This window comes from Onychomys torridus, chromosome 3 (genome assembly GCF_903995425.1).
Source record: "Onychomys torridus chromosome 3, mOncTor1.1, whole genome shotgun sequence".
NCBI classification, from domain to species: Eukaryota; Metazoa; Chordata; class Mammalia; order Rodentia; family Cricetidae; genus Onychomys; species Onychomys torridus.
The window spans coordinates 22,739,580-22,868,891 of NC_050445.1; the positions used below are offsets into that span (position 1 = coordinate 22,739,580).

General features: G+C 41.2%; 2 protein-coding genes and 1 non-coding gene across 8 annotated transcripts; 1 reads left to right on the top strand and 2 right to left on the bottom strand.

Annotated features, from left to right (window-relative positions):
* Positions 1–7,868: 7,868 nt before the first annotated feature.
* Positions 7,869–7,975, bottom strand: LOC118581022. The gene has a single exon (XR_004944662.1). It is a non-coding gene; the product is annotated as a U6 spliceosomal RNA (small nuclear RNA).
* A 13,138-nt stretch (positions 7,976–21,113) lies between these two features.
* Serbp1 (SERPINE1 mRNA binding protein 1) lies at positions 21,114–40,107 on the top strand. 4 transcript variants are annotated; one of them, XM_036180686.1, is made up of 8 exons: positions 21,114–21,546; positions 25,353–25,506; positions 26,068–26,208; positions 26,318–26,407; positions 27,048–27,122; positions 31,549–31,726; positions 35,433–35,606; positions 36,769–40,107. In XM_036180686.1, the coding sequence occupies exons 1-8, from the start codon at positions 21,234–21,236 to the stop codon at positions 36,823–36,825; spliced, it is 1,182 nt and encodes a 393-aa protein (XP_036036579.1). In that variant the 5' UTR covers positions 21,114–21,233; the 3' UTR covers positions 36,826–40,107. The 4 variants fall into 4 exon arrangements, with proteins under 4 accessions (XP_036036579.1, XP_036036580.1, XP_036036577.1 ...); XM_036180687.1 differs by having other exon boundaries at positions 26,336–26,407; XM_036180684.1 differs by having other exon boundaries at positions 21,115–21,546; positions 27,003–27,122.
* Positions 40,108–45,310: 5,203 nt separating this feature from the next.
* Positions 45,311–112,889, bottom strand: Il12rb2 (interleukin 12 receptor subunit beta 2). 3 transcript variants are annotated; one of them, XM_036180682.1, is made up of 16 exons: positions 112,814–112,889; positions 110,844–111,128; positions 108,145–108,259; positions 107,113–107,297; positions 106,023–106,165; positions 101,818–101,968; positions 93,761–93,840; positions 69,686–69,902; positions 62,374–62,574; positions 57,435–57,533; positions 57,191–57,349; positions 53,788–53,925; positions 53,231–53,321; positions 50,429–50,533; positions 47,215–47,224; positions 45,311–46,075 (listed from the first exon to the last, which is right to left on the bottom strand). In XM_036180682.1, the coding sequence occupies exons 1-16, from the start codon at positions 112,887–112,889 to the stop codon at positions 45,557–45,559; spliced, it is 2,574 nt and encodes an 857-aa protein (XP_036036575.1). In that variant the 3' UTR covers positions 45,311–45,556. The 3 variants fall into 3 exon arrangements, with proteins under 3 accessions (XP_036036575.1, XP_036036574.1, XP_036036576.1); XM_036180681.1 differs by lacking the exon at positions 47,215–47,224 and having other exon boundaries at positions 50,407–50,533; XM_036180683.1 differs by lacking the exons at positions 47,215–47,224; positions 57,191–57,349; positions 57,435–57,533 and having other exon boundaries at positions 50,407–50,533.
* Between the last annotated feature and the right edge of the window lie 16,423 nt (positions 112,890–129,312).

Sequence of the window (129,312 nt, forward strand, 5' to 3'; positions counted from 1 at the left end):
AAGCTTTGTGACCAATATTTGTTCCTTTAGTAGTTCACAACCTATTCTATCAAACTTTTTCCAAACAATTTATCATTGAGTCTTATGATTCTATAACTTGGTTGGCCTGGCAAGTTCTCACTCCAGGTCTCTTGAGTCCTTTTTAGTCAGTCTACCCGGGCCGGGGCTGGTTTCACAGCCCATCACCTGGGCCATGTAAAGGACCCTCTGTTTAGAAGGGTCTCAGGCTCAGTTCAGAGGTCTGCTCTTGCTATCTTACATTTCTTCAACAAAAACATTATTTTCAAGACAGTTTCTCAGCGTAGTGTTGACTTTCCTGGAACTCGCTCTGTAGACCAGGCTGGTGCCTCTGCCTCCCAAGTGCTGGGATTAAAGGTGTGTACCACCATCATCTGACCATTTCTTCACATTTTTGAAGGCAGATCTGTGACTTTTCTTTTTTCTTTTTTCTGGGGCATGTCTGCTGTAGCTGTTCTTCTCTGAAAGTGTGACTACTCTGTGCCTCCAAGATGTCTCCTTCACACAGGTGGCAGATAAGGCTTGCTATTGACTGGAAGCTCACTGTGGTTGTCATCTGGAGTCATTGCTCATGACTTCTCTGTGTTGCTTAGGTTTATCAGAAAGAGTATCTCAAGAATAAGTGACTGGAGAAATCTCTGGAGAAGCTGAACAGCTTTCCATGGGCCTTCTCAGGAGACCCAGAAAGTCATTCACAGCATATTCTTTAGATCTGGAAATCGCTGAGGACCAACCCAGGTTCTAAGTTAAGAAAATTAGGCTTTATTATCGTTTTCAAACTTTAAAAATTTACATCATGTGTGAGTGAGTGTGTGTGTGTGTGTGTGTGTGTGTGTGTGTGTGTGTAAGTCAGAGGACAGCTTGTGGGAATTGGTTCTCTCTTCCTACCATGTGGTACCTGGGGTTCAAATTCTGGTTGTCAAGCTTGGCAGCAATCATCTTTATCTAACAAGTCATTTGCTTGCCCAATACTTCATTTTTTTAAAAAGACAAATAAAATGGATGTACAATTATGATGTTCAGTATTTTGAAATATATACATTGTGGTATGACTAAATTTAATGTGCTATCCCATTTCTTACTTCATTTACTTATTTTTTATTCTTTTAAATTTTTTATTTTATTTTTATTTATGTGTATGTGTCCATGCACATGTAAGAACAGATACCCTCAAAAACACCTCGCTGTGTGGTGGTGGCACATGCCTATAATCCCAGCACTCGGGAGGCAGAGCCAGGTGGATCTCTGTGAGTTCAAGGCCAGCCTGGTCTACAGAGTGAGATCCAGGACAGGCACCAAAACTACACAGGGAAACCCTGTCTCAAAAAACAAAACAAAACAAAAAAAAAAGTACCTCAAAAGCAAAACCTCAAAAGAGGGTGTCAGATCCATAGAAAATGGACTTTTAAATGGCTGTGAGCCTCCTAAAAATGTGGATGCTGGAAACCAAACTCCAGTCCTCTACCAGAATGGCAAGCTCCTTAACCATTGAGCCATTGCTGCAGCTCCCTCACCTCCTTACTGGTTCCCACCTAGTTGGGGGATTTATACGCTCACGGTGCAGAAGCCCATGCGAAATGACCATCATCACCTTTGTGAAGTGCTTTCTGCTGCAGGGGTGTCTGGAACACAGCATTGTTCTGATTCGATGCAATGCCTTTCTCAGGCTAGTCTACAAGCTCTGCCTAGTCTGTAGGCATCCCTTGCCATATGTGGAGGGATATCTTCAGCCTATTAGCCCCAACTTTTGATTTCTTTCTACTATGGTTAAAAACAAGTCTTAACTCAGGATCTCTTCAAACGAAGCATGTGCCTACTAGAAGTAATCATAAGCAGTACTCTGATCTCCAGCTGGGGCCATTAGGTATTGAGAGACATTACCTTTTGAATCCTTCCTACCAGTTCATATTGAGGAAAATACTAAGTTCTTCTAGATTCAATTGCTGGATCTTGGGAATTTCTTCTCTACAATGTCATGAAAGCATACTTGGAGTTTGATCCTAGGACTAAATCTCAGTTTCACTACTTATTTTAAGCCTCTGAAGCCTTCACTTGATTTATACAATGGGAGAGAAGACCAGATGGAATGGAACAAGCCTGGGGAGGCAGAGGTAGAAGCACTGCTGTGAGTTCGAGAGCAACCTGGGCTACACAATGAGCCTTTCAGGGCTACCTGTCTGGAAAACAACAAGGAAACCAAACAAAATAAGCATGCAAACAAAGCAAGTGGTGGGAGACAAAACTCCCACGTGGCTTTTGCAATGACTCTTGAGGATAACTGTGGTGCTCAGAAGGTGATAAGTGCTATCCATAACATATCACATGCCTTTAATTCAAGTTATTTGCTTTCAGGGATTAACTCTTCCTCTCCTCCTAAAACCTCGCTGTTTAGTTACTGGACGTGGCCAAATTCTCTGGAATGACTTACTGTTGCAGACGTAATGGAAACTATCCAAGAATGGCATACTCCAGAAATCTGTGTACTAGAAATGGAGGAGGTGTTGGTTCCTCCGATAGACACAAAGGTCAAGCAGTATTATTCACAGTGATAACGAATATGTGAGCAGATTACTTCATCCTATTAGGGATTTAAATATTTTATTTATTTATTTATTTATTTATTTATTTATTTATTTATTTATATTCTGGACATCCAATCCTGGGCCATGGGCATGACAAGCAAATGCCTTGCCACTAAGCTACACCCTAGTCAGGAACTTTTAATTGTCTTCACTTTGTGTAATGAGGGCAGTTTCATTTTAATGTGTGTGTGTGTGTGTGTGTGTGTGTGTGTGTGTGTGTGTGCACATGCATGTGCAGGTATGCTCCCCCATGTATGATTCTGGAGGCCAGAAGTTGATATTGGATGTCTTCCTCTATTGCTCTCTATTTTATTTTTTAAACCGGAAGCTTGCTGTTTCAACCAGATGGGTTGGCTAGTGTGCCCTGAGTTGTGTTAGATGCTTGCCACTCCACCCACTTGGCTTTTACTATGAGTACCAAAGATCCAAATTCAGGTCTTCACACTTGCCCAGAAAACATTTTACTCAGTGAGTCATCTTCCTATCACCCATTTCTAAATTTAGTGACAAAATATACAGGCTACAGATATAGCTCAGTGGTAGAGTACTTTGCTTAACATGGATAAGGCTCTCATCACAAAGTAATAAATAAATAAATTATAGTAGCTTCAATTACCCTGATTCCTAAACCAAACAAATATACAACAAAGAAAGAGAACTACAGACCGATCTCCCTCATGAACATTGATGCAAAAATACTCAATAAAATTCTAGCAAACAGACTCCAAGAACACATCAAAACAATTATCCACCATGATCAAGTAGGCTTCATCCCAGGGATGCAAGGGTGGTTCAACATACGAAAGTCCATCAATGTAATACACCATATAAACAAACTCAAAGAAGAAAACCACATGATCATCTCACTAGATGCAGAAAAGTCATTTGACAAAATCCAACACCCCTTCATGATAAAGGTCTTGGAGCGATCAGGAATACAGGGAACATACCTAAACATAATAAAGGCAATCTACAGCAAGCCAACAGCCAACATCAAATTAAATGGAGAGAAACTCAAAGAAATACCACTAAAATCAGGAACAAGGCAAGGCTGTCCCCTCTCCCCCTACTTATTCAATATAGTATTTGAAGTTCTAGCCAAAGCTATAAGACAACGTAAAGAGATTAAGGGGATACAAATTGGAAAGGAAGAAGTCAAACTCTCCTTATTTGCAGATGACATGTTAGTATACATGAGTGACCCCAAAAATTCAATCAAGGAACTGATACAGCTAATAAAAACCTTCGGCAACATTGCAGGATACAAGATCAACTCAAAAAAACCAGTAGCCCTCCTATATACAGTAGACAAACAGGCTGAGAATGAAATCAGAGATACATCACCCTTTACAATAGCCACAAATGATATAAAATACCTTGGGGTTACTCTAACTAAGCATGTGAAGGACCTATATGACAAGAACTTTAAGTCCCTGAAAAAAGAAATTGAAGAAGATGTCAGAAAATGGAAAGATCTCCCATGCTCATGGATAGGCAGGATTAACATAGTAAAAATGGCAATCTTACCAAAAGCAATCTACAGATTCAATGCAATTCCCATCAAATTACCAACACAATTCTTCACAGATCCGGAAAGAATAATACTCAACTTCATATGGAAAAACAAAAAACCCAGGATAGCCAAAAGAATCCTGTACAATAAAACAACCTCTGGAGGCATCACAATCCCTGACCTCAAGCTCTACTATAGAGCTACTGTAATAAAAACAGCTTGGTACTGGCATAAAAACCGACATGTGGACCAATGGAATTGAATTGAAGACCCTGACATTAACCCGCACACCTATGAACATATAATTTTTGACAAAGAAGCCAAAAATGTACAATGGAAAAAAGAAAGCATCTTCAACAAATGGTGCTGTCAGAACTGGATGTCAATGTGTAGAAGGCTGCAAATAGATCCATATCTGTCACCGTGCACAAAACTTAAATCCAAGTGGATCAAAGACCTCAACATAAATCCAGCTACTCTGAACCTGATAGAAGAGAAAGTAGGAAGTACTCTTGAACGCACTGGCACTGGAGAGCACTTTCTAAATATAACACCAGTAACACAGACACTGAGAGAAACAATCAATCAATGGGACCTGCTGAAACTGAGAAGCTTTTGTAGAGCAAAGGACACGGTCAACAAGACAAAGCGACAGCCTACAGAATGGGAAAAGGTCTTCACCAACCCCACATCTGACAGAGGGCTGATATCTAGAATATATAAAGAACTCAAGAAATTAGACATCAAAATGCCCAACAGTCCAATTAAGAAATGGGCTATAGAACTAAACAGAGAATTCTCCACAGAGGAAGTTCAAATGGCTGAAAGACATCTAAGGAATTGCTCAGCATTCCTAATTATCTAGGAAATGCAAATCAAAACAACTCTGAGATCCCACCTTACACCTGTCAGAATGGCTAAGATCAAAAGCACTGAAGACAGCTTATGATGGAGAGGATGTGGAGCAAGGGGAACTCTCCTCCACTGCTGGTAGGAGTGCAAGCTTGTACAGCCACTTTGGAAATCAATATGGCGCTTCCTTAGAAAATTGGGAATCCATCTCCCCCAAGACCCAGCTATAGCACTCTTGGTCATATACCCAAGGAATGCTCAATCATACCACAAGGGCATTTGCTCAGCTATGTTCATATCAGCTTTGTTTGTAATAGCCAGAACCTGGAAACAACCTAGATGCCCTTCAACTGAAGAATGGATAAAGAAAATATGGTACATATACACAATGGAGTACTACTCAGCAGAGAAAAACAATGACATCATGAGGTTTGCAGGCAAATGGATGGATCTAGAAAAAATCATCCTGAGTGAGGTAACCCAGACTCAGAAGGACAAACATGGTATGTACTCACTCATAGGAGGATACTAGATGTAAAACAAAGATGACTAGACTGCTACACAACTCCAGGGAGGCTACCTAGAAAACGGGACCCTAGGAAAGACCCAAGGATCACCCAATGACAGAGAAATGGGTGAGATCTACATGAACAACCTGGACGACAGTGGGAGTAATGAAGGGCAAGATTTGAGGGAAAGAAAGCTTAGGGGAGCAGGAGATCCCAGCTGGATCAAGAACAGAAAGGGAGAACGAGGAATAACAGACCATGATAAATGAAGACCACATGAGAACAGGAATAGGCAGAGTGCTAGAGAGTTCCCCAGAAATCCACAATGATACATCCTCTGTAGACATCCTGGCAATGGTCGAGAGAAAGCCTGATCTGACCTAGTCCGGTGATCAGATGGCCAAACACCCTAACTGTCGTGCTGGAACCCTCGTCCAGTAACTGTTGGAAGTGGATGCAGAGATCCTCAGCCAGGCCCCAGGTGGAGCTCCAGGTGTCCAACTGTTGAGAAAGAGGAAGATCTGCAAGAGCGTGAATTGTTGAATTCAAGATTGCAAAAAGCACAGGGACAAATAGCCAAAAGAATGGAAGCACATGAATTATGAACCAAAGGCTGTGGAGCCCCCAGCTGGATCAGGCCCTCTGGATAAGTGAGACAATTTAAAAGCTTGATCTGCTTGGGAGGCACCCAGTCTGTGGGACCAGGATCTGTCCTTAGTGCATGAGCTGGCTGTTTGGAACCTTGGGCTTACACAGGGACACTTTGCTCAGTCTGGAAGGAGGTGACAGGACCTGCCTGTACTGAATCCACCAGGTTTAAATGAATCTCCAGGCGTGCCTTGATCCTGGAGTACATGGGAATGGAGGGGAGGTGCTGGGGGGAGGGTGGGGGTGGGGGTGCGAGGGGGAAGGACAGGGGAACCCATGGCTGATGTATAAAATTTAAAACACATAATAATAAAGAAAAAATATTATAGTAGCTTGATGACTTTGAGCAATTTGTACAAAATCCTCAAGGTGGTAAGTTATGCCCAGAATCGAAATTGGAATCTCTCTGGCTCAGGAGAAAGAAAGGAAAATGATTGAGAAAACAGGGTCCTTAAAATGATTCACATGATTCAGGATGCCAGATAGGGATAGTGGCCCATGCTTGTACTCATAGCACTTGTGAAACAGGCAGAAGAATTGCTAGTTTGAGCCAACCAGGGCTATATCGCAAGACTATGTCTCAAACAAACAAATAAGCAAAGCAAAACAAACCAAAACAACCTAAAGTGTCCTTATAATAGATTGAATTTATTGAGGGTTTTTTGTTTTTGTTTTTGTTTGTTTTGTTTTATTTTCTGCGGCAGGATTTCTCTGTGCAGCCTTAGCTGTTCTCGGCTGTCCTGGAACTCACTCTGTAGATCAGGCTGGCCACGAACTCACAGAGATCTGCCTTCCTCTGCCTCCCAAGTGCTGGGACTAAAGGTGTGCACCACCATTGCCCAGCTGGATTCTAAATTTTTTAAGCAGCTTTAATTCCTCAAAAGAGGATGTTCTGTTCTCTGTGTAGTCATGCATCTCTTGGTGACTTGGGGAGGCCTCCACTTGGTTGTTTGTGTGGTGTCCTCAACATTTCCTTTGAGTATTCCTAACTGAATCCCCCCACTTGCTGAAAAAAAGCTGAATTGCCTTACTCTCAGACTCTCTTCCCTTGCATTCATTGGGAAAAGGCTGGAAGCTATTGACAAACCATTAATAGGATCTCTTGGCTCTTGCTGCCCTCCCAAAAGGGAAAACAGTTTACACCCCCACCCTTACCCCCATCTCTTTTTCTCTCTCTCCCTTTCCTTTCTCTTTCTTTTTTGCAATTAACTATATAATCCAATTCTGTTTCTGTTTTTTAAATTATTTTATTTTTATGTGTATGGGTTATTTTGTTTGTTTGTTTGTTTTTAAGACAGGGCTTCCATATGTAGCCCTGGCTGTCCTTGAACTCATTCTGCAGACCAGGCTGTCTTCAAACTCAGAGATCTCCCTACCTCTGCCTCTTGAGTGCTGGGATTGAAGACATGGACATGATGACCACCTGGTATGTACAGTGTTTTGCCTGCATGTGTTGGTATGGGGATCCCACCACAGATGGTCACTCAGACACAGTTTATTGAAAATCTTTATTCCAGTTGGCTGGAACTATACTCAAGTATTCAGGAGCCAAGTGCAGCCCTGAGCATTTAGACCAAGGAGCTTTTAAACGTTAAAAACCACACCCTGAAATCTAGCTCAGCAGCTGCAGGGGGAGGTTTGCACAAGCAAGCAGTTTAATAGAAGCTGATATAAGCTGTCAGCTGGAGAGGGTGGTTCTGCACAAGCAGGCAGTTTAACGAAGTTAAGAGAACTTTTTTTTTTTTTTTTAATATGGAATGCTTCACAAATTTGCATGTCATTCTTGCGCAGGGGCCATGCTAATCTTCTCTATATCGTTCCAATATTAGTATATGTGCTGCCGAAGCGAGCATGAAGTTAAGAGAACTTAGCAGGGACATCTTGACCTCAGGTTCCTAGAATAGAGTTGGTAATTTTCCATGGGATTCTCCATTGAGATCAAATTCTAGTTAAACTTGAAATGGTCTCAGTTAGAATACAAGATGGAGGAATCTCTGCATTCCCCACTGGTTCTATGAGCACCAATCAAACTGTTGATTTGCCCTGTTCTACTGGGGCATAGTTTGTCCTAAGGACCAGTAGCTTAGTTGGTCATGCAGTTGAGGATGCAGGTCCAGTGTTAACCCAATCAGGATAAGAATCAGAAGTCTAGCTAATGCTCACAGTAAGGTGTCAGCCATGGGGACCAGGTAAACAGAAACGGCATCAGTTATCTGATCTAGGTATCTCTGGAGATTTCTCTGACCAAGGCAAGGCTTTCCCTGATTACCACTGACTGGTTGGTATAGAAAGAGCAAGTCTCTTCCAAGGCTGTACACAGTCCTCCCTGTTTCCTAAAAGAGAGGCTTAGCCTCCTTCAGTTCTGTGGTACCACCTTTGTGAGGCAGTCAACTTGCCTCTCTAGCCTGGAAATGAACTGTCCAAACGGCCTTGGTTTAAGTATATCCAGGACCTGAGTCCCCAAAGTTTTGGTTCCCCAACAATCAGGGCTGAGGTGCCTATGGCAGTTATACTGTCTATTCCTGTACCTATTAGGATCGAGTCCAGAATTGGGGCCCATTTGACCTTCATTAACATTGAGTCAAGGCCAATATGAACTCTCCCCTCTTCTCCATTATAGGCATATACTTTGGGGATAACATAGACCTGTATACATAGTGTAGGGGTGTGACATTCCAGTGAGTTGGAGGAGACACATTTAGTCAAATCGTTAGTACAAGCAAGCTGGTAATTTGAGGAAATGATGCAGGTACCTTGTCCTTGGCAGGATGATCCACCATTGGCAGGGCTTACATAAAATCTTAACCCCTGAAGGCCTTTTTCTAGGTTGTCTTCCCCATAGCCTGATTTACTGAGCTCTGTCCCTTCCCTAGACTCATATCGTTTCATCCCTGGACGGGACATAAGAGAGAGAGTTTTTCATCCTCAGTTTTTCTGAATTCCTATGCCCAGGTTTGGGGTGGATGGGAATTGTATATCCTGGGTTGGTAAACTCTGCCAGTCTTATCTTTAAGGGGTCCGGAGCCTAAGTGATGGTTCACCTGTCATCATCCTCACTGGCCTTTTTTCAAGGGGTGTCAACAGCTACTTTGGCAGTAGTTGGGGAGGTGCTGGCATAGAGGAGCCTGACTGTCTCAGCAAACCCCATCATCCACAGCTGGCAGTATCCTACCACCTCTAGGAATCCCCACACTCAGTTTTTCTCGATGTGGGAATGGGAATTTGCAGGATGCCTGAAACATGGTCTAGGTTGTAAGTAGCCTAGGTATGTGACCTGAGAGATGCACAGCTGAGCCTTTTTGGCTGAGACTCTGTACCCCAGGGCTTGGAGGGCTTCTAAAAGGCTTTCTGTTACTTGTCCACATTCCTCCTCAGTGGTCAGAGGAGAAATAGGAGGAGGCCACCTACATACACACCAGAGCAGGGTGCTTTGTGGTTATTTTTGTCTGAATTCGAACAATTCTGGTAGTGTCTAACCCTTTCTCCTGGTCTGTCTCCCTTGTTTTCTCTCAAGCCAGTCTCCCCAAGGGCAGAAATCACCACACGGCAGAGTTTCTTTCTATGTCTGTCTTCAGCTGAATCTCAGCTGCTGTAAACTTTCTGAATTATTTCCAAAAGTTGGGACCTATTCAACTCTTCAAATCCCTCTAAATTTCTTCTTATGTCTGAGGCCAACTACAGGACAAAGGCAATAAGCTGATTTGGGGGACGGGGGATCTGGATCTACTGGAGTAAATATCCAATATGTCTCACAGAGCTTTTCCAGAAACCCAGTGGGTGATTCAGTAGGTCATTGAGTAACCAACCTTATGTACCTTGGATAAGTTTTCTGACTGTGCTTTCAACACTACCAATGTTTGATGAAAAAAGTGTCTGATGCCCTCTTTCCTTAAAACAGTTTCCAACAGGCTGATAAGGGCCTGTGGCTTCTCTGAAAATGGAGGATTTGGGAGGTCTTCCAATTATACAAGTCACTGGTAGAAAAAGGAAACATAAACCATGAATAAGTAAGGAGCTGAACTTCCACCCTCCACCCCTCCCCAGTCTGGACAAAACATAAACCATGAATAAGGAAGGAGCTGAACTTCCACCCTCCACCCCTCCCCAGTCTGGACAAAACATAAACCATGAATAAGGAAGGCGCTGAATTTCCACCCCCCCTGCCCCCCCCCCCCCCCAGTCTGGACATCCTGATTGTGAACGCCTTACAGCTCACAGGCCATGCATGCTCTCTGCACCTATCTTTTAGAAATGGTATATGGACCGAGAACAATAACAGCCAAGGTTGTCCTCTGGCCTCCATATGCGTATGAGCATACAAGGCTCCTGTAGAAGGTAGAAAGGATCTTACTCATTAATTTCATCTTTTGACATGCAATTAAAGACATATGGGTGATGTGGAGTAATTTTTTTTTTTTTTTTTTTTGGCGGTGGGGGGGTGGTGTATGGGGTTTGAGACAGAGTTTCTCTGTGTAACTTTGCGCCTTTCTTGGAACTCACTCTGTAGCCTAGGCTGGCCTTGAACTCAGAGATCCCCCTGGCTCTGCCTCCCAAGTGAAGGGATTAAAGGTGTGCACTGCCGCCCCTGGCTCCATAAAAATCCTTTTATGCTGCAAAGGATGCTACAGAGAAAGTCAAAAGTAAACATTAGTTTCAACAGCATATAAAATATGACTGGGAAAAAAAAAAAAAGGATGCTGGGCAGTGGTGATGTCACCGCCGCCGCTGATGCCACCACTAATGTGGAATAATTTTAAGGGTGTTAGGAACCAAAGGACATTGTTTGAATTGCAGCCTTGCAGATCACTTGCCCAAGGTTACAAAACTTATTATTTCTACTTTCTATGTCTCAGATCAACTCTGTAGAGACTCGGTTTGAGTTTCTTAAGGATAATTTCACTGGAGTTTTCTTATATCCTAATTCATGCATATTTCCAGGGAGAAATCACTTTCATTAAACCATCAGAAGAATCTAAGAGCAAATTTACAGACAAAAAGTAGCTTAAGCAGGGCGTGTTGATGCACCCTTGTAATCTCTTCACTTAGAAGGCAGAGGCAGGCTGGTGTGTGTGTGTGTGTGTGTGTGTGTGTGTGTGTGTGTGTGTGTGTGTTATATGCCTTTAATCCCAACGCTCAGGAGATCTCTGAGTTTGAGGCCAGCCTGGTCTACAGAGCAAGTTCCAAGACAGCCAGAGCTACACAGAGAAACCTTGTCATGAAAAAATAACAACAAAACAAAACAAAAACCCCAAACAAATAATAAAGAAGGCAGAGGCATGATCAAGAGTTCAAGGCCAGCCTCAATTACCTAACTAGACCCTGTTTTTAAACTGTTAACCTTAGGAGACGAAGTAAAGTAAGGAAGGGAAGGCAGAAGGGAGGAAGATGGAGGGAGGAGGAAAGGATGGAGGGAGAGGGAGGAAAGAAGACGGGAAGGAAAGGGGAGAAAATGGGGGAGACAGAGAAAGAAGGAACTGGGGGAATGACAGTGACTGCTAACAGGAACGGGATTTCTCCTAAGGGCCAAGAAAATGCTCTAAAATTAGATCTCAGTGACGGTTGCCCAAGCCCAGGAGTACATGGGAAAACACCGAACTCTAGACTCCACTTTAGTGAATTCCATGCTATGATTTCTATCTTGATTGAAAATCTATCACCACATTTAATATAGTCAGAAGACAAAAAGCCATCTGCTATCTCGAATTAATTCTAACCAGCCATATTTTCTTTTTCTTGTTGTATTTTTCATGTTTCTGCATAGACAACAAACTTCATAGTTTGTTATGACTGTTGATTAACTATATGGAAAGTGCCTAGTATAGTGCCTGACACATGGTGAACACTCAGAGTGTGGTATTTGTGAATGTTCTGAGATTCGAAAATAAGTCCTGGCACCAAGGCTCAGGGGACAGCTCAAAAAGAAAGTGGGAAGAATGTAAGAGCTGAAGCAGGGGGAGGGGTGTTTCAAAATGCAAATTTCTGTAGCTGACATAGCTGTAGCGCTCAGAAACTCACACCAGCTGTGGTGGCTCCTACGTAACATCAATCTGGCCAAAATTCCAGCAGAGATGGGGTAGATGATTCCGGGCCCCATTCATTACTAAGAGCTACCGACCGTTGATAGCTGCTGGGGAGAGAGAATTTAACACCTGTAAACTTCTCAGATGGCCAAGAACCGGAGACTAGATAGCCCAAGGAACTAGAGAAAAACCAAATATTACTATTCTGCTAATGGAATGTAGCAACAAACTGGCTAGCAAATTTCTGCCATACCCATTGATCAGTATCTTGCTCAGCCATCATCAGAGAAGCATCCTCCCCTAGTAGATGGGAATAAAGACAGAGACCTACAGCTAGACAATTTGCATAGAATAGGAGACTTTGGAACACTTGGTGCCGAACGGGATGTCTCCATCCAATCCCTCCCGTCAGGGCTCAGGGAACTCTGTGGAAGAGACAGCAGAAAGACTGTAAGAGCCAGAGGGGATGGAAGACACCAAGGAAACAAGGCCTTCCTAAACACAGCAGGACTGGTGACATAGGAATTCAGAGACTGTGGAAGCATGCTCAGGGCTTGCACAGGTCTGGGCCTGATGGGGCCCCAGTGCTGAGTGTGGACATGGACATGCCCACATCAATAACCCAGAAGCTATCTTTAATTGAAAACCACTAGCAAATGAAAAATTATTTTTCTCCAATGGAATCTCACTTGGGATACCATAAGGTCAGGCCCCATGCCCAACAGTAGATGGCCAAATCAAAATAAACTCAATGGTTTTTTTCATTTTGTTTGTTTGTTATTTATTTTTATTTTTTATCATCCTACTGGTCTTTTGCTTACATATTATGATTTCCTATTTTGTATTTTGTAGAATTTCTGTTTGCCAGTGTGTCTCTGTGTCTACATGTGTTTCTTGAGCTTTTCTTTTCTCTTTACTCTTTGCTTCTTTTGTTCTACTCAGGTTTGGTGTTTATCTGTTATCATTATTATTGTATGCTGACTTGTTTTCTAATGAGAGAGAACAGGAAAGGGTGTGGATTTGGCTGGGTAAGGAGGTGGGGAGGAGCTAGGAGGAGCTGGGAGAGGGAGAACCATAATCAGAAGATATTATATGAAAACAAATAGAAAACAGAGGCCTTGTTTATAATGTTCCCCACAGAATCTTTCAAATCAGATCAAGTCCCTGGACTATATTCAGCAGCTGTTAATGTTGTTAATAATAGCTGTTAAATAACTATGAGAATACCTAAGAGCAGGAAGTATGAAATCTATTACCTACTTTCAAAATGCTTTCTATAGGCACAATGGAAACATTATTGGATGCATTTAAACTGAAAAACTTGAGCTGGGAGATAAGTCAATGGATAAAGTGTTTGCCATGTAAAAAGCCTGATAACCTGAGTTTGATCCCTAGAATCCCAAGATGCAAAACTAATAATTTTTTTAAAAGGCAAGCATATACCCACTGTGTTATATCCACAACCCCTGGTGTTTTGAGACAGTACAGAATAAAGATAATAGGACTTCATCATAAAGATCCCTTTTTTTGGTTTTTCGAGACAGTGTTTCTCTGTGTAGCTTTGCGTCTTTCCCGGAACTTGCTTTGGAGACCATGATGGCCTCGAACTCGCAGAGATCCGCTTTGCTCTGCCTCCCTAGTGCTGGGATTAAAGGCGTGCACCACCACTGCCCGGCTCCATAAACATCCTTTTATGCTGCAAAGGATACATACTACAGAGAAAGTCAAAAGTAAACATTAGCTTCAACAGCATATAAAATAAGACTGGAAAAAAAAAGGATGCTGGGCAGTGGTGACGCACACCTTTAATCCCAGCACTCAGGAGGCAGAAGCAGGTGAACCCCTGTGAGTTCAAGGCCAGCCGGGGTTACAGAGTGAGTTCCAGGACAGCTAAGGCTACAGAGAGAAACCCTGTCTTGAAAAACAAAACCAAGAAGAACAACAAAAACACAAACAAACAAACAAACAAACAACAACAACAACAAAAACATGGAAAGATCAGAATTACCCAGGCACAAGGACAGCATGCAGATTTGGGAAATGTTCCTTATTTTTAAATGTAGTAGAATTCTAAGCACATATATCCAGCTTTAATTCAGAAAGTAAATCTAAGTTGGGCAGTGGTGGCACATGCCTGTAATCCCAGCACATGGGAGGCAGAGGCAGGAGATCTCTGTGAGTTCATGGCCTGGTCTACTAGAGTTGGTTCCAGGACAACCAGGGCTACACAGAGAAACTGCGCCTCGAAAATTCAAAACCAAAACCAAAACAAAACAAGACAAAGAAAAGAAAAGATTAAAAAAAAAATACAAAAAAAACAAAACACCACAAAGTAAATCTAAGGATATGGAATTTGTGGCTACTCTTGGAATTTTAAAATCTAATTTTACTACATTTATTTATTTGTAAATGTGTGTAGGTCAGAGGACAACTTGTCAGAGTCAATCGTCTCTTATCTCGTGGGTCCTGGAAATCAAAGTCAACTTGTAAATTTTGACAGCAAGTACCTTTGCGCACTTTAACCAAGTACCTTTACTCATCTTGTTGGCCCTTGAATGCTCTTTTAAACAAAAGACTTTATTTGAAAAAATTAAGAGAAAAGAAAGTGAAAAATCAGCACATATACTAGAAGAAAATATTCACAGATATTCTCTGATAGAACAATCATCTAAAGCATATGAAGAAGTCCTACAACCAACAATAAACACAGAAATTAATAAAAGGCAAATCATCTGAGTAGACATTTCCCAAAGAACTTGTAAAAAGGCCAATAAGCAGGAGCAAAGGTACTCAGTTCCAGCAGCTTTAAGGAAAGTGCAAATCTAAGACTCACAGACCCATGTCATATCCAGCAGGATGGCCATGAACACAGACAGAACAAGGCACGATAAGGGCCTGAAGGTCTGGGGCTTCTCTCATTGTTGGTGGATCCTTAAATGGAGTGACCTTTTGGGAAAATAGGTAAACAGTTTCTCAAAAATGTTAAGCACAATGTTACTGTATGACCTAGAAATTCTTACCTGGTATATCCAATGAAATATTCCAGAGAACTGAATAAATATACTCACACAAAATCTGTAAACCATCATTCTTACAGCATTACTCATAAATGACAAGAAGTGAAAACACCTACATTTCTGCCAACTTGAAAAAGAGATAAATAAAATAGGTCTATTCTTGCAGTGAAACATTATTCAGTCATAAGAAGCAATGAAGTATTTATTCCTGCTACGGTAAGTGTGAACCTTGAAAACATTACATGAGTGAGAAAAGGCGGTCACAAAAGGACACACTGTATGATTCTATTTATATAGAGAGAATGGATACACACTAAGAAAAGCACCCTAGTGATTGCCTAAAGCTGGGTATGGATGGTCTTAGTTGTGTGAATATACTAAAAATACACAAAATAACTACACAAGAATGCCCTTTAGATGAATGGACTGTATGGTTAATGATATCTCAGTAGAATTGCTTTTCTGCTTTTTGTTTGTTGTTTCATTCTTTTGAGACAAAGTATCACTCTCTAGCCCAGGCTGGCCTTGAACTCCCCCAGCACCCCTCCTTAACTTCTTGAGTGCTAGGACTGCAGGTGTGACTAGAACACTAGCTTTGTGGGGCTTGTCAACAACGTTCTTAATTTTGTTTTAAGAGCAAAATGGAAGAAAAATAAAAACCTGAAGTTTAAATCAAAAGGCTCACCCTTCAAAGTAAGTTTAACGTAGCAAAACAGGGAGGACAAAGTTTCTGCTTTTAGTTCTGATAGTCCCTAATCTTAGCGAGAACTCAGGTTTGCAGTATTATGCTGAAAGCGTTCCATCCTCATACACATTAGATTGGCCCTTTTCATAAAAACCATCTTCAATGTATTTGCTTTTAAAAAATGAATTCTACATTAGGTAAACACTAAAATGTATCAGTTTCCTACTTAAGTTTTATGTGATGCCTGTTTCCCCAATGTGTTCTATTAAATTAGAATTATAGTTTTATTTTGGTACTTGTGGTAACAACATAAAGATAAACTTTTTCCTGGACCACAGCCCTCACAATGATAGAGATTGGCTTCTACCAAGTTATAAGCCCAGACTGCTTGGGATTGGAAAGATGGCTCAGCAGTTAAGAGCACTTGCCTTCCAAGTGGACAGGGTTCAGTGCCTAGCACATACATGTTGGCTCACAACATCTGTAATTCCAGTTCCAAGTGCTCCAGTGCCCTCTTCCAGCCTGTAGGTACACAGGTGGTGCACATGCATACATGCAGGCAAACATCAATACATAGAAAATAAAAAGAAATGAACCAAGAAAGAAGACCAGACTGCATGGACTCTTAGTCAATGTGAATTTATGGGGATAACTTAAACTCAGTTTCACTAAACATAAAAGAAGGATGAGGGGCTGGAGAGACGGCTCAGCAGTTGAGAGCACTTGCTGCTTTTCCAGAGGAGGGGTGTGTATGTGTTCAATTGCTAGCAACCACATGAAGGCTCACAAACTTAGTCACTCCAGTACTAGGGGATCTGATGCTGTCTTCTCCCCTCCAAAGGCACCAGACACACAGGTGGTACAGAGGCATACATGCAGGTAAAACATCTATACATGTACAATAAATAATAATTAAAGTTAAAAAAATGATAGAGGTAGTAGCATTGTTTCATGTTATTCTGAGAACTAAAGGAAATGAGGCATACAATATACTTAGCACAGTGTCTGGAACATGGTGAATGCTAAAGTAATAATTGTCAATAGTTATTAATTACAGTAACAGTGACAAAGGATTGAGGTTATTAAGATATGCGTGAGCAGAGCCAGGGAGATGTCAGCAAAGTGCTTGCCACAGAAGTATGAGGACCTGGATTCGATCACCAGCACCCATGTAAAAGCTGAGTGCACCTGTTACCCCAGCACTGAAAAGGAGGGAAACGGGGAACCTCTGAGGCTTGCTAGCAAGCTAGTCTAGCCAATAGGTGAACGTCAGGTTCAGCAAGAGCTCTTATCTCAAAAAATAGGTGGAGAATTGAATGAGGAAAATCCCTAGCATCAACCTCTGCCTCCATTTGTGAATGCATGAAGGCATGTGCACACATGTACACACAAAGAAATGGGTGAAAACAAAATTACAGTGTGGCTGAGAACTGAGTAATAGCATCAAAAAAGCAAGTATTTCTGAGTTTTACTATTAGGCCAGTGTTAGAAAAATATACTATATATTTAGTCAGGGTATTTGGAGAGTTTTCACATTTACGGATAGAATATTCTTGAGAGAAGCTTGCTGTGCAGAAACTGTGATGCCGCGTGAGTGTTTTTAAGAGACTATAAAGCGGCTCTAGAAATGCTGCAGATCCTACAATTTGAATGGAGTCTCCCCTGCTCTTCCTATGGATTGTCCCACCGATATTCTTAGTGATACTAGCAACCATTTTTTTTTTCTAGAAGTTTTTTTTTTAAAAAACATTTTCAGTGTGTGTGTGTGTGGGGGGGGGGTGTATGTGCATGTGCCACAGTGTGAGCGTGGAGAACAGAGAACAATTTATGGGAGTCCCTTTTCTCCTCCCATCCCAGTACACCCCTGTACAGGAGACAGAAGTCAGGAAGTCAGGCTTGGTGGCAAACATCTTTACCTGCTGAGTAATCCTGCTAGCCAGTATTTTAATATTTTAAAGTCTATATGTGTGTATACTTTGTGGATGTGTGGTGTTGGGAACCAAACCTAGCCTCTTATTTTTTTTTTGGTTTTTCGAGACAGGGTTTCTCTGTAGCTTTGGAGCCTGTCCTGGAACTCGCTTTGTAGACCAGGCTGGCTTCGAACTCAGAGATCTACCTGCCTCTGCCTCCTGAGTGCTGGGATTACAGGCGTGCGCCACCACGGCCCGGCGAAACCTAGCATCTTCTACCTGCTAACTAAATGGTCTATCACTAAGCTTATTTACTTAGCTCTAAAGACCACCTTACTTTCTTAGGATAAAGGCGAAATTAGTGCTAATAGTTCTTAAGATGTAAAAGATTTAACACCCTGGGCTTTATTTGTATACTTTAGAAATGGGCTGTAAACTTTTTCTGGATTAACTAAATTCTAGGTTTACAGGTTCTTTGAAGGCTCTCACCATTCTCTCAAATGTTTATTCCTAACATTTTGAAGTTATCACAATAGGTAAGTTCTTTGGAGTAGGTCAATCTTATACACTTCTAGGTAGCCATTTCTATGTACAATCTATATTCTTAGGATAGACAATGCTTGGCACCTGCAAAGATCTGTTTAAGGAAAGTAATGAACTGTCAATGAAAACTGACCAAGCAGAGGCCCTCTGGTTTCCTATCCCAGGGTAAGAAGTAACTTACCATCATTGTGCCTCATTTCCTTCACTTTTCTCCTCCCCTCCCCCGCTCCTTTGGGGACTGAAGTATCCCACACATGCTAGGCTCTACTACTGAGCCATAGCCCCAGTCCCCATTTTCTTCATCTTAAGATGAGAGTATTACTTAGGGACAGGGCCAATGGGATTAAATGGGATCCTATATTGAAAGTGCATTGGCACACAGTAAAATATTGTTTTAGCTATTATTATTGTTATTGTGGCAGTGGTCAGAAAGAAGGTCAGAGTTTCTGGAGATGCCTCAGAACTATAGACAGTTACCATACTTGTTGAAGAGGAAGCATTTGTTAGAGTATGATCTTGCAATTGTACTTGAACTATTTTCAAAGGGTGGAAAGAGTATTGAAGTCACTAGAGAAGACTGATGGGACGCGGGTTAAGCCAATAGAAAGTCTTTACTAGATGTCTATCCACAACACTGGGTGGTCCAGATCCCAGTGCAGCCCTGAGCCTTTCTCAGGGTGAGCTCTTAAGCACAAAAACCATGTTCTGGGTTGACACAGTTCAGTTAACAAGAACAGTTAGCCAGAAGCAGAACTACAGAAGCTAAAAAGCAAGGCTAGAACATTTAGAGACTTTCCCAGAACTATATGGGCTTTGATGGATTAGGTCTTTGTTTCAGATTTGGCAGGTAGTGCTGTCTGCACACTGAGTTTTACAGCCTGAATGGTACTTCCATCATGGAGTTAGTGGTGCTAAGGTCTGGGGCCCAGAACTGCTTGTTTAGTATTGGCTAAGAGCCACAGGCTGTGGGAGAGAGAGAACGTGTGGATGTGGGGGCAGCGAGGTGGGGGATGAAGCAATGGGGAAATAAATGATTTTGTGGCATTTGGGAGGATGGAACATCAGAAAAGCAGGAGGCATGCTGCTGATGCCTGTAATAGAACTCTGTATCCTAATTTCCTCAAGGCATTGACTTAAACTATGCTCAGAAATGATTACCTTCAACCATGTTGTTTAAACTTGATTTCGTTATCAGAATTTCCACACTTGTCTTAACTTCTGTCAGGACAGAAATTGGTGTACAGAACTGATGTCAACAATCTCATAGTGTAGTTAGAAGATTGTCACTAGCACTTAAGTGCGAACTTGGTAAGTCACAGCACCTCTGACATGATTTCATCGCTTGCGGAAAGGGGACAATTATTTACCTAGAAAGATGTGGGGACCGAACATTCCTAGCACCCGCTACTTGAGAGATACGTTTCCTGTTCAATTCTGTGTCAATGGAAAAGGTTTAAAAACTATAATATATCCGGGCGGTGGTGGCGCACACCTTTAATCCCAGCACTCGGGAGGCAGATGCAGGCAGATCTCTGTGAGTTCAAGGCCAGCCTGGGCTACCAAGTGAGTTCCAGGAAAGGTACAAAGCTACAGAGAAACCCGTCTCGAAAAACCAAAAAACAAAACCAAAACCAAAACAACAACAACAAAAAAACAACAACAAAAACCAAACCCAAACCAAACCAAAAACACAAAAACTATAATATGTAATTGGCACTGGATTGCCTAAATGGGATTTAAGGTTCCCAACTAATGTGTTTTCAAGTGGTTACTAGATTAATTTTCCTCCCTTCACACATAATACCCAATGCATTATACTTATTTCTTCTTGAGCACATTTTTTTGAAGTGGGGGGGGGGGTTCGCTGTGTAGCCCCTGCTTTTCCCGAACTTGTTCTGTAGGCCAGGGTGGCCTCAAACTCAGAGATTTGCCTACCTCTGCCTCTGGGATTAAAGGCGTGCGCCACCACCACCTCCCGGCTCTCGAGTACATTTTACTAATACCACTGGCTCTTAAGCCTGGGGTGGCCAGATACTGATGGATCAGTTAATCGGATTGTTTCTAGAAAGCGTTTCCAAACACTGCCTTTTGGAGGCTGGCCGTCCGTCCAGTGCGGCAGTCAGGAGTTAACAGCTCTTAAACCATGGTCGCAATGACCGGAAAACGCGCGCAACCCAGATAGTTCAACTCGTCTTTCTGATTCGTTCTGGCACCTGAATTCCCGTCTCGGTGAGAGCACACCCCGAGTTCCGTTCCACATGAGACCCAAGTGCCCCGATTCGCTGCGAAGGTGGAGGATAGCTCCAGAAACCCAAACGCTAGGGATGTGCAGCCGAGCGGCCGCAACTGCAACCTACCGGAGGGCAGTGTGACACCTCACACCCCCCCCTCCCCGGAAGTTTTTGAGGCTCCAGTTACTAGGTCTGGGAGTCACCTTGACCCTCTCAGAAAGGTGGAGAAAGTCCTCGGCCGGAGAAGGGCGGGGTGGGCGAAACCAAAGACAGAGAACACTTTCGTGAGCAGAAGACACCCTCACGTTTTCCTGTTTTCAGGGGTAGCTAAAGACCGAGAGAGTTTAAGGGTGACAAGAGCAGGTGGCAGAACTCCGCCCAGCGCACGCTTCTCCACCTTCAGCGAGCACGCTTCACTCTTTCCGTGAGATCCCGCCTCCCAGGCGCGCGCGAAGAGTGGCTGCGCGGTGCAGGCTGGGGGTTGTGGTTCAGGAGTGCGCAGCCGTCTCTGGATGAGCGGCTGTGGCCTACATGCCCCATGGTGCTGTGCGGCGCAGGCCGCTCCCGGATGTGTGCCTAGCGCCGGAAGAGAAGGCGGCCCCCCTCTCTCGGCCCGGCCATCTTGTGGGAAGAGCTGAAGCAGGCGCTTTTGGCTCGGCGCGGTCCGCTGCAATCCGTGGAGGAACGCGCCGCCGAGCCACCATCATGCCTGGGCACCTACAGGAAGGCTTCGGCTGCGTGGTCACCAACCGATTCGACCAGCTATTTGACGACGAATCGGACCCTTTCGAGGTACTGAAGGCAGCAGAGAACAAGAAAAAAGAAGCCGGCGGGGGCGGCGTTGGGGGCCCTGGGGCCAAGAGCGCGGCTCAGGCCGCGGCCCAGACCAACTCCAACGCGGCGGGCAAACAGTTGCGGAAAGAGTCCCAGAAAGACCGCAAGAACCCGCTGCCCCCCAGCGTCGGCGTGCCTGACAAAAAGGAGGAGACGCAGCCGCCGGTGGCGCTTAAGAAAGAAGGTAAAGCCGGGCGAGGTGCGCCGCCGCTTTGCGTGTGCAGCGGGCGGGCCCGCGGAGCCCCCGAGCCCTCCTCGCTTCCCTGCCGGTGCCGGCAGCGTGGCTGGCCCCAAGTCCACGCCGCCGCTCGCAGGCTCGGTGGGAGCCTTCCCGCCTCGGGCTGGCCGAGCGTGCTCGGGGAGGGCGGCCCGGGCGTTCCCGCCGATTCGGGCCGGGCGTTCGCCGCCCGACTCCCCGTGCCCGGGAGCGGCGCGGGCACGTTTCCTGCTCGGCGTGCTCCTGGGGGCTGCTGCCCGCTCTGGGCTCCTGCCCTGCCATCTTGTCCCACAATGGCGCGGACTTTGAAGGAAAGGCCGGGGCTTGGAGTTTCCACTTGGGCTGCGACTCAGTTTGGGGGGACACCGTTCGAGGGGAGGGAGGTGCTGTTTGGGCCCCACGTGTGCGTTTTGTTGTCCCCTTTCGCTCGCGTGTTAAACTTACTGTAACTTCCTGGCCTGAATTAGACTGTTGGGAAGGAGAGGGATTTATTTGGTCCTACTCTTTCTAGAGGGAGTTCCGAATGGAGACTGGTCGTGAGCAGGTCCCTTCTCATGTCGCCATCCCTCCTTCCAACTCCCTGAAGCCCCCAAGTCATGGGGCTTTTCCAGCTTTTGGCTTCGTGGGTAAAATGAGTGCCCAGCCTGTCACGTCCCGGCAGCCGAGCTCCTGGGCGTCTGCAGCTTTGCCTCCGCACGTGCGTGAAGCGTGGTCAGGGCTTCACTGGCGGTTAATAGTCCCTTCCAGGGCGCTGAAAGTTTCCTAGTTGATTTGATTTGATGTTAGCATTCTTCCCCAATACTGGCTTATTGTGGGTGAAAAGGCAAAGCAATTAAGGGTTAAGAAAGTGCAAAATCCATAGCAGGTAGGTATAGAAGCTAAGCTGTGAGCCTTTACAATTGCCATTATATGTTAAAGTTGCCTCTTACTGCCTGCCACGTGCTCATGAAAGGAATTGTTTAGGTTTTAGTTTAAGGCATCTTTTTAGGGGGTGTCGTCTTTTTTTTTTTTTTTTTTTTTTGGTAAGGCTTGGAGTAAACCTAGTTGATTGAATAAAAGGAAGAACTCTTGTGCTAAAAATGACAGATTCGGAAGGGCAGCATAGTCTGGAGTGTTAGGAAACATCACCTAGGCAGAAGTACTCAGCCGATTAAGCTTCTTGACATCACACAGTTGAATAAGGCATTTAATACTTGTGTTAAAAAAATGGCTGGTGATTTATTTTAAACTGTTTGCCTTTTTGATGACACTAATTAAAAGAAAGTACACGAATAAGTTGTGTCTAAAACACACCAGGTAGATGCGCTCACTCATTAAAATGTTCAAAGCATGAAGCTTAATTGAAATTACTCTTGTTTTCACCACGAATCCAATCTATGATCTTACCTGGAAACTAACATTGTAAGTCATAAATGTAGGGAATTTTATTATAGCCAGGATTGTTTGTCATTTACTTCAGTCCTTTGGAAAACTTATGCACATTGCTGATCCACATTTTTCCTTAGTTTTCTTTTCTTTTCTTTTCTTTTTTTTTTGGTATTGGGGATTGAACTCAGGACCTGTCCATGCTGGGGAAAAGCTGTGTTAATTGCATCCCTCAACCCTTAGATCAATCTAAAACCAGAGTTTCTTAAAACAAGGGAAACATAAGGGGAAATTCTGAATAAACATGTCAGTTCTGTGTATTGGGTGGTAGTTGGTACCTCTAAGAAAGGAAAGAGTTGTTAACCTATGGTGTGTCCCGCCTGTGTCTTGATAACACAATGCTGGAATGTAATGGTGTCTATTGAAGAATTTGAGAGTTGGCAAAATGTTAAGTGTAGACCAGGTTTTTGGATTTAAAAAAAAAAAAACACCAGGATTCTACTGCAATTAGAATTGAAGTATAGGTAAGTAAATCAAAAAAACCTTGCATGTTTAAAAAATATCAATCATTTTTCAATAGATGAATTTACTTTTTGTGGTGATATTGGTAGAACCCAACATTTTGCACACTAGGCTATCACACTCCCAACCCCATGATGAGTTTAATAAGTTTTTCTGATTATGTAGGCCTCATTGAATATTGGGTGGGGAAGCAAGCCATTGTCCCTTGGGTGTGTTTAGCTTGGTTATCATTACCAGGACTGAGCTGGTTCCATAGCTCCACCCTAACACACTGTACCTCTGATGAAATTTATGTAAATGTCTTGGTATAAGGTCTACATTTAGGTCTTGTCCTGAGAATTTACAGAGAATGAACTTTTTAATTTCATCTTTACTGTAAGACTAGGGATATCTGAACAAATTGGTATATCCTGATGGTGTTCTGTTTTCTTAAACTAAGTCACATAACTTAAGATTTTACAAAAAATTTCTGAGCAGTTTTTTGTTTTGTATTGTTTTGTTTTTTTGACTGTCAAAACCTGTGGTTTGGTAATTAGAGCATACCTGAAATGGTAGGCATGTATTTACCATCAATTTGTCCTTAGGACTACCAATAATTCCATTCATATTGGTTCTTTTTGTGAGTTTCCTATGTTATCAGAAAGAAAAATGAAGTTAGAAAAATTAGTTTAGGCTTTAAATGTCACTTAGAGAAAATTGTATTTTCGTTTTTGAGGGTGGGTACTATGACTGAACTCAGGGCTCCCCATGTTACTATCATTCTGGATGGTTGCGGCCTTCTTAGGACATAATTGCTAAATGAGGATCTTTCTGTGTGTGATTTATGAAGATGCTTTGAAAACAGATACTTGAAAGAGCAGACATAGAAAAAGCTTTCTATCCATACTAATAATGTAGTATTTCCTAATGTTACACAATAGTGTTAAAAGTTAGATTTGGGAATATGTATATAGATTTGTGTATATGTACTTGGACTTTGAATGTCAATGAGGAAAGTGGTGATTTTTCTGCTTAAATAGGTCTATTTGCTTGCTTGAGGTGGAGTTGGGACATGGTCTCTGTAATCCAGATTGGCCTTGAACTTCCAAACCTTCCTTGCCCTACTCTTCTAGTGGTAATATTGTATGCACCATGTCTAGCTCAAATAGCTGTTTTAAATTAGGGTTTTTTCCTAGAGCTCATGAATGTCTTTTATTTTTCTTTCAGAAAATTTTCTAGATTTAAGAGTTGTTTTCCTGCCTTCCCCCCTGTGGATTATATAGAAAAATGATTTTCAGTGTTTTCTAAGGGGCATATTTAGTGAATATCCAGTTCTTGGTTATTTATTAATGGCTACTGGTATTAGCTTTAATGTCTTTTTTTTTTTTTTTTTTTTTAAATGGGAAACCCCATGTTAGGAGGAGGGGTTTAAATTTTTTTTTTTTTTAAGATTTACTTATTATATATATAGTGTTCTGTTTTGCATGCATTCCTGCAGGCCAGAAGAGGGAGCCAGATCTCATTACAGATGGTTGTAAGCCACCATGTGGTTGCTGGGAATTGAACTCAGGACCTCTGGAAGAACAGTCAGTGCTCTTAACCTCTGAGCCATTTCTCTAGCCCTAGCTTTAATGTCTTTAAAGCCAAAAATATATCACTGGGCTGAAATATCTGTAAGTTTAAAATTTTGTAGTAGGCTCTTGACTTCTTGGAAAGTAAAGGTGTGATGGTGCCCAGTGATTTCCAGGTCAGTTCTAGCTTGTAGATGAAGTTTGAGATGTTTACCATTGAAGAAAAATGTCCTAAAGCAGTTTGTTACACATGGGTGATGCCCATCAGCCTTAATAGTCTAGCCTAGACTTTCGTGTTGTAAAAATGATTTGCTTATGCTGGTTATTTGTCATAAGGAATAAGGCGAGTTGGAAGAAGACCTGATCAACAACTTCAGGGAGAAGGGAAAATAATTGATAGGAGACCGGAAAGGCGAACACCTCGGGAAAGAAGATTTGAAAAGCCACTTGAAGAAAAGGGTTCTGAAGGTGGTGAATTTTCAGTTGATAGGTAAGCTTTAAACAAGCGTTTCCCACTTTGTTCTCCTATAGTTGTTAGATCTTAATGTAAAGCTGTAAATTGGGCATAATTGCCAGGTAGTAGTTGGGGTGGTTACTTATGTGTATTTCAGAGAAAAGTGAGTATATATGTTGTTGCATTTATATTGATGGATAACCTGTTCTAAGTTAAATCTCTTAGTAGTAAATATTTTGAGTCAACAACCAGTTTCTTTTCCTCCCTCTGTCCAGATACTGAGTTTAAAAGGATAGTGGTATTGTCTGTCACTCATCATGCAGGCTAGATATGATTATTGTAGTTAAGAGTATTGATGAATACAAGTATGACGGATGCAGTGAGTCAGTAAGTGACCAGCAGCAATGCTTTAAAGAATAACAAAAGTTTCTAATTATTTCTCCATTTACATGAGTAGAAACAAACTTGGAATTACATATATTTAATTGTTGGGTTATAAGCCAGCAAGAATAGTCTATATTTTTGAGCCTTGGAGTGATTTTCCCTGTTCCTTTTTTGAGAAACATCAGAGGTATAATTTTTAAATTTGTTTTGTAGACCGATTATTGAACGGCCTATCCGAGGCCGAGGTGGTCTTGGAAGAGGTCGAGGCGGCCGTGGACGTGGAATGGGCCGAGGCGATGGATTTGATTCTCGTGGCAAACGTGAATTTGATAGGCATAGTGGAAGTGATAGATCGTAAGTCTCACTGATTGTTGTATGTTTTAGATTTAAATGTGCTTATTTAATAAAAACAAAATTTGAATTTCTAGAACTAAAGAGTATAATGTTAACTCAGTTTTGTTAGTTCTTTTTCGCATTACAGTGGCCTGAAGCATGAGGACAAACGTGGAGGTAGCGGATCTCACAACTGGGGAACTGTCAAAGATGAATTAACGTTGGTATTCTGATTTTTTTTTTTAAGTTAAATAATTTGAAACCAAAACGCTTAACTTACTAGAGGCTTGTCAATACTTAAATTTTGTTCTGGAGATAGGAATGGATGTTCTGTCTCAAAGCTATAGCCTTATAATGTCTTATGGGATGTTTATATTTAAATAAAAATAATTAAATGTATTAATTATTTTGCTGATATACGTAGTTTTTCTGAAGCCCTATGATAAAGATACTGGGAGTATTATGACTTTAATTGTTTGAACTCTAGTTATCGTAGTCTTCCTTACAAAATTTGGTAAGGCCTCCCCCTTGTATTTTTGAGATGGATCTTACATAGTCCAGGCTAGCCTTGAGTTTGCTTTGTAGTTAATTACAGGTATCCACTATTGCATCTGACTTATAAAATGTTATTTTAAAAGTGTGTAAACTAATTTAATAATTTGTTTTCTCTTAGTCTACTGGAGCGTAAAATGAATAGAAATAGAATAAAATTAGTAGAAATACATAAAGAATATAAAAGTTTTCACTTTGTTATGATGGACTTTTGGCTACATGTAAATGGACCTAGATGCCTTTCTTTTTCTTTCTTTCCTTAGAGAGTCTCCCAAATACATTCAGAAACAAATATCTTATAATTGCAGTGATTTGGATCAATCAAATGTGACTGAGGAAACACCTGAAGGTGAAGAGCACCCAGTGGCAGACACTGAAAATAAGTAAGTGGTTTTGTGTGGAGATGTAATGCTCCAACCTTGGAATTTGGATTTTTACCAATAAAGTAACTCATTTGATGGCACAGACATGAGACTTTCTTGCTTTGAGACATTATCTTGCTGTGTAGTTCAGGATGGCTTAGAACTCAGTATCTCTTGTGTTACCTTCTAGGTCCTGGGAGTACAGGTGTGTAATACCATGCCTGGCTTGGTGTTGATTTGATAATTTTACTGTCTTTATACACCTTAGAAAAATAGAGGAATATGTGTTTTAAGTAAAATCTTTAAGCCCTGATCATAAAAATCAGCTATTGTTACCCAGGTATGAAGGAAAGGAACAAAATACTTTGCATTTGAATTTAGGAAGGGTAATTTTTCAAGACAGGGTTTCTCTGTGTAGCTTTGTGCCATTTCCTGGAACTCACTTGGTAGTCTAGGCTGGCTCTGCCTCCTGAGTGCTGGGATTAAAGGCGTGCGCCACCACAGCCCCGGCTAGGAAGGGTAATTCTAATGATAGCTGTACTGCGCTGAGATTCTGAATAGGTGGAGTGTGCTAAAATTTGAATTAAGCTGGGCAGTGGTGGAGCACTCCTTTTAATCCTAGCACTTGAGAGGCAGAAGCAGGTGGATCTCTTGAGTGCAAGGCCAGCCTGGTCTACAAAGTGAATTTTAGGACAGCCACAGCTACACAGAGAAACCGTGTCTGGAAAAAGGCAAAAAGAAAGAACCAAACTGAACCAAATCGTTGGTATAAGAGGTATTTGTAGTGTTTAGTTCAATGCAATCTCAACATTATCAGTTATAAATACTATATCTTGAAACTTGAAAAACAGCTTTGTAAAAAATTAGGTTCAGACTGTGAAAAACAATGATGAGAATGCTCATTAGCATTCTTTTAAAAAATTTCATATGTATGAGTGTTTGCATGCATGTGTGTGTGATAAGTTTATTGCATTCATGCAGTATCTACAGAGGCCAGAAGAGGGTGTTGGATCTCCTGGAACTGGACTATTAACTAATGCTACAAGTAAACATTGGGGTGTGGGTGTATTTTTGGCATACTGATTTTATTACCTTTGGGTATGTTGTGGAGCTCAATCTATTGGGCATGACATGAGCATTGCTGTCCTGAAATCATGGTACCTGTTACTAAACTAACATTTATTTATGGGCTTGCCAGGTAGGTGGCCTGAGGACCCCTACTTTGAGTATGTATAAGTCTTTAATGATTGCTAAGGGATGGGGGGGTCTATTCTCTGTTGGTGTTACTGCTCACAGGTTTTCTGTGTTCGTGTAAATAACCACTCACCCATGCTCCTATAAATAAATGATGAAACTCATTGCTCCACCAATCAGGTGGAATAAGTTTCTTAACTTTTGTGTGTGCTTGTCAGGAAAAGTTAAGCTCAGCGCAGTAGATGCCCAATGGTAAAATTTTTTATCTGTTTCTAGGTTTTTATTCTTTGAGAATCTTTGATTTCCATTGTGGTTGTATTGATGACATTTCTGAGGGTATTTTTTCTGTATCAATCACTAGCATTTCTTTCTCTGTTAATAATCATTTGTGATGAGGGTGAGATGATGTCATTGTGATTTTGTTGGTGTTTTTTTTTTTGTGTGTGTGTGTGTGTGTGTGTGTGTGTGTGTGTGTTTTGTGTTTAGTCAGGGTCTTAAGTAGTCTGCCCTTGAACTATATAATAGAGGATTATTACTTATGTATGATTCTTTCCAAGTACTGGGATTGTGGGTATGCTCAGTCTCTTTTGCATGGCTAAGACTTACCTCAGGATCTCATACATGCTAGGTATGCACTATCATCTGAGTTACATCCCCAGGCCCATAGTTTTCATTTACGTTGTGTAACAAACAGCCTTGGCTGCCCTAGAACTCACTTTGTAGAGCAGGCTGGCCTTGAACTCTGCTGGCCCACCCACATTTACCCATTTTTTTTAAAGTCAGATTATGTTTTTTTTTCCTTCCTTTTTGGCTGTTTTGGATTTGTTACATACTTTCTATCAGTCACTTGATGAATGAGTTACAGGTATTTTCTTCCATCTGTGCACATTGTCTTTTAGTTTGATGTAATTCCATTAGTCAGATATTGGTTTTGTTAACTTGTCTTTGGGGTTTCTTTGGCCAGCCAATTCCTTGAAGTACACCCTCCATTTAAATTTTGTTATTTTAAATTTTGTGTGTATGAACGTTTTGCCTACATGCATGTGGTACCCATGGAGGCCAGTGGAGGTTATTGGATCTGGGTCTGGAGTTGTAGATGATAGCCTGTATTAGGTGCTGACATTTGAATGTGGGTCTTTGGGGAAGCCTGGCTGGTGCTCTTAACTGCTGAACCATTTGTCCAGTCCTGTTTGGTTTTTGAGATAGGGTCTACTGTATTGTAGTGCTGGCGTAGAACTCACTCTGTAGACCAGGCTTTAGTTCACAAGAAGATCTGCTTAACTGTCTCTAGTGTTGGGATTAAAGGCATGTGCTGTCACTCCCTGTTCAAGTAGTTTAAAGATTTTAACTGTTGAATTGGAACCTCTTGAGACTACATCAAAAAAAATTAGAAATGTGAAATGCTGTTTTGGTGAACAACTCTTAATGGTGAGAGGAAGCATTGTATTTTGTGGGCTTGTTGAGATAAGGAAACAATCACTAGAGTATACCAAAGTAAATGGAATTAGGTGGTATTTTGCATTAAGAATGGTGTGTGTGTGTGTGTGTGTGTGTGTGTGTGTGTGTGTGTGTGTGTGTGTTTTACTTAATGGGGATTAATGGTACCTCACAATACCCAGCACATCCTTTTCTTTTATTAAACATATTTGAGTTGCTTTCGGGGTGATCCTCAAAGATTGTAAGTGTTTCTCGGATATATTCATGGGGTATTAGAAAGGATTCCTCTACTTGGGTCCTAGGATCAATTGGGGATAATTGTTCTAACGAAGATGATGGTCACCATTTCAGAGCAATCTGTTAGTAGGGGAAATGGATTATAATCTTTTATTTGCAGGATAAGTTTAAGAAGCAAAGTGGTCTTTACGGACTGTCAACTGGTGAGTCTCGAGGACAGTTTTCCAGAGCTTTAGTTCTGTCACCTGTAAAAGTGACTTGACAGATTTGATATCCAGTGTCTTATCAAGAGCAATTGTAAATTTGTTTCAGGAAGTTGTAAGAGAGAATCTGTCCAGATATAAAGAATTACATAAAGATAGTTTAGTAATGATGCTACACTAAATCACTTGCTATCTTTGGAAGGAAGCAGAGCTCTCAAAATAGCAAATGATTTGTTTGGTGACATTTGGAATTGGACTAAGATGATGGATTCCTAGGCCAGTGCTTTATGTAGAAAGGGGGACAGATAACTATTTTGGTATAAATATTGAAACCAATTTGTTTTGTGGACAGTTCAATTACTGATGAAACCTCAGTCTCCTGTCCATATGTTAGAGGTTGATTTGAGAGTTGGAGTTACATAGGATTTCAGATTTGTAGGAATCAGGCTTGTGTGCTTTGCTTGAATCCTGGTAACTGAAGTAGAAGCAGCAGATAATGATCTTTATATATAAAATGAAAATGATGGGGTTATAGAGATGGGTCAGTCAATAAATCGCCTGCTGCTCCAGCTTTAAGACCAAAGTTAGATCTAGCACTCACATAAAAGCCAGGCGTGGGTGCACACCTGACCAACCTAAACCCTCCCAGTGGGGGTGGGAAGATTTTCTAGAGCCATCCAACCTAGCCAGTTGGGGAGCTTCAGGTTCAGTGAAGAGCAGAGAGTGATCATGGGAAATACCAACATTGACCTTTGGCATACCTTGGCATGCACATGCATGCATGAACACCTGTATGCACCATATACAGTTTAGGAGAAAAATAGACCATGAAATCAATTACATGAGAGGGTACAGTTTAAAATATAGTTTCAAAGAAATGTGTATTACGGGTTGATAAGGGCAATTCATGGTATAGTCTTTTAAGAAAGCAAGTTGTAAGGTAATCTGTATTCGAAAATCAATGTGCAAATGAACTGGTCTGTACCATGCTTCAAGTTGGTTGCTGGGTTATAACAGAAGGCTGAGATTCTTCTCCAATAGTCTTTCTAACAGATACTAAGAGTCAGGGTCATTTTCCTTATTGTAATTTGAAATATATATATTTAAAATTTTCTAATGTATATAGGTGTTTTGCCTACTTGTATGTATGTGTATCATTTGCTTGTCTGCTGCCTGTGGAGTTCAGAAGCGGGTTCCATATCTCCTGGAATTGGAGTCACGGGGTTTATGAGCAGCCACGTGTGCTGTGAACTGAACCTCAGTTCTCTGGGAGAGTACCCAGTGCTCTTAACCTCTTAGCATCTCTTCAGTCCTCCCGAAATTTTTCTACAAATTAGTAACAACCATCAGGCATAAAATCTAAATATCTTTCACAGGGAGAATGAAGTTGAAGAGGTTAAGGAAGAGGGTCCAAAAGAGATGACTTTGGATGAGTGGAAAGCTATTCAAAATAAAGACCGAGCGAAAGTAGAATTTAATATCCGAAAACCAAATGAAGGTGCTGATGGACAATGGAAAAAGGGATTTGTTCTGCATAAATCAAAAAGTGAAGAGGTAAAATTAAAATTTTTTGAATTTGTTCATTTGTGTCTTGAATTATAATTTTTGTTTAAATTTCATATGGCTAACTTGTTTTGTTTTTTTGACACAGGATTTCTCTATTTAGCTCTAGCTGTCCTGGAGCTTGCTCTGTATACTAGACTGGCCTCACACTCACATAGATCCACCTGCCTCTGTCTCCCAAGTGCGTGCACCACCACAGCCCACTGATACAGATAACTTTTAAGCTTTATTTTAGACTTATTTGGTGTAGAAAACTTGCTCAGAAAGAAAGAAAAAATATTCAGGACTTAGAAAATGTTAGTATTTTTCCTTGTTATGGAATGGTGTCTTATAAAGACTGATTGGAGTTTCTTATGTAAGAAACATGGACACTAATGTAAATACTTCAGAAAGTCATGCTGATAGGGGCTTATGTGAATATGAATTTAACCAAATTATTTCTTAAAATTTTTTTCCTAGCAGCTTTTGCTGGCCTTTTTGATACATGTATTCATTCATGTGATAAATTGGGCTGTGTCACTTATTTTTGATATTGGGAATTGAACCCAGGAACATACTAACATACACATGCTCTGTCAATGAGTCATAACTTCTAGCACTCAATTTCTTAATACACTTTGGTTTATTAGACATACAAATGGCTGAGACCAATATAGGAAACACTGGATAATATTGAGGTTAAATAGCGTTGGTTTTCTAAGTTTAGAGAAGGCATGGTTTTTAATATTTACTCCATAAAAATATAAATGAGAAAATTGTCTTAAATGTCAGGTCTTAAAAAACATTTTTATCCCAGTTCTTACAGATAAAATTGTTAGTGTTATTGATTGAACAATGAAAATTAATGTAGGAGTAGGAGTTTCCATTTAGAATTTAAGTGGCCTATGTTAATATGAAAAAGGTTTACTTAGGCTCTGGCCTTTCCCATTAAAATCTAGTTGTAAGATTAGGTAATTCATTAATGCATTGAAGTCTTGGTGTGTTACATGCATGTTAAGATGTTTCCCAACTTGAAATGTTTTATTCTGATAGCAGTCCCATTTAGCTGTGTGTTTTTGTTTGTTTGTTTGTTTTGTTTTGTACCTTGTTTTCAGTTAACCTATAGTTAACTAAGGTCCAAAAATAGTAAATAGAAAACTGTAGGAATCCATAATTTTGCATTGCACGCCATTCTAAATAGTGTTGTAGAACCTTAGAATTATCCTGTACTCTCTGAGTGTATGAATTACGGATTTACAACTGTATCTGCATTGTGTATACTATTTGCCCATTAGTTAACTAATAGCTCATGTCTAGACAAAAAGCATAGTGTAGGGTTTGGTGCTGTGGTTTCAGGTGTCTCCTGAGTTTAATATCCTGCAAATACTAGGGACTGCTGTATCATGCAAGGTAAGGGGTAAGAAATTTTTGAACATTGCTCCTGCAAAAATTTGGAACTTTGAACATTCTTATTTATCAAATCACTTATATTTGGGTTCATATATTTATCGTGCCTTTGTGATGTAAATACTCACAAATATGAGCTTATTGATTATTAACACTGATATTACCTGTATGACAAATAATGAGGTGGTTCTGAGAAAGAAGAAATATGGTTTGGGGAATGGTAGACTGTAGTTAGTTAGAGTTTTTCTGCCTGGCCCAGGCAGGACAAATCTTTCTCACCTGCCAGGTCCATAGATGCTCAGAACCAACCAAGTAAACACACAGAAACTTACATTGTTTAGAAACTGTATGGCCATGGCAGGCTTCTTGTTATCTACTTCTTCTATCTTAAATTAACCCATTTCTATTAATCTATACTTTGCCACATGGCTCGTGGCTTACCAGTACTTTACATCTTGTCATGGCGGCGGCTGGCAGTATCTTTCTCCACCCAGCCTTCCACCTCCCAGAATTCTCTTCTCTTTTGTCCTGCCTGTACTTCCTGCCTGGCCACTGGCCAATCAGAACTTTATTTACACAGAGCGATATCCACAACAGTAGACTGAGTCATTGTACTGACAGATCTGAGGTCAGAGCAAGTTGGCATCCTAAATGCTCTAGAGAGATAAGTGGATTTGTTTAGTTTCATCACATTCTAGAAGTCAACCTAAAAAGTTAGAAAACCATCCAGAATTAAGTTTGTTTTGCTTTTGTGTTCTAGAAAGTTAATAATGACATTGTTGGTTTGAAATACCAAACATTTAAACCAAGTTGAAAGACAAGCTATAAAAGTGATATTTTAGTTTATCTAGTGCTTTTGTAGATTTATATTTAATGATTTTTAGATTTCCTTAAAATTTATATTTGAGAAACTATTGTCTTTAAATTGAGTTGTCATAACTAAAGGTATTAGCAGCTGTGATACTGGCTATAAAGGACAATGTACTTGTTATACTTCAAAATAGATTTTGTATGTATTAAGAATAAAAAGTAGACTATTAGTATAAAGCAAACTTTTCAGTCAAGGAGTATAACTATTTTATCCAGAATATATAACACTAGAGACATTAAGCAGTATTCTATTAATTCCTCCTTCCAGGTTGAGACATCTTAGTTTTGTAATGCCTCATTTATTAATAAAGTGCTTTTAGTGCATTTAAGATGAGGACTTACGTGTAGTCTAAGACTCTCTTACGTGAAGTTTATATTGTTTGACTTTTGAAGTTGGCAATTTATGTGGAGGAGCAGTGATGGTTGAGTGAGTGATCCTTGTCTGAAATGTTTGAAACTAAACAGGTTTCAAGTTTTGGGAGATTTGTGCAGAACATTCCTAATTTGAAAGTAGTGGTGCACAAAAAATTTAGTATTTGAGGTAGGCATGGTTGCTCAACTTACAATTGTATGCAAACAACAAAACTTAAATGTATACATTCATTCTTGGGTAAGAGGGCCTAGTTTGGAAGAGTATAGATTAACAAAAACCTCAGATGTATCACTAGTAAAAACTATATGTCTTTTTCAAAAGATCATCAGGGATTCACATTGGAATTCCAATTTTAAGGATGTAACTGCTAAAGATTTAGTAGAGTGGGAACTTGTCATTTTGATTATAAGTCATTAACCAAGGGCTGGTGGTAACACCTGCAATTCAGAGAAATTTATGATAAAGGAAAGTTAAAAGAATTCCACAACAAAGTCACTACCTGACCCCCAAGTGAACTCTGTACAACCTGTAGAGCTAGAAGTAGATGCTGTGGAATATCTTTCTGTATGCTGTGAAGGTGTTGCTCTGATTGATTGATAAATAAAACGCTGATTTGCCAGTAGCCAGGCAGGAAGTATAGTGTAGGCGAGATAAGGAGAGAGGAGAATTCTAGGGAAGTGTAAGGCTGAGTTGTGAGAAGGAAGATGTGAAGGCAGAACTGGGAAAAGGTACCAAGCCACGTGGCTAAACATTAATAAGAATTATCAGTTAATTTAAATGTAAGAGCTAGTCAGAAATAAGTAAGCTTGAGCTAATGGCCATACAATTTGTAAATGTAAGCCTCTGTGTGTTACTTGGGTCCGAGCTGCTGCGGGACTGGCGGGTAAGAGGAATTTGTCCTGACCACCAGCAGGCTGGGACATAGGAAAACTTCAGCTACAAGTGTATATATTCATTCACACAAAGTACAGGGTTAATAATTGGGTCTTTAGAGAGAAAGTACATTTAGAAATTTTGCAGCATTACTTTTATATTAATTAACCAAAGGGCCTTCACTTACCATTTTAGGCTCATGCTGAAGATTCTGTTATGGACCATCATTTCCGGAAGCCAGCAAATGATATAACGTCTCAATTGGAGATCAATTTTGGAGACCTAGGCCGCCCAGGACGTGGTGGCAGGGGAGGACGTGGTGGCCGTGGCCGTGGGGGCCGTCCAAACCGTGGCAGCAGGACTGATAAGGTGATTTTAAGATGCTTTTTTTCTGTTTTAAGCAATTTAGGACTTGTAAGAGATAACTGGATGGATATTCTGGAGCTGTGTGGGGATACAGAACTAAAGAAAGAAGTGATTTATTTTCAAGAAACAACATTTTGCAACAGTTTCACTATGTGGTTCCAGCCTGCCTAGTACTCATCTATGTAGACCAAGCTGTTTTTGAACTCTTGATCTGCTGTAAAGTGCTGGTAAACATATGCAGTCATACCAGGCATTAGTTTTATTTCTGTCTAAGGGACTTTAATGATTATAGTAGTGCTGCCAATGAGTTGAATTAAGCATACTGTTGAATTCTTACTTTGTGCTTGTCAGGGTGTTGTGTTAGGCTTTTTGCATGCTGGCATAATTTCTTTTTACTCTGGGGTATTTTCCTCACTGCTGAGTAAATTGAGGTTTAGAAAATTCTTAGGATTGCTAAAGTTTCCATGAAACGTATTCTATGCCATGATTTAAGAGTAGGATACAATATTAATTTGTTTATGGGTGCTCTATCAGGCTGTTCCCAAACTTGTAGTCAGGCTTCACCCTCCCAAAGGTCCTTTATACCATGTCCAGCTCTAAAACAAGTTCTTAATGAGAATTTTGATAGATGCCCAAATGGTTGATCTTAAATACAGAATTGTCTGTTGAGAAAGTATTAGGGATAACTTTAATGTCCAGTTTGAAAAACAAACCACATTTATTTTATTTTTGGAGCTTTTTTATTTTGAGGCTGGGTGTTACTACACAGCCTTGCCTATCCTGCAACTTTAGACCAAGTGGCCTTTGCCTTCCAAGTGCTGGTGGGATTGGCAAAATCTTGTTGGAAACGGGGTGGGGAGGGGGCAGGAAATCTATCAATCAGTGGTAGAACACTTAACTTAGCAATATACAAGCTCTGTACATGAGACTTAGCACATCAGATAATTAAAGTACTTAATTGGAAAAACAGACTCATTGCTGGTGTATGTATAGTTTTATTCTGATGTATAATTTTGTTTCTAAAGTAAATGCTTCAATCTATTTTATGTAGTATTTTAACCTGAAGACTATAGAATTCAGTGTCTAAATATAGACACTAAGAGCCTATTTTTAATATTTGAGAATTGTAGTTAATTTTTTGTTTTTTGTTTTTTTTCCTCCTCAGTCAAGTGCTTCTGCTCCTGATGTAGATGACCCAGAGGCATTCCCAGCTCTGGCCTAACTGGATGCCATAATACAACACTGGTTCCTTTGTGGACCCTCCTGTTCAAAGCTTTTGCATGCTTAAGGATCCCAAACAACTAAGAATTAAAAAAAAAAAAGACTGTCATTCATACCATTCACACCTAAAGACTGAATTTTATCTGTTTTGAAAATGAACTTCTCTAGCTACACAGAAGTAACAAATATGTTAGTCAGTTTTGTATTTAGAAATGTATTGGTAGCAGGGATGTTTTCATAATTTTCAGAGATTATGCATTCTTCATGAATACTTTTGTATTGCTGCTTGCAAATATGCATTTCCAAACTTGAAATATAGGTGTGAACAGTGTGTACCAGTTTAAAGCTTTCACTTCATTTGTGTTTTTTAATTAAGGATTTTAGATGTTCTCTCAATTACAAGCTGGTTTTAAATATTAGACACAATACTGGTTTTAATATCTGCTTTGCATTTTCACACATGGTCAGCTGGGACATGTAAACTTTCTGAATTACCAGATTTTATGCTGCGTGAAATACTAACCACTATGTATTTTAACTATATATTTTTATTTGGGAGTTGAATTTTTTTTCCCACAACTTATGATAGCTGATATATACTAAACCTTTATACAGAATTCTCAGTACTTGAATGAATTCAAAACACATTGGTTTATTAACTCTTGGCTCATGCATGGTTTATTAGGTTCAAATTATATCTGATTCACCTATATTTACTTTTAAAATGTGTGGCTTCCCCATTTTAAAAGTAAAACTAAACACTGCTTTTTGGAACTTGTGTAAGCTACTACTTGGTTACAGATACAGCCTGTGTTCAGTGAAATAGTTCTGTGGGTGTAGGCAGAGTAAGTTAGTTTGATAATGCCTAACAGTTAAACTTGTGTAAAATAAGAGCCTAGCTATTTGATATTTGTGTGCAAAGGGTTCCCCAGATCAAGGTGGTTATCTGTAATTAACAATCTTTATTTTTGATTTATACAAACCAAAGGGCACTCATTGGTTAGTATGCTGAGATGGAAAACTATCTTGTACTATTTCAAAACCAGCTTTACTTAGTTTAGAACAACAACACCATACATAAAATACAAAACAATATCTTGTTTATGAACTTCCTATATATTGTTAATGATTTTGTCCTGGGTTGATAGACAGATGTTTCACAGAAAGTATTATAAGTTTCCATTTCCTCCATTAGAAAATTAGGTAATTAATGGATTTTTGAACAGAAGCATCGCTGCTTATTAAAAAGTATGTACACAGAATTATCAAAAAACAAGTTTTCTAGGATATTTTTATTCACATTTATTAATTAACCAGGGAAGGAATTTTATTCAAAGCTTTTAAGACTTGTCAGTTGTCAGGAGTTTTTTTTTTGTTTGTTTTTGTTTTTTGTTTTTGTTTTTAAATCTGTTGTAATTTTAGAAGTAGTGGAGAAGACGGTTTTTATGTACACATCTAAATGATATATAATAATTTAGTTATTCATCTAATTGCATTTACTTATCTGGTGCCAGCAAGCCTGACAGCTTGAAAAGAAGGCATTTCATTTTTTAAATAGACTTGTGCTGCTAATTATGCTGCACAAGTTGTGTACTAATGCTGATGGATGATTCCTGACTTTTCACATGTTAAGACACCTCTCCAGAGGTAAGGGTTAGCCCATGTGGACTTGTTGGCCCTTTGAGAGTGCAGCATATGCACCTGTAAGTCAGTATGTTTAAGCTTTCAAGTATCTTAATTGACTTTTTAATAGTAACACCTTTATAAATTCAGATTTCCAGCAACATGTTGCAGAAAACGCCTCCTCTTAGAAACACAGGTTTTACTGAGTCACTGTCAGCAGAAAGTAGTGGCATTTGCAACATTGTTGCAAACTTTCAAAGTAGGTTGAATTTGAAGAGGTAGGTCTATTCTTCCTGATACCTGTGAGTTTGCTTTCAGGTTCACTTTTATGTGAAGAACTGAACGTAGACTTTCTGTTTATTGAAAATAACAATTTGCATGTTTATTTCCTGAAAGATAAAAAAGCAATCAAGTGGGAGCCCCTTTTTATATGTTTCTTGGCTTCCCATTTTCTGATCTTTGTGCACTGTCAAGATAATGCTACTTTTAAGATTTTGAATGTTTAGATATCATGTAAGGTTTTAAATGAACCGCTAACTCCTATGCGACGAATACTTAATGACAAAGTTGGGGAAGTTAGTACAATAATTTCAAGAGTAGATATAATAGTTTGCCTAAATGCTTTTAAATATAAATGGTGTCAGTTGAAATTTTTAGGATAGTTCCAGCTTGGATTGACGAAAGAATGAAATTTATTAGTTGAATAGTATTTGGAGTTTTTCAGAGATCTTAAATGTACCAGCAGGTACTACAGTTCATTTTATTCAGTTCAAGACACGTAATTTCCAGAGTTGTGAATGTATTTGGGTTATTTTGGGTATGGGTTTGGAGAGATTATTACATATTCCTTCCTTCTGATTGTTATTTTTATAATTAATAGAGATGATTGATGAAATAGAAAAATGTTATACTTAGTTTGCAAGTGCAGTGTAAGTATTTTGTGTTGAATTTTTAAAAACGTCTTCAGAGCATTAGCAGGTGAAAGAAACCAGGTATTAAAAGTTAAAAATGAGAAGCTGCCAGAACTTTACCCATGTTGACTCTAAAGGTAAGAAAATGCAGGCATATCTGGACAGGTGGCCCAACACTGAACTAACTGGTATAGTATACCTGTGATGCATACTGTTTTGCTTCCCCTTCCCTACTACTTTGGTGCTGGGTATCTGCTGGACAAGTATGCTGAGCTATAACCACAGTACCACAGTAAAGGAAAAGTTTAGTGAAAATATTCTAGCCCAAACCTTGTGATCATAGCGAGATTAATATGTAAATGTTAAATCTGAATGTCATATCTTCACATTAACTAAAAGCCCAGAAACCAGACTACTAGTATGCTTTGGAGAGTATCACTAATAACAAGACAGTAAAGTATTACCTTATTGAACACCCTTAGTAATTTATCTGCATCGGCAAAACCAGTTGTCGGGTGTTTTTTAAGGTTGATTTGACGTGCTAGGGATTTATGTATTCTAGGCTCATGTTTTGCCACCAAGCATTCCTTAACATGAGTTGCCAGGTTTTGTTGGGATAAATTTAGTTGGCTGCTTTCTGAAGTGTGAGTGGGGTTTGCTAGCTTTGTCCTTCCTGACTGTCTGCTGTTCCTGATCATCCCAGGCCAGAATGTAAATGCTCCTTTAAAATAAAAGTTTACCTCTATGTATCCATTAAGTCATGCTACTCTTAAAACAATCTGTCACTTTAATCCAAAGTGTGGGGTTGGGTACAGTGTCTATCTGGTAGCCACTTAGTCAAACTGGTAGCCCATAGTCAAACTGTAGAGGCAATATCTGGGTTGTTTTTAAAGATGTGTGTGTGAGAGAGAGACCTGTGTGTCTGAGCATGTGTGAGTGTGCAGGTGTCCATTCAGTCCAGAAAAGGACATTAGATCCCCTAGAGTTGCAGTTAGAACTCTAGCCTCAGATTTTGCTATTTTAAAACAAGATATTGTAGTTTGCATTAGTTGAATTGGTTTGCATTACAACACTTGGTTTACAGTTATTTCTAAAATTTAGTAGTAATGTCTAATTTGTAGAAATTTATTACATACACATAAAAATCTGAACTCTTGGTTAATTTATTTGACTAGGATTTTGTTAAGGACTAAGTGCTTCTAGTCAGTACTGAGACAATTTTTAAAATTTTTATTTAATTTTTTAAATTTTAAAGCACCATACAAAGATTCTTTTATACCTGTAATCCACAGAGACTTAATGTTTGCTTTGGATGCCGGTTTCTGTGGAAGTTCTTGACAGGGCTCTTGTAGTAATTCAGTATTTAGTAATGTATTTAAAAAGTGGGTTCAAGAAGATGTATGTGTTAGTGTTCTCCCATCACATACATGAACATGCTTATGTCTCCATGATGTGAAGTTACATGTATTTTTAGAGACAGGCAATTGGGTGGGATTGGAGTGTTGTTTGACTAGAGGCAGTGCTTTGCTCAGGATTGCAAGCTGGCCTGAAACTGGGGATTTCCAGCTTGGGTTTTCTGAGTGGGTTATAGATATTACCATGCCTGGCAGTTCTTTTGCATATTCTTCCCGAACTTCAGAAATTCTACTAGCTTCAACTTTATTTTATATACCTTTTAAAATGTATTCATGAAGAGTTTAATTGGATGTTAACATCTAACATCAAGTAAAACAACTTTGCTATGTGGGAGACCTGTGTAGTTCATTGCCCTCTTATCGGTGCGCAATGGTGAATTCATACTCTCAGTTATGTAGTATGTGCTTCAGATTAATTTTTTTCTTAACAGTATACAATGCCTTTAAAAGCAGGTAACACTGTCACTATATCAGAAAGATCTAGTTAATTTTTTATTAGTAGTGATAGTTCTAGCTTCCACGCATCTCATTTTAAGAGGCGAGAAGTAGATAATTTTCCCTGAAGTAGAGGATATTGCCAGTAAACAACTGCAAAGCTTTACTACCACTTCCTACTTAGAGGAGAGCACGGATGCTTTCTTTTTTCACCTACATCAATCAGTCTCTTGATATTTAGAGTTTTTATTGCAATTTTAAAATACCACTTTTCTAAAAGAATCTAAAAATTGAGTTGTCCAATGTTGAGGGAAATCAGTTTTAGGTAAAGAAAACAGATGGTCAGTAGTCTTTAAATTTGTTGTGATGGAATAAAAGTTTTAACTCCTGTTTCTAAGTGAAATCTTCGAGAGTCCCATGTATTAGTGAAAGGTTTGATTAAATCTGAAGATTAGCAAGTGGATAATGAACAGGGGTTTTGTTGCTTATATTTAGTTTTAAAGGTATTTTTACAGTTTTTAAAACCAGGAACTGCAGGCGAAGACCAGGCTGGCCTTGAGTGGTAGCATTGAAAGCATGAGCCACTGCATTGGATTTAGTGTTTTAGTGAAAATATTCTTGATGATTTTTGATAAGTTAATGAGAATCAGTCTCAGAATGTTACCTGGTTACCCATTTTTTTTTTTCCTGGAAATGTTACTGCAAAGTATAGCTCGTGACATTTTTTTACTGACTTTGAAAAAAATTATTCATGGCACAAGATTCAGATGTCTTTTTTGACTTAAATAACTTAAGCCTCACTTCAAAATGTATAAATTGGGTAGAATTAGGAGGTGGAAGATTATTCTCAGTGTGTAAAAGGCTCTTGAGGGTGAGTTTAAAGTTACAAGCTGAAGGTCAATCTTGCGTAGAAGGACCCAACTTAAAACCCAGGTCTCTACACCTCCCAAGAAAAGCATGATTTGTTTTGTTTATCAGTGTGATAGGTTTTTTGGTTTTGTCAACTTGTCACAATCAGACTTGTCTGGGAAGAGGGGAATTGCTCCTATTAGATTGGCTTTTATGTAGTTAAATCTATGGGGACATTGACCCAGTCAGTCTACAGGGAGAGGTGCCATCCCTGTATCCCTGGGTTATATTTTACAAAAAGCAAGCTGAGCATGCCAGTGAACAGTTTTCATGGTGTCTTGCTTCAGTTCCTGTCTCTAGGTTCCTGTTGTGACTTTCCTCAGTAATGGATGAAAAGATTGAAATGTGTATGACAAATCATATACTCTCCAGTCTGCTTTTAGGGTTTTACCATAGCAACAAAGTAAACTAGGATGCAAATTGGTACCAGGAGTGGAATAATGCTGTGACAGTCAGACCTGGCCTTGTTGCTTTGGGGAAGATTGTAGACATGGCTCAAAGCTAAATGGGCTATTATGTGGGAGCTTGGAAATGCTGAGAAAAAAAAACAGAAAGCAGCATCCCTTCGTGGTCTCCACTTCCATTCCTGCCCTGGCTTCTCAGTAGTAGTCCATGATGTTTTGTCACATCAATAAAAAGCAATCTTACTGAAGTTGGTACCAGTAGTAGAGTTTGAATCCACATAGACAGGTCCAACATACTTGTATGGGCATGTTCACTTAAGTGTGGAAAGCAGAGGCATTGCATTGTGCTCCCCCATCCTCTGGCTAGACTTAACAGGCAGTTTTAAGCCATCCTGTGTGGGTGCTGTGAATTAAGCTCTGGTCCCCTGCAACAGCACCCCATGCTTTAATAAGACTTCATTTTATGTGTATGAGTATTTTGCATGTTAAGTGTGCACTGTGCATGCTGTAGCCATGGAGAAACAGCTGCCAACTTTGTGTTGGGAGTGGAACCTGTATCCTTTGCAAGAACAAATTGCTCTAAACCACTGGGTTGTCCATATAGTATGCTTTATCGCCTATCTTAATTTTAGGTATATCCAAATGTGAAAGGCTAAGTCCTACATGCCTCTAGCATGCACAAGGCCAGGAGTTTTATTCTTACCACCACTAAAAAGGAAACACTTGAGACCAGCGACACAATGCAGTTTAATTAGGGTTTTGTTTAGAATTCAGAATCATGTAGAGTCAAATTCCTTGAACTCCACAGTATTTTTCTTAGAGATAGGCACGAATAGTTTTTGAAGGGCCACCATTTCAATTCACTGATGAGAAATCCTGTGTTCCTAAGATACTAAGCTGTTCTTGGCTATGTTGATGAGAATTGAGTTGGATATTAGAATTTTGTTGAACATTGTCCAGTTGCCCCTCAGAATTGGTCCAGTAACACCAATTTCTCTTGACTAGTACTGGCTAATTTGTTCTGTAATCAGTTGCTAAACTGGTGGAATTAGATAGTCCTTGGTTTGCATTTCTTCAATTACAGTTGACCACAGTTAATTACGTGCTTTGTTGGTGTCATTGAAGTGCAGTCTTTCATACGTATTTGTTCAAGTGCCTTATTAAGGAATTCGTTTTATGGTAGTTTTATTAATTTATGTTGGTATAAGCTATTAATTCCAACTTGACTTCTTTCCATCACTCAGATTTAAAAGTTCTACCACATATAAGAACTTGGGAATCTAAGTGGTAGGCTATTGCTGTATCATAGAGCTATGCCTTTTAGTCTGAATTGCTTTTCTATTTTAGGGAAGAAGAAAGGTCTTTATCTGAAGCTCTTCTCTGAAAGTGCTTTGTTCTGGAAGTTTTAAATAGACAGTGCAGGCTAGAAGGAAAATAAACCTTGAGAGGGCTTAATCTTTGATATTGGGACTGGAGGCAAGTGTCAGGTGACTCAAGAACAGACCCTACTTAGAAGAATGGAACACAGCTAGTGGCATCCCCCTCCCCTGCTCCAGGACATGGGTGAGCTGTGGTTGTAGCTATTAGTGGGAGATGAAAACTGGTGAAAGGGTTAGGACTGGTGGGGGGCATGAGAGATTGAGTTTGACATCCCACTTGCCTGAGAGAGGACTAGGAAACAAAAAAACAAAACCCCCAAAAAACAAAAACCCTGGCTTCTGGGAAAGGGACATTTTTCAGGGCAGTGTGAGAATCCCTACCTGAACTTGAGGTCTGGACACAGTAGAGTTTGTCTAACAGAATCATGGCTCCTACTCCCACACCTTCAAAACAAACCCAAGATTTCCCTGACCTTTAGTGTTGTACACTATGGTATTTAGGTTCCAGAGAATTGTGGAATTTTATGAGTTAGAAAGTAGATTTAGTTGGTGTTGGTTGAATATATTTTAGACTTAAAAATACTAAGGAATGAAAGACTTAACTATTTGGAGTTTTACTTGGGGGAAGAAGAACTACTTGTAGTAGTGGGCAAAGGTTACCTGTTGCTTTGACATTCAACAAGATCTGTCAAATCTGTCAGGCAAAGAGAGACATGCTTAATGTGATCTTGTTTTTTTGTAAAGCTTGTATTATAATAGCCAGTAGGTGGGAAGCAAGCAAATTGGATTAGCCAACAGAAGTGATGACAGGTTACATGACCAGAAACTATACTTGGAAGACCTTGCCAAGTAGGTTGTAGATTAAAGTAACATGCGAATCTTGAGGGAAAACATGGAAGAGACGGTCAGCCTTACATAGAACCTTGTCATGGCAATCGACTAAGGGCACTTGATGGGTGCAGAGATGCCAAAGCCATATAGTAGTTAGGGTAGAATAGAAATGTTATGGAAAACCTCATACTTTGAAAAGGACTGCAGATTAAGTCTAGAATAGCAGCAGGAAATGGTGTTTATGAGCAAAATGACCAGATACATACGTTCAGTTTCTAGAGCTGCATAGGAAACAGGTTGACAACAGTTTACAAGACTCATTGCTAATTTAGTAGGTTAGAAAAGGAAGTACAAATTTACAATAGATACTTTATTAAATGAAAGTACCAAATACAGAAAAATAGTCACTGGAGAAGACGGGTGAGGGTATAATCAGGGTTGGTTTTTTTAAGGGAAAAAGGTCTTGAACCTTACATTTTGGCCTTTTGGTAAAGAATAATTTAGAGTGGCACTTGACTTCCCCAGTGTTGGAATAGGACAGGGTATGGAGTCAGGCCATAGTTAGATAAAGAAGCAAAACAGCAAGGTCCAGGTTCTTGTGGCTTGAGCTTTTAGACCCAGAGGGAACTGGTGTTAAAGGCAGCAAGTCCCTATGGTGAAACTTAACAGTCCGGAGACAGCTGGCTGGTCTGCACTGTCCTGAAGCTACAGCCAGCCAGGTCTGATACTATCAAAGATGGTGATCACCGGAGTAGGAACTGGGTAATTAGATGTGTTGTGCTGCTCTTGTGATTATAACTAATGGGCACACTGACTTTCTAGGTATCAAGCCTCTTTACTCATGAAAGAGTCATACCCCATCTTTAACTGGTCCAGAGTCAGCCTCTCACCACAGAAGGTGAGTGGGTGAAGAGAACTTGATGCAAAAATGGAAAGAGAGATGTGTTGGTGCTCCAGTTCTAAAGAATCACTTGAAGGAGCCTCGTGTGGAGAGAAGTCTTCTATGTTGGAGGGTAAATAGCCTTCATGGCTGGGAAGGTAATCCACTGGGGTGACTGTCAAGGAATTGGTCAGGTTGCACAGTTTTGAGTCAGGTTCTCTGCTTCCTAGCACCTTGTATAGATGAACTAGTCTTGTGTCTGCTGTGAGAGTTCCTGTAGGTTGTGGACTGGAGGCAATGTATATTGTATCTTCCTTGGGGGTAGAGTGATCTTGGAACTCTTGTCCTCTTTTGGGGCAATAGGGTTGTCTGAAGATTGGAGTCATTTGGTAAAGGACCTCATTGATGATCAGGGGTTCAGGATCTTCGGGAATGGGCCAGGCCATCAGGAGACTGTCCATGTCCTGGGAGAAGAAAGAATGGGTATGTAGGTGACTTTGACAACCTGTATCTTTGGGTTTCCAAAATGTTGCACCCTGCCCTGTCTCAGCTTCAGATGAGAAGCTGGGCCTTTAAATTTTGGAGGCTTCAGAGCCAAATATCCATGCCCTACTCATCATTGCCAGTCTCTAATCAAGGACCGATTGACTGATGAGCTTAACCTTCAGACTCTGAGTCAAGCTATACTTTTTTCTAGTGGCTTAGGCCTGGAGACAGAACAGGAAGGCTTAGAGCAGAGTCTGGTCCAGGTTGGAGGTGGTAGAGGGAAATTAGTGTATTGAGCCTGCTGGTTTGTTGTCTACCATTCATTGCTGAGAATCAAATCCAGGGGATTATACATGATAAGGCAAGTGCTGTGCTTTACTACTGAGTCACATCCCTAGCCCTGTTATTTGTTAGTACTGGAAAAACAAAAAACAACAGGGTTTAGAAATGTGTGAGACTACTCATGAAGGACTTTTACTAAAGACAGCATCATCACTATGTTGCCCTGGCTAGCCTGGATCTCTGCCTCCTGAGTGCTGGGATTAAAGGTGTGCATCATGTCATTAAGGCCTTTAAGAGCATGCTAAGGGGTTTGGACTTTGGAATTAGATGATTTCAGATAAGGCAATGTTCTTGTCAGACTGGCATTTAAAAGAGTATTTGAATAGCTTTTCTGTAACAGATTTTTATCTTCCCCTTTAGCTAGTCTTGATAATGCATTACTAAATTTTTCTGTTAACTTTTTCAGCATTTCTTTGGTCACCAGCTCTACCATGAAGCTTACTGCCAGTTCTCAAGTCCTTGGCACTTGATTAACATTTCTCTTACCAGGCTTTAGTTGAGTTCTTACATCTTATTCTGTTCTACAGTTTGCCTGGGCTTCTATCTCTTCAAGATAGAGCTCCATGCTGTTAACAACTAGGCTTATATGAAAAATTTTCAGCCCCTAGTCTGCTCCTTTCTGCAACTATTTCCCATTTTACTTCCACATAGTTTCTTCTCAGTGGCAGCAACATATCTGTTTGGCACCTGACATTTCCATTAGTTCCCTATTTGCACTCCACTCTAGCAGTGTGTTCAGACCACCCAGGAGGATCTGAATACGTAACTTTAAGACTGGGCAAATTCTGAGGATGAGTCCCAGCTTTAATAGTCTTTGGGAAATTTTGACCAATCTCTGCCTTGTTTTTCTCATTTATTAAGTGACAAGTAGCACAAGAGGGTCTTGGGATAATTAACCTCTGATATGGCCACTTTTTGAGGGCATGACAAGTGTCAAGAAAGTAATGGTGACAATATCAAGAATTTCATGAAAGTCTTCCATTGTTCTCTTTTAAAAGTTGGTTCTCCCCTGATCATCCTCAAGCTGGTCCTGGCATGTATGTTTGTCTTGGAATGTGCATATGTGCATGGCAGCTGTGCCAAAGCAAGGCCGCCATGTGTGGGAGAGGTTGACAGGATGGGAGAAGCTGTGTGTTTTCACTAGGTGAGCTGTTCTGCCTCTCTTGGACAGTATTGACAGACTACTCTCCACTTGCTTGGGGCTGGCTTCTAGAAAGCCTCAGGGAAAGTTCCTTTATAACCTTATGGTTCAGGAAAACCATGGACACTGATTTATTGGTCCTCTGTGTAGTTTGGCCTTTTCCTTCAGAGTTTTAAGGTATATCTTTATTTCTAATTTATTTTCTGCCTCAGTCAGGCACAAAGTGCATTATATAGTTTTTTAGAAACAGACTACCTATGTACTTCAGAAGTCAAACCATCCAGGCTGTGGCTTTGCCTCAAAGTCTTCATCAACTAAATTTTTATAGGCTATTTATGGCCTGGAGAGATGGCTCAGAGGTTAAGAGCACTGGCAGCTTTTCCAGAGGTCCTGAGTTCAGTTCCCAGCAACCACATGGTGGTTCACAGCCATCTGTAATGAAATATACTGCCCTCTTCTGGTGTGCAGACATAAATGCAGACAGAACACTACACATAACAAATAAACAAAAAAAAAAACTTAAAGGCTATTTATTCTTAAATTTTATTTTGTGTATATGAGTGTTTTGCCTTCATGTATGTCCTGTACTACATATGTGAAGTACCTGCAGAAGTCAGAAGAGGACGTTGGACCCCAGAGGTGGTTGTGAGCCACCTCTTGGGTGCTAGTAACTGAACCCAGGTCCTCCTAAGCAAAAGTGTGTGCTTTTGACCATTGGGCCATCTTTACAGCAACTAAAAGCTACGTAATTTTTTTTTTCCCCAATGGACTATTTTTACAAAGTAATAATTCAGAGGTCAAAAAGAATGCAATACAAATCAAAAGGCTTCCTATTCTCAACTCTTCAGAAGCAGCCATTATAATGGGCTTATGTATTTGGCAGGCTTCTGTAAAAGCCATCCCCTTCATATCCATGAAAACTACATTAAGCACTTGTTACAAACTTTGACTTTTTTGTGAGACTCCTGATAGCTCACATTGCTGCTCCTGCTTTAGCCTCCCCAGTACAGATATTCATGTACCTGTTACCTCCCATGTGTAAGTGAGCTAAAAACCTTTAAGCACATACAGGTCTCACTTTTCTTTATGCATGTTGTTTTATTGTTATGACTAATGTACTTCTGCCGTGTGGCTTTGAGCATCTGTTTATATGCCAGTTTCTGCTACTATACTATCTCAACTTTTGTGCATCTTACTTGACATTTTGTCCAGCCTGTAGCCTCTCTGTGTGCCTCTATTTCCTGGTCATAGTCCATGGTTACAGTGTGAAGGCCAGTGTTTTCACCCAGCACGAAGCTGCCTTCCACTGTGTTTTAGCCTTAGATTGTCAAGCTCAATTGGTTCAAATCCTGGTACTTGAATACTCTTCCCAGCAAGGCAACTTCTAAGGCCTTGTGGCTCATTGTGTACTCCCATAGATTATGGTCATCCAGTGAGGATCAATGTGTGGATACTTCCCTAGTGAGTGTTCAGCTCTGCAGTATGGGGCACTAGAAACACTCCTCATGCTGTGCTTGAAGGTCTGTTGTAAGTTGTAATGTCTTCATATCCTGCTTGGACATGAATTTAGGATCTATTGTTTATCACTAGTATTGAGCAAGTTGTTTGGTCCTCTGCTTCAGTTTCCTCATCTGAAAAGTCAAGATAATACTATGACTTACAGCTGCCAATAAATTGCTGATACATGAAATTAAAAGTGCCTGCTACATAGGAAGTAATGTGTAGGTTATATATAAATATGTTGATGTACCCTAATTATGTACTTGACTGGTACATAGTGTATTATATGGTGAATATACATCTATCATTGTCACTACTTTTGCTATTGTAATTTAATAGAAACAAAAATCCCTCAGTAGAGAGAAGTCTCGAGTATGGTTGTTCTTGGAAAGAAATGAAAACTGAAAAGAAATGGACATGATAGATGATGCCTATAATCCCAGCATTTGGGAGTCTGAGGCATAGAGTGAAAAGCTATCTCAAAAAGAAACTGCAACAAAAAAGTAAAAAGCATTTGCTTCACTTGGCGTCTTTCTTACTCTTCAGTAATAAAATGTGAGACGATGGCACTTGGGACTCAGATAGTTGGGCAAGTTACCCAAGATGCACACATGGTAAACAACAGCAGCAGGCTCTTCCAGAACCAACTGTAAAGATGCTGAACTGCAGTGATGTAAATTCCTAAAGCAGATGTGACTAGGAGCAGTTCCTCTAGGCAGAGGCGGGGCTTCTGGTTTAAGGAAGTAAATCAAAAGAATCTTGAAAAAGGCTTTCAGGACTCACAGCAACAGGGGAGATTGGCATGTGGCTTCCTTTCTCTCTTCCTCTTCAGATGCCACAACTTTTGTCCTCCAGAGATATCCCATCTTGCTCCCTCCCGTAAACAGTGGCAAAGTCCCTTTGCTTCTTTATCCCCAGTGCTCTCTCACTTGTATGCTGAACCATCTCTTCCATAAAGCCTTTTCTTTATATACATAATGGCTTCCCATAAAAATCAAAACTAAGGGTTGCTTTTACTCTGTTCTGTCCTCCAACAAGATTGGGAAAGTTAAATTCAGTTGTCTGAATTTAGATCAGTTAATTACCAGGGTACTATTCCAAATGACAAAAAACAACCAAAACCACATACTTTCTTCTTTGGAAATAAGTTGAAGTGAGGGGCATGAAAGCTCATGGAGTCATAAAGCTTGGTAGGTATTATGTTTATGGGCTTCAGAAGTTCTCATGCATGGACTGCTCTTGAGTCCAGAAGAAAACTGATAACTTGTTATCAACTCAGCTCATCTTATTCCTGGGAGGATGTCTTTAGATTCACTAGCACTGTACTAGCTGCAATGTGACTTTGTACCTTACCTCTGCAATGGGATACCTCTTTACCCATGTGCTGTTTGCTGGATCTGGAATGGTTCTGCTATACCATTGAGGGCTGAGAGTAGAAAGGAAAGCAAATAACCTATAAATAAGGAAACAGTGGCAATTAGTTAAATGTGTGTACAAAGGCACAGGCTCACAGGCTCTCAGTGCAGAGAGGATTCTTTTGTGCAAAAAAGAGTAAATACAAACCCTGAAAGAAACATTGTCCAAGGCTGGAGCTCTTTGCATTTATGACAACAAGTCAGGATACAACCACTTAGAGTTTGCTAAATAGACTGAAAATTTGTGTTCCACTTAATTTTTAGTAGTCCCTCACTACTTAGCCATGCGTCAATCCAGTAGGTCACATTAAACAAAATATGTGATCAGTACAGTGGCACATGTTGGGAATAGAAGAACAAAGAAATCTTGCTCATATGCTTGGGGATCTTGCTAGTGAGCTAATGAAAATATTTACAGAATTTGTAATACATTATAATGAAGATTTAAAATAGGATATAGAATAGTGTAATATTTTGGTTATAATCATGTTTAAAATACCAAGAAAAGGGTATTCTAGAGAAATATTTGTTAATGGTGATTACACTGTGATCAGAGGAAATTGGAGGTCTTCTAATGTGATGAGAAAAAAATTCAAGAAGCTTATTGAGTGCACATGCTTTAAAACTATTGGCCTTTAAAGAATCAAAACCAGTTAGGCAGTCGTGGCACGTGCTTTAATTGCAGCACTTGAGAGGCAGGGGCAGGTGGATCTCTGAGTTTGAGGCTAGTCTGGTCTAGAGTGAGTTCTAGGACAGCCATGGTGGTTACACAGAGGAACCCTGTCTCAAAAAAAAGAAAAAAGAAAAAAAATCAAACCCAATATAAAGTATTATTCAAAGACTGATAAGCTTTGATGAAGAAAGGCCAGCTATGATTTAACTGTTAAATCAGGGGTTCTCAACCTTTCTAATGCTGTAGCCCTTTCATATAGTTCCTCATGTTGTGGTGACTTCAGCCATAAAATAATTTTCATCGCTACTTCATAACTAATTTTGCTACTGTTACGAATTGTAATGTAAATAACTGATATGCAGGATATCTGATAAGCAACTTCTGTGAAAGGGTTGCTAACTCACAGGTTGAGGACCACTATATTAGATGACTAGATATGCTGTGTGGCAGTGGTGGGTAGTGATAGCTTGGATATAATTCTCTTTTACTCCTGAGATAAACTTTATCGAAGTGTTTTTTTAAAGTTACTTGTTTTTGTCTCTTTATGTGTGTGAATGTTTGGCTGGTGCCCACAGAGGCCAGAAGAGGGCAGTGGATCCCCTGGAACTAGAGTAACAGACAGTTGTGAGCCACCATGTGGGTGCTAGGAAATGAACCTGAGCCCACTACAAGAGCAACTGGTGCTTCTAACTGCTGAACCATGTCTCCAGCCCCTTACAAAGTAAAGTCTAAAGAGCTCTGCTTTGGTGATCTTTGGGTAGATCTGCCAGACAAAATGCACCGTCTGGCAGAATGTCAAGTTTGTTGTATTTGAGTGCCAAATTGTATTACTTGGCATCTAAAGAAAGCTTTGTGTTGAAAAATGAACTGATTATTTTTCCTCTGCAAAATAGTATATTTTAAAATTAATTTTTTAAAAAAGATTTAAATATTATTTTGTATTGGTGTGGGTGCACATGTGCTATCATGCATGGGAAGTCAAAGGACAACTTGGTAGTGGGTTCTAGGGATCAATCTGTCATCAGACTTGGTGACAAGTGCCTAACCCACCGAGACATCTGTCTTGTCATAGAAATAAAGTCACCTATGGTTTGTTCCCGGATATAACCACCATTTAATACTGTGTTGTGTATCTTTGGAGCAGAGTGTTCATTGCCATTTAATATTTTTTTTCCTCCTTTTTCCTCAATTCAGGATCTTGATTTATTGAGATGACAGTGAATGCAGCTAAAAGACCATAATGTTAGCCACTCTTGCCTCACGGAGTTAGGTCTTTTGAGATAAAACAAAGTATCGTATGCAACTTTCAAGCTCCTTAAAAGGGAAGAATTGACGCCTTTTCCCTTTTCCCCCATTGTAGAATACAATATCTGTAGTTCCCACAGCTTTGAGATCATAGGGTGAAAGGTCATGCAGAAGCTGTAGGATAATAGAGTGCTATATATCACCCAAATCAGGATAGAAAATTTGTTGCTGTCAACTGTGGAGCTACCAAAGCAGCCCTTTACCCAAGTGAGAACGTGCTACACAGCTTATATAGATTCAAGCTGATGGAGTGCACACAACCAATTGCATATTGAGAGCTTGTGTGGAGGTTCTAACAGAAACAACTACTCACATACCCTTGATGTAAGAACCGTCCTCTACCTTGGAAAGTGGCTCTTGGTGTGTACCTTTGGGAGGCACTGCATAGAGTGACAAGGGAGGAAGGGGACCTTTTCCTAGTTAGTCAGATGATCTGAGTCACCCTGGTGATTAGTGGGGTGTTGGATGTAGCCAGATTGCCTGCTCACCTCAACTGTGCATGTGACATGTTTCTGTGTGTGTATTATTTCAAAATGTAAATACGGTTTGCAAAATTTAAAAACTAGTAACATTCACTACCTCTAACTTCAATATTATCTTTAGTGGATAAATAGTAAGACACCCAACATCTTCCCTGCCCTCCACATACCTATGCATGGTTTCCCCGTATATACACATGTATAACACACACACACACACACACACACACACACACACACACACACTAAACTGGGAGGTGTAACAAACTTTAACTCACTTTTGCCGGAAGGAACGAATTGAGAAAAGGCCCACTGTGATGATGGCAATGCAAATGCTTGATGCCACAAAAGCTTTCCAGTTGACTTTGCCTGGAAAGTTAGCAAATCTTGTTATGCTGTCGTCAGTAAATACTTCCAAAATCTGACTTTTGTGAATCCTCTGGACCTTAACCCACAGTGACTGGGTAGTTGGGTTTAGGAAGAAAGTCAACTCACTTTTGACTATTCAGTTAGAAGGACACTTTGGGGACCCAGCTGTATATATTCTAAGAGGCATCCAGCCCTGCAAGGGCTCCCCCAGCTCACAGATGTGGAAGGAGTAGTCAGTAGTGGATATAAGCCTCACAGGGCTTCCTGGATGAGGGGTAATATTTCTACTGCATTTTGAAAAATGAGTTGATAGTCTTCAAGCAGACAGTGTGGTGGGAGAGCAGCATACGGGTTAACAGCAAGTGTGAAGTGCCTGTAAGAAAGTCAGTAGTGAGGTAAGGAAAAGTCGAGTAGCAATGTGTCTATGTTGGAGTCCACAGTGGACTGGCCGTCTTTAGTTTCTTACCCTGTGGACAAAATTCCCTTTCGTTTCCTTGGGGACTTTCACCAGCAGCAGTCAGAGCTGTCATCCATAGGGTGTATGTCACCCCAGGCTGCAGGCTGCTTATTGGGTATGAATTTTGGGAGTGTCTGTATGGAATTTCTGAAAGGAAGATAAAGGAAAACAAGGATGTGTAAAGAACATTAGCAATGTAGGTACTCAGCTATTTTTATTTTTAATGCATCATCTAATTTGAGAGAATCACATTTGCCTTCCCTGTACAGTCTCCTGGGTTGCATCCTCCGCATCTGTAAACTCGAATGTGAGTAGCAGTAGCTGCTGGGTCACTCCGCAGCCTGTGCCTGTGCGGAGGACAACAGTGGAGACTGGAACTTAGGACCGGGCCCAACTTCACAAATGGCCCATGCATGGTCACAGATGTGTGTTGCCTGCTCTGAACACAGCACCACCTCAGAGAATTCACCATGTAACAGGAAGAACAGACTTGGTCCACTCTTCTGTTCCTACTTAACTATGGGTAGATAGTAAGGAGCCCTGGAATCTTCCCTCTGCCCCACTGAAAAGGGTTGAGGCATGAGCAGATCATTTCATAGGCTGTATTTTACAACTTTTTTTTTTGTATTTTCCAAACTGTTGAGAAAAATATCTTGTGGAAAATTCGAAGGTCTGCTATGAAATTGCTTACACAGATTTAAGCAATATGATTAAGTGGGGGTGTGTGGGGATCCCTATTCCTAAAGGAGGAAAACAACTTTCTTTTAGGAAGCGCTTCTGTTGCAGGCACCAGGGAGTCAGCTGTCCGACTGTGTGAGGTGTCCTGAGCTGAGGAAGCGAGATGAGACACTGGAACAGAAAGGAAGGGGTTTCTATGGTTCGCCGGGCTGGTTCGCACATGCCTATTTGGAGAACAAAAATAGCAGCTGATGTGGGGAGGTGATAGTGGCAGAGTCAGCAGATTTGTTGGCAAAATAGGTCGAGTTGTGTCATGAGAGAAGTTGAGCAAGAGAGGCTGGTCCTGCTGCCTCTGGGCTGTGATCCCCAGGAGAGATGAAGGGTCCCGTCAAGCCTCAGTGGATGGAAAATTTAAACTCAGGTAGTTCAGTGATAAAGGGATGAATTTAGAAGGATGTGATCACTGCCAACTCTCTGGAAGAACGTGGCTATGAAGGTCAAGATGATTTGAACAGTTACACTGATTCTGGGAATGATTCAACCATGTGTTATTCAATGAATACCATGCTTACTTAGTACACTTACCATCTCTCTTGTGTTGTAGAGGAGAGATGGTGATTGAATTGCTATAGCTTTGTCCTTGGATGCTCAGAATTTGTTGGCCAAAACAGGCAGGCAGAGGCATTTGTCCTGCAGAAGGGAGGTTTTTGCTGTTGGAGTACTAGTGCATGTGGCCATGCCAGCAGATACCCTGACAACAGGCTGTGCACTGATGGCGGGGCATCTTCACCTCACCAAAGAACTGATACTTCCACGTGCATTTGCATTGCTCTCTTTGACTGGGTAATGTAGTGGTATTTGCTCTGCCCATGACCTTGGGCTGTAGGGCCTGAAGGAGGTGGTGGTTCCTGCCATTGTACGTGGCCTCTTAAAAGGAGAGGGAGAAAGGTCACATGTTTCTTTTTTTGTTTGTTTTGTTTTTTAACTCTGGCAGGATCAGACACCAGCATGCCTGGGAAGTGAACCTGGGCCCTCTGGAACACCAGTCAGTGCTCTTAACCACTGAGACATCTATAGCCCAAGGTCATGGGTAGAGCAAATACCACTAGACTTTTCTAGCTCCTCGGCACACTGAAGGCTCTGAGGATAGGGAATGGGGCTTAGTCACTAATGTGTGCTTACTGGAATAAGTGGGAATTTAATCTAGACTAGTAAAAAATCAGACTGTGAATCTTGCCTTTTAGCTTATTTAAAAATACCCTTGTGTAGGCTCTACATGCATCAGACCTGTGAGAAAATACAGTAGGTTATTTTCAGCATCTACAGCAACAGCTGCAAGGACCACTAACCACACTGATCTTTGTGGTTGTAAATACGCACTGGTTTACATTTTGCCGAAAGGAAAATCATTTCTGGGGCACATGTTACAGGAAGGATCCCAAATACCCATGAAAAGGCCAGTTGATTGGCCAGCCTTTAGGAGGCCTCTCAGAACTGTCTTCCCCCGACAGGCCTGGTGACAGATTAGCTAGCAAATGACAGAAAGTCTACAAAGCTGTTAATTGACAATGAATCAACTCAGAGACAGATGTGAAAAGATCATCGAAAGTACAGGTCCATACAGAAAAAGATCCCAAGCACGTTTTTGTGTGTGTGTGTTATTTTCCCCCCAGAGGAATACACACAGAGCAGCCTGAGAACTTTAATTTTCTCTCAAAACTAATGTAAAAATTAATGGTGAGAGTCATAACTGAGAGGTCAACAGAGAAGACAACTCTTCTTAAGGTTCCTAGGCAAAAGCTCTCCTGTGGCAACACTCTGGAGCTTACCACTCAAGTAGTCTTATATTTCTGAGCCAATAATTACAATGAAGGGATGAAAATGCCCCTTCTTTCTAACAAATGCTCCTGAAAGAAAGCCAACTGCTTATGAAACAGAGAAGGCCAACCCAAGAAACAACAAAAAACAAACAAAGCAGCTCTGATTAGATCAAAGATCTGAAGATCAGAACTCAAGTGACTAGTTACTTGAAGGAATGATTCATGAAACCATTTGAGATAATGCTGCAGCCAGAATTTATTGTAATTGTGTTTGCTTTTCCAGCTATAGGACAATTATAGGTCATAAAGTTATCTAAATTGTGCTGTATTTTATCCATTCCAAGAAGAAAATAATATGGTAATTACAAATGTGAAGAGTTAAAAATTATCTAAATGTTTTGAGCCTCAAGGACATATATGATTAGCACTGAAGTGCCTTTACTGTTTGTTTCATTAAATTGACAGCTCTACTTTTACAATCAGCATCATCAATGACATTATGATTCTGAGCTTTCTTGAGTGTCATAGTCCTTTTGTTTAAAAATTCATGCTAAATCAGGAGTTTTGGGTTGTAAAACTGGTCTTTATTTGTCATCTCTTTGAGACAGAGTCTCATTGTGTAGTCCAGGCCTACTTTGTCTTGCCTTAGCTATCCTAGTTTGGTCTTTGTGAGCAGGCGCTGTGAGAGCCTAGTCCACTCATTTCATTTCTGTATTTTTAACAATTTGCTTAGCATGTAACACATATTCAATAACTTTTCATGTATGCTGTTAGGTGTCTTTTATTTTTCATAATTCAGCTCATTTCACAAGTGCTGACTTAGTGCTAGCACTGTGTAGAGTGGAGACATGCCTAATCTATGCTTTTCCAACATCTAAGCAGGAGGCCCCACAGCACGTGGTTTTCACACATACCGCAGAGCTCAGGCTGCACAGTAGAGTGGCGTTGTTTCCAGTATATTCTGTAATGGAGGATGCAGCCCACTGACTCCTGGATTGGGATATGGGACCAGGAAATAAAAAGGCTCTCCTTTTTCTCTGTGATGTCAGTGATCTGAGGGCCAGTCAGTGGTGCTGGGGAAAAGGACACAAGAGGTTTCTGTCACCCTCCAAATCCAAACCACTAACAGAAGCTTGAGTGAAAGATCCTAAAGTTCACCTTTGTGGCTGGAGTCACCCAGGGTGGAGCTGCAACCTCCTTGGCCCTCTGACAGTGCATGCACCCGGATTTCATAACAGGTGTAAGGACAGATGTTCTCTGCACGAGAAAAAGTCATGTTAATACTGCAACTAAGTCATTTTTAGTTTTCCTTAGTTTGAAGATTAAAGAGCAGTCTGGACTGAGAATAAAGGGATGGCCAAAGTTAGACTTTCCCAGCATCTTATGTCCATGATGCAAGCTTTATTTATTTTTGTAATAAATTCTTTCTATGTAGCCCAAACTGTCTTCAAATTCACAGCAGTCATCCTGCCTCAGCCTTCTTAGGCCAAGAGTTCAGGCATACAATACTATGCCTAGTTTCTTCATTTAAGAGAACAGAGTAACTGTTCTTAAAAAAAGAGATAAAGGCCTATAAGAAGCTCTAATGAGGGTTTAAACATATCCATACAAATACAAGCATACAGAATATTGGATTCTACAAATGAGTCACTTGTTTCTATGGAGTTTTGCAGGTATAGCACCTCAGTGTTTTCATATGGCACACTGGTTTGTGACTAAGGGGTGTATGCAGTGCAATCCAGGCCCTGGTTCCTGCTCTCGGCTCCCCTTCAGTTAGATCTCAGTTGTCTTACAGCCTCTAATATTAAGGTGATTTCCAGGAATGCTAATGCTCCTTTCTAGCTTTGAAATGCTATACTTTGCAAGTTGTTTTGTCAGTCATGAGAAAGTCAGTGCCTCTTTCCTACCCAAAGTCCTTATTGTACTGCCTGTGAAGGGTGGTAAAGTCGCAATAACACTGCCCATGATGTGCCCTTCAAATTCCAAATCTTGCTGGGCCTGCTAGCACACACCTTTAATCCCAGCACTGGGGAGGTAGAGGCAGATGGGTCTCTGTGAGTTCGAGCCCAGCCTGGTCTACAAAGCGAGTTCTAGTATAGCTAGGGCTACACAGAAAAACCCTGTCTTGAAAAACCAAACCAACCAACCAAACAACCCCCAAATTTTCCGGGTGGTGGTGGTGCACACTTTTAATCCCAACACTCTGGGAGGCAGAAGCAGGTGGAACTCTGTGAATTCAAGGCCAGCCTGGGCTACAGAATGAGTTCCAGGAAGGGCTCCAAAGCTATACAGAGAACCCTGTCTCACAAAACAAAACAAAAAAAACCAAAACCCAAATTCCAAATCTCCCCACCCACCCCAGCTTATTTTTAGGTGTGTGTGTGTGTGTGTGTGTGTGTGTGTGTGTGTGTGTGTGTGTGTGTGTGTGTGTGTGTGTGTTGGGGGCGGGGGTGGTGGCTTGGTGTGTCCAAGGAAGCCAGAATCAGAAAGGCATCAGATCCCTTAGAGCTAGAGTTACAGAGTTACAGGCTGTTGTGAGTTGTCTGATCTGGTTCCTTTGGGAGAGCGGGAAGTGCTCTTAATTTTTGAGCTATCTCTAGCCCCTAACCTCCACATCTTCAAGGCACAAGAGAACTGATTCTCACTAGGTAACTATAGTATCAGGTGCTTTGTGCTGCCTGATGGCTTACTTGGGTACCTCTACACTGATAATTGACTAGGACTTAATGTCTTTTTGGGATGCAGAGGAATTTTACCTCACACAATTATTGATTAAATTGTGTGTGTGTGTGTTTACATGTGAAAGCTCATTAAATCATCACACAACCATTGTTGGAAGAGAGCCTGACAAGATCAGATTCACATGAGAGTGGGTGCCAACTTGAGTTCATAAACCAGAGAGTGGAGAAGACATTTGCCACCTTAGTCTGTAGAGTGCCATGGAATCCATGCTGAAGGGCAACGGAGAATATGAAATCACACTTCCTTTGGAAGGGTCTGGCAAGTGGCTCTCATTTCCAGTGTTTGGTTCATTTTCCTGTCTCATGTCTTGAGAAGAGCCAACCGACCCACTGCCCTGTGGTCTGTGAGTTCCTGATGAGCCTTGCAAAGCAAAATGTGAGTGAGGGCACTACTATACTGATCAGAAGCTGGGTTTTTTTTTCCCCCTGTGAATTGCCTGCCCTTAGTCAAGGAGGAAAGATACATGGCTGTGTGTCTTCATTGACATTTTCTCTTTCAAGAAGAGCAGAGCCTTCCTAGCAAACTTTTTACTGATTTTGGCTTTAAGGAGACACATTCTTTTGGACCATTTTGTATGAACACTTCTTGCCCCCCTCCCCCCCCCCCCACCTATGGGTATCTACTCCCTCCCTCTAGCACCTTCAGTGGAGGAAGCCCACCTGTGGAAGACTCTCATTTCCTTTGCAATATGGCCCAGTTTACAAGCTCATTTCATGTTACTGCTGACCCATATGCACAACACCCTTGGGCAAAGGCCTTGTCTTTGTTTATAAGCTATTCTACAGACTTTTTTTTTTTTTTTCTCTGCAGAGATTTAGTGTCAAGTCAGGTATGGGAGAATGTAGGCGACTCCTCCATGAATAATGTACCCAAGAGTCATTCTGTACACACCAAGACTAGCTTGTGGCAGAAGGACACAGCTAACCTAGGTCTCAGGGGAAAACTTCCAGACATTGAGATACAGTGGGCAGACAGAATGGGTTGGTAGTCTCTAGCTCCACCGTCCCACAGTCCAGGAATCGGGTTTATTCTGACTCATTCCAGGACATCTGACACTGTCCATAGAGCCAGAGTCAGAAAAAGCTTGTGAGGATCCAGTGGCATTAGGAATAACATTTGAGTTCATGGTAAGTAGCAATTAGGGAAATTTTCAATTCAACAGAAAGTGATAGCAAACTAAATATTTCCCAAGTGGCAGAACAATCATAATCAGTTATTTTGCAACTTTATTGAGTTGGTTTTACTCAAATGCATAATTCAAAAGTGACTCAGAATATTTTATTTCACTAAGTATGGAGAACATGCTTGTCATCTACCTTATGGTATTTGTATAGAATTATCTGATTTCCAAAAGAAAGGCAAGGTTCAAATTGTCCATGAGGGATGAATCTTGATATTACCTCCCAGATGAATCACTGCTTTTCCTGTCTGTATGCCATTTAATTTGGTGGGTGTGATACCACTCCCCTCACCCACCAGGGAAACTGGTACTACTGCAAAGCCTCCAGCTATCCCAGAAGAAAGTCACAAAGCTGCTCTCAAATTTGATGCCTCCTTCTGGGGTGTAGTAGTGAATACATGCCTTCAGTTCCACCCCTCAGCAGTCAGAGGCAGGAGGATTGCTGCCTCATTCCTTCTAAAATATCTTCTCTGGGCTAAATGGTTTCCAAGTGAAAAGTTCTAGATTCTCTGTGTCTTGCTTTTCTTTCTCTGGATGCTCACTTTATTTGGCCTCCTTCTTAAGGGTTAGTAAGGAGATCGTAACCCGTTAAGGTCTGGGTAGGCAGGCCATAGAAGAGGCACACAGTTAAGGACCAGCCCATATGTTATTGTATAATATGTTTTTCTCCAAGTAAAGCTTATCTTAAGCAGATTGTATTTATCTCCCTGGAGAGGTGGAATGCTTTTCATGGTGGAACAATAATATAGTTTAATGTTTGGAGCTTGTAAACCTATTCAAATTCTTATTTCTGACACATTTAATAATAATCACTTGTTAGGTAAAGTATTTAGTACTTGAAATATGCTCAGCACTGTTCAGAACATTTTTCATATATTAATGCAGTCAGTCCTCACAACCACTCAGATGAGATCAGAGGGGCATAGCAGAAATCTGCCTAAGATCTCAAGTGTTAGTGAGGGAGCCATGACTCAGACCTGCGTAGGCTGGCTGTATAGCCAGACTGAACCACAATGCTGAGCTTACATTTAATATGACATTAGGTTCTCTAGTCCTTTTAATATGTTTTCAGATACTTTCTCTCACTTTATTGCAACCCCTGACAGAAACCTCACTTAGGAATAGAGATCCCAATTATGATAGTTCAAATGACAAATAGCAGGATTGGGAATGAGAATCTCCTGGTTTTGTTATCTGTATCATGGGTTTAAAATAATGACTTAATGCACAAAATTAGTTTGAGTTAAGTGACTTTACAAAGATAAAGGTATCTTTTACATTGACAAGTTAATTTAGGTTTCTGCCATACTTATTTGGTTCAATTATTTCATCTTACTGGGTATGGTGCTAGGGGACATAATTCTTCCATAAACATAAGACTTCTTTAGTTAGTTGGTCCTCAAATTAGTCCTAAGGACAGTCTTTGTTTTTTCAAGACAAAGTCTCACTATATAGCTCTCACTGTTCTGGAATTTACTATATAGACCAGTCTGGCCTTGAACTCACAGAGATTTGCCTGCCTCTGCCTCCCAAGTGCTGGGATTAAGGGCATACACCACCACATCTGGCTTATAGGGCAGTCTTGATGGACTCCAGGTTCCCACTGTTTAGGACTGTAGTATACCATGTAACCCTCTGTAACTGAAGGCAAAATTTCTTAAAATCTTCCCACATGTCTTAGGGTTTCTATTACTGTGATAAAACACCAAAGGCAACATGGAGAGGAAAGGGCTTATTCCATTTTATAGCTTGTACTCTACCATCCAAGGAAGTCAGGACAGGACTCAAGGAGTGATTCTTGAAGCAGTATCTGACGCAGAGGAGGCCATGAAGAAATGTTGCTCATTTGCTTGCTCCCTACAGCTTGCTCAGCCTGCTTTCTTATAGCAACCAGAACCACATGCCCAGGGGTGCGACCACCCCCTGTGGGATGGGCCCTCTCACATCAATTATTAAGACAAAGTCTTGCCTACAGGCCAGTCTTATGGAGGCATTTTCCCAGTTGCGATTTCCTCTTCTCAGATAACTCTAGCTTGTTATCTAGGTTGACATAAAACTAGCCAACACACACACACACACACACACACACACACACACACACACACACACCAAAAAAAAAAAAAAAAAAAAAAGGAACTTGGTGCATCTCTAGAAGGAATGTGAGCAGTGAGGTACCTGAAATCAGAGCAGACATGTTGTAGGGAGGGATCCGCAACCAGTGTGGGGGAGACCTGATGGTGTTTCCTGGCTGTAGAGCCCTCCACTCCACTATGAGCTCCTGAACAGCAGAGGCAGCTTTCTGCGGAGGCTGCCAGGTCACCACAATGTTCTTCATGTCCTCTGACTTTGCAGATACCCAGGAAGGAGCCAGCAACCCTTTGGGTGTGAGGAAGAGGAAGGACAAAATGAGAATGGGTAAAGATGAAAACAGGAACTGGGGAGACATCTCAGTCGGTCAAGTGTTTGAGGACACGAGTTCAGTCCCCATACCCTACTGGGCTAGACATGGTTGGCATGGTGGTGCACGTTTGTACTCCTAGTCCTGGGGATCTCCAGCCAGGCAGCTTACTAGCCTACTTAGTAAGCTCCAGCCAGTGAGAGACTTTATTATTATTATTAGTTTTTTACAACACCAAACAAAAAACAAGGTAGACAGTGCCTGAGGAATGACATCTACCTAAGGTTATCCTGTGGCTATACATGCACACATGATCTGTTCATGCATGGACACACACACACACACACACACACACACACACACACACACACACACCAGCTTATCCCAACTCAGTCTTAGAAACCATCAATCTCTCTTTAGGGACTTCCAAGTCAAGGGTTAAGTTTATGCTTTTCAGTTCATGGAGGATTAGTCTCAGCAGTTTATCCTATAATCCTGTGTAGTTTTCTTTGTGGATTTGTTTCCTCTTTGTATTCACTTACTTCATTCCCTTAAAGTGCTTACTCTGTTAAATGTAATATATACCCTGTAATGACCTCCCATCTGTCTCCTGAGATGTACATGTATCACTGAAATGTAGTGTGACCCTTTGCTTGTCTGTCGTGTTTTTACAAAGCAGACTATTTTGTCAAACCTTTTCACTTAGCTTTCTGTTTCTGGGATAGATTCATTCTCCTTCTCTGTAAACCCAGCTCCCTCCCTCACACTTCTGCCTAAGCCCTTTTCTTGTCTGCTTTCCAGTGACCAGCAGGAGTGTGCTGACACAAAGACACAGTGAAGGTTCTCTGCAGCCTCTCTTGTGCATGTGCAAGACCGTTCTGGATGCACATGAGCAAAACTGCTTGCCTAGGGAGTGTCTTTCTGCTTGATCTCCAAAACAGATGGATGAGATGGGGATGTAGCTCTTGCCCAGCCTGAGGAAGGCACTGAACACATGCTCAGAAGGTAAAAAAATTAACAGCATGTTGACACTTCACCAAGAGTAGCTAGCCTGAGGACTCTCACTTTACCAACACTTTGCATTTCCCTACTTTCTATGTTTATCAATTTGATATACATAAAATGATATGTGATTAGAGGTTTGATTTTCATGTTTGTGGTTTCATAAGGCCAGCCAAGCTTCTCATTGACTTTTCTTCTGTGACAATTTGTGGACTTGGCTCATTTTTCTCTGTGATTCTGTCTTTTTATGATTGACAGGTAGCTTTGATAATTCTAATCACTTTTCAGTTTTCTACTCTTAATACAGTCAGTTAGTTCTCTGACAACTTTGTTATCTACAGTGGTGCTGGTAAATTTACCTCAGTTTTGATTTTGAGTCTTGTTTGTAAAATTCCACCACCATGAGGCTATAAACACATTCAACTACATTGTCTTCTACTGGCCTTTACTTCTGCTTCTTATGCTTAGGTTTTCAGTCCAATGTATAAGCTGAAGGGTTATTTTTTAAAAGGGAAACACTAGTATTTCTTTATGATTTCCAGGGCCTGTGAGTCTGTGTGGTAAACTGCAGACATACCCCACCTGCTAGTCCTTAGATATTCCCTTTTCCTTTCAATTCTGGGGGTAGTGGCTTCCCTGGGGTTTTACTTCTCTGATTGGTAAAAGAAGAATTGGGTAATGGGAAGAGTATGATGAAAGTACATGGTAAATATGTATGAAAATGTCACAGTGAAACCTATGAATATACACTAATAAAAATAGCAGAAAAATTCTTCTTAAGTAGAAAGGAAAGATATTTTATGCTAGCTCTCCAGTTAAAAGTAGAAATATTACTAGCTAGAAAAAAAAAAGCCTCCATACCCTAAGAACGATGCGTTTACTTGAAGAACAATAGAAAACTATAAAGCAAAAGGCACTTGATGACAACAAAAGAAGTTTCCGATGTGCAGACATTTATTTCTGTCTGCAGTGGGGGTCAGGAAGGAGGGAGGGAGGGATGGGGAAGAGGATTATTGCCTTTTTAGTTTGTCTGCTCTTTACTTGTTTGAGGACAGAGTAATCATTTTCAAATGCTGTATATGCTTACCTGGAAGTTGGAACTATTGGCACTAATTTTTAATATATGTCTATATAGATTCAAATTGCCAATAATTAATTTATATTTTGTGTCTGTATGCACAAATGATTTAAACAATAATCTTTCCTGTACTGTCTTTATTTGCCTTTATTAATAAAATAAAATTGATTATAAAACAATTTATCCCATAAAACAGATTGGACAGCTTTCCTTATTTTCTATTTTCTACAAGAACTTTAATAAAATAAAGGTTATGTATTTTTTCAGGGTTCAGTTGTAAAGTAGTTTGTGCGTGGGCATATTTTAAAAAGCATAGAGGTGGGAGTAAGGTAGCTCTCATTTTCAAAATGTTTACTGTGGCTGCCTTTATTTTATGTGTGTGTTTTAGTGTGAGTGTGTGTGTGTGTGTGTGTGTGTGTGTGTGTGTGTATGTGTGTGTGTACTTACATACTAGTGTCAAAGCATATGCATAGAGGTGAGAGGACACCTTGCAGGAGCTGGGTCTCTCCTTTCCCCATGAGCCCTTGTCTCAGAAAACAAACACAAAGCAAAATTACTTCCTCAGCTTCAATCAGAATATCCTCTCTCCTTGTTTCCTGAGAACCACTCTGTGGAGTTCTGATGCTTGTAAGGTATCAACTAAGAGAAAGGAGGCTACCTTTTCCACTCTGCTCTGCTGCTTACTGGCTGTCTGGTCTCGGATGTTTCTCATTACTGGTTCACTTTGAGTCACCAGTAGTGCATCAGTGTTGAACTGAGGAAAGAAATAAAACACTTCCTCTTGGAGTCATTTAACCAAGAGAACAGATTTGAATTCTCTACTTCGTGTCCTCTCTTCTGTCCTCTGTCTGTCCCTGTGTGTCTGTCTGTTTTGTATGTTTTGTGCGTGTCTGTCACATGAGCTGAATGTGTCTCTGTGCCTGCCTGTTGCATGACTTGTATGTGTCTGTATGTACTGTATGTGTCTCTGTGTGTGAATGGTGTCTATCGGACTGTGTCTGTCCCTTGTGGTGTGCATACATATGTATGTTTTACATAGGTAAAACACATATTCAAATAAAATAAAAATAAGTCTTTAAAAAGTCTGTGTATAATACTTGTCCACAGAGAAGAAATATTAAATAAAAAATAACAAGGAGGCTGTGGATGGCTAAGCATGTAAGATGCTAGCTGGCAAGCCTGTGTTTGATCTCTAAGATCACTTGGTAGAAGCAGAGAACTTACTCCCCAAAGCTGTCCTGTGACCTACAGGCACATGTGACATGAACAGAAACACACATACTAAATCAGTCAATGGAAAAAATAAAATACTTATTCGTTTTGGTTTTTCAAGGCAAGTTTTCTCTATGGTACTTCGGCTGTACTGGATCTTGCTCTGTAGATCGAGTTGGTTCAGAGATCCTTCTAAGAGCTGGGATTAAAGGCATGGATCTTGATGCCCATCTTAAAGATGTTTTAAAGGAAAGAATGTACCAAAAAGTGTCGGGGGTGGGGGGGGTGTTGAAGAAAAATCACCTGTAATTCACATGAGGCAAAGATGATCCCTGATAATAGTTCCATGGCTTCTACTAGTCTTTCTGTTTTTAACTATAGAAAAAAAATCTGCTCATATAAATATAGATTTAAAGTGGAATTATCCAGTATATCTTTTTTTAATTAATTAATTGATGTGTGTGTGTGTGTGTGTGTGTGTGTGTGTGTGTGTGTGTGTGTGTGGTTTCTCTCTATGTATTCATGAATGGCCTACAGTTCCCTGTGTGGACCAGGCCGGCTTTGAACTCATGACGTTCTGCTTGCCTCTGCCTCCTAAATGCTGGGACCATGTATACTTTTAAAGACCCACTGAACAGTTAATGGCATGCTTGTGTGTGATTAAGACAGGCAAAGGGCAGACGTATTTAAGAGTCTGTTCTCTATTGGACATTTAGGTCAGTTATAGTGTTATTACTACTTCAAGAAAAATATCTTTTTTTTTTGGTTTTTCGAGACAGGGTTTCTCAGTGTAGCTTTTCACCTGTCCTGGAACTCATTCTGTAGCCCAGGCTGGCCTCAAACTCACAGAGATCTTCCTGGCTCTGCCTCCTGAGTGCTGGGATTAAAGGCATGTGCCACCATTGCCCGGTGAAAAATTTTCTTTTTACAAAACGTAATATTTATGTATGTATTTGTGCATGTTGCATATGTGTGTGCCATAGCACAGGTCTGAAGGTCAGAGGACAAGTTGAGGGAGTCAGTTCTCTCCTTCTACCTTGCCGTATCTTGGGGATTGAACTCAGGTTATCAGGCTTAGGGCAAGTCCTTTACCTGCTGAGTTATCTCGCCAGCCTTCAAGCAGTTATTCAACAAACGTCTGCATTTACATTTCTAATATTTTTCTATTATTTTCTGAAGATACACTTCTCTTCCCTCCCTCTCTCCCCCTTCCCTCCCTCCTTTCTGTCTTATTTATTTTTGAGGTTAGTCTCACTCTGTAGCCCAGGCTGGTCTGGAATTCCCTCTGTAGCCCAGGCTGGCCTTGAGTGCTGAGACTACAGGCAGAGACAACACACCTGGCCTGACGGTACACATTGAATTGTGAAATTCTATGGACAAAAGGCATGGTCATATTTAGCATTTTTTATATATTGCCAAATAGCTTTCCAGAAAGTTGTACCAATTTACATACCTACCAACAGCACACAAAAACGGTTTCACCGACATGGAACACACTCATTCTTCTCATTCCGTCAGACTGACTTGATTTTTCATGCTTTTTCAAAATTTACATCTCATTAACTGCTAACTAGGTTAAACATTTTCATATCTTCATTGCTTCTTTCATAATTGGTGGGTGGGGTCTTGCAATGGGGATCAAACTTAGGGTCTTGTGTATATTATAAAGCACTCTCTGAGCAAGCTCAGCCTGTATACAGGCTGGGCTCTCACAGTTTCTTTTTTTGGGTTGTGTGTTCATATCCCCAATATCCCATGTGTTTGAAAAAAAAAGTATAGATTAATTAAAAATTAATTTAAAAAGATTAACATAGACATATAGGCAATATCAATTCTCTTTATACTAAAATGTGATACATATCACACAATTATATAATATATATGATATATATTATGTATATATATTTAAGCTCTTATTTGCATTTTAAGCTTTGCTTGTATATTTTTCTTCTTTTTGAGACAGAGCCTACACTGGCTTCTAGCTTGCAAACATCTTGCCTAGACCTCCTGTTTGGGTTACAGGTGTGCACTATCACATCTACCACCCATGGTGGTTATCAATTAATTAATTGGTTTTTTGAGCCAGGGTTTCTCTGTGTAGTTTTGGTGCCTGTCCTGGAACTCACTCTGTAGCCCAGGCTGGCCTTGAACTCACAGAGCTCCGACAGGCTCTGCCTTCCAAGTGCTGGGATTAAAGCGTGTGACACCACTGCCTGGCCACTTATGGTGTTTTTAAGATAAAATTATTTCACAGTGTGTGAACTTGGAAGTGTTTCCCCATGGTTAGAGAATCTACCTTATCCTTCATGTTTCTCCCTTGGGTGCTTTTCCCACAGGAGGAAGGCATTATCTATTGCCTAGCAAAGAACTTTTCATCTTCCCAGGAAGGGAACATGGTTGCCAGAAATGTGTTTCTTGAGCCCTTTTTGCAGCCGAGTGTGGACAGGTGGGTGGTGATGGTCAGCAAATGGCTGTGAGTGCAAAGTTGTGTGCATTGGGGTGAGCTCCTGCAGACTGGGGTCGCTCCCTTCTGCCTCCTCTCTGTTCTGCTGCCTACAGAGAAACAGCTGGAGCTCTTGCAGCCATTTGGGCCATTTCCATGTGAGGGTGAAGGGCAACTTCAGCAGAGGGAAAGGGAGAGGAGCTTGGAGGGCTGATGTCACCACCCTGAGCTATCTGTCTGTGAACCTCCTTTATGTGAGAGGGCAAATGAGCCACAGTAGTCAGACTGACTCTGAGGAGCAATTCCTAACTCAGAGGCTAAATCGAGGTGATACCCACGTTTACTGGTATTTTCTTCTAGATGTTTTCATCATGTGCTCTTAAAATATAACCAAGATTTAATGGTGCATCTAAAACAATAATGTTTTGGTGACTGGAGGGATGATTCAGCCACAATCTAACCCAGGTTAGATTCCCAGCACCCACATGGCAGCTCACAACCGTTAGTAACCCTATTCCTAGGGGGATCTGACGCCCTCTTCCAGCTTCCATAGGCACTGCATGCAAATGGAACATAGACATTCATGCAGGCAAAAGACCTATACACATAAAATAATAAATACATCTTTAAAAACAACAATCTTTTGGCAGAAATTTCTTCAAATTGATGATTGCTGGACTCATGTATACACAACATTATGACCCTAAGTTATAAGAGAGGGTCCAATTACAGTGCTTTATCTTGCTTAGACTTTTTTTTTTTTATAGTTCAGACCTTGAGACATAGCATAAGATCCATTTTCTTAGCTAATTATGGTCTTTTCTTTGAGGAGATAATTTTAGAAGATAGGATTATAAATGTGAGACTTTACATCTAGTTGAGATTTTTTTCCTGAAGACAATTTTTGATACATATTTAAATGTATGTAATAAAGAAAATTTTATCACAGTTTCACTAAGGTCAGAATTTCATTTCAATACTCAGCTTTTAAATATAAGTCTAAATTTTTTGTCTAGAATTTAACAATATATTATTATTGAATCTGTAAAAGTTAGTCTAATTGGAAAACATTACTCTAATGTAACTTTACTAATACTTATATGTAAGATTATAATCTTATAGTGATTTTCAAGACAGTAACTATAATTTCCATCTCATAAAGAAATTGAAGCACTGAGGGTTCATTTTAATTCCCTTGCTCAAGGTCATCCCCAGGGTCACAGGAAAAGAGAGCTGTTGACTCCAAAGTCTAAACTCTTGGCTCCTCACACCAGGCTCTGGCCTGCATCTGCCAGAGAAAAAAGGTGAGGGAGACAGTTTGCCACAGGCAGTGTTAAGGTGACTGGGTACTTACCAGTGCCGCACAGGTCCACTATGTTAATACGGGTGGGCGCAGAAGTGCCTTTCGAATTGGTTGCAGACAGGGAAGCAGTCCACGTCCCAGTTCTGGAAATGACTCCAGTCCAGGAGGTGTGCTTTGTACTATTCTCCAGCGTCATTTCCCCTGTCACCTCCTGTAAGGTCACCTGATAGCAGAGGATTTCTCCCCTTGCCTCTGATGGACTCAGACTCTGCAAGAAAGCATATGCATATACCCTTGCTCCCAGACAAGATCTTGGATGCTCTTTATGCCTGGACCACCTGTCCTGGCTGTAGGTCACTCTATCTTAGTGAGTTTTTAATTTATGTCTTCCCATCTCCACTCCACACTTTCATTCAGTGATTCACATCCTCACACCTTCTATTTAGTTAACAAAAAACATTTTAAAAAGTTAACTCTTTAAAACACACTGGTTTTTCTTTCTTCAGAATGAAGCTTACTCATGGTAAACAAAACTGATGCGAGGGCTGGAATCTGACTGTGGAAGCTCTGAGCTTCGACTTCACCATGACTCAGATCTTGGGACAAGCACTCAGCTCCTCTGGGTTTTTGTTTTTAAATTTCTGAAATATACTCAGAGAGAGACACGTCACAGAGACACTCAGAAGGACACACAGAGAGACACATTCACAGAGAGAGACTCACAGAGAGAGACACGTACAGAGAAGGCATGGGCATGGGTGGGGGGATAGGGAGAGGGTGCCTTTTTGTTTTTTTGAGACAGGGTTTCTCTGTGTAGTCCGAGACTGGCCTCAGACTCAGAGATCCAGCTGTCTCTGCCTCCTGAATGCTGGAATTAAAGATGTGTGTCAACTACCACCTGGTGAGGGTGCCTTTTTAAATATCGAAAGTGCAAGGCTGTTTAAAACATCGAAACTACCACTTCAGGAGCTAAACTAGTAAAATGATCCTTAGGGACTTGAATTAGTCATCTGTGCTAGGAACCTAGTTTCAAACTGCCAAATTCTGATTGAGATCATTTGGGAACAAAGCCACAAAGTAAGCAGAAACTGCTATTTTTCTCTTGTTTTGTATAATGGCCATAGAAAATGCAAGCACAGACCGGAAGAGTTGTGAAGCCTAAGCCTGGCAGTGCCCATCCCTGCCGACTGCAGGAAGAAGGCTTGCCTAACATATTTAAGTGGCATAGCTTTCTGAGCACAGACATTCGTTCATGGCAGGAAACTGTTTACTGGGAGATCCCCCAAGGACCAGCAAGTGCCCTTGTTCTGCTTCCTTGCTTACCAAGAGCCTGAATAATTTGGTTTCCTATGTGGTTTATCTGTCAGAAGAATTTGGGCGTGAACATCTGGCACACTTCAATTCTTTAACTTTAAGTGAATAAGCTGCCTTCCTGATTATAATTTGGATTCTGAAACATTTAGTACGAGAGAGAGAATGTTCTGATTTGCTGAGTCAAGTCTTCTCATGGGACCAGTAGCTGCATTCTTACTGTAGTTAATCAATGAGCTCTCAGTTCTGTATATTGCAATTTCTAGAAGTTAGTTAATGCAAGTCTGTCGGGGGAAACTTTTGGTCCACGAGTCCTAAACTAGATCTTAGCCTGGCCCAGTGTACCAGGTGAAGACGGTGCTGCTGCGGGACATTTGGAGAATATTCAGCAGCTCCCTGAAGTTATCTTTTCAGATCTCCGTTACATCCAGCACAGTCAATCTCATTGACTGTTGTGAGGATTACTTAAGTATTTGCTTTTTTTTTTTTTTTTTTTTTTTGAGACAGGATCGCACTGTGAAGCTCTATCTGGCTTAGAAACAATTACATAAACCAGGCTGACATCAAACTTTTGTTAGTGCCCCTGCCTCTGGGATTATAGGTATGTGCCACTACACCCAGCTACACAAATGTTTTCTCAAGTCTGATGTGCTAACAAACATCATATTAATAAACGTGGCCTTTATCAAAGGAGAAAAACAACAGAGATGGACAAATGCTTGTTAGGGAAGCCATCCTCTGGCAGGAATGAGGAGCTATGTAAGCAGTTGACTTCTGAGGAGTGATTTGGGGAGAACTTGGGACAGTCTATATTAGATACATTTATCGCTGAACCTGTAGGGCCGTCAGGGAAAGATGGAGTGAGACGTGCTGAGGGGATGCCTTTCTGTAACCAGTACCTGCTTTCTTCTATAGTGTCTTTCTACCTCTGCCTTGATGTGTGTTGCTCCTCAGGCCTGAGGCAGGGAGGAAGTTCCGGCTGCTGCAATTTACCGATGGAATCCCAGTCACCCTCTCAGCCCAAAGTTGCAAAGCATCTTCTTCAGCCATGGGGTTATGATGCCTTCTGACACACAGCATCAGCAGAAGGCATGAATGTAGCAATTTAGGAAGGGTGGAGACAGAAGTTTTTCTCCAAGAGCCAGAAGGCTCTGAGTCACAGGAGACAAGCAGTGAACTCTGAAGATAGCCATCCTGACCAACCAACCGACTCAGCAGATAAACATAGTCGTAGGCCAGTGCTACTCATTTGAGAAGGTGATAAGGGAGAAAATAACATTTTGTTAATCATGAGCTTTACATTCCTTGTCATGTGTACCTCTTCACTCTTCCCTTTCTGAGGCGTGAGCCCAGTCTTCTGTAACTAGCTCAAGCCATACCCAGAGAGAAGACGGATGAGTTTATAGCGCGCCCCCTGGGGGATGTCAGGGAGCGGTGTTATCTGGAAGGTGTAGTTGCCGACACTTGGTAGTTTCTGACACTTGGATCCCTTCTAGTAGCACTGAGTACAAACAGTGAAAAGAGGAAATACTGGGTGGCTATGTGGTATGGCAGCCAGAACACTGCCTCTAATGACAGGAAGGGGAGGCCATGAGAGGTTTGCTTATGTCAAAGAAGAACAGCGGTCATCGAGACCCCTTTGGAAGCTCAGGCATTGAATGCGGTAGTCACAGCTCTCCTGTCCTTTCATTTCAGCTTTGGATTGTGGCCCGGCTTGTGCATGGTTGATGCTGGGGATTGAATACAGGCCCTGTGCATGCTACTACGTGCTTTTTGCACTGAACTGTATCCCCACCCTCGATTCTTAGTAGGAAGGACCTTTGATTTTCTCACTTCTCTGTGTAACATCCATTGCACAGAGATATTTTATCACTCTGAGACATAATATCCCTGTTTTCAAAATTAGGATAATAAAATCTCCTGGCTTATCCTTTAGCTTTCTATGAAATTTCTAATGTCTGACCTGATCACAAAGTCCATGTAATTTGTGAGTTGAAAACTGAATCCTGGGGTGGCAGGACGGCCCAGTGGGTAAAGGCCTTTGCTGGAAAGCCTGATGACTTGAGTTCAATTTTTGAAATGCACATGGTGGAAGGAGAGAACAAATATCCATACTGTCAATGTCACATGCACATGACACAAAATAAATAAATGTAAACAACAACAACAACACAACAACCCCTTCCTCAACACACAAACTGAGTATTTCATTTTGGAATCATGGATTACATTCAGCAACCCCATTATGAAGTAGAGAAATAGCAGGAAGGGATCATTGTTTGCTTTCCTGAGATGGTCTCTCTACGTTACCTAGGCTAGCCTTAAGTTGTGAGGCTTAATGATCCCCCTACTTCAGTCTCGTTAGTAGCTGGGACTACAGGCGCATGCCAACTGTGTTCTAATTTTGATTCCAGGTTTTAAGCATCACTCCACTGAAATCTTCGATGTTTTTTATTCTCCCCTCCCCTGAAGACTATCAGTTCACCTTTGTATCCTTATGGGTTTTCACAATGCTTGCCTCGTAACAGGAATGTGGCCCTGACTTTCATAATTACCTTGTGAATCTTGATGGTAGCCTAACACACTAGTATTATCTTAAGTTTGCTTATGAGGAAAGTATGTACAGGGAGGCTAAGCACTTTGCTCAAGAACACGTGAGGTACCCCACCATGCAGCTGCAACACCACCACACAGAGAGTCCTGCTTGCTCATGAGGTCAGAGGTTAGCACTCCTGCCAGCCCTGGCATGCCCCTCAACTGCCACAGAACTGAGTGGAGAACCTAGTTCATTAGGTCTGCAGCCATCACCCTTGTTGTTCCCAGAACCCCAACCCCCAGCCATGCGAAACCATGTAGGGAAGCTATGTACTTGTCTGGTCAGTGGCCAATGCCCCTTCTGACCCCAAACTTCACCGTTTTCCCAGCGATCACATGGAGATCTTGCCTGCTTTTCAAGTCAGAAGCTGACACTCTAGCACCTCATCCTCAGCTGCCATAGAACCATGTATCGAGTCAACTTGTTCATCAGATCCAAAGCCAGCACTTCTGACGACCCTGACAACCCACCACCCTACCACAGAACTGCGTGGAGATCCCATGGGTTCATTAGGAGAAAGGCTAGCATCACAGCTGACTCTGGCACCCTGTCTCTTTGATACTGCAGAATCACATTGAGTGCTAGCTCATGAGGTCAGAGGTCATTCCCACTACTCAGGCATCTCCCTTGCCAACTTAAACAGGTTATCCACTTATGAGGTCAGAGGTTGTGCCCCTTCTAGACAAGCTGGTGCCACAAGCTACCCTACCACATAACAGTATTGTGTGTTCCCATGAACGAACCTGAAGCAGCACAGCTGACCCCAAACCAGAGAAGCTGGGTTAATTCCAAGCATAGATCCGAACAGTCACCCAGCACAGGTAGGCTAGACACTCACACAAAAAGACAACCAGTGAACAGTTCCAGATGTAGAAACCCCACCTCAAAAAACCAAGACAATATGTCTCCTCTCCAAATGGCCAATCCCATAGGGATGGTCCTTAGTAAGAACAACGGAGGTGAAATTCCAGACAAAGTGGTCCAAAGAATCATAAGTATGCTCAAAGAATTCAAAGAGGGCATCAATAAACTCCAAAATTAATTTGAAGAGGACTGAAATAAACTCCTAAATGAATTCCAAGAGAACTTGTTTGTACAAACAGCTTGAATAAAATAAAGAAGTCAATTCAGGGTACAAAAGCAAGTTCAATGAAGAAATAGAAATACTGGGAAAGAAGCAACCTGAAATGTATAAAAATGAAAAGTTAAGTAAGTCAGATAAAAAGAAACTTAGCTGAAAAACCTCACTAGTAAAATGGAGCATGCAGAGAATGGAGTATCAGGGTTAGGAGGCAATGAAAGGACTGGATCCTTCAAGTAAAGAAATCAATGACATTTTAAAGAGTATTCATTTATTTTACTATGAGTGTTTGCTTGCATGTGTGTACGTACACTATGTATATCACATGCATGTCTGGTGCCCAGGGAGGTCAGAAGAGGGTATAGATCCCCTGAAACTGTAGTTACAGATGGTTGTAAGCCACCACGTGGGTGCTGGGAACTGAACCCATTTCCTCTGCAAGAGCAACAAGTACTCTTAAAAACACTGAGCCATCTCTTCAGTCCTATTGGTAAACTTTTACAAACATAAGAACAGACATGTGTGATCTTTGTGACACTTTCAAATGGCCAAATGTATGTACTATGGGAATAAAGGAAGGAGAATAATGCTGGGCCAAAGGCATAGCAAACACAGAAACTATAAAAACCAGAAAAAAGAGCCAGGCAGTGGTGGTGCATGCCTTTAATCCCAGCACTTGGGAATCAGAGGCTGGAAGATCTGAGTTTGAGGTCAGCCTGGTCTACAGTGCGAGTTCCAGGACAGCCAGGGCTAAACAGAAACTTTGTCTTTTTTTTTTTTTTTTTTTAAATCCTAGACCTTTGAAAAATTACACACACACACACACACACACACACACACACACACACACACACACACATATCCTGCATGTATGCCTATAGGCCAGAAGAGGGCACTAGATCTCATTATAGATGGCTGTGAGCCACGATATGATTGCTGGGAATAGAACTCAAGACCTCTGGAAGAGCAGCCAGTGCCCTTAACCACTAGCCATCTCTCCAGCCCAAAATCCTGTCTTGAAACAAAACAAAACAAAAAGCCTGAAACATTTGTAAAGATATATTTCAAATTATAGAAGAGATTTCATAGGTGGACTGGAGGAGAGTGGGTGGAGATGGGAGCACAAGGGATCAGGTAGGGTGGGATGAGGAGAGAATACAGAAAGAGTCAACTGGAAAGGGGAGCATTTCGGGGTGAGGTAGAAACCTGGTACAAGGGAAACTCCCAGCAGTCTACAGGGGTGACCCCAGCTAAGACCCCTAGCAATAGTAGATACATAGCCTGAACTGGCCATCTCCTGTGACCAGGAAAAACTTCCATTAGCGGGATTGGGGCACCCACCCAGCCACATAGCCTTCGACCTCAGTCTGTCCTGCCTATGGGGTGTGCTGGGGTAACAGTGGTGCAGAAATTGTGGGAGTAGCCCACCAAAGACTGGTCCACCCTGAGACCCATGCCACAAGAGTAAGACCGCCCCTGACATTGCCTGAAGCACCAGGACCCAGAGGCTGGATGACCCAGAGACCTATAATAGAACCAAACATGACTAGAGAAAAAAGTAAATGTAATGATGCCTAATGATACTCGGCTATACTAGTAGATTAGTGCCTAACCCAATAGTCTTCAGAGAGGCTTCATCCAGCAACTGATGGAATCGGATGCAGAGATCCACAGCCGAACGCTAGGCTGAACTTGGGGAATTCTGCTGAAGAGGGGAAGGAAGGATTGTGAGAACCAGAGGAGTCAGGGACATCATAAGAAAACCCACAGTTTCAACTAATCTGAGCTCACAGGAGCTCTCAGAGACTGAACTGATGACCAGGAAGCCTACATGGGACTGACCTAGGCCCTCTGCATATGTGACAGTTGTGTAGCTTTGTCTTCTTGTGGGACTCCTAACTGGGAGCAGGGGCTGTCTCTGACTCTTTTGCTGACTTTTGGGACCCTACTCCTCATACTGCCTTGCCCAGCCTTAATACAAGATGAGGTGCTTAGTCTAACTGCAACTTGATATGACATCTTTTGTCAATATCTATGGGATATCTGCCCTTTTCTGAATAGAAAAGAGGAGGAGTGGATGGTGGGTGCAGAGAGGAGGTTGGGGGTGGGGAGAGACAGAAAGGAGAGGAGGGAGAGGAAACTGTGGTTGGGATGTTAAATAAATAAATAAATATTAAAATAAAACAACAACAACAAATATATACATACACACATATACATATATCTATATGTACACACACACACACACACACACACACACACAAATAAAACACACCAAAAATGTATAGATTATGATGAAAGTGATCCCAAGAGGGAAGTTTGTAGTTTTAAATGCCTACATTAAAAAATCAGAGAATTTCAAATACATAATTTAACAGTAAATTTCAAGGATTTAGAATAAAAAGAACAAACCAAACCTCAAGCAGCAGACAGGAAGAAATAATTAGGAGTATTGCAAAAGTTAGTAAAATAAAAACAAAAGCACGAAATAAAGAAACTATGTTGCAAATCAAATTCAAGAACATATAAAAAAGAGCTTGACCTTGATCAATTACAATTTATTCCAGAAATTCAGGAATGGTTCAATAAATGTTATAAATTATATAAAAGGAGTTGAGGACAGAAACCACGAGGTCACTTCCATAAAGGCAAAAAAAAAAAAAAGCATTGACAAAATCCAGCATGCTTTCATGTTAGAAGCACTGAAGAAATTTTAAATGGAAATGACTTATCTAATGTAATGCAGGGTTTATGTAAGACATACCCATAGACGGCATTGTATTCAAAGTGACAAAGATTCAAAGTTTCCGACTAACAAGAACAAGTAAGAGTGTCTACTTAATCCGCTCTTATTTGGCATAGTATTAGAAGTACTAGCTAAAACAATAAGACAAGAGAAGGAAATAAAAGGGGTACAAACAGGATAGGAAGAAGTCAAGGTATTTTTATTTGCAGTTCATACTACTGTTTGCATAGAGACCCTAAAGATCTTACCAGAAGACATTCGGAACTGATAAACACTCATCAAATTGGCAGGATACAAAAGTAACACACAAAAGTCATTAGATTTCCTCTGTGTCAAAGACAAGTAAACTGAAAAAGAAATAATGGGAATAATCTCACTCACAATATCCTAAAATGAAGGAATAAACTAAAGATATGAAAGATTTCTATAATGAAAACTTTAATTTTTTCCCTTGATATTTTTTTAAACAGAGTTTCTCTGTGTAGCAGTCCTGAATGTCCAGGAATTAGCTCTGTAGATCAGGCTGGCCTCGGACTTCTAGAGATCTGCCTGCCTCTGCCTCCTGAGAGCTAGGATTAAAGGTGTGTGCCACCACTGCTTGGCTACTTTTTTCAAGATTACATTTTATTTATTTATTGTGTGTCTGTGTATGTACAAGCCTGTGTAGTATTGGTTGAGCATACCACAGTTTATATGTGGCGGCCAGAGCTCAACTTGTAGACGTCAGTTTTTTTCTCTAACATGGGGTCACAGGGATCAAATTAAAGCCATCAAGCTTAGCAATAGGCACCTTCTAAAGCCACCTCATTGGCCATATAGAAGAAACTTTAAAACATGTAAGAAAGGATTGAAAAGGACACTGGAACAGTGGTTCTCAACACATGGGTCATGACCCCTTGGGACCAAAAGACCCTTTCACATGGGTTACATATCAGATATCTTGCATACCAGATATTTACATTATGATACATAACAGTAGCAAAATTGCAGTTGTGAAATAGCAACAAAAAATAATTTAATGGTTGGGGGTCACCACAACATAAGGAATTGTATTAAAGGGTTAAAGCCTTAGGAATCAAGGTTGAGAACCACTGATTTAGAAGATGGATAGGCTTCCCATGCTCATGAGTTAGAAGCCCCAATGTTGTAAAAAAGGTCATCTTCCCAAAAGCAACCTACAGATTAAATGCAATCCCAATAAAAATTCCATTCACATTCTTCACAGAAATAGAAAAAAAAAACAACCTTGGAATTCTTATGGAAGTACAAGAGACCTTGGACAGCCAAAGCAATCCTAGGCAAAAAGAAGAGTGCTCAAGGCATCACCTTACCTGATTTTAAGCTATATTATGGAGCCATGCTAATAAAAACAGCATGGTGTTGACACAAAACCAGGCATATGTATCAACAGAATAGAACAGAGGATCTGAGTAGATGCTAGTAGATAACAGCACATACTTCTCTTGCAAAGGACCCAAGTTCTATTTCTAGCACTCATGTGGGTAGCTTACAACCACCTGTAACTCCAGCTTCAAGGGATCTGAAGCTATTTTTCTGGCCTCTGTGAACACTATAGTCTCCTCCCTCACATATAAATAATTAAATAAATATAAATATAAATAATTAAAAATAAAAATATTTTTTATAAGAAAAAGAGTAGAGGACCCAGGCACAAGTCCATGTAAGTACAATCACCTAGATTTTGACTAAGGTGCCAAAAATACATACACATTGGAAAAAAAGACCTTCTTTAATAAACAGTCTAAGAAAACTGGATGTGCATAAGAAAAACAACTAAATTCTTGTCTCACCTTGTACAAATATTAATATCAAATGCATCAAGGACCTCAAGACTTAAAACTAGAGGAGAAAATAAGAAACAAACTTCAAGATATAGGCGTAGGTTAGGATTTTCCGAGTAAGACTCCAGTTGCCCAGGAGATATGGTCGATGATAAATAACTAGGATTTCATGAAATTAAAAGGCTTTGTGCAGCTGTCAAACAAGCAGAAATGCAGCTCATCTAATTGGACAAAGTGTTTGCTAGCCATCTGTCTGACAGAAGATCAGTACCTAGAATATACAAAAAACCCTCAAGAAACTCAACATTGGATGGGGTGTGGTATCACCACACCCCTTTAACTCTAACACTTGGAAGGCAGGGGCAGGTGGACCTCTATGAATTTGAGGCCAGCCTAGTCTACAGAGCAAGTTACAGGCTAGCCAAGGCTCCATAGAGAGACTCTACCTAAAAAACCAGAACAAACCAAAATAAAACCAAAAGAAACGAAACATTAAGAAAATGAACAATTCAACAATAGAACCATGAGAGTTCTTAAAAGAAGATAAACAAATGGCTAATAAGCATTAAACATATTTAATATCATTGGCTATCAGAGAAGTGCCAACTAAAAGTACTGTGTGATTCTGCTTCTTCTACTCAGAATGGCTGTGATCATGAGAACAACAACAACCATAGACATGACCAATGCTGGGAGGGGAGATGTGGGTAAAAGGGGTCCTTATTCACCGACAGTGGAGGGTAAATTTGTCCAGCCACTACGGAAGTCTACACGGAGGTTTCTCAGAAAGCTAAATATAGAACTACTGTATGATCCAGTAGTACCATTCCTAGACACAGATTCAAAAGGTTCTGTGTCCTATGGAGAAACTTGCACATACATGTTCATTGCTGTGCTATTTATAATAGCTAGAAAATGGAATGAAACTAGATGTCTATTAACTGATGAATGGATAATGAAAATGTGGTACATACACATAACAGAATTTTATTCAGCTATACAGAAAAAATAAAAATGGTAGGAAAATGGATGGAGCTAAAAAAATATACTAAGAGAAGTATGCCCAGAGAGACAAATGCTGCATATTATCTCTTATATGTGAATCTTAGCTTTGAATTTCTAGGTTTTTATGCTTAGTCTGGAGTATCTGTAGAACTCTGGAAGCTGAAAAGGGTCTATGTGAGGGAAAAGGGAAGAGTAGAGCATATAACATCTAGAGGCAGAAGGCAGAATACTGGGGTTAAAGATTTAGGCAGGGGTAGTACCAGAGGGACAGAGGAGAGCAGCGAGTTTGTGAAGGCTAGCTAAAACTAAAGATGTATGAAGAGCTCCCATGGAAGCCCACTACTTTGCAGGCAATTGAAAAATATAGTGATTTATGGTGACATTTTATTTGTGCTGAAATGTGATTTTTATTTGTATGTTAGTAAATAAAGTTGCCTGGGGGTCAGAGCTAATGGCAAGCCATAGCAGAAGCTGGGTGGTGGTGGTGCACACCCTTAATCCGATCACATGGCAGGCAGAGTCTGTGTGTTCAAGGACACAGCCAGCTTGGAGACACACACCTTTAATCTCAATACCAACCATAGAGACCTGGAAGTCTGTATAGACAGGAACTGACGAGGAGGTCATGTTGTTGGGTTTACAACCAATGAGAAGGCAGAACAGAAAGTCAATAAAAAGACAGACACACAGGAAGTAGGTCTCTTTCTCAGGGGAAGGACAGTAGCAGCAGTGGTTGATAAGAAGGCAGTCTCAGCTCTTAGCTACTGCTCTGACCTCTTGGGCTTTTAACTCTGCATTTGGCTCTGTGTTTCTTATTTAATAAGACTGTTACATCTACAGTAATTTTTCAAAGGAGCTTGAACACAGGTGCCCTGCATGGGTGGCAATGCTTCCATAGAAGACGTTTATTAAATGAAAATCTCAGTGCCAGTTATAGGGTTCTTCCCTATGAGTTATTGGATCGGGAGGCCCCAGATGGTTCCAAAATAACAAAGGCTGTTGTCATTGCTCCTGGTTGCCCACCAGAACTAAATGGGAAGACAAAATACTTTGATTATGGGACATAGAGAAATCAAGCCAGAACTCTGCTGGCTAGTGTTCTAGTGTAGGAAGGTGCTAAGCACACAGCTTTGGAGAAAAGCCATCTGTGCTGCTTACTTATTGCAAACCCTGCATGCTACGCTGCTGACCTGCTGGTGTGACATGTCCATTGATGAAACAGTGACTTGAAGTTTATGAGGTAACCAGCCACTTGGGGATTATTTAAAGCCTGCTCCATGGGAGTGAATTTATGCCTGGTACTATTAACCTGGTCAAAAGCCCATGGTTAAGGGAGGTCAAAGGCCTTAGAGGAACCCTACTACTGTTGTCCTGATAAATGAATGTGTCGTTAAACTGGCTTCTAAATATTAATATACAGATTAGTGCTATCTCAACCTTGTCTAGAGAAGCATCTCTCTGCAGTGGTCAGCAGCTAAAGCAAAGATTCATAACTGGTCAAAGTACTGAAAATAAGTCCCTGTTGATTACTCAGATCTAAGTGGGACATCTGTATCAACTACATGCTCAAGACTCAATAAACACTGCAGAAAATGAGGAAGAAAGAATGTAAGAGCTAGAGGATGGGAATAAATACTGTGAAATGCTGTCTTCTGACTACAACATGGCCATTGCACTCATGTACTCATGTAGTGACCTGCACAAGATCAAGCCAACAATGTCAGTCAATAGTGGATTCATTGGGTTATTAAAAAAAAAAAAGGAGAGGACATGAAGTGGGAAGAGAGATGTGATGGGCCTGGGGGAAGTAGGAAAAGGGACTTGAGGACAGATAAGATCAAGATACACTGTTTACATGCGTCTTAGTTAGGGTTTCTACTGATGTGAACAGATACCATGACAACAGACACTCTTATAAAGGAAAACACTTAAGTGGGGCTGACTTACAGTTCAGAGGTTTAGTTCATTGTCATCATGGTGGGAAGATGGTGCTGGAGAGGTAGCTGAGAGTTTTATATCCGGATCTGAAGGCAGCAGGAAGAGACTGCCATACCTGGCCTGGCTTGAGCATCTGAGACCTCAAAGCTTGCCATCTAGTGACCCACCTCCTCCAACAAAGCCACACCTACTCCAAAGAGGCAACACCTCCTACTAGTGCCATCCCCTGTGCATTCAAGCACATGAGTCTATGGGGGCCATTCCTATTCAAGCCACCACATTACCCTCCTTGACCTCCATAAGCTTGTAGCCATAACATAATGCAGAATGTGTTCAGTCCAACTTCAAAAGTCCCCATCATCTATACCAGTCTCAAACTTGTTTAAAAGTCCAAAGTTCAAAGACTTCTGAGATTCATGCAATCTTTTTACTGTAATCTCTGTAAAAGCAAAATAAAAAAGCAGATCACATATTTCCAACATATAATGGTACAAGAGATATATTGTCATTCCAAAAGGGAGCACAGTGAGGAAATATTGGACCAAAACAAGACCAAAAACCAGCTGGGCAAACTTCAAACCCTGCATCTCCATGTCTGGTGTCAAAGAGCTCTTTGGATCTCCAGCTCCTTTCAGCTTTGCTGACTGCAACACACTTCTTTCTCTTGGGCTGGTTCCACTCCCTGTTAGCAGCTCTCCTCAGCAGGTATTCCACAGTTCTGGAATCTCCAACATCTTGGGGTCTTGAACACAATCCAAGCTTCACCTTCACAGTTTCACTTATGGCCTCTCTAGGCCTCCATTCAGGGACACACCTGACACATATCTGGCCTCAGTGGCTTTCCTTAGTTGCAGAGGGAGATTCCATAACCCCCTTCTTCTATCCTTGACTCTAAACTCAGAAACACGTGGCCAAAGCTGTTGCTGCTTTTCTGGGGCTGGAACATGGTCCCCTTGTTCAATTATGTCTTCATCAGCTTTTTGTTTCTGATGGTTTCCTCTATTTCCTAAGCATGGCTATCCTGGAACTCACTCTGTAGACCTGGCTGGCCTTGAATGTAGAGATCCACTTGCCTCTGCTTCTGGAGTGCTGAGATTAAAGGTCTGGACCATCTGACCTGGCCCTAAGTTTTTCTTTAATTCCTTTTCACAAGTTGTAAACTTAGCGAGGTGGGGTCTTGCCCTAAACATACCACTCCCTTTATTCTATCTAATATCAGGTTTTCATTCATCTGTTTATCTCCTTGAACACAGGATTTATCTCCATTTCACTTTCTGGTGCCCCTTTTCCCTTTGAATTGTCCATTTTGTATTTTTACTTGCTCAGCTTGCTTTCTTTCATTATAGATCTTCGTAAGAGTAAACACTAGTAACCACATGATAGAGTCAATAATAGGCTGTTTTGAAATTTCCTCTGCTACTGGAGCTAATCCAGAATTCTTCACTTTAGCCTCAGGCAGACTTTTGGAACAAGGGCAAAAAGTAGCCACATTCTTTGCCAAAATATCACAAGCACATCTCTAGGCCACATACTAAAATTCTCCTCTGAAACCTCTTGAGCTGGGTTGCTAGAGTTCAAGTCACCCTCAGCACTGTTAGTTATTGTTAGTTATTTTGGCGTCTTACCCCATGAGGAACACGTCCCAAACATGACAAATTCACAGAAGAGCTGTTTATTAATATAGGATAGGAAGAGACGTGACAGGCCTGTGTGAAGCACACACGTGAGTGAGAAGAGGAGAGAAGAGGAGGAGAGGAGAGAAAAGAAGAGGAGGAGAGGAGAGAAGAGAAGAGAAGAGAGAGACCTGTGCAAAATGGTGCCAGCTTTTTAAAGAGTGGGCCTGCGCATGCGTACAGGACTGCATGTGGCTACTCCACACATGCGCGTAGATTACATGGCCATGCGCGCTTTATGAAACCATGTAAAGCCACGGAGTCCTAGCCATGCAAGATGTTCTGACCTGGAAATGGCTATTTTGAACTGGAAATAATTAGGCGGTCTGCTGGGCAAGCCCAACCATGTGGACATGTTGTAATTTCCTTTCAAGCACCACTGTCTTCCGTGTTCCTATTATTATGGCCCATTAAGTCCCATTTAAAGTGTTCAACTGCTTTTCTAATCAAAAGTCCCCAAATCCACATTCCTCCAAACAAAAGCATGGTCAGGCATATCACAACACTCCAGTCCCTGGTACCAACTTGTCTTAGGGTTTCTATTGTTGTAAAGAAATAACATGACCACAGCAGCTCTTATAAAGGAAGACATTTAATTGGACTGGCTGACAGTTCAGAGTCCATTGTCATCATGATGGGAAGCACGGTGGCATGTAGGCAGACATGGTACTGGAGAGGTAGTTGAGAGTTCTATGTCCAGATGTGAAGTCTACAGAAAGAGACTGCCAAACAGGCCCTGGCTTGAGACCTCAAAGTTCCATGGTGACACACCTCCTCTAACAAAGAAATATCTACTCTAATAAGACCACACCTCCTAATAGTTCTATTCCTTACAACTAACCATTTAAGCATGGGGACCATGGGGACCATTCCTATTCAAACAACCACAACATGTAAGAAAATTTCAAAGTACAAATAAAAAATATTCTATTAAAAAAAGGAAAATTGGTGAGATTAATCTTAAACTGTGTTTTCTTTAGCCTAATATAGTCAAATATTACTTCAACATCTAACAAATTTTAAAATTGAGATATTAAGAAATGAATCAGTAGAAGAGGCTAGTTGAAAAGATAAGCAATATTAACAAATCACTAGCTAAATTAACCAAAAGAAAGAAAAGACTCAAATAATAACATTGGAGAAGAAAAGAAGACATTGCAAGAAATATCAATGAAATGCACAAAATCATAAGGACACATCTTTAAAAGCTACATCCCACTAGATTGGAAAAACCTAAGGGAAATGGATGCATTTCTAGATTTGTATGACCTACAAAAGTTAAAACAAGATGAGAGAATTAAGTTAAACAGACCTATAACAAGCAATGAAATTGGAGCAGTAATAAAAAAAAAGCCCAGGTCCATATAGACTCATTGCAGAATTCTACAAGGCCTTTAAAGAAGAACTACAACCAATGTTTCTTAAATTATTCTAAAAACTGGAAGAGAAAGGAGGATTCCAAACTCTTATAAAGCCAGTTTACTCTAATACCAAAAGCAGATAAAAATAACAACAAAAGAAAAGTATATGCCAACTATAGACCAATCTCTCTGATGAACATAAATGAACAAAATTTTCAACAAAATATTTGCAAACAGAATACAGGAACACAATAAAAATAGCATTCTTAATGATCAAGTTGGCTTTTTACCAGTGGTGCAGGGATTGTTCAATACATGCAAAGGAAAGAAATCACATGGTCATTGCAATAGATACAGAAATGGCCTTAAAAGTCCAGGAGAATATTGGGATGAAGAAAAAAAAAAAACCTCTCAACATCACAAAGGCTATATATGCAAACCTATTAAGATCATGAACAAGACAAGGGTGTCATTTTCCCACACTTATTCAATATAAAGTCATAGATAGAGTAATAAGACAAGAGAAGGAAATGAAAGTAAATTTGAATAGGAAAGGAATGGTTTTCCTATTTGCAGATAATATTATTTAGTGCATAAGATAAAGACTCTACCAGAAAAGCTCCAGGAGCTAATAAGCATTTTCAACAAAGTGGCAAGATATGAAATAAATATATAAAAATCAGTCCTACAGAGTAGGAGAGCAATGAAAGAGATATCTTGATAGAGGGAGACATCATGGGGATAGGGAGAAACTGGGTACTAGGGAAGTTCCCAGGAATCCACAAGAACAACCCCAGCTTAGACTACTAGCAATAGTGGAGAGGGTGCCTGAGCTGGCCTACACCAGTAATCAGATTGGTGAATACCCTAACTACCATTATAGAGCCTTCATCCAGTAACTGATGGAAGCAGATGCAGAGATCCATAGCCAAGCACCAGGCAAGAAGGATTTTATGAGCTGGGGGCATCAAGATCATGATGGGGAAATCTACAGAGACAAACGAACCAAGCTCCTAGGAACTCAAGAACTTTAGACCAATAGCTGTGGAGCCTACATGGGACTAGGCCCTCTGCATAGGCAAGACAGTTGTGTAGCTTGGTCTGTTTAAGGCCCCCTGGCAGTGGGATCAGGATCTATCACTGGTGCATGAGCTGGCTTTTTGGAGTCAATTACCTATGGTCGGATACCTTGTTCACTCTTGATGCAGTGATGAGGGGCTTGGACCTGCCTCAACTGAATGTACCTGGTTTTGCTTTTTTGGAGGAGGGGATGAGGGGTGGTTTGAAGGAAAGGCTGTGAGTGAGCAGGAGGAGGTATGACAGGGGGATCTGTGGTTGGTATGTAAAATGAACAAAATTTTTCTTAATAAAAAAATAAAAAGAGAAAAAATTAGTCTTAAACAGGACAGCTATATCATTCCCTTCAAGGCCCAGTGAGAATGGGGAAGAGGGAGCAGAAAGAGCGTAGGATGAGGAAGAGTGCTGTAAAACACTGGAATGACATGGCAATTGCAATCATGAGACAGTAGCTGTGGTTACCTGAACAAGATTTGTGTGAGATTAGGCCCTTCAACATTCCCTCAAGGACAGGACAGGGACTCATGAGTACTTACCCCTCCTTAAGGAGCAGTTGATAGTGGGTTGCTGTGGCAGGGGAGTCATTTTCCTTAGTGGTGTAGCCACTGGGAAATTGCTCAGCCTTCAGTAAATAACACTACCCATGCTTATGCATGCAACCTCAAATAAATCCAGTGGGTCACATTCATGTGAACAAAAGAGTTTAGCAGGGAGGGTGGGTGGGCAACAGATGATAATGGGTGTGAGTCTCAGCATAATACAGTGTGTGCATATATGACATAAAACCCCCACATTAAATATTTGTATGAAATTTTCAAAAATAAATTAAAAAATTATAACACAAACATACACACATGTAATACCCTCCCACACACTCATACATACATATGCAAGGTCATACAGACACATATGGATGGACACACAAAAACACATGGATCACATGATAGAAACAGAACTTGAACCATGTAGCACAGCTCTATCTAGACTAGAGGGTGGAGTCTTAGCTGGATCAGTTTGCAATTACCTGAGCTCTTCCTGAGGGGCTCTGCTTCTGAGCTGTTTGAACCAAGAATGAAATCTCATGGGTGTTGCCCTGGCATCATGATTTCTATCTCAATTTGCCACTAGAAATGCTGTAAAATAAGGGAGCCTTTTATGAAAGCAAAACTCTATTTTCCCTTCTGTTTCTGCTTTCTAATTCGGTAACTCTCTCTTTTCTGGCTACATTCTGCTCCTTAACCAGAACCCTCTACCTTTCAGATGAAATAATGGATAATTAGCAGTTGGGGAAGATAAAACTTTATTCTCACAAGTAACTGTCTTTGGAAATGCTGTGTCTGTCTGTGATAGGGCAAGGACTGGAAAGGAAAGAAGAGAGCATGGAATCTTACAACAAACCATCAATATTTTACTGTTGCTTTTTGTACTGGCTAGTTTTATGTGTCAACTTGACACAAGCTAGAGTCATCAGAGAGGAAGGGTCCTCAGTTGAGAGAATGCCTCATGAGATCCAACTGTAAGGCATTTTCTCAGTTAGTGATCGGGGGAGAGGGCCCAGCCCCTGGTGAGTGGTGCCATCCCTGGATTGCTGGTTCTGAATTCTATAAGAAAGCAGGCTGAGCAAGCCAGGGAAGCAAGCCGGAAGCAGTATTCCTCCCTGGCCTCTGCATTAGCTCCTGCCTCCAGGATCCTGCCCTGTTTGAGTTCCTGTCCTGACTTCCTTCAGTGATGAACAACAATGTGGAAGTGTAAGTCAAATAAACACTTTCTTCTCCAACTTGCTTTTTGGTCATTGTGTTTTGTAGCTGCACTAGTAACCCTAAGACAATTTGGTACCAGGAGTGGGGTATTGCTGTGACACACCTAACCCTGTTTTGAGGAAGATTGTGGAAGGACTTTGTGACTATGGACTAGAAGAACCATTGAGTGTTAAAAACTCTCTGGGATGTTCTTTAGGAGCTTGGAAGGTAAGACACTGAGAGCAGTGCAGAAGATGGAGGCCTGGCTTGGGAAGTTTAAAGACTCTTTTAGGGTCATTTGTTATTTTTAATTAAGATCCTGTGGTTCTGGGTAGCTGGGGGTGAAGAATCTTTTGTGATCAACAAGATACCAGAACTACTAAAGCAATATTTTGCTTTGCTGGGATACTTGATGCTGGTTGGCTGGAGCTAAGAAATTGGTGGTGATTAAGAAGAGACCAGCATCACTGAAGTGAAATCTGGGAAGTGTTTCCTGAGAGCACAGAGAAGCTGTGTTCCAGAGGTGGCCAAGGTTGTATCTTGTGCTGGCAGCTGGACTTGGTAATGTGTAAGAGTCAAAAGTGGTACTAGTTTTAAAGATATGAAGGGGTCATTGGAGAGCTGCTGAGGCTTTGTCACTGTGAGAGGCCAGGAGAGGCCTTTGGTGAAGGTGCAGCCTTGATGGCAGTTGAAGGCCCAGGACAGAAGGGGTCATGCAAAGAAGTTGAGGCTTGGCACCATGACGAAAACCTATGAGAGGCTATTGGTGAAAGTTCAGCCCAGTTGCATCAAAACCCCAGTGTTTTGGAGAATCCAGTATCATGGGAAGACCACTAAGGACAGTAGCAGCAGTGGAGTGGAGCCAGCTGGAGTCTAGAAGACAACCTGTGTGTGCTGCAGAGGGTAGAGCCAGAGAGGTGACCATAGCCCCTTTCAGGAGTCTAGAAGCTCATGAATGAATCCCAGATAATTGGACATTGAGTTATTTATACTGTTGGAGTTTGACTTGACTTGATTCAGATTGTGATGGTGCCCTGGTTCTTTCCTCTTGAAGAAGGTATTTAATTTAATTTTGATTTTTAAAGGAGCTCACAGCTGAAAGACTTGGACTTTTAAAAGAGATTGTATATTTTAAAGAGACTGAAATTTTAATGTGTTTGAATTTGTAAAGACTGTGGGACTTTTAAAATTATTTATCATTTTTAAATGTGAGAACTTGGGGATAAATAAGAAAGAAAGAGTTGTGGCTCAATAGTGATGGGTTTGCGTGTCAGGTTGACAAGGGGCCAGTTGTCCTGGCTGGTTTCATGTGTCAACTTGACACAAGCTAGAGACATCAGAGAGGAAAGAGCCTCAGTTGAGGGATTGCCTCCATGTGATCCAGATGTAAGGCATTTTCTCAATTAGTGATCAATGGGAGAGGGTCCAACTTATGGTGGGTGATGCCATCCCTGGGCTGGTGGTCCTAGGTTCTATAAGAAAGCAGCTGAGCAAGTCAGGGGGAAGCAAGCTCATAAGCAGCACTTCTCCATGGCCTCTGCATCAGCTGCTGCCTCCAGGATCTGCTCTGTTTGAGTTCCTGTCCCGTTCTTCAGTGATGAAGAGCCATGTTGAAGTGTAAACCAAATAAATCTTTTCCTCCCCAACTTGTCTTTTGGTCATGGTGTTTGTAGCAGCAATGGAAACCCCAAGGCACGCTTGTTGCTGCTTTTTGTTTGTTGTCATTGTTGTTTTGAGAAGGTCTGTAATCTCAGCACTTAGGAACCCGAGGCAGGTGGATTGCTGCAAGTTCTAAGCTGCCTGGACTTCATAGTGAGTTCAAAGTCAACCTGGGATACATAGTGAAGCCTTGTCTCAAATAATGAACAATAATACAGTCCCTGAAACTAAAAACAATCTCTAAATAAGTTAAGTGGCTTGTCTGTCTTCCATTTCTACAGGGCAATGTTTCACCAAGGTGGTGCTTTCCACAATGAAGTTTCAGTTCCAGGTCTCCCAACAAATGTCCTCTCACCCTTGTTCTGGGAACTCATGCTTCTGGGTCTAGCTCTAGTCTTACTGGCTGTGACATCCTTGCCCTGCTTCTCACTGTTTATTCCTGATCTATTGGTTGATGGACCAGAATGCCTTTCATTCACACTTGAACTCTTCCTTCACCCACAAGTATCCTTATCATCCTGCTCCTAGGTCTGTTCTCCTGATGGCCTGTGAAGTTTGGGATGCAAGGCCTGGGTGGGGCTTCCATATCCTACCAGGCAGCAAATGTCTAGCTCTGAGTTGCTTGCTCACTTGTTTGGATGGCAGAGTGGATGAGCTCCTGAGCAAGCAGAGCTTTGTCATGGGCTATGGCATACATACAACAGATGGCAATCAGTAATTCAGGTGTCCACCCACCAGATGAATAACTCTCTGATGGAGGAACCTCTAAAAACTGATTGCTTCTGTCTGTTTTTTTTTTTTTTTCTCATGTGTCACTACATTTCTTCCCTAAAAACAGCTATGGCTATTTTTCCCCACTGCCTGAGTGTTTATCTCGTATATATTTTCCATCTACTGGGCACACATATATCTGTGGATGGTTAGGAAGATTATTTCTTCTTAAGCTGTATAATTTTGATGAATAGAAATAATACTAGGATATTTTTCATAGCTCAGACTGACATAGGAAAATGACAATATTCTCAGCTACATAGACAGTTGTAGATTTTGCACAATTGGCTAATTTAAGACCTCAGAGCAAATCCAAAGCAGACTAGTTGCCTCTGCAAATGAAATGCACAAGTACAAGTTCCCAGGTGTCTAATTGTTGAACCAAGGTCAGGCATGAAACAACTTTAGTGCCATTTCTTTGCTTGCAAAAGCCTGGCTAATAACATTAATGACATAACTCCCTGCACAAATTCTCTCAGCAACTGACTCTCTGCACATACTCCTAATCTCACTTTTATGATACAAGGCTCAAGGTTCAGCCAACTCAACTAACTGTTTATTGTTTAGGTCCCAAATTTCAATGTCACTCTCTTTCAAGGAACGCTGACCACTCAGAGTTACATGCTTGCTTTACAGAGTGCACATCAGGGAACTTGGATGATAGCTGATAGCTGCCATGGTTACTCACCGTGCCCAGTCATTGTGACTTCTCTAGCCTGTGATTTCTCATGTGTTACCAAAATGGCTGTTTCTTCATTGTTTACCCAAAAAATGTTATTTGACCCTCAAAATGTAACTCATATATTTGTCCAGAGTTTTTCCTGTGAGAGAGATGAAGATAGATGTGTAGGAGAGAGATGTGTAGAAGAGAGATGTGTGAAGAGAGGTGTGTAGCTGTGTAGAAGAGAGATGTGGAGACAGAGAGATTGTCAGGAGAGGAGAGAAGATCTTTTTCAAGATGAAATAGAAGAGATAGTTACCACCAGAAAAAGTGTGTTTTCTTTCTTATTATCCTCTCAGATAGAAAAATTTAGCTCTCACCATATTTGTGGATTTTTTTTTCATACCCTGTGCTACTGGATGCTGGCCCTCCAAGCGGCGATAGAGCTTCATTTGGACACAGATGTTGGTCTCTCATATCAGTGGGCCTCAACCATAATTTTTGTGGTCAATAATGAGGAAATTAAGGGGCAAGTACAAAGGCCAATGTGACTTTAGCACATTGCCATATTTCTTTCAGTCTCTATCTAAACCCACACATTGAAGAGAGCTTTCCTTTAAGGGATGTGTGCTCTGGGAGAAAGGCACACAGGAGTCATGGGTTCAAACAGGTGTGCAGTCAGAGCAAATGGCATGAGGCTTTGGACAGTAGGAAGTGGCTTACAGGATGCTCCTGGTGAAAATGGCCACACAAGTGCAGAACCTGCCACAGATTCTACAGCATTTCTTCTGTACTGTATTTCTTCCCTTTCTTAGATTACCTAAAACTTTTGGGCTTTAAGATAGGGCCTACTTTTAAAAATAGTTATGAATAAAAAAAAGTACAGGATATTGGGCCAGTGAGATGGTGAAAGCAGGAAAAGACACTACTACCACGGCTGATGAACTGAGTTTGATCCCTGTGACCCACATGGTGGAAGGGAAGAACTGATTCCCCCAAGTCTTCTGACTTATATACACACATCTGTGTATGTGCACACACGCAACAATAATAAACATATTACAAAGTATAGGTATTTTTTTAACAAAGTGGAGTTTTCAGAAGAAACGGAAATACAAGAAAATGATGAACTGCGGAAACATAACAGTGAAGTAAAGTCTTCCTCATCTTAGCACCCCACACATTCACATAGACACACATCAACACACTTTGTGCTGCCTTCTACCCACTCACATCCTCACTCACTCATATACACACTTACCTGCATGCACACGTTCATTCCTAAACACAGGCTTACAAGTCACTCCTTTATATATACAAACTCCTATGTACACACTCATCCTTATATACATACAAACACATTCACACATACGTGACACAATCTCATAATGCACCCACATACCTACTCACCCACAGATACTCATGGGAGTACACATATGTGCACCCACACTACTCTCTCCATACAGGGGCTGCACCCATTCAACATAAACACCCTACAAAAGTGTAAGACCAATTTCACATTTCCTTTCATTCAAGAATAACACTGTCATTGTCTTCACAGGCTGGTGGAGTTCTACTTTGGACTTCCTTGGCACCCCTCTTTGTAGTTATGGGGTGTTCCAGTGTTGTTAAAGAACACTCATTTGCATGCCCTCGAGCCCTCCCTCCAGTGCAGTACCATTTGGGCCTTATTATAAAACACCCAATTTGGAATCTTCATTTACAAATTATGGCTCTCAGCATATCTTACTTTGAACATTGTTCTTGGGAGCAGCTTGATTTTGAATTGCAATGTTAGTTTCAAAGTGAAGGGCTTGGTCATGATGCAACAAGTTATTTTTAAGAGATTCTCTTGTACCAGACACTGTGTGTGTGTGTGTGTGTGTGTGTGTGTGTGTGTGTGTGTGTGTGTGTGTGTATGTGTGTGTTAGGGGGAGATGGGAAGGAGCTTCGAGAAATAAAATACCGTACACCTCACCTGGAAACCTTGTCCTGTGAGCATGCAGTCATAGTTGAATTCAAACATCAGACTCAACAAAGATGACTCATCAAGTAGTAGAAAAAGATTGCTTTAGAGAGGCTCTCAAGTCTCCATTTCTACATAGTGACTGGATGACCCTAGGCATGCACTACCTTTCTCTGTTTTTTTAAGTATTCCTATCTGGTACCTAACCCACAGGGGTTGAGAGAATTAAATGAGGTAGTGATACTGGCTTTCAGCCCAGATGCAACTTTGCTTCTTCATAAGAAAGGCAGGTTCTAGTGTTCCATTGTTCCTGCTGAGGAGGGTCACCTTCCATTACCATTTAGGTTATTTTCAACTTCTTAAAATCTTTGCTCTTTGAATAACTGTGGGAAAAATTCCTAAACATCCACACCCTCAATTTCCTCATCTTTTGTTCCCTGAGGGATGACTCAATAAGACAGAAAGTCTCTGCGGAGCACAGTTTTGGAGGAGTGGTGGCTAAGGGGAGGGTATAGTTTAGAGACAGAAATACTGGTCACAGAAGTGGGATGAAACAAGGATGTGAACACTGGAAGAGGGAACTCAAATGGAGTGCTGGTGACATTAAGTCAGCTATCACGGAATCGTCTGAGCTCCCGTGTCCCTAAAGTGCCACATCGAAGCCACAATGGAAGCAGAAGGACATGTTCTAATACTCTATTGAGTATATACTCTCCTTGCATTTTAAATTGAAAGCTTACCTTCCAGAAAAGAGAGATCTGTTGTTTGTTAGAACCGATGTTCTGTTTCATGTACCAGATGTCTAATGTCCCAACAGGCTCTGATGGAGGGAGGGGTGAAAAGCACATATTCACATAAATATAGACATATACACAGTAGAAAACCTTTAGAAGTCAATAGATCATTCTGGAAATAGGATTATAGGCTAATTTCAATTTTCACTATAATATAGTATTTCCTGTTTTATTTAAAAGCAAACATGTATACCTTTGGCACAAAAGCAAAAAAAGAAAAGATGGATTCTTTGAAGAGAAAAAAATTAAAAAATACTAAAAAAATTTATTACCTCACTTACCTTTAAAATATATTAACTCACATTTCATTTGTTCATAGGTATTTAAGTTAAAAAACTCAAAGTATGTGTGATTCTTTCTTTTTTTTTTATTGGAATATGGGAAAGTAAGGACATAAAGGAAACCAAGGTATTATAAGAACACAAAGCACAAGTACAAATAGCAAGCCTTGTCTTTACCCAAGTCCTAAACTTAGACAGAAGTGTGGTTATTTGGTGTGATCTACTTGGAGCAAAGGCACGTCTCCTTTACTTAGAAGCCACAATGCTGAGTAGAGTATCTAGGACGTACTAAGTGTTGTTCAGTGACGAAGGAACAAACCAGGCAATGTTATTCATTTAATGTCAAAACACAAGCTTAACAAATAGAAGAGATAAGCACCAAGCTACGGGACAATGGTTGAATATATTACAACTAGAGAAAGGCAAACCCAATTGAAAAAGAGAATAATCAGCTCTGTGCAGGGTGTGTGTGTGTGTGTGTGTGTGTGTGTGTGTGTGTGTGTGTGTGTGTGTCTCCTACTTGATCGATTTGCTTTTAGCCAGGAGTACAGCCAGTACAAACAACCACTGCTGTCACCCCAACCCATCTTCCTTCACAGGGAAACTTGCAGTGTGTTTGAGGTGAGGCCGCCCAGGGGTTCCTTCTGGAGTAAAGTTCCTCTCAACCAGAACAAACTTTCCTGCATAGTAATGCCTACTACCTGGATAAAAAAAGCTAAACAGCTGGGTAGAGACTAGCAATGGGAAAGAGAAAGCAAAGCGGGGCAACCCTGTGCCAGCATCCTTCAAGGACCTACTGGGCCTTCCTCATGTCCTGCTGGGACTGTAGATGGAGTGCAAGGGGTACCAAGGGACCAGGCTGTCTACCATGGAACCCTGCTGTGTGATCTTCAACAGTTACGCCCTTTAGCAGGTTTCCTCAGCAGTCAAGTGGCATTGATAGCTCTCTATTTTGGGGACTGTCTTGAGGATTTAGATGAACAGTGCTGCCACGGGGCATTTAGCTGTTGCTATTTTTCTCACTTGAAGACTGAGCTGCTGAGTGGTTAAGAAACTTACAATTAATAGCTGTGGAAGTCAGGCTCTGAGCACGGGTCTATTTGATCCTATATCCTGGTCTGGGCTTTGCAGCTTGCGGTGACTTGGCTCTGAAAAAGTTTGTGACTTCTCTATGAAATTCACATTCCCCATCAGTGGACCTCTTCTGTGGTTCTCTCTCTCTTCTGTCTTCTACTTGCATGTGTGTGTGTGTGTGTGTGTGTGTGTGTGTGTGTGTGTGTTTTGTGTTTTGCTTTTTTTTTTTTTTTTTAACCTAAAGCCTTTTTCTCCCTTCTCTCTTTCTATTAGGGGTAACACTGCCCTTTCAGCAAAGACAACAAGATGAGAAAAGCTTTCATAAAGCATTCTGAAATGCTTCCAGTTCTTCAGGACATGAAAGAGTGACACAGGAATTGAGCCTGGGACTTGTATCTGATAGTCCATGTACCAAGAATTAAGAAGTACAGGCAACTGACACTAACCACTGGGAAGTACAAGGGAAAGCTTAGGCACTGCCGTGTACATGGTCTCATTGAGCCCTCTTCTGATATAGAAGACTCACATGATGACATCTGCTGTACAGCTGTGGACAAGGAGGTTGGCAAAGACCAGATCGACAAAAGACTCAGAGCTGATACCTGGCAAAGCTGAGGCCATCTCTTGCTATCTTCAAAGAGCCTGCTTTCCCCCTTGTAGTTTGTTATACTGAACAAAGATCTATATTGAACATTCCACAAATTACATCGGTCAGGCATTGACCATGTAACTGGGATTGGGTGTGTTCAGTATCAAATCAGTTGGCTTGTTCACAGCAATAACACCTTCAACTAATTACATATTGGCAACAGATTTCAAGGTATTGCTCACTAGATTGCTTGTTAAAGATCCAGCACCTAACAGATTATTACTGCCTTCTCTGGATCACCAGTGGCCCTTCCCTCAGACCCTCATCATTCTCTTGCAAATATACTTCATTGGGTCTGATCCCCAAGAGAAACACAAAGAATTTCTTAATAGCATATACTTTTCCGCCACTGCCCCCATCTCTGTCTCTCACAGAACTTTTTTGGAAAGAGTTGAAAACTGTGGCTGCATTCATTCCCTCACTCCGCATGTGCTCTCTCTCCATGTTATATGACATCCCTTCCTCCATGCACGCTGATTGCACAGCTCCTGGCTGTCCGAGTCACCAGGTCTAGCAGTTACTTCTCTGCTCTTATTTCATCACACATCTTAGCATCCCAAGTCAAGAAGTTGTTTTATTCTATTCTTCCGATGCAAGGCTTTTTCTGGAGACATGACAATGTGCGAGAAAGTGGTGAGGGAACCAAGGTTTCCAGTTCTCTCCTGCTGATTCATCCACTCTACTATGAAGGAAATAGAATAATGATGGGAAAAGCAGGTTGTAGGTTATACAGAGAATGCAATTTTCAGAAAGTTCAAACAAGGAACACTAGATGTTGTTTAGAGACACATGGATGAGAAATAGATGGCCCAGAACAGTGCAACCGGTGGGAAGATGTGACAGGAAAAGAACATATTGATAATGCGACAGAATTTAAGAAAAGTGTTGAATCTGGAAGGGCTATTGTTGTTGTCCTACTTGTGACGAGATCACAGATGAGAACGAGAAGAGAAAGATAGCACAAGAGACCAACAGAAAACCAAGACTATGAGATTTCTGAGAACTCAAGCACATTACACATTTCAAGGGGGCAATCACTCCTTTCCTCACTGCAAGACCTGGAAGACTGTAAATCCCAGACAAGGTACCTGGTGTCAGACTGCTGTTAACCGAATCTATAGAATGGATGGCTACAACAACACACGTCTGTTTGTGTGGCTCTGGAGGCTTGGAGAGTGAAAATCAAGGTGCTGTTAGATCTGAGCCTAGGGAGAGCCTGCTTGGTGTGGCTGCCTTCTTGCTGAATCCTTACACAGGAAGTGGGTGAGCAGGAGACAGATCTGTTTTCCTCTCCTTTTGATGTCTTCATACTCATAATCCAGTTACTGGCAAAAGCCTCACCTCCTAATTGTATCCTATCAGGGATCAGAGCTTCATGATATGAATTTTATGGGAACACAAACTTTAGTTTTTAGCAGTGAAGAAATGTAAAAAGGCTCCCAGATTCCTCTTTGGGGTTATGTTTAACCTTGGTGTTGTCTCCCCCAGGGATTTTGCTATATTCTTTCAAGATAAATTGCAAGTCCTGGAGTCTGAAGTTCTGACTGGTTGTTGTGTCCTAGTACCAGCTGTAGCTCCTGATGCAAACACATTTCTTGTAGGCCATGCTTTCTATTGCAACTTTCCAGTATTGAGGTGGACATCGTGTATCAAATAACTGAGCACAGGCATTTATTTCCTTAGAGACAGGGACAACCTTAGGGAAGACTGAAGAAGAAGAAAAAAGGTCTGGACTCTGGCTAGATAAAAAAATGACTTCCCCCAGTGAAATGTTTGCATGCAAATCCTTTTAGTAGTATACGAAGACCTTCATTCTCATTTCCTCCAGCCTTAGGCAAAGAGATAGAAGCATGATAGTCTCTGAGCTTATTCTAGGGGTTGACAACCAGGGCTTGTGAGCCAATCCCAGCCTGATTCTCATTTTTGTAAAGTTGTAAACAATAATAGTTTCTTGGCATTTTTAAATGGTTATAACATCAGAAATATCAATTTTCATGGGAATTATATAAAATTCAAATGTTGGTACTCATATATGGGGTTTTTTTTTTGGAACCCAGACACATCTCTGGTTGATGCCACTGGCTACTTAGCTACTTCAAGAACAACTTTTAATAATTGTAGAGACTACATGGTCTACAAAGCTACAAGTATTAACTTCCTGGATCTGCAGATAAACCGATTGCTAACTCCCAAGCTTCACTGTGATGAAAGGCTTGTTTTCTAAGATGTTAGAATAACTCTGGTATTTAATTGTTCACATCTACCCTAATAGTGATAATAGTTTAGTATAACATATAAATGAATGAATGAATTTCCTGGCTTCTCAATGTGAGGAAGGGTGATGTAATGGGCTGCTGAATCTCTCTCTCTTGAGCATATTTCACTCATCTGTGTTGTCAGAATGACATGAGGCACTTCTTTGCCACTCCAATCTGAAGATAAGCATGCCATGCCTCCATAATTAATTCCCCAAACTCATTGAGGTGAGTAGCACTCAAACCTGTAAACAGAGAGTCACATACATATAAGGAGGCCTATTCATCTTAGTGGAGCCTTCTGCTAGGTGTTGTGAGTGTTGAGTGTGCACAGGTCTGCATACTTTTGAGCTCAAATTTATGAGTATTCTCTCACTAGAAAGAAAATATGGCTTCAAGTTCCCAGAGTCAATGCTGAATTAGAAACTGTTTCTCAGAAAGTGACATGGTTTCCTTCCTCCTCCCCTTCCTTAGTGGTCATTTCTCTGAAGACCATGACAGGAGTCAAATTTAACACCACAGGAAGGGACGCACGTGCAGTGCAGAGAGGTTGGAAGGACACAAACAGGCACGCCTGGGCCACCAGGGACACCATGCTCCTCCCAGGTTTTAGAAGTTGAGCCCACAGAAAAAGAGCCCTCTCACAAATCATTCACAGTTTCAGAGAGTAAAACGAGTTACTTACGACTAGACACTTAGAAGGGTTAAAAGGAAGAAGTGTTAAAAAAAATTTCACACGTTTAGGTTTACGTCAGTTGGTGTTTCAAAAAGAAACTGACGACAGAAAAGAGTGGTAAGGGGTGTCAACCGCAAAGCTTAGAGTAAGAGCAGCGAGTACCCACAGCAAGACCAAAGGCAGAGAAGCAAGATGCAGACGTTGAAAGGAAGCCTCTGGCCGAGGTAAACCACGCCTCAGTCTCTGAGTGCCTGCCCTGCTCTGAACACAGCAGCCCCACAATCACTGGTGGCTTATTATAGCATATTAGAGTTACTAGCTTGAAGAAGTCTGAATTTACCAGGTAAGTGCTAAAAAAATTAAGAAAATCCTTTTCAATACATCTAAGTAAGCCATTAATCTGTGTATAAATGGCAAGAATTCATAAGCCTGAGTTTCTGTAGTTTACAGCTCGGACCAATGTGATGTAATAATGTAGCTTACAGATGTCTAGACCCATATATTCTGTTGGATTTGAATATCAAATATGGTCCATTTGAAAAATCTTATCTGCACTGTCCAAACAAAATCAAGTCCACGAAGTATTTAAAAAATGTTACTTCACACTGAGGGGCGTGGTACATGCCTTTAATTGCAGCACTCAGGAGGCAGAGGCAGATAGATGGATCTTTGAGTCTCAGGCCAGCCTGGTCTAAAGAGCAAGTTCTAGGACAGCCAGGACCACACAGGGAAACCGTGTCTTGAAACAAACAAACAAACTTTACTCCAACTACATTAAAGAGTGCAAAGAAAAATCTGGACTACAGAGGGGCATGTGGGTCACTAATATGATCTTTAGTCAGAAAATGAGGTATTTATCACTCACTAGATAAATCCATTTTAAATATTTTCTTACATAGAGAAATGTAATTACCAAAAGACATGAAGATTATTATCCAAACTATATATTGGGTGTAATAGAATCATAGTAGGTATCAGGCCTCCCTGGGGCCTTGGATGCCACCAGCTCATCACTAATAAGTCTTCAATTACCATAAGAAATGGGTTGTGGTGGCACACACCTTTAATCCCAGCACTCAGAAGGCAGAGGCAGTGGGGTGGTCTCTGAGTTCGAGGTCATCCTGGTCTACATTTTGAGTTCCAGGCTAGACAGAACTACAGAGTGAGACCCCGTCTTAAAACAAACAAACAAACAAAACCAACAAAACTCTCAACTATTAGGAGCTCAAAGAGTGCAGCTCAATCACAAGGCTGCTTCCCATATACACACACTCCCACCCTCGTAAACGATCACTTAGATGTTCACAGCAGTATTCTTAAAAGCTCCAGCTGGACGTGGCAGTGCACATTTTTAATTCTAGCACTTGGGAAGCAGAAGCAGGCAGATTTCTGTGAGTTCAAGGCCACCCAGGTCTATATAGTGAGTTCCAAGCCATCCAGTAAGATTTTGTCTCACAAAACAAAACTCTAGATAGTAATAAGCAATTGATTACATTCCTATAATTTTTTCTTTGATTAAATTTACATGAAGTATCATAACAGGGCCTCAGACTTGATTAGGCCCCCAAACCTTAGCACAACTGACTCCATGATGGAAGTACCATTCAGGCTGTAAAACTCAGCATGCAGACAGCACCACCAGCCACAACTAAAACAAAGACCTAATCTATCAAAGCCCATATAGTTCTGGGAAAGTCTCAAAATGTTTTGACCTTGCTTTTTAGCTTCTGTAGTTCTGCTTCTGGCTAACTGTTCATGTTAACTGAACTATGTCAACCCAGAACATGGTTTTTGTGCTTAAGAGCTCACCCTGAGAAAGGCTCAGGGCTACATTGGGATCCGGACCACCCATTGTAGTCTCTGGCTGGCTAATAGAGTTTCTCTTGGCTTAAACCCGTGTCCAAGCAATCTTCTTTGGTGAATGAATACCCCACAAGAGTATGAAAAGTTCTATACTATGCCACTACTGAGTGTTTAAAAAAACAAAACGAAACAGGATTCTTGTGTATTCAAGGGCTGTTACTATCGGGAAGGAAGTGTTTTCCAGACACAGCAGGGCAGGTGTCCATTTGAATTCACAGTGGTGAATTCACAAGCTCAGTCCAAAGTTCCAGCATGCAGAGGGAAGGCAAGCATGGAGTCCTGCCTCCTGCTGAGGAGCTCTTGGCAACTGATAACTGCTGGGAGAGGGAGTCAGGTTTCTCTGAAGGTGTGTGGCTCTCAGTGGGTTGACCACTCTCCAGTGAAGGCCACACATCCTAGATTATATGGGCAGCACAAATAGAGCTTTATGGATTTTTAAAACAAACAAAAAACAGGTAAAAGAAGATATAATTGTGTGGGTTAGTTATGAATCTGGAAGGAGTTGGGGAGGGAGTGAATATGATCAAAATAGATTACACAAAACTCTTAAGAAACTAATAAAAATGAGAACAATTTGTTAATATGACAGAAAGATTATATAAGAATTTCTGTTTCAATAAAATGTTTGCTCATATTTCAATGAAATTGACTTCTCAATAATTATCAAAAGGAAAAGCCCAGTAATTAGATAAAGACTTGAACTGGTTGTGCTGCCCCTAGTCCTGGTACAATGGGGCTCCTTTAAACAGGATAACATCAAAGGCTTGAAGAAGTGCAATGCAGCATTTGAAGAAAGAGGATTGCTGGACATTCCTTTTGTTTTAGGATACTGTCTTCAGAAATTCTTTCAAACTTTTAGGATGGTTTATAGTTTCTAAATAATCATTTATAATTTTCAAAGAACCCAAGAGATAAAATACATCAAAGAAATGAGATCGATTACTGGCTACAGCTTTAGGAAATAAAAGGTACTGAGACAGAAAGAGGAATAAGAACACATTTAATTGGACACTAATAAAGTCATGGTTTGACTGATGAACAGGGGCAGGACCAGCCTCATGCTCAACTTCTTAGCACTGTAAACGTACCTTCCTGGGCAGGTTCTGTAGCCCATGCACCAAAAGAGTCTACTTCAAGGGAGACTTTGCCTCTTCCCACCCCCTTTTTCTGCTTCCTCCACCTCGTTTTTTTGGCTGGATGCCTACCTTCCTCAGGTGTTCTTGTCTCCAGCGACTCACTCCAGTCGCTCCAGCTTCCTTTAGAGAGATGTAGCTTGGAGGAAATCTGAAATTCATAGTCTGTAAATGGTGTCAGATTTTGTAGGCTGTGTCTTCCTTTGGCATTTGTAGTGTTAACCTTGAATCAGATGAGATTTGTTTCACTAAGAGACAATGCTTGTGCATTTTTAGAGAGTGGATTGTGTATTACGCCAGTCCAGTACAGGCAGAGGGTATGCAATGGCCAAGGCAAGGAGATAAGAAGGCTCCTCTCCTCACAAAACAGTAAACATTGAGACCAGAGAGATGGCTCAGTGATTAAGAGCACTGGCTACTCTTGCAGGGGACCTGGTTTCCATTCCTAGGACTTGCATGGCAACTCACAACCATCTATAACTCCAGTTCCTGGAGATCCAATCAGATGCCCCCTCTGGCCTCTGTAGGCAGCAAACATGCATGTGGTACACAGAAATAAATTATGTACAATAACCATAGGCATTAAAAAACCCTGAGAACAGTAAGCATTTTCACATTCTTTTGATTACTTTGAAGTACATCAGAGGTTACTTCAGCTGTTTAGGTGTTAATGTGCTAAGGGTGAGCCTGATGTCACTCAGTCTCCTCCTTCCACTCCACCCTCCACAGGCTGTAGTGACAAATACATGTTCTTACTCATCAAGGCAATCTTGTAGGACAGAATGGAATAGCAGAACAGACAAGGTTACCAAAGTGCCCATTAGTAGCAAAGGGACATAAAGAGGAGACAGCTTGGTGGTGCAGAATGTCCTCAGCATGTACAAAGCTCATATATACAAAGGCTAATACAAAGAATTTTTAGAAGATTGATTTATGTATGTATGTGTGTGCCTGAGTATTTGTATGTGCATCATGAGTGTGCAGGAGGTCTGAGCAGGCCATTCAGAAGAGGGCATCAGATCCCTTGGAACTGACATTACATGCAGTTGTAAGTCACCCAGTGTGGGTGCTGGGAACCAAAGTGAGGTCTTCTGCTGCTGAGGTATTTCCTCAGCCTGAAACAGAGAATTTCAACTTGAAAGGACAGTCTAGATGAGATGCATTTTTAATTCTTTGGATCTACCATTCAATGAGAATGAGTAATTGTAAGGTTACTGAATATGAAATGTAATCTAATATAGTAGTTTCTCTTGAAAAAAATCTCTAGAGATTAAGAGTATCTCTGTTGAGGGCTGGAGAGATGTCTCACTGGTTAAGAGCATTGGCTATTCTTGCAGATGACCAGGGTCCAATTCCCAGTACCACATGGTGGCTCACAACTGTCTGTAACTCCAGTCTCATGGGATCCTCCCTCTTCTGGCTTCCATGGGCAACAGTACACACACAGTACACAGCATGGACTGGCCTAGAACTCTATCCTTTATCTCAGCTTTCAGAGTACTGGGATTATAGGTATGTGCCATCACACTAGTCCAAAAATGTATCAGTTTTTAAAGCCATGTGGAAAAATTTCTACACCATAGACAAAAAACTGGTTTCAGGGAAAAAAAAAGTTAGTCCAGTTCTTTCTCTCTCTTTTTGTTTTTTGTTTTTTGAAGACAGGGTTTCTCTGTATAACAGTCCTAGCTGTCCTGGAACTCACTTTGTAGGTTGGCCTTGAACTCACTGAGATCCACCTGCCTCTGCCTCCTAAGTGCTGGGATTAAAGGCATGCACCACCACTGCCTGGCTTAGTCATGTTCTCTTGAGTTTCAACTATATGTGGAACCAATCCTTTTGTATTATCATAGGCCACTGTACTTTACAAAAATTCTTGAAGGAATCATAATCCTACATTTTTTTTTTATTGTAAAAAATGGTAGTGCCAGGTTGGGAAAACGGCTCAGTGGGTAAAGTTCTTGCTGATCAACTGTGAGGGCCCATTCAAATCTGCAGGACCTGTGTAAATCCAGGCACAGGCACTTGTATAATACCAGGCTCCAGCAGTGAGGAAGTTCAGGAGACCGGAGAATGCCACAAGTTCATGGGCCACTCACCTGTTGTAACTGAGAACCAGAAACACATCCTGTCTCAAATGAGACACTCAAGGTCCTTCTCTGACCTCCACATGGCACATATGCACTCCCAACAGCACCCCCCCCCACACACACACACACAGTGTAGTGCCTAATATATCAAACTGCAATCCTTTCCTTGGGAATATCTAGTTCCATATAAGCCTTTGAGCACAAACTCTAATAGTTCTTTCTTTCTTTCTTTTTTTTTTTTTTCTTTTTAGCTGAGGATCAAACCCAGGGCCTTGAGTTTGCTAGGCAAGTGCTCTACCACTGAGCTAAATCCCCAACCCATCCAATACATTCTTAATGTAAAAAAAAAAAAAAAAAGAAATATGAGAAAGGGGATAGAAGAATAAGGAGAAACAAGCTATTTATTAAAAACAGGTTTCTAAAAGCCCTTGCTTTAAAATAGTCAGAATAAGGGCCTATGAAATCACTCAGCAGGTAATGGTGCAAGGTGCTTGCTGGGTAAGCCTCATGACCTGAGTTCCACACCCAGGACTCACAGTAGAGGAGAGGACGGACTCCCAAAAGTTGACCTCTGACCTCCACATATACACTGTGGCACACATGTACACACACACACACACACACACCAGTAAAATAAAATGTAAAGGTTGAGAAGCAGCACAGTGGCGGAACACCTGTCTGATACAGGCAAGGCCTTGGGTTCAATTCCCAGCACCCCTAAAACCAACCAACCAATCAACCAACCAAACCTGCTGTTTAAAGAAAAGACTTCAAGGGTGTCATGAGATTGCTCAATGGGTTAAGAGGCTTGCCGACAAGTCTGACATCTTGATTTTGATCCCCAAGATCTGTATGGTGGAGCCAACTCACATCAGTTGTCCTCTGACCTCTATATGCCTCCAACTCCTTGCTCCATGTCCCCCCCCCCACACTCCGCCCCTCTCTCTCTCTCTCACACACACATACACACACACACACACACACACACACACACACACACTGCCACATAAAAAAAAGTAAATAAACAAAGAAAATAAAATTCAGGATCAGGAATCAAGTTATTTCTTGCATGTGTCTGTGTGTGTATACTTGTTCATAAGTGTGCATGTGTGTGTGTGGCACACATGTGTCTTTGCATGTGTATGTACATGTCAGACCTGAGGTCAGTGCTACGTGTCTTCCTCAACTGCTTTCTCCACCATATTTTTTTTTTTAGGAAAGTTTCTCACTGAAGCTAGCTCTCACTGACTGACTGGGATAGCTGACCAGTGCCCTCCAGAGGTCCCACTGTCTCTATCTGTCAGTGCTAGGATCATATGCATATGCTGCCATGCTCCACTTTTTAGTGAGGGTTCTGAGGATCCAAAGTCAGGTAGGTCCTCACGCTTGTTCAGCAAGCTCTTTACTCACGGACTCATCTCCCCTACCTTAATCTTTCTTTCTTTTTTCTTTTTCAAGACAGGGTTTCTCTGTGTAGCTCTGGCTGTCTTGGAACTCACTATGTAGACCAGGCTGGCCTCAAACTCAGAGATCCCCCTGCCTCTGCCTCCCAAGTGCTGGGATTAAGCCTGGTTCTCTCTCTCTCTCTCACACACACACACACTCTTTTTTTTCTCGCTTTCTTTTTTAGAATTAATAAAATTTTAATGATTTATTTCTATTTTATATACAGTGGTGTTTTGCCTGAATGCATGTCTGTGCAAGGGTGCCAGATCATCTGGACCTGGAGTTACAGACAGTTGTGAGCTATCATGTGGGTGTTTGGGAATTGAACCAAGGTCCTCTTGAAGTGCAGTCAATGCCCTCAACCACTGAGCCAGCTTTCTAGCACCTCCAATATTTCTAAATAAACAGAGAGATGACTCAGTGATTAAGAGCACATGCTGCCTTTGCAGAGGACCAAGTTTTGGTTCCTAGCACCCATATGGTGGCTCAGAACAACCTGCAACTCAGGGGCTCTGATGCCCTTCTTGGACTTCTGGGGGCATGAGGCACACATACATGCAAGGGAAACACTTGTACACACAAAAACTTTTAAAAAGCACACAGAAGTATACACAACTTTCTGATGGATTTCCAATATGTTTCCAGGCTAAACGTCCTTAAACTCCCTCCTTTGTTGACATGACAAGTCTGTGCAGCAATGTCGAGGCCCTTACTGATTTTCTCCCATCCTCTGAATGCTCTTACCATATTCCAGGACCTGCTGTTCAGAGGCCGGTATCTGAGTCGATTGCGCACCACCTGCTGCTCATCTTTCCACTGTAGGATACACCTGCTCCCGGAAGCATTTAGAAAATTGATTCTGATGTCCCATGGAGGAAGAGGCCTCACTAGTAACCAAGACAAACCAAATTGTTCAAGTCAGGCTTTATGATCAGCGATTGCTTTAAGTACTGACATGAGCTATTTAAAATGTTGGTTTCAGTTCTCAGCCATTGAGATAATTGCCCTTAACCCAACCTCATCTTTACCAAGTAGTGGATATGTTGACCCCACTTACTGGATTTAAAGAAAACCAGTATGCCAATGACGGCAAAGGCAGAGGTGGGAAGCAATGATCACTTCAGGGGAAAAATGTTAGGAAAATTCAAAGCAAAGCAAAAATACAGGAAAACCAGAAAAGCATGGGAAAAGATGGTGGTATAGACACAAACAGTTTTTAAAGGGACAAAAGGTGGATGAGGAGAAAGGTGGAGAGCAAAGAGATACCATGGGAAGGGAGAGAGACACTATGTGAGTAGGAACTATAGGCAGGACAGACACTCAGGTCCATCTGGATTGTTGCCAGTTGGGATGCTTGAGATTGGCCTCTAATTTAGCTAGGCCAATTCTGTTGTTCACACATGTGCTGGACTGGTTCGTCACAGTTCCCAGGGATGAAGGCTAGAGGCTAGCATTCTCAAAGCAGATACATTTGTATCTTGGCACATTGTATGCACAGTGTGCACAGTGAGGGTAGCCAGTGGGATAAAAGGACACCTGTATGACCTCCTGGGACACTCTTCAGTTAGTGGTGGCAGCTGCTTCTGTCATGGGAAGAAGTCAGAAAACTTGACTTCTCTAAGAGAATGAAGCTGAAGGTCCCATTCTGCAGCCACCTCTACATAGCCACAGGCCAGTCCTTTTACATGCATCAAAATAGCCACAAATTTTGTACCCACTGGTTACTTTCCATCAACTCCTGTCTCCTTTAAAACAACTACACATAGAAGATTTGCGTGAGCTTCAAGATACTTTTCACATGCCAGTAAATGAACCTGAGAAACTGCAAATTTACCTATGTCCAAGAACGTGAATGTAAATGGAAATGAAGAAGAGTTTCCAAGATCATTGATAGCAGTGACCGTGACTGTGAATGTGGATTCAGCTAAATCAGAAGTTAGAGTTGTTCCAAGATTCAAATAATTACAATTCTGACAGGTGCATAGGTTCTGACAGGTCACATTGTTTGGTCCAGTTAACCTGTAACCCAAACACAATAATGTTTAGCAGTATACTTTACATGCTGCTTCCTGAAATCACTACAAAAGAATACAATGTTCTAACATCAAAAATTCCAGACACATTTAAGGGCTGGTCTTATTACTAGGGGATATACTTGAATCCTGTTCTCACATATAAGACCATGTCTCCTCCTTGCTCCCTTTTATGGTACAACTGAAATCTTTTTAAATGAATACTCTTGTAGAGGGGTATTCAATTTCCCCAAAACTGGCTGTCATCTCAAGGCAGGTCCAACCTTTATCCAAAGGATCTTTGAGCATTTGACCTCCATTGGATGAGCTCACAGTATGGTGGTAGGAAGGCTCCAATCCCAGTCCCATTGTCTTTCCTATCTCCTGTCCACCTAGGCACAGCTGGACTTGGGATGAGATTATGGGATATATTCTAGGAAGGGAGGCTCCCCATATCCCCTCCTCTTGTGGACTCTCACATTGGCCAACTGTATTTTAAAATGTAATTCCTCCAAGGAGGAGTCCATTTATGTATCATGATGCCCAAGAGTGTAAGATTGCAGAGGAGGTAGGGTTTTACACAGCCAGCTTAACCCAATTGCAGGGAGACCATCTTAACCGAGGTCTTAGATGACCCAAAGAAAACCTTGGATGAGAATGTGGGACCAAGATATCAGGCCTCACAGTTGAAATGACTGGGGCAGCTCTCACGGACAGACACTGGGAGCGGTATTTAAATTCCAGGTGAGGAAGCTATTGCTGTTTCTCCTTGGCATATAATAAAAACGTTTGATCCTGATGAAAGCCATGAAAGACAGAACACACACAAAACAGCCACATAGTCCCTTACTCACTGTAAAGTGTAGTGGGTTTTCAGATGAGGATCTTGTCCAGGGTCCCAGGTGCAGGTCACAGTCCCAAGTTCTCCTTTCTGGATGCATGATATGTTTCGAGGTGGCTCTGGAGCAACTTTAAAAAGTAAGAGCAAGACCTGGAGTTTGAAATATTCTGTAGGTGATCTCAAGATCGCATTGTTATTATTTGCAGTATAATAATAATACCTCCCACATGCCCACAAATCTACATGAAGTCATATTCTAACATGTTCATATTTGCTTCCAAGGCATGAATTTTCTCTAATAATTAAAGCAATAGTGATGAACATTGATCACTTCTTATAGCCTAAGCCCTGTGCCAAGTGTCTTATAGGCAGTTCCCTATAAAGTTCTCCATAAAGTAGATAAGATTATTTTTCACTTTATCAAAGAAGAAACTAAGACTTAGGCAAAACATCTGGCCCATACTACAAAACTATTAAGGGCAGAATCAGGGGTCCAGTTCAGGTGTGGCTGGTAAACACTAATTCTACCTTTTTTTTTTTTTTTTTTGTGGAAAGACAAACATCTATTACGCCAGGGAGACCCATAATGCCAGAGGTATAGCAACTCATTATAAGAAATTTTAAGCTAGGCATGGTGGCACTCACCTATAATTTCCTCACTCAGGAGACTGATGCAGGAGGACTGTGAATTCAAGAGCAGCCTGAGCTACATAGATCAACCCTGTCTCAACAAAGAAACAAAAATAAATCTCTATCACCAGTGACAAATTAAAAAACAACAATTGTCTTTGTCTCCACGCACATGAAATGGACTGCTGAGACACTGTATTGCTCGAAGCACTTTATGAGCAGGTATAGCTTATGCATAAAGATGTTTACAGTGTCCAGTTGCCAGACACAGGCCTGGCTGTTGAAACAAATATATGCAAGGCAAAGGGGGGCTGCTTTCAAACAACGTACTTTTTAAGTGAGTCTGGGTGTTTTGCCTGTGTGTGTATCCAGGCACCATCTGAATGCCACAGAGTGCAGAAGAGGCTGCCAAATTCTTTGGAACTGGAGTTATAGATGGTTAGGAACCTTTATATGTGGGTGCTGGGAATTGAACCCACCTCCTCTGCAAGAACAGAATTAATGGAAGGCTTTAAGAAAACACTTAGTAGTACAGCCACCCTATTCTAATACTGTACTGAGAATCCATGCAGATAGATGAGCCTTTGGCAAGATAAAAAGTGCACACTGCAAAATCCTCCCCATCTCTTCCAAAGCTGTAACTGATGGGAAAAAATACCATTTTTTTTTGCCAGCATCTACCATAGATACATACATAGTAGTGTTCACTGTGTGGTTTTGGACAAGTTAACATCCCAGCATTTAGTTCTGTCTATTGGCTGGGTATAATAATATATAGCTCTCGTGGTTCTATTTAATAACATAATAAATTATTCCTTTTGCTAAAACAATAAGCATGTCCTTGCATACATATATTTAGGCATATAGACCTCCAGAATAATGGAGGCTAAAGAGCTATTGAATCATTCAGGGCCCAACCATGTTCAGCAGCTTGCCTCGCTGGACCCAAGAAGCTGTGGGCTGCTGGCTGGGAACTGCAGGCAGAGGTCTTCTGGCTTCCCTGTGCTCATGCAGCAGAGACCAGTTGTGATGTTTTAGTTCTTTGCCCTTAGCAGTTGCCTGAAGTGTCAAACTATATAAGCCAGTAATGTCAAAGATTTCCTACAGGGAAAACCTGGACCAATAAGGAGCTAGGTAAAGGCTTTTCCCCTTTCTTGCTGGTGTGTTTCCATATGCTTTCCCTGGAAATATCCTGAAGTGACCAAACAGTCAGCAGTATATCTGCCAGGGCCTTGTCAACTTTGTAACATCACCATGATGTACCATCATGTACACATAATGGTGTTTCAGTTCTACAGGCCACATTTGTAGCAGTGTTTCTGTGAGATGTTGTCACCTGGCGATGCCATTTTAGCTTAAGTATACTTTATGCTGTTTTCACAATGGTGAAATTCATGACACTCTTCTAGAACCACCCCAATACTAAATGATGCATTAACTGTATTTCCTAGCTCCTTTCCTCATTCTGAGCTCCCTTCTTGAAGTATTATCCTATCAGTTTTGCATTGGGCAAATTTCCAGGGAAGGCCCCTAAGTATGGTGGTAGGGTCCTGTTAGCTTCTCTACGTGTGACAGGCACTCCTCGGGGTGAGTGGAGATGGGAAAACTACTTGCTGGCAGTAAGTGAGGGAAGAGGAGATGCTCCACAGTGTGCTGCCAGCCTGGGATGCCAGTTGGCAGAGACATTCTCCCATCCCTTTAGGAGCTTGTAGCTTTGAATTTCCCTAAAACAAGAGGGTGTGGCAATCTAGCTGCAGAGCCAAGGGCAGAGAGTAAGCAAATTCTCCCGATGGTCAGGGGAAGAGGAAAGGAAGAAAGAGAAGAAGCGAGGGAGAGTGAAGGTCCAGAGCTGGGGAGAGACTGTGAGCTGCTAAATACAATCCTAATTCTGTTGATTTCTGGCCTTTTCACACCAAGATTCTCATGTTGCTCTCACAATAAAATACTTAATGTTATGGGAAAACAAAGAAATCTGTCTGATGTTTGGGTTCTGTTTACCTCATGTCACACACACACACACACACACACACACACACACACACACACACACTACTTCCCAAGAGTTCAGAAAGGAGTGCTCACCACCAACTGAGATCTCCACCCCACACACATGGTGCCGACTCTTCCGACAGTCCAGTTTGCAGACAAATAAGGTCACACCAAGGGGAAGGTCGGTGACTTGAAAAGTGCAGAAGTTACCATAGTGGGAATGGACCTTTCTGTCAAACTTGAAGAGGATTAAAGTTTGAGAATTGGAAGGAGGAGAACAGCCATGTTTGGGGTTCAAAGAGCAGGAAATATTGGCAGCTGACCCAAGGGGAATCACAGGGGAAGGCTTCACAGTCACTGTGCCTCGCTTGCACACATCTGCAGGAAGAGACAAAGGCAAAAATCAGCTACAAGGAAGACATCCATTTCAAGATGGAGGGTTTGTTCAATCCCCACAGCAGGGTGAAATCAAAACTCATCAGGTCACAGAACTATTAATAACCTACATTGCTCCAGCAGTATTGGCAATGCTGGAGAACAAAAGCCAGCTATACTAACATGTGTTTGAATTAAATATATATTCTTCTCAAAACATCCACGCTGTAATCATAACCACAAGAGGAAAGTATGAGGAAAGTAGCATTGAAAGAACATTCTGGAATGCAGTTCCTAAATCTCTCATAGGACTTTTTCACATGCAGATTTCACAACAGAGCACTTAAAGAGAGCTCCCCAGGATAAACTGCATGTTTATCATTATCTTTGTAATTTAAAATGCTTATTTTAATACTTATATTAAGACAAAAGAAAGACAATGTTACACGGCTTTAGAGTCATATCTAGAAATAATTTCTTGTCTTAATTTATCAGTTGTATTAAATAAGTATAACTTGTAACATTATTTTATAACCAAGATAAAATATTCAAAGATTCAAGGGTGCTTTTAATTGGCATCAGGGTGAAAATCAGAAGCCAGGTGTAACCAGTTCTATGATCCCAGCACTTAGGAGGCTGAGATGAGGCATTATGAATTAGAGGACAGACCAGGCTACATAATCAGAGAATGTACCAAAGAAATAAACAACAAAAAACAAAGGAGAGTGTGTCCAATAATCTGTGTTTTTGATATTTCTTCTAGTAGTAGAACCCTGGGTGGTGTGCTTGAAGTAAATGATATGTGTTTTCCTCCTTGAACTCCCACTTAACTCACTCCCAAAAGCCTTCCACTGACACACTTCAGTAAAAAGAACTACAAAATACAGACTCATTCTCACTTTCAGATGTGATGTGAAGTCCCCACTGGAAGTCTTCTTCGGGGTAATTCTATGATAGGGTCAATGTGCATCAGGAGGAACTGGTAAAGAAACTATTGACATCAAGTAGATGAAATACTGAACAATCCTTTAAAATAAAACACACCTTTTTGTTTTCAAAGCTAGATGGAGCCTATCTCCCTCTCCTATTTTTCTTCTATGTTTGGTCTTGGTTTCTTCATTTTTTTTTTTTTTCAGTATAATGGGTCAGAAAGCCAAAATCAAAGTCTTAGTCATAAAGCCAGGAAAATGTAGACACACACACACTATATATATATATATATATATATATATATATGATAGCTGAACTCAACCATGAATACCTCTGCTAAATACACTGTAACTTTTTATTTTATTAATTATTTATGCGTGTGTGCACATCTGCTACAGCACACATATGGAGGCTGGAGTGTGAGCTCACAGGATCAAACTCAAGTGGTCAGGTTTGCACAGCAAGTGCTTTTACCTGCTGAGCCATCTTTCTGGTCCTAAAATGCACTTTAATGTAAAATATGCTCCCATTACGCTTCATGTTTCTTAGCCAGTTTCTCAAGAGTAAATACACGAGTATATCCTTATATTAATTATTAAGATAACTAAGGGAATACTACAGAGCCTGACTTACCCATTAAATGGTAGAAGACTGACTAAAAAATTCACTTACAACACTTACCACAATGCATAGTTCATTTGTACCTGAGAATTTAAATTGCAATTCCCTCCACAGACTAGTTTACAGAAATATCTTACCTATATTTGCTTTAATCATCAGCCACATGAATAAAAAAATAAGTCCCAATAAGCATTCTCTAACAGTGTGCGCCATGAGTCATCAACTTCAGAATACAACTCAAGTTCTCCTTGTAAAAAGAAGACAAATTCATTCATGTTAAGTACATTCAGAAAACACCAGAACCACCACTTTCCAGAACAATTCAAGCACTACTGTTTCCCCATGTTGTTAAGACTGTCAAAACAGGAAACTGAAGAATCATAGCCACTTTCTGTGCCCTCCCCCAACCCCCGGCTCAGTGAACCACCTTGGTTCTGCCATAATTTCTTTCAATGATGAATTGTGATGTGCAAGTGTAAGATACAATGGGCAGAGACTGAGAAGGGGCTGGCTCTCTCATTTTGTTCAGGCTGCTGCAGCAGCTCCAGTAACACTGGGGAGCAACCGGAAGCATAAGATCAAGAAGGCAGAAGCTTCAGTGTCTGATGAGGCCCTGCTTCTCAGTTCATAGACAACACTTCTGGGCTTGCTTTCCCATGGTATAGGAGCAAGGCATCTGGGGCACTAATCCCATCCATGTGTCCCGAGCTCTAGGATATGATCACCTCCCAAGGGCTTCATCTCCCCAACCGTTGGGGATTAACATTTAAACATATGGATTTTGAGGGGGCTTGAACAAAGCAAACTTTGCAGTCATTTAAAACTGGGTTAAGTACTTTGTGAACATATGGAAACTACTTAACCTGTCTATACTCTACCACACATAAAACTTGTTTTTCTTATTAACAGGGCTGCGTCATCACAATCAAACAGAGCTTTTGATTAGGGGAGAATTTCTAACCTCATTGCAGCTCTGAAAACAGATTAAATTGGCTCACATTGGTGTGGTAGCATTAACACTGCATTATATTTTATTCTGCTTATTTTTGCTATACTGTGATTGGCATCTTTAATGGGTTTTCATTATTGTAGTTAAAAGGTTAAAGAATATACACTATCATAGAACATTAGCCAGCAATACTACAAGCACTGGAAAGATCTCAGTGACAAGAAGGTAATTTTTGTACTGAATATGGTGGCATAAGTGGACAACTCCAGCACTCTGGAGCCTGAGGCAAGAGTTTCATAGGTTTGTAGCCAGCCTGAGAAAATCCCTGCCTCAAAATACCACTACCAACAGGACATCATTTTGATTTTGTCTTGGTTAGGTTTATGTCAACTTAACATACACTAAAGTCATTTGAGGAGAGGGACTTTCAATTGAGAAAATGCTCTCATAAGATCTGTCTGTAGGTGACTCTATGGGGACATTTTCTTAATTCATGATTGGTGTAGGTGGTCCAAGCTCACTGGGATCAGGGCCACTTCTGGATAGGTGGTTCTGGGTGCTATTAAAAAAAGAAAAAGAAAAAAACAGGTTGAGCAAGCTAAGTGGAGAAAGCCAGCAAACATTCTTTCATGGTTCCTGCTCCAGTTTCTGCCATAGCTTCTTTCAATAATGGACTGTGATGTGCAAGTGTAAGATGATGTAAACCCCTCCCCCCCAAATTGTTTTTAGTCATGGTGTTTTATCATAGCAATAGAAATCCTAACTAAGATAAAAATTGGGAACAGAAGTAGGATATTGCTCCGACCGACCTGACCATGTTGTTTTGGGGAGGATTTGTGGGAGGATTTTGGAACTTTGGACTGGAAAAGTCATTGAGCATGTAGAGTTTAGACAACTATTGTGGGAGCTAAGAAGATGACCCTGAAGGCAGTCCAGATGGTGAAGACCTAGCTTGTGAAGGTTCAGAGGGGATCAAAGACTCTATCAGCATTGTTTGAATAATATTTTGAATTAAGAACCAGTAGGATGAAACTTTTGCTTTGTTGGGACAATTAGTACAATCAGCTGTGATTAAGAAGAGGCCAACATCATTTAGGTGAAATCTTCTGAGTGTATTTCTTCAGGATAAGCAAACAGAAGCTGTGGTCCAGAGGGTCCAAGGCTGTATCTCATGCTGGCTGCTGAACTTGGTAATATGTAAGGGTCACCTAGGTGGTACTAGTTTTGAAGGCCTGAAGAGGTCACAGTGAACATCTGAGACTTGTCATTGTGTGGCAGGGTAGGGATCCCTGAAGAGAGGTAGAACAGTTCATTAGTGAAAGTATCCTCAGTTGCAATGGAAGCCCTAGGATTGAAGGGGTCATGGAGAGAAGCTGAGGCTTGACACAATATGGCAGGACCAGGATCTCTGAAGAGAGCCCAGAAGAGACTGTTGGTGAAGGTGTAGCCCAGTTTCAGTGGAGATGCTAGCACCATGGGATGATGAGCAAGGACAACAGGGACTGTGTGTGAAGTCAGCCTGAATCTATAAGGCACAGTGTGTCCTGCGCAAGTCCTTTAAAGCCTGGAAGACTGTGAGTCTCAGAATCTGAGGCTGCATTTACACTGTTAAATTTTGGTTTTGCTTTGATCTGATTGTGACTGCCCTGATTTTTCCCACAGAGTAAGAAAGCATTAAATTTATTTTTGATTTTACAAGAGCTCAAAACAAAGAGACTTTGTAATTTTACAGAGCTTGGATATTTTATTTATTTATTTATTTATTTTTGAGACAGGGTTTCTCTGTGTAGCTTTGCACTTTTCCTGGAACTCACTCTGTAGACCAGGCTGGCCTTGAACTCACAGAGATCCACCTGCCTCTGCCTCACAAGTGCTGGGATTAAAGGCATGCGCCGCACGGCTGAGTTTGGGTATTTTAAAGAGACTTAACTTTTAAGTGTTTGAATTTTTAGACTGTGAGATTTTTTAAAGTTTTATACTGTAATATGAATATTGAGATAATCTGTATGCACAAGAAAAGGGAGGCTATATTTTAACAGTGAAGTGTTTATTTATGAAGTTGACTGGGGTCAATTGTCCTGGTTAGTTTTATGTTGACTTGAGACAGGCTGGAGTCATTTGGAAAGAGAGACTCTCAATTGAGAAAATTTCCCCATAACGCAGCTCATGTTGGCAAGGATGTAGGGGAAGGGGGACATTTAACCGTTGTGGGTGGGAGTGCAATCTTGAGCAGCTTCAGTTCCTCAAGAATTAGGAATAGATCTACCTCAAGATCCACCTACACTACTCTTGGGCCTATACCCAAGGGACTCTACATCCTACTACAGAGACACTTGCTTATCCATGTGCTCTATCCACAGTAGCCAAATATTGGAAATGGCCTGGATGTCCACCAACTGATGAATGAATAAGGAAAATGTGATACATTTACACAGTAGAATTATTATTCAGCTGTTAAAAATAAAAGCATAAAATTCACAGGTAAATGGATGGAGTTAGAAAAATTCATACATTTTGAGTGAGGTAACCCAGACTCCAGAACACAAATATGGTATATATTCTCTTATAAGTGGATGTTGGCCTTTAAGCCTTCACCAGGGATCCTACAGAGGCTAGGTAACCAGTAAGGGACTTGGGGGCAGAGGAGGGTTTCCCAAGGAAGAGGAAATAAAATATATAGTTATGGAGAGACAGTGGGGAGAATGCAACAGGAGGATTAAGTGGGGAGGAGGAGAGCAGAGGGGTGAGGAGGGAATAGCGAGAGGGTCAACACTAAGGGCTATTCAATAGAGTATATGGAAACCTACTGAAGATAAGTTTCTTAAATGATATACACACATAAAGTAACTCTAAATGGAGTCACCAAATAACAGGGAAGACAATGCACCATCCACACACCTTTTGGCACCAAGTGAAACTCAAGTGACAGGAATGGGTTATATCTAATTGAGTTGTTGGCCAAAGGGGCCCCATGGGAACCCTCAAACAACTCAGGCCAGGGCTATGGTGGCTCTCCACGAACTAATTGCCAGGCTTTATTGCTGAAGACAACACTTACATATCTCATAAACATGAAGAAGTTGAACTGGTGTCTGACTATAGACTTTACCCCTACTGTCTGGTGTTCAGGGTACTAGAAGGTATTCTGCATGGTACCAGAGGAGAAAAAGGTAAACCGAAACCCAGTTACAAACCTGGCAATCTACAATGGTGACCTGACTGCAAGGTATTCTTGTGCAATAAGGGTGCAAACATTATGAGGGTTAGCAACCACTCTCTGACTGGATTTAAGGCCCATGAGATGGAACCCATGCCCAACATTGCTTGGGTGGCCAAAGAATTGAGATTAGACAGGGCATGTACCCAGGGGAAAACAATATACTATGTTTGTGGTTTGTGGTTTATTGTGCACCCCAATAAACTTATCTGGGGGTCAGAGAACAGAACAGCCACTGTATTAAACATAGGTTTAGGCAGTGGTAGCACACACTTTTAATCCTAGCATTCCAGAGGCAGAGATCCATCAGGATCTTTGTGAGTTCCAGGACATATGCACTGCCAGGCATGGTGACACACACCTGTAATCCCAGGAAGTGATGTCAGGAAGCAGAAGGTTATGTATATAAGGCGTGAGGACCAGGAACTAGGCTTGTTAAGCTTTTAGGCTTTTAGCGGCAGTTCAGCTGAGATCCATTTGGATGAGGACTCAGAGGCTTCCAGTTTGAGGAAACAAGATTGGCCGAGGAGTTAGCGAGGTGAAGTTAGCTGTGGCTTGTTCTGTTTCTCTGATCTTTCAGTGTTCATTCCAATACCTGGCTTTGGGTTTGTTTTTATTAATAAGACCTTTTAAGATTCGTTTTACAATTGTTCTGTTAAAGGAACACAACAATAGAATGACTTCTAATGACATTTTGCTGTACCCGTAGATCAGTGCCCTGCTCAGTCATTGTCCGAGAAGGTTTCTCTTTCGGCAGATGGGAACTAGGACGGAGACCCACAACTGGACAGTGTGCAAAGAGTGAGAGATGGAGGAACACTCAGTCCTAAATGAAAAGTCTTTATCAATCCCTCCCCTGAGGGCTCTGGGGACTATGAGGAAGAGGAGATAAAAGATGGTAAGAGGCAGAGATGATGGGGGACAGGAAGGAAACAGTGTCTTCCAGACACAACAGGAAGGATACACATGTGAACTCACAGGGGGCCAGCACAGGTTCAAGCCGGACAAGGTTCCAATGCTGAGATGGGGAAGTGGACATCATTTCTCATCCCTACTCGAGAAGCTATCCCCAACTGACCCCATTTGCAAAGGACAGATTTATTTTCTCCAGTGGAATCTCACTGGGTATGTAAGAGTAGACTGCACAGAGAAACCCTGTCTCGAAAAAAAAGAGTAGACTGCATGCCCAGCATGGCTAACACAAAATTAACTCAACAGTGTTTTTGTAGATTTTTGTTTGTTTGTTTCATGTTGCTTTGTTTGGGCATTTAAAAAATCTTATTGGCCTTTTGCTTGTATGTTATGGGTTCTGCTTATATGTTTAATTTTTTTTGTATCTGTGTATTTCTTATGATTTTTCATTTTTTTAAATCTGCCTGTTTATTTTCTGGTCAGAAAAAGAAGGTGCTGAATTGGATGGGTGGCAGGGTAGAGAAGGTCTGGGAGGAGATGAGAAAGGGGGAATTGTGATCAGAATATATTGTATAAATTTTCAATGAACAAAAGAAAAAAGAAAAATTTGTCTGTAGGCAAGTCTGTGGTGCATCTTCTTGATTAATGGTTAATATAGGCTGTTCCAGGTCATTGGGGACAGTGCTAATTCTGAGTAGGAGGTCATATATAGTATAATGATTAATGTAGGGGGTCCCAAGGTCACTGAGGAAAGTGCCACCCCTGGGCAAGTGGTACTGGATGGTATAAGAAAGCAAGCTGAGCAAGTCATGGGGAACAATCCAGTAAGCAGTGTAACACAGTGATGTAAACATAAGCATTGATTGTCCCTGAAAGCCACGTGAAAACCCCTCAACAGCTTTCAAGTAAATGAGGCATCTTCCAATAAAACGAAACCTCATATGGGCTGTAAACATCCTTCACATAGCCTGCCTCTAAGGTCAATATCAAAACTACAGCTCTATCATGAATCACAGAATGACAGACTCTGTCCCTGACTCCTCACTCCACAGCTTCCAGACAGTGAAAACAATGCTCAGAGGGAGGCCAGGGAAGGATCCCAAGCAGCACAACCCAGCAGAGGCAGGAAGGTACAGCAGCTACTCCCAGCCAGTCTCTGCCGGGTCACCTCAGAGACAAACACCAAACAGGCAGCTTCTTTGAAGCTGTCCTTCAGCAGACTATGAAAAAACCCCAAACACTTGGTCTTCCACAGGTGATAATTTCACCCAGACAGGAACACTTTGTATGTCCACATTTGTTTTCCTCTGTAGCACTGTAGTAAGGTGAAGGGAAAGGGTGGTATTGTGAAGGAAAAAAAAAAAGGCTAGTATATCTCAGTTCTGTTGTGTGCTGCTATGTGTGAGAGCTTCATTTCCTCATCCCTGCAGTGGGCATTAGTAATGCCTGCCCAAACAAAGTCGTCCTGAAGATCAACGTGGTAGTGTCTCAGGTGACTTACCAAGTGAGCTGTCAACTGAAGAGGCCACTGTCTATTTCGTTTTCTCGTTAGTCCTGGGTTGTGTTGCTTTCCAAATCACGTTCAGTGTATGGAAAGTTACATTTTTCTGAACAAGATAAAATATTGTATGTTAGACATTGAAAGAAGGCCTCTCAAAGGTTGACAGATAACTGTTATGGGCTTCTGTCTGTCTCCCCCCCCCACCTTCTTGAAAGGTGACATTTCTGTTCATCACTGAACTGTCTCTGAATGTGCACAGGGCTTGCTGTGTTACAAATTCATGCTGTAAGTTAACAGTAGACTCAAGGAAGCTTGTTATAAAAATAAAAACAAAACCAAATCTTTTATAACATTCAAGGTTCTAATACAAAATTTCAATGACTCAAAACTTTGAAAGAATACAAATAGTTTAGTGTAATTAAAAAAAAATTGAGACATGGTCATATATAATCCAAGCTAGTTTTATACTCACTATATACTGAGGATGATCTTGAACTCTTTGTTTAATCTTTAAAATTCTCTCTCTCCTTCTCTCATCTATATCTATCTATCTATCTATCTATCTATCTATCTATCTATCATCTATCTATATTATTTATGTTTGTTTATCTATCTATCTATCTATCAATCATTTATCTGTTTGTCTATCTATCTATCTATCTATCATTTATCTGTCTGTCTGTCTGTCTATCTATCATCATCTACTTATCTATTTGTGCATGTGCACATGTACCATGGCAATTGTATGGAGGTCAGAGGACCACTTGTGGAAGTTGGTTCTCTTCTCCAAGTTTGTGGGCCTCAGGGACTGAACTCAGGTGGTCAGGCTTGGTGGCAAGTTCCTTAACCCACTGAGCCATCTCATCAGTCCTGATTTTGAACTCTTTATCCTCTTACCTCCCACTTCCAAGTGCTAGGATTATAGGCCTGAGTCACTACATCATACTCTAGTTGTGTGCTTTTAAATAATCAAAATACTAGACCTTTTATAAAACCAATACTTAAGTAGCTTAGGAAAAAAAGAAGGAAAGACAATGAGAAATCTGAGCATGCTAACCAATCAGCAAAATTTAATATCTAAATAAGAATTAAATAATTAGAAAATTATGCTTAAAATAAGGAGGGAGTTAGAAAAAAAAAGGCATGTCAAAAGTTTTTTCATAATAGAGATTAATAACACTTTTATGGAACATATGTTCAGTTCCAAGATATTCCCAGATTAAAAGAAAAAAAAACACTTTATTTTGAGACAGGGTTTCTCTGTGCAGCCCTAGCTGTCCTGGAACTCACTTTGTAGACCAGGCTGGCCTCGAACTTATAAAGATCTCCCTGCCTCTGCCTCCCAAGTGATAGGATTAAAGGAATGTGCCAGGACTGGCCTCCCATAAAATAATTTTTTTGTTTTTGTTTTTTGAGACAGGGTTTCTCTGTGTAGCTTTGAAGCCTTTCATGGAAATTGCTTTGTAGACCAGGCTGACCTCAAACTCACAGAGATCCGCTTGCCTCTGTCTCCCAAGTGCCAGGATTAAAGGCGTGCGTGACTACCGCTTGCCTAAAATAATTTTTTTAACCAACATTAAAATTATCAAATGAAGCCAGGTGGTGGTGGCACATGCCTTTAATCCCAGCACTTGGGAGGCAGAGGCAGGCGGATGGATCTCTGTGAGTTCGAGGTCAGCCTGGTCTACAAAGCAATTTCCAGGAAAGGCTTCAAAGCTACACAGAGAAACCCTGTCTCCAAAAGCCAAAACAAAACAAAACAAAACAAAACAAAACAAAACAAAACAAAAAACAAAACAAAACAAAAAAAACTATCCAATGAGGGCAAGAGCGATGATTCAGCAGTTAAGAGTACTGGCTGTTTTTCTAGAGGACTTGGATTCCTAGATTCCACATGGTGGCTCACAATCATCTATAATTCCAATTCCAGGGGATCTCACACCATCTTCCGGCCTTCACAGGCCCCAGGCATGGATATGATGCACAGGCATACATGCAGGCAAAACATCCATACACATAAAGTAATAAAATGATCAAATCACAAGACTGAAAAAGAAACAAATACATATATGAGACTATCCAGGTGCATTGTGCAGCAAGTCACCCACTTTCAGCTCTGCCTTCTTTTTAGTCCGTCCCTCCCCTCCTGCATATACAATCCAAAAGTTTAGATTCTTGAAAGTTCTCTGATACTCTTCCTTTAACATCTGCAGATACTGAGGGTTGGACCGCGGTAGTGTAAAGTTTTCTCTAGTCACTACTGAAAAAAAAAATCCACCTCTCTTTGGAGTGGAAGATAGAGATGATATCATTTTCATATCACTAGAAGAAAGTGATGGGGGCCGGGATCTTTCTATTACAGGTACTAAAAATTACCAAAACCTGTGTTCTTTTTGCTTGCCTCTAAAGGGCTTACCAGCAATGGGAGGTCGCTTTGGCATTTTGTTTCACCTCTGCTGTAACAGCATCAGGATGGTGACCATTTCCCGCTGAGAACTGGAACCAATCTGTGTGGCTTCGTCTCAGTTTGCGATTTGTATGTCATCCCTGCCTCTTACCTGGTAAGGGCTGGACACCTGGGGAACCTTCTTTGTTATGTTCTTGCCTGGCACAGAAATATCACTTTAAAAAGCAGATCTGGCCTTTTCTCTGCGGCAATAGCTCCTGTTTGACACACCCTTTGGGCTCTTTGTGAAGTGTATGTAGGCCTGCACTGTTTGGAGAGGATGGTCTGCTCCAATCACATGATAGTTAACTGTTGTGATGCCCCGGTATCTATTCTTTTAGTGTGTTCTTTTGTAATTTTCCATATGGTGTCACAAGCTTTAGTAAGCCAAGCTTTTCAGCTAAGTAAAATTGAGAGAGCTAGACTTTCCTACCTTCTTCTGAAATTAGTAGGCAGTTTCTAAAACCACCATTTTAGTCCTAAAGCCAGCAACCCTTCTTTGGAGTTTTCTCTTTCTGCCCCATAGCTGGAACACCACTTATGTGAACCAGATTTGGCACACACACCTGTCTTCTATCTGTGTGCAGCTGCTGAGGCATCACAGATTCCCACTCATCTTGATTTTTCCAGTTCTGTGCTTCTCCTTAGCTTTTACCCAAGGATAGGGACTTTCCTTTCTTGGTTGAGTTTAGACTCCTTAATGTTTGCTTTTTATTTGTTTGTTTGCTTGCTTGCTTATTTTCAGCCCTTTTAGGATCTCTTTATCATTTATCCTTAAAAAAAAATCTTGCCAATTCACTCCTGTGATATACAGATGGCTTACCACACACAAGTCAATAAATATAATACAGCACATTAATAAACTCAAGGACAGAAATCACTTGGTCTTTTCAACATATACATAAAAGACTTTTAAACAAAATCCAACATCCTTTCATGATAAAATCCTTGAAGAGATTAGAAATGGAAGGAATATATTTCAACATAATAAAGGCTATACACAACAAACTTATTGCCAACATTATGCTAAATGGGGAAAAAAACTTAAAGCATTTCTTTTCAGATCAGGAATAAGACAAGTGTTTTTACTTTCTCCACTCTTACTCAATAAAGTATTTAAAGTCTTAGCTAGAGCAATAAGACACGAGAAGGAAATAACAGGCAAGCAAATAAGACAGCAAGAAGTCAAGGCATGCTTGTTTGCAGAAGACGTCTTTCTATACTTAAGGGAATGTAGCTCAGTGTGGCAGTCCTCACACTGGGGAGGCAGAGGTAGGTTGATTTGTGTGAGTTAGAGGTCAGCCTGGTCTACATGACAGTTCCAGCCCTGTCAGGACTAAATAGTGAAACCTTGTCTCAGACCAGCCAATCAACCAACCAACCCACCAACCAACCAACCAACCAACCAACCAACCAACCAACTAAACCAACCAACTAACCAACAAACCAACTAACCAGCCTACCTACCAACCAACCAAAGACTCCATCAGAGAGCTCAGAACTGATGAACACCTTCAGCAATCTGGCAGGATACAAAATTAACATACAAAAATTAGTAACCTTTCTATACACTTGTGTCAAACATACAAAGAAACTGGGGAAACAATTCCATTCAACACACATATGCACACACACACACACACACACACACACACACACACACACACACTACCAAAACAAAACAAACAAAAAACCAAAAGAAACACCTTAGAATAAGCCCAAGTAAAGAGGTAAAAGACCTCTTCAATGAAAACCTTAAAACACTCAAGAAAGAACCATCAGAAGATGGGAAGACATCCCATGTTCATGGATTAGAAGAATCAATATTGTGAAGATGGTGACACCTCCAAAAGCAAGCTCCAGATTCAAGGAAGCCACGAATCAAATTCCATCGACATTTTTTCGCAGAACAGAAAAAAAAAATCTTAAAATTAGTTTGTAAGCACAGGAGATCCCAAATAGCCAAAGCAATCCTGAGCAAAAAAGAATAGTGCTAGCTGTGTCACACACCTGATTTCAAGTCGTTCTACAGGACTATGTAACTAAAACAGCATAGTATTCACACAAAACAGACATCTATGGGGCTAAAGACATAGATTATAACTCACATAGCTACAGCTACCTATTTTTTTCTTTTAACAAAGATGCTAAAAATACATAATGTGGAAAAGACAGCCTCTTCAACATGTGGTTCTGGGAAAACTGGATATCCACATGTTGAAGAATGAAGCTAGAATGTGTACAAAAATCACCTTGAATAATAAAACTAGGACCCATACAAAAATCACCTCCAAACAGAGCCAAGGCCTGAATGAAAGAGCAGGAACCTTTCAATTGTTAGGGAAAAGGTAAGAAGCGTACTTCCAGACATAGGAATACACAGGGACTTCCTTAACTGGATTCTAGTCATGCAAGAAATAACCCCAATTGACAAATTGGACCTAATAAAATGTAAAAGTTTTTGCACAGAAAAAGAAATAGTTAATCAACTGAAGAGATAGTTCTCAGAAATCTTTGCCAGTCATACACCAGAAGATTAGTATATAGAATATAAAAAAATAAAAAAGAAACCCTAAGCAACAAGAAATCAAACAACCCAGCCAATAAATGGGCTAATGAAAAGAACAGACAGTTCTGAAAAGATGAAGTGTAAATAGCTAACAAGGATATACAAGTGTCAAACACTTCCAGACACCAGTTAAATGCAAATAAAAAACATCACTGAGTTAGGATGGCATAAGGAAAAAGCAAACAAACAAAACCAAAAACAAACAAGGAGGAGAGCCAGCAAGTTGGGCAGAGGTTAAAAGTACTTGTTGTACAAGCCTGATGACCTGAGTTTGATTCTTGGGTCCCAAAGTGGAAGCCAACAACCAATGCCTACACATTCCCCCTGACCTCCACATGCTAACTGTGGCAGGTGTGCACATGGGTACACATAAACACATACTACTACCACTACTACTAAAACATTGAAATGGCCAAACTAGGTAAGGTGGTATAGACATGTGACTTCAGCACTCAGGAAGCTGAAATTGGCAGATCACTACAGCATAGGAGTTCAAGGCCAGCCTGGGAAACCCAGCAAGAAGCTCATCTAAGAAAAACAAAAAGTAAATGAAATGATTCCTAATGACAACCTGCTATGCTCACAGATAGGTGCCTAGCCAGGCTATCATCAGAGAGACTTCACCCAGCAACTGATGGAAACAGATGCAGAGACCCACAGCCAAACATTAGGCAGCGCTTGTGGGATCCTGTGGAAGAGGGGGAAGAAGGATTATAGGACCTAGTGGTGTCAAGGACATCACAAGAAAATCCGCAGAACCAACTAACCTGGGCTCATAGTGGCTCACAGAGACTGAGCTGACAACCAGGGGGCCCGTATGGGACTGACCTAGGTCCTCTGCATATATGTGACGTTTGTGTAACTTGGTCTTCCTGTGAGATTCCCAGCAGTGAGAGGAGGGGCTGTTTCTGACTCTGTTGTCTGCTTTTGGGACCCATTCCTCCTACTGGACTGCCTCATCAGCCTTAATGAAGAGGAGGAGCCCAGTCTCACTGCAACTTGATATGCCATGGCTGGCTGATATCCATGGGAGGCCTGCCTGTATCTGAAGAGAAACAGTGGATGGGTGGAGGAGGGGAGGGGGGGAGGAACTGGGAAGAAGGGAGGGAGAGGAAACTGGTTTGGATGTAAAAATAAAAAACGAACAAACAAAAGTGAAACAAATCAAACAAAACAGAAAATCAAAAAACTCAAAGAATATAAAACAAAGAACAAAGAAAAATGACCCCAAATAAAACCAAATGCAACCAGCATTTATCGAGAAAATTAAATCATAAGCCTGGGAAAATGGCTTAATGGTTAAGAGTGGGAATCACCCTTGCAGTGAACCTGAGCTCAGTTCCTAGCACCCACATCAGGCAGCTCACAACAACCTGGAACTCTTTCTAGTTCCAGGGCACTGGATACCCCTGGCCTCCATGGGCATCTTCACTCATGTGTACATACCCACTCCTCACCACCACCTATACACATAATTAAAACCAGGAATAATAGATCTTTTTTAAAAAGAACATCAAGTCCCCCTCAAGATGTTTCTTCCCCAGTTGATTGGACAGGCCTCTGTCTGATACCTCAGTACCAATGTCTCTGTGAGTGATCAACGCGTGGAGGCAGGAGGTTTATTTCTGCCTCTTGAGCACTGGGAAATCCTGACAAGTTCGCTTCATCTTGTGACATCACCCTCTCTCTGCCTTTTCATAAAGTGAGGCGAACTTAAGAGGAACAGCCATCCTACAGGGTTTCTCATAGAGAGAGGTCAGCTGAAGTTTCTGCCCTCACAACCCACATGTCAACATCTCTGCCTGACGTTCACTTAACCAGTTCCTTTCCTTGACACTGTAATGACAAAACACATTCTGATTAATCTAAAGTTGATCATCTTTTCTGGCCTTGGTTAACAATTTTATATAATGCAGAGCGTGTAATTTAGTTATTAATCCTTGCTTCACTATTCAGAGTAACTATTATCATTTCTATACTGTGGTGAAATGTGCAGTGATCAAGATGGCAGGGGAAACTTCGGAGCAGATTCAGAGCCACACTGAGCATGTTCCATGCTTCCCTCTCACTCCTCCATCACTCTGGATGCTTGCTAGCCTAACAGAAATTCCTCTTAGGCTGCCTCTTGCAGTTCTGTGGGAACTGGCCTATACAGCTCATCTATTTTCGGTGATCCTCCAGTGCTCCCAAGTCAATGCCACAAAGTAGCTAATTCACAGCTGCATTGGGTGATGTATGCTCTTGACACTTTAATCCAAGCATTCAAAAGAGCCCCCTGAACAACTGGGCTAGTCAAGAATTGAGCAGCAGACCTGGGAAAAAGCAGCAGTCCCAGCTGATGATTCTAGCTGTGTAGCCTATCTATGGAATGAGAAATAAAATGGTCCCTGCTTAGTCATGAAACTATTTTGGGGTTAAAATGAGATGCTCTTAAACACTGGACCCAGCATACAGCAAGTGCTCAATAAATAACCCTCCTGTTCCTATGCTGAAAAGGAAAAGAACACCAACTTTTTTGAAGGACATTGTTAAAATTCAGGTAGGTAGCCTGAACTTCTGATTCCCCTCTTTGAGCATTCATCTAGTGACACTGAAAGACTAATTTGATTAAAACTAGGTGCCGTCTCTTCGTTTGCTATGCTCTTAACTATATCTCTAGTTTTAACTTTGAAGGAATGGAGTAAGTAGGTCTTCAACTGGTTACAGTGCCCACAAATGCAGTGAGAAAAACGGACGTCCAATTCATATTTTATCTAAAAAACAACCAAAAATGTTGTTGCCATATGCGAAGAGTACTAGAAACTTCCAAGAGCAAAGGAAACCGTTGTTCCAGATCTCTTCTGACATTTGATGGTTACATACTAAAAGCAGTGACGGCCAAAATTTGCTAGCGAACAAGCCAGGTGCAGCAGCAGGAAAGCCAGCCCATTACTGAAAAACTACTTTCAACACTTACTAAGACGATTCTCCTCCTCTAAAGTCAGACTGAGGTTCAGAGCTTGTCATCCTATCTGACTAACCACGGTGACACTGAAGAGCCACGAGGCACAAATCTGAGCGTACTGCTGTGCCTACCACCGGGGTAGCTGAGAACTCACTGAATCAGGAGTGGGGGCTGCACAGGGAAAGGGGCGCTGTACCCATTCCTCACTGATGGAGAACGGGACCCCGATCTCTCTTTCCCTGTCTTCTCTACTTTTATGACTGCATCTCACTCTGTAATGAAGCCGTGATGCCCTGCCTCAGTCTCCCAAGTGTGGGCCAGAGTCACGGCTGGTCCCGAGGGGTGGCTCCCGTCCAGAGCTTCGCCAAGGGCGCCAATCACTATTCTTATCCCAGGGAAGCCTGCGAGGCTCAGTCTGGGGCCAGCCAGAGCCCGAGGGTGGAGGGAAGTCCGACACTGAACCCCGGAGTCGTGAGGCCGCCTTACCGGTTCCTCGGTGCCCGCCTGGTGCCCGCCTGGTGCCCGCCCGGTGCCGCCACTCACCAGTTATTGATCCTGGTCCCCGCTGGCCGCGCCGCGCCGCGCCACCCGCGGGAGCCCGCCCGACAGCGTGGTCCTCCCTTGCTGTGGCCGCGGCAAGTGCCCCGGCGGCGGGGGTGCCGGACCCTTGGGGAAGTACCTCCTGAGCTCTCACCACGCCCGCCCGAGCAGCAGAGGGAGGGTTTCAAACTAAGTGAGAAAGGAACCTGGGCGTGTGACCCCAGCAGCCAGCGCCCCAGTGTTAGTTAAAAGGGCGGCTGGTGATATCAGAGATGATAGGAAAGAAAAGCAACGGTGGCCAAATATTGATGATAAACTAACTCTGTGCTTTGTGGGTTAGGTTATTTTTCAATAATTTTATTTAGCTTATTAATTATTTACCTATGCCTATAAAATAAAAGCAGCTGAATATATATTGGAACGGTGGTCTTAGAAACCCCCTTTTCTTTTCTGAAGGACTGTAGTCTGAAATGCCCAAGGACCACCGGTTTCAGACCTCCATTACAGCATTAGATATTCCCATTCAAACCACCTTCTTACTGTGCTCAACGCCAGCTGAGACTTCTTACCACGCTGACCATAGCAGCACTCTCTAATCTCCATGTTGGCAAACACGTCTTCATATTTATCTAGGGGCATTTTAAGCAGAGGACTCCATTGCTCTTAGAATGCCCAAGTAAGGGCATTCAAGAAGCCTAGTGCCAACAGTGAGCCCAAGTAGACACTCGAAGGAATGAAAATGTGCCAGAAATGGAAACTGAGCTAGTGTTTCCTAGAAAAGCCTCTGATGGTGTCACTGTGGTTATGCCCATTTGCAGAAGGCCATGTCACAGGCATAGGCTGACATTTTGGTTCACATGTTGGGCTCCTGCTGCCTTGCACAAACCACCTCCTCTGTCTTAGGCTTGCTCTTTACAAAGCTCAGCAGCCAGCCTCCCTCTCCTCTCTAACTAGACAGGCAGCCACCTACAATGAGGAGGGAGACAAAGAGAAAGCTCTGCACTGAGGAAAGGGCCCCAGACTCTCTAAGAATACCGTCATTTTCCAACAGCTTTGTAACGCTGGTGAAAGTTTTGAAAATTCTAAATACCTGTCATTTTGGTTGACCAAAGAGAGTGAGCTCTTTTGGAAAAGGGCTAATTCAACTCAATAAAACGTCATTGCGCTTCCTGCCTTGTGCCCTCCTTTATGCCATGTGCTAGAGGTAAGAGAGCAAGCAGGTGTGGCACACAGGATCCTTGGGCTCTAGGAACTTAAAACCTAGGGAGTGAGTAGGATGAGAGAAGCGCTCTTGTGTGTAACTAGGAGCGCAAGTTCTAGCTGACCTGAACCCCGAATTAAATGACAGCCGTAGACAGGGGACATTCTTCTACGCTACATAAGAAAGGCCGTCTGATGGATGTGCCTCTGGAGACGGAGAAAAACCAAAGAAAGTTGTACTGTCACAATTTGATGGCCTTGCTTCACAATCTTCAAACTTGTCTCTTAAACTCACATGTCTTACTCTGAGGTAAATAAAATGTCTCAGGGGCATTTAAAGCAATGGGCATCTGATATA

Excerpts from the sequence above, each read along its gene's own strand:
- Serbp1 (XM_036180684.1), top strand. The coding sequence starts at position 21,234 with ATGCCTGGGCACCTACAGGAAGGCTTCGGCTGCGTGGTCACCAACCGA. Across the intron at positions 25,507-26,067 it reads GGTGAATTTTCAGTTGATAG|ACCGATTATTGAACGGCCTA; the intron begins GTAAGCTTTAAA and ends TTTGTTTTGTAG. Across the intron at positions 35,607-36,768 it reads GTGGCAGCAGGACTGATAAG|TCAAGTGCTTCTGCTCCTGA; the intron begins GTGATTTTAAGA and ends TTTCCTCCTCAG.
- Il12rb2 (XM_036180681.1), bottom strand. The coding sequence starts at position 112,889 with ATGGCGCACACTGTTAGAGAATGCTTATTGGGACTTATTTTTTTATTC. Across the intron at positions 106,166-107,112 it reads ATTCACGTTCTTGGACATAG|TGAGGCCTCTTCCTCCATGG; the intron begins GTAAATTTGCAG and ends CTTGGTTACTAG. Across the intron at positions 50,534-53,230 it reads ATTCGTTCCTTCCGGCAAAA|GTTATTTGCTTTCCTTTCTA; the intron begins GTGAGTTAAAGT and ends CCTTATTTATAG.